The 139,757-nt window shown below is 33.9% G+C and overlaps 2 protein-coding genes, 1 long non-coding RNA gene, 6 other non-coding genes and 2 pseudogenes across 12 annotated transcripts in view; 2 read left to right on the top strand and 9 right to left on the bottom strand.

The window, feature by feature from the left end:
- Positions 1–11,972, top strand: part of LOC143232554 (uncharacterized) — a 205,144-nt pseudogene extending 193,172 nt beyond the window's left edge. The window contains exons 7-10 of the transcript XR_013017591.1: positions 872–1,108; positions 9,424–9,552; positions 10,520–10,778; positions 11,683–11,972. The product of XR_013017591.1 is annotated as an uncharacterized LOC143232554 (transcript). The remainder of the gene's footprint in view (positions 1–871; positions 1,109–9,423; positions 9,553–10,519; positions 10,779–11,682) is intronic.
- A 15,612-nt stretch (positions 11,973–27,584) lies between these two features.
- LOC143231382 (uncharacterized) lies at positions 27,585–41,505 on the bottom strand (annotated as a pseudogene). The gene is made up of 9 exons (XR_013016889.1): positions 41,427–41,505; positions 36,807–36,983; positions 36,229–36,356; positions 35,242–35,350; positions 33,330–33,491; positions 31,011–31,221; positions 30,406–30,611; positions 28,187–28,273; positions 27,585–27,769 (listed from the first exon to the last, which is right to left on the bottom strand). The product of XR_013016889.1 is annotated as an uncharacterized LOC143231382 (transcript).
- On the bottom strand, positions 33,434–42,638 carry LOC143232560 (uncharacterized). Of its 2 annotated transcripts, XR_013017594.1 has the most exons (8): positions 42,444–42,638; positions 41,801–41,977; positions 41,427–41,480; positions 40,243–40,488; positions 36,807–36,983; positions 36,229–36,356; positions 35,206–35,350; positions 33,434–33,569 (listed from the first exon to the last, which is right to left on the bottom strand). It is a non-coding gene; the product is annotated as an uncharacterized LOC143232560 (long non-coding RNA). The 2 variants fall into 2 exon arrangements; XR_013017595.1 differs by lacking the exon at positions 40,243–40,488.
- Positions 42,639–46,770: 4,132 nt separating this feature from the next.
- On the bottom strand, positions 46,771–51,353 carry LOC143232559 (uncharacterized). Its single transcript, XM_076468136.1, has 2 exons — positions 51,309–51,353; positions 46,771–47,444 (listed from the first exon to the last, which is right to left on the bottom strand). Exon 2 carries the CDS (start codon positions 47,186–47,188, stop codon positions 46,778–46,780), a length of 411 nt encoding a protein of 136 aa, XP_076324251.1. The 5' UTR covers positions 47,189–47,444; positions 51,309–51,353; the 3' UTR covers positions 46,771–46,777.
- On the bottom strand, positions 51,221–51,385 carry LOC143232924 (U1 spliceosomal RNA). Its single transcript, XR_013017884.1, has one exon. It is a non-coding gene; the product is annotated as a U1 spliceosomal RNA (small nuclear RNA).
- Positions 51,386–54,723: 3,338 nt separating this feature from the next.
- On the top strand, positions 54,724–63,213 carry LOC143231383 (serine/threonine-protein kinase PAK 1-like). Its single transcript, XM_076465928.1, has 6 exons — positions 54,724–54,749; positions 58,817–59,003; positions 59,388–59,480; positions 60,810–60,909; positions 62,549–62,744; positions 63,198–63,213. Exons 1-6 carry the CDS (start codon positions 54,724–54,726, stop codon positions 63,211–63,213), a joined length of 618 nt encoding a protein of 205 aa, XP_076322043.1.
- Positions 63,214–99,421: 36,208 nt separating this feature from the next.
- On the bottom strand, positions 99,422–99,585 carry LOC143232905 (U1 spliceosomal RNA). Its single transcript, XR_013017865.1, has one exon. It is a non-coding gene; the product is annotated as a U1 spliceosomal RNA (small nuclear RNA).
- Positions 99,586–103,905: 4,320 nt separating this feature from the next.
- LOC143232916 (U1 spliceosomal RNA) lies at positions 103,906–104,067 on the bottom strand. Its single transcript, XR_013017876.1, has one exon. It is a non-coding gene; the product is annotated as a U1 spliceosomal RNA (small nuclear RNA).
- Positions 104,068–108,393: 4,326 nt separating this feature from the next.
- On the bottom strand, positions 108,394–108,557 carry LOC143232906 (U1 spliceosomal RNA). The gene has a single exon (XR_013017866.1). It is a non-coding gene; the product is annotated as a U1 spliceosomal RNA (small nuclear RNA).
- A 4,325-nt stretch (positions 108,558–112,882) lies between these two features.
- On the bottom strand, positions 112,883–113,044 carry LOC143232917 (U1 spliceosomal RNA). Its single transcript, XR_013017877.1, has one exon. It is a non-coding gene; the product is annotated as a U1 spliceosomal RNA (small nuclear RNA).
- Positions 113,045–117,367: 4,323 nt separating this feature from the next.
- LOC143232919 (U1 spliceosomal RNA) lies at positions 117,368–117,529 on the bottom strand. The gene has a single exon (XR_013017879.1). It is a non-coding gene; the product is annotated as a U1 spliceosomal RNA (small nuclear RNA).
- Between the last annotated feature and the right edge of the window lie 22,228 nt (positions 117,530–139,757).

Raw genomic sequence — 139,757 nt, forward strand, 5'->3', positions numbered from 1 at the left:
GTTTACTGTCATAAACTGGAAGAAATTCGTAGAAAGTTACATGAAAAATCCCAACATTAGTCAATCGAAAAGCACCAATCATTTTATATGATAGTGCTTGGCTACACGTTACTCAAATGACGCTCTAGAAGCTCAACGAATTGGTCTATGAAACATTGTCTCATCCTCCTTGCTTCCCAGACCTGTCGTCCATCGATCACTATTTTTTCAAAAAACGTTTTTGGACAACGTTTTACAGGACAAAAGATTCAACAACAGAGCAGCAGGAGAGAATAGCTTTAAAGATTTTTTTAGCTCTAGAGCCTCAGAGCTTTATCGTCATGGTAAATAATATTGTTTCTCGTTGGCAAAAATCTATAGATTCACTAGGTTCCTACTCTGTTTTATAAAGTTACCTTTGATTTTTTTTATTTCTTATTATAGTTAAAATTTTAAATCTGCCAATATTTGTCGAACAACCTAATAGTCTTTTTCTAAATAACATGAAAACTTTTGTATAATATAAAATAAATGCAAAATTAAGTACACATTGCAAAGGCAATATTTACAAATTTTCAAATTTTATACTCTTATGACGAAGGCAAAGCAATATATTTAGATCAATGCCTAGTTTATCGTAGAATCATTAGGAGAGTCAAGATCAAAATATTAGATCGGTATTTTTATAGTTTTACGCTTTTTTTCAATTTTCTACAAAATTCGAGACGTCAAGTCAAATCTGGAAAGTCCGGACATTTCTGGGCCTTACACATCACCGTTACGTCATGCCAAAACTCCCTCTAGCAAAGAATACAACATGTCTAGATTAAAATATTAAAAACACCTATTAATGTAACTTTCACTACCACGTATCATTCTTTTTTTACTGAAGGTTACGGAGGCGACCACTGTGAATTTGAATATGACGAATGTGATTCTAGTCCATGTATAAACGGTGGTGCTTGTGAAGATCTTGTTGCAGGCTACAAGTGTCACTGTGGTCCAGGATACAGTGGACGTAGATGTCAAGTAAAAGTAGACTTGTGTCAGCCTAACCCCTGCCCTAGTCCAGCGCAGTGTGTTGACAGAGGAAACAATTACAGCTGTATTTGCCATCCTGGATATAACGGTACTATTTCTACGTTAATATTAGATAGTCAGTTGGTATTTACTAATATTCAAATGTGTCAGATTTTTCTTAACAGTCACTTAATTTTATACGAATATCTTAACACCGTAGTCATTCTTGCTATAACAGACGTAGCGTGTATGTCAATATCTATGTATGTAACCAAAACTCTTTTGCCATTTATTGAAAGCCACCTCAAACAAAAAATGCATAAAAAATTCCCACTTTGGGTATTTGAGATTCAGACATTTAAAAAAATAACTATGGTGTATAAAACAACCATTTCTTTATAACAATGTTAAATAAAAGAACTCTTCTCGCAACAAAAACACGACTTTCACTAGGACTGTGTGTGAGGGTTTGTTTAGATATTTTATGTACATTTTAATGTAGTACTAAAAACTGGAGTTCTTAAAATATCATTTTTCAAAAAACTGTACTACATTTAATGTATCAAAACGCTACGGTTTACATCGGCAATACTTACGAAACTTTTCGGCTCTGTACATTGAATAATTTTGATGCAATGTATTAGGTATGACTTAAAAGCACAATCAGAACACTTTCCCATGTAGTACTTCCCCCCCAAAAAATAGAGAGATCCCTTTTTAGAAAATGTTTACATTTCTAAGTAGTTTTTCAATTAGTAATTACTAGTGCTCGCAAATGCTCCACGGGTGACATTTCTACTTGTGCTATTTAACTCGTAAAAATGAAAAAGGGAGAGCTATAATTGTTTAAGATAGTGGTACTTTGTTTAATATCAATAATTTAGAAGAAATTGCTTTAATTTTGACCTCGTCAGGGGCGATTTTCAATAGGACAGAAATATTATATTTATTTGCTATTAACGGGTGATTTGACTGTCTTTAATATTGAATGAAAAATGGCGACCCGAAGAAGCTGTAATGTCACGTATAAAACTATACAAACAAACTTAATATTTACTAGGAAAACTTAAAGTTCTTCTGTTCTTCGCAGTTTTTATGTCTTGCTTTCTTTTCAGGGTATATTGCTCTTTTTACAACTTAACAATTGACAGAAGAAATAGGAAAATCAAACGAAACTCACTTATATGGAACATTTAAAGTACTTTAAATTAATATATATTCTCTCAGTTAATATTAATTTGAAGTAACTCATTTAAGTATCAATTTAACATACAATTCCAATCTTATTATTTCCGCTATTCTGGTATAAAATTATTTTTCGTTTTATCCAGATTTCATGGCAATATGCGCAGTTAATTATATTATTACCTTCTTTTAAGCTTCCAGTTTAGTAAACTAAACAAAAAATAGAGGTTTCGAAGAAGAAACAAATATTCATTCGGATATGATATATACACAATGCATATAGGTTTTACTGATGTCTTAGAAATATGATGTTTGTTGCGTAATATTTCATCCAGCTACTTTAATAATGTATTAAATTCTAAATCTTGTAATACGATAAGGTTCAATTTCCAAGCACAAGGCGTGCATTAATCTTTTTATTTTAACTCCTCGACCATTAAATAATACCATTTAAAGGAAGTTTATATACTCAACAAAGATTATTAGACAGGCATGTATACAAGAGTTTAAACACGGTCATATCAAAATTTAACAAAATTTTAAATTAGAACATGTAAAACCATGACTATGATATTAAACGATTTTTTTTTTTTTAATTTCGCGCAAAGCTACTCGAGGGCTATCTGCGGCAGCTGTCTCCCTAATTTTGCAATGTAAGACTAGAGGGAAGGCAGCTCATCACCACCAACTGCCAACTCTTGGGCTACTCTTTTACCAACGAATAGTGGGATTGACCGTCACATTATAACACCCCCACGGCTGAAAGAGCGAGCATGTTTGATGAGACCGGGATTCGAAACCGCGACCCTCGGAGTACGAGTCGAACGCCTTAACACACTTGGCCATGCCGGGCCGTGGTATAAAACGACTACATGTGGCACAATTAATATTGTAATTATGGTCGAAAATGTCGTCAACAACTAGGGTACCCAACTGATGAACGAATGCATTCTATTGATTAAAGGCTTATGTTTTATGGTATCCCATATTGATTGTTAGACTTTTAAAAGTAAATTAGCTGTATTAATTTACTGAATTGTGATTTATATAGACAATTTTCATCAGAAGTGATGATAATTTACTAAGGTTTCGGAAAAATGTATATCTCACTGTTATACTACATGAGTTTACATGTCACACTCTTACTAAGGAATTACACTAGTATGCATCAAATATTAATTAATGTATAAAACTATAAATTAGTACACATCAAACATTTATTAATGTATTGAACTAGCGCATATTAAACAGTCACTAAGGTATTGAATGAGGCAACATTCAACGTTACTATGGTATTAAACTACTACACATCTTAAATATTTTCTGCACAACAAATACATTAAAAGTATAATTTTTATCTGCAACTTGTCTTTCGTGAAACGTATTCAGTTGCTTACTTTATGTGATATGGTGCAGAGAATATGAGATCAGCACAGCAAAATTAGTCGCATAAGTTGCTCTAAAATATCGACAAATGCTAGTTTTGGAAGATACCTAGGGTTCGCTGAGGTGAAAAATAGATGTCCAACAAATTTGTTTTTTGCTGAAGATAGACATCTATGCATATTTTATATAAATGTTTTCCTTTAGTCACTTGTTCGCCTGTAACCACCTTTTGTTCTGCAGATATTTGGTGCTGTTACGTAACCTAGAAACAAATATTTTAGACTTTTAGGTTTAGTAATACAAGTTTGGTTTATTTTGAATTTTGCAAAAAGTTACGCGAAGGCTATCTGCGCTGGCCGTACCTAATTTAACACTGTAAGACTAGAGGGAAGACAACTAGTTATCACCTCCCACCACAAACTCTTGGGCTACTCTTTTACCAACGAATAGTGGGATTGACCATGACATTATAACTATCCTACGGCTGAAAGTACACGCATGTTTGATGTGACGGGAATTCGAACCCCCGACAGTACTGTGAGTAATGTAATTATAATCACCTTGCTGTTATCCTCTATGTCAGGGGTGTGCAACATTTTTCGTCGGTGGGCCATATAACCAACTTCATCAATCAAGCGGGGCCACTTAAAAAACAAGCTTATTCGTGTACATGCACAATAAATTAAAAAAAATTCTCAAAATGCAAGCAATAATATTTTATATTTTTGCATGAGTGATCATTTTAGTGCGACACTTGAAATTTAGAGTCCTTGCAGAGCTTGTCAATATCAGCTTTGACAGAAGTGGTTGCCACTCTTAACTGACTGGTCAAATGTTCATCAGTCAGCTGACTTCTACATTTGGTTTTGATGAGCTTCATTTTGGAGAAAAATTGCTCACAGCAGTAGGTGCTACCAAAAAGGGAGGCAATTCTTTGTGCATGACGGGACGAATTGGGAAACTTTTCACGTACACAGAGTTTGTCTGAAATCTGTAAATCTGTTTGCAAACTCATCACGCAGCTTTTGTACACTGGTTCCATATTTGTTGCAATCCAGATTAGGAAATTCCAGTTTCCTGGTTGCAAGACATGTAAAATGGGTCAATATGGCTCTTCTCAACTGAACCTGGAAAGTTCCAATTTCTTCTCAAAAGCACAAATATGCTCAAACAACTTATTCACAAGTTGACTTTTCCCTTGTAGTTTTAAGTTTAAATCAGACAGATGCTGTGTAATGTCTGTGAGGAATGCTAAGTCATTCAGCCAGTTCTCATTGCTCAAGAAGTCCACATTCTGACGTTTGTTCTCCATGAAGAACTTAATCTCCTCTCGCAGATTCCAGAATCTCTTCAAAGTAGCAGCTCTACTAAGCCAACGTACAGCAGAGAAGTACAAAACATCTGAATACTCACTGTCCAGCTCATCTAAAAAAAGTTTTAAATTGTCGATGATTTAATCCTCGTGTTCGAATATAATTTACGCATTGGACGACATTTTTCATGACTTCTGCAAAATCCAGAACTTTGGTGCACAAGCTCTCTTGGTGAATAATGCAATGGCTTACAACTACGTCTTGTGCTCCAATTGCAGTTAGAAATTTCTTGGTGAATCCATTTGTCCTACCTGTCATGGAAGGAGCACCATCTGTTGTAACACCACATAATTTATAAGGATTCAGTTCAAACTTTTCTACAACCTTAAGCACTTGTTCACAAATATCCTGTCCTGTGGTTGTGGAGGAAAGGCTTGCCATATCTAAAAACTCTTCGAAAACATCAAAGCCTGCAGTAACAGCTCTGATGAAAATGACAAGTTGGGATGTGTCATTGATATCAGTGCTTTCATCCAAAGCCAGACTGAAAGCTTCACACGAATTCAATCTCTCTTTCTTTGATGTCCTCTGAAAGATCTTTTGTCCTGCGTGAGACAGTAAAGCGGGAAAGGCTAGTTTGCTCCACCAAATATTTTTTCTCTGGACATGCATATTCTGTGAATATTGTTAAACAATTTTAATAAATTCTCCATCACTGAAAGGCTTTCCCTTTTCTGCCATACATTCACAAAGCTTAAAACTCAGTTTTGTCACCAGTTCTGAATTTTTCTTGAAAGTGGTAAAACACCTTGTTGCTTTTCAATGGATGTTTTAAATGTTCAATTTTGTCCTTTCGTGCCTGACCAACAATTTCATCAAACTGGGAGGAGTGCTTAGTTGCGTAATGTCGCTTAATATTGTACTCTTTCATGACTGCAATTGTAGTTTGACAGACGAGGCAGACAACACCTTGATTATGTGGGACAACAAGATATTTTGTGCACCATTCACTGTTGAATAACCTTCCCTCATCATCAATTTTTCGTTTCTTAACTGCTGACATTTTACTAGCCCTGAAATCAAAACAAAAATTATTCTCACGAAAATAGCAAAGTAGAAAAAACATAGAATTTATTTACACATGGAACCTCTTATGGACAGAAACACATGTTTCTAAATTGGCATCCCGATCATAGCCTTCCGGTACTTAAATTAATTGAGAATAGCAAAATACAGTGTGACCTCGCCTATTCGCGGTTCGCCATTTGCGGTCCCGCATGTTCGCGGGTTATGCGCGAACTGCGTTTTTGTAGGTCACAGAGACTAAAAGGGCTTTTCGAGGAGATTTCTGTTGTATTTACTCAATCAAGCCGTTTTATCAATTGTCGTCTTCACCAAACAAGATTGGACTGCTATTGGCTGACTGCCTCAGCTTCCCCAACAACGCAAACGGCAAAGCACAGCCCGGTAACGCACGGTACAATTTAGTGAAATACATAACAGTATGCAATATTGCTACATTATTACTGCATCAATGAGTATAAGTATCATTAGTGTTTGGGAAGCATTTCATATAGTATATAATCGCAAACATATACGTTTTAAAACTGCATCCAATATTCGCGGTTTTTCGCTATTCGCGGGAGGGTAAAGAACGTAACCCCGCGAATAACGAGGTCACACTGTGCATAGAATCAGATGCATCTGAAAGCAAAATTTTAATAAATTCAGTAAAGTCACAACAATATGCTAAATAATAATCAATTTACCTTCAATCTCTTGTAGTAACTGTAAAAGGTAATAAAATTTTCACCAATAATGAATGACGGACAGCAGAGGTTAGGGAAAATTGTCGCCAGCGGACGAAGGCGAGGTTCAGGACATGACGTTGAGTCGTAGACAATAGTGCTAGTGCACGTCACCTATTCATGCCCTAAGGAGGCCGACCAATCGAATTCGGCCTGCTCCTCTCTAGCAAAGATAATTTTAGAAGTTTGTCGAGTCGAAGCCTGGGAATCCCGTAGGATCGATGCTTTTAAAAATATTCCATTTGCGTTGGATTACAGATCAGGCCACATGGTTAGATTACAACAACTAGGGCCACACTAAATGGCTTGGCGGGCCGGGTTGTGGCCCGCGGGCCGCCTGTTGCACACCCCTGCTCTATGTGCTTGACACTGCAACGTAACCTAAGAACGAATATTCTGTATTAAATAAGTAACTGGATGAGTTTATAATTATTCTTTTGTTTCGAAGGAAAAACAATTTTATTTTTATTTTTATAAATTTTAGTGTATTCCGATAGTTAATAGATGTAATATATATGGTTCCTGTTAGATGTTGAATGTAATATACTCAAAAACTCGTAGTTCTGTGAATGTTTCTTTGACGCTTTTTTCAATGTAACAGTTTTAGTTTTTAGTTGTCTGTGTGTTTAGTTTTAGTTTTTAACTTTTCAGTTTTTTTTCAATATAACACTTTCAGTTTTTTAGTTTTATGTGTTTACTGTTTCATGTTACACAAAAACTTATGTAGAGACATTTGATAGTGGAAACAGAACACCTCTGTTTCTTTTTATTCTTCTTATTAATGATAACGCGACGTGTTTAGTGTTTCAAGAACTTAAAATTTAGTATTTTCAGTAATTATGTAATGATAATTCAGTAATTATCCATAGGCATTTAGTTTTATTTGAAGTAGAAGTTGAATATTTTGCTTTTAATAATTGTTTATTTAACAACTGAAATAGTTTTAGAAATAGCAAAAAAGAGCCATATCTTTCATACACTTGGTATTTAGTTTCTAATTTGTATAACATGGAATAGCACAAGTTATGTAGGTGTTTAGCGTTACTTGTGACCAATTGCACACCTCTCATTTTGTGCAATTGTTTATTTTTTTAATTTATGAGTTCGGATACTTTGTTTCTCCTTGAGTTTAATGATTTATTTAGTAACACAATAGCTTTTTAGAAACAAAAAAAATTGTTTTGATCATCATAACTTCGTATATTTTTAAGTATTACTATTATTACAAATAATTGCTATACTTACATGTTTGTTATATTCTCAGCTGTAAAAAATCATTTTAAGTATTAAATATTTGTAGTTTACATAATTGCCTAATAACTACATTTAATACTAAAACTGTTTTAATGTTGTAAACATAGCTAGAACAAATGTTTTGATATGTACGTTTTAGTAATATCAACCGCCGATATCTGGCACCTTGTTTATATATAGTTTACTGTTGTAATTATTCAAGCCGTGGACATATTTAGTTCTGTAGCAGCTTCAAGCTGATATCACGACTGTTACGAATTATGACTTATCTCGAACAAGCCTCCAATTTATTATATTATTTATTACACTTTAAGATAGTCTGAAACTGAGTGAAATTGTAATTTAAACTTAGAAGTTAATTAAATGTAGAGATCTATCAAAGTTATGACACTTGCCAACAAGATTGAATTACACAGTTTGTTTTTTAATGCAAATATAGTTTAATATACAAATTATAATAACAGTTATTACAAATAATAATTTATATACAAAAGTTTTATAAACTTACAAACAATATTGACTCTTTAATCCGATCCGGAACTTTCTTGGTATCTTATCAAGGGTTTACTACGAACGAATTAATTCTGAACTGATATCACTTCACTTATCAGGGTGCTAGGTAGCTCTTCGTTGATCGCACGTGAGTTTTTCACCGCTAAAGTTATATAATGTCTTCTTAAAAATACTTACGTCTGATGTTAATCTGCTGAATTTAAACAGCTTGTAATGCACGAAATTTATAAATATTCCTGGTCAAATATCTGAAGTTCCAGATTAATAAACATTAGTTACAAGTATAACTTTCGAGGTTTATAGTATACCAATCGTAGCAAACCACTAACATATACATACTGTATCTCTGCTTGTTTGGTTGGTTACCAAAGCATTACCATAAGCATTAGGCGACAGTCTAGAAAATCTAAAACAACAATACTTACATTTAAATACACTTCTACATTGTTGATTCTTACACTTGAAAATCTTCTACAACTTTAGTGAATAGGCGTGAATTTCCAATACAGATTTAACAGTATCAGTTATATGCATTTCTAAACATGTATTTAACTGAAACGAACATCAATAGTAAAATGAATATATCATAGTAAATCCGTCACACAACTTAATATTATGAATTATGAAATAACCTTAACAAACGTCAGCCTCATTTAGTTCTGTAACAGTTTCGTGCTAATATCGTCATTTAATCTTGTCAACAATGAAAGAATGTTTTTAAAACAACGACAATATTTAGTTTTGTAGCAGTTTCGTGCTGATATCGTTACTTAATCTTGTCTACAATGAAAGAATGTGTTCAAACAAATACCATATTTAATTCTGTAGCAGTTTCGTGCTAATATCGTTACTTAATCTTGTAAACAATGAAAGAATGTTTTCAAACAACGACTATATTAGTTCTGTAGCAGTTTCGTGCTGATATAATTTTCAATCTTGTCGATAATGAAATAATGTAATTGCAGATGCAGGTTGTACACAACGGTTTGATCCTTGCTATCCCAGCCCATGTGAGAATGGTGGAACATGTTGGCCTAGTATTGACTCTTTCTTCTGTTCTTGTTCACCAGGTTATACTGGAGACACATGCGAAGGTTTGTTTCACTTCTTCTAATCTTAGGAGAAGAACTTTTGTCGCATTATAAGTTTAAGGTAAACTAATGACGTTTGTAGTTCTAAGAATATCATAATTAGTGAGAAGTTTGTATATAGCTAGGTGTATTCAAAGTTTTGCGTTTTTATTTGTTTCAAGCAGTGGCTTCCGTACTGCCACCTCACAGCTCCGCTGCTCCTAAAGTTATGGTATTTAATTCTAAAATTACAGGCGATGGAGCCCCTTTCACGTGTTGATGGACCCTGCTTACCAGATATTAAACTATAAAGCAGCAAATTTGAGCAATATTGTTTTTAAATCGTGTACTTATTTACCAATAAATAAATAATTTAATTTGTAATAAAATATTCAGATCATTCAAATAAAATTTTAAAACAATTGAAACATTTCTTTCTGTTTAACGTCAAGGGGTCTCGCCCGCAAAGAAGGAACACACTTGCCCATGCCAAGGCATAGTGTCATATTTGCTACGAAAATATCATCCCTTGAGAATACAATCACCTATATGTTGCTTCTTACAGAAGCGGCCCGGCATGGCCAAGTGGATTAAGGCTTTCGACTCGTAATCTGAGGGTCGCGGGTTCGAATTCCCATCACACCAAACATGCTTGCCTTTCAGCCGTGGGGGCGTTATAATGTTATGATCAATCCCACTATTCGTTGGTAAAGGAGTAACCCAAGAGTTGGCGGTGGATGGTGATGACTAGCTGCCTTCCCTCTAGTCTTACTCTGCTAAATTAGGGATGGCTAGCGCTCTCGAGTATGTTTGCGCGAAATTAAAAAAAGCAAACAATCTTACGCAAGATGTAAAAACAATGAAGGGGGCCTAAATTAAAATTTTGCTTTGGGGACACGTTACGTGTACGCTACTTTTTAAAGTTAGTTATTTCATTTATTAGGAGGATTACGTTATATACAACCGAATTTATACTCTATTTTATGTATAGCTGAGCTATTATACCCAGTTAAGCCACTTGCACACACTCAAGGAAACTCTGAAAAGCCACAAGAAAGCTCTGTGATCGACAATGTTAATGTTTCTTTAGAGCACGTTCATAATATCTATATTGCCGCTTCCACATTAGCCGGAGCCTGCCTGATTGCTGTTATTGTTGTTACACTCTGTCACTGTCGAGTGCACAAGTCTTACCAGCGATTTGCCAGGAAGTTTGGAAGATCTCGTGCCGAAACGAAGCAACAAAAATCGTAAGCTATAATTTACTTTAATTCAGAAATTTTAAATGTAATAGAGAAACTCATCCTGTAAAGGAACTTCAAAATAACGATCCCACTTTCCATGGGACATATTATAATAAACCAATCAAATCTGTGACATTTCTCAAGAGTATCGTACTAAATTTAGGTGAAGATTAACTACGTGACCAGCACAATGAAGTAACGTGATAATAAATAATGCTGATAAATAACTGTCTAGTAAGGATGTATGTCAGTTGAACTCATTAGGAAAAGCTTACCATTAGAGGTCTTTAAAGATAATCATATTAAGAATGGTATAAAGCAGTAGCCAATCTGTTTACTACATATATATATTCATAATAATGTTAAAGTGAACATATTCTATAACTACCAATATTTAACACTGGTTATTAAATAATCTTACCAGAAACGTTTCTTCACAAAATATACAACATTTGTTCGAAAATAATTTCAGCTAAAAATGTTTACTTTATTTAGTTTATTAATTCTTTTAATATTCATCGAAATTCCGTACTCTGTCTTTTTTATTCGTATTGCAGTGAAATATTACTTGTAAATTTACATAGCAACTAGTCTTTCCCACGCAATAAATCTAACTCCATTATAGTAGGTAAATAACTTCCAGCTGCAGCCAGACATTCCTTCCAAAATAACAGACCAATCTTATCTCGATAATTAGTTCACCCCCAGTTAGAAACAGTGGTGACTATCTTAACAAAACCTTTTTTTTTGTAATTCGAATTTCAGTTTAAATGTAAAAATATTAACAATATTCTTAGACATGTTTTGTGTTATAACGATTTGTGTCATAGTTTGTTGAATGCTCACTTAAAAGCTTTTTTCCTATAAAGATTTCTTATATTTCGCCATATTATGTTTTTATTCCTTGTAGCGATGACCCTGACAAGTTTTCCTTAAATCTTCAAGGAAATACTTCTGATTTCAGACCGTTTTCTGACAGTGTTTACGAAGCTACTACGATAGATTTGACCGACAACCTAGACCGGCCACTCATTGACTGATTTTCCATAACTTTCGGATTTTTCTTCCGTCTCACCTTTTCGTCCTGGCTGATGTAATGGCATCACTCGTCTAGTAAAGAATTATTGTTTTTCTACGTGCAAATGCTATGATGTAACATCATAAAAGAAGTCCAAGATAAAAAATTTCGTCATCTCAAAACTCATGCGGTTGTCATTTTTTTTAAGAGTACAGTAAAATGATATTAGCTGTCTAAAGGTGATAAACTATGATCTAAAAAAGTCATAATCTCGTTCTTGAAGGTATGATTTGAATGTTGATGCCCAAAGAAACATACACTTGAACTTTTTATTTCAGTAAAGGTACATATTTATAATATTTTGCATTACTTCTCTCTATGGTTATAATGTTCATAACTGGATATAATTTGGACTATGAACATTTTTAATTAGTTTAATACAATTGTAGCAGAATGGTGGTTAAAGATATCGTATTCTTTGGAAATTGTTTCGTGAACCTTGCATCTATTCTCCCCACACTTTCAATATATATATTCGTAGGTTCTGTAACAGTCCTTCATTTTACTCCTTTTAGAATTCTCTCGATAAAGAATTCCTTTTTTTTCAGTGCTTCAGGATCTGTACCATGATTAACACTAGAGAAGTCTATAATATTTAACATCTTTCCTGTCCCGCTTTCCGAGTTCCCTTTAAAGCAGCTCTTCTGGTAAAGTTCCAACTCTCAGCAAAATCTCCATTAATTCTCATCAGAGCTCCAAAGTTCTTACCAAAACATCTGCTCAACCAAAATCTCTGTATTATTTTTAAACAGATACTTTTAATTTCTCATTAAAACATGTCCTCTGTCAATGCTTTCAGATCCTCTTTAAAACATGACCTATATAAAAGGCTCTGTATCCTTCTTAAATTATTAGCGAAACAAAATATCCAATTTAAAGAAGGCCCGGCATGGCCAAATGGTAACCTGTGGGTCTCGGGTTTGAATCCCCATCATACCATACATACTCATCCTTTCGGCTGGAATCGTTATAATGCTACGATCAATTCCACTATTTGTTGATAAAAGAATAACCAAAGAGTTGGCGGTGGATGGTGATGAGTAGTTGACTTTCCTCTAGTCTTACACTGCTAAATTAGGGACGGCTAGCGCAGACAGCTTTCGTGTAACTTTGCGCGAAATTTCAAAACAAACACTTTAAAAAAAATCCATGTAACTGATTTTCAGAGTTCCAAAACCATCTTTAAATGACCTCATATATCAAATAGTTGGATTGTAATAAGAAACTTAAAATTTTAAAGATCTAGAACTGTTTTATATTCGAATTTGGTATAAACACATAATGCACGCTTATTCTCTAAACAGTTTTTAATATATCAGGATACTGTATTCGTTATCTTCTGTTTACCGTATCGTGAAGTTTTCATACCGCTTGCAAAACTATAAACAGTTTGATTCTGTGTTTGTTTTCCTATAGCAAAGCCACATCGAGTTATCTGCTGTGTCCACCGAAGGGAATCGAACTCCTGATTGTAAATCCGTAGACTTACCGCTGCTCCAGTGGCAGACAAACAATTTGAATCTATTTGAAAATTGTTGAATGCCACTTGAACTATAAACAGTTTTACCCTTTTTGCTTTCTTGTTACATCAAGATAAAAATAAAAAATGAAATGTTTTAAAAAAATCCGTCACAAAATCTAAGTAGGCTGACCTTCGAAACTTATCTGTTTAGTATTTACAATCCAATTGTTCAATTTTATGTTTTCTAAGGCTTGTCTGGCTACTATCGGGTCATGTCCATCAAGCTTTATTGACTTGCAAGAGAAGTTATTCCAACATTATTTGAATGTGTTTGTGTGTTTTCTTATTACAAAGCCTCATCTGGCCATCTCCTGAGACAACCGAGGGGAATCGAACCCCTAATTTTTGCGTTGTAAATCCGTAGACTTACCGCTGTTCCAGCGGGGAACAACATTATGTGAAGCTGATATCAACGTGTCATTTCGTACATGCGTGAATAATTTCGAATTATTTTCTTACCTGTTTTCCTTTGAAATACATTCTGTTTAGCATTATTAACTTTCAATATTGTTTTAAATGTTATTCTGTTAAACATTATTGATTTTCAAGGTTATACTTTCAGCATTAATTATTTCGCTGATTTTCTTTGTTATTCCATTTCTTCGCTAGTCCAGTTCATGCTGTTTTTTTTTTCTTTATTATTTCTATAAAAATGAGGCAGGTATATCGGATTGTAGAGAAAAAGTCCAAAGTTCGAGTCTTGATGTATTACTGAATTTCCAGTATACTCCCATTCTGTAACAGCTTGATCTTTATCGGGATTCGATCCATGTTTTGAAGGGTCAGGTGCAGCATTAACCTCCTCCCCGCTTTAATAGTAAGTATTGCTATTCGTTTTAAAGTAACCGAATAGCCAGTGGCTCCTGTACATTGGTTGCTGTCCCTCTTGTTAGCTGTTAAGGATAGCTATGCTTTAACCTTAAAAGCCTCTGACCTTTCTATTTAGCTATTGTGTCATACAAGATGCCATTAAGACTAAAACTACTTAACATGAAAATACCATTTGCCCTTTTAAAGTTTAATTTCTTGTATATATACACATACACGTGTATTTGAAATTTTTCCCTTTGTTTATAATATATGCTATTTGATACATGATTATTATAATAAATAACTAACACCATAATTATACGAAAAATAAAACAAACACTTACATGGATAGCTGTACTTAAACAAAATTCCAATTCAAAGAATTTCTGAAATTTGTTAATTTAGCAGAGAACGTAGCATTGAAACACCGACGAGGTAAGTAATCCTACGAAGAAAAGAAGCAATGGCTTCTTAACTTTGATTGTACTCTCTGTATGTATTTGTTTACACGCCTACGTGTATGTGTGAAAATTAGTGATCTATAGAAAATTATGTATTTGCTTGGTGTTTTTATTTTGCTCTGATCACGTTGCTTTATCTCGTCTGTTGCACTTATGCGCAGATCTGATGACACAGGATATTTTATAAACTTTCACAAAATTATTTTCTAATATGCGTAATTTCACTGGGTTGTTTATCCAACATTTCCAGGCCTTGTTATTTAGTCGTGACGTCGTCTCATTGGTTATTTGTATATTTGATGTGAAAGTTCGTGAATAAAGAGTATATATAAATCAAGTTGTTAACTAGTTCTTGATTTGAACAAATTGTTATGTATTATAATTTATTTCGTACGAGTTTCTGATTTATTATGTTACGTATGTTAACTTGTTACTATTTCAAATAACCGTATATTTTATTTTGGAGTTAGAAGTTAATTAAATGTTAATGTGTCATTTTCTTTATATATTTGCTAACAAGATTGATATACACAACTTTCTTTTTTGTAACAAAAATATTACAAATCATGGCTTATATACAGAAGTTTTACAAACTTACAAACAATACTGAATTTTTTTATCCGGTCTAGAACCAAATATTTTATCGACGATCCAGGTCCACGACGAGTAAATTAATTCTGAGTTGATACTGTCGTACCTCACTTAAGTTAGATAGCTTGGTTGGTCTTGCATCGGTTACAAGCTGACTTGTTCCGGCGATGAAGATATTTAATTTCCTCGTTAAAATACTAACGTCCGAGGTTCATTCACTGAAGCTGAACGGTTTGCAATGGTTGAAATCTATAACCGTTCCTGAACCAATGCTATAATTTTCCAATTTGTAGGCGTTAATCATAAGGCCTATAGCATACTGACTGTGGTTGACTAATCATATTCTTCTTTTATTGGCGCGTTGCTCTTATACGAATCACGTACGTTTCCCAAGTTTCAACAATGTTCTAGCACGTTTTCCTAAAATAAATATTGTTGTTTCTTACTCTCAAGAATCATCTACAAATTTTGAAAACAGGCGAGATATGCGCAATACATAGTCAAGAATATACTTGACATGCAATAAAGAAAACTATATTGAAACTAGCATAGGCATTAAAATAAACGTATAACGGTAAATCCATCACAAAATTTACTCTTGTAAAGAGATTTCAGTGTACCCTGTTGCCGCCATCGGGTTGTAATTCAATGCTCCATATATTAATCTTCCGTCTGTTACATAGATACACTTTTCAGGTTGTCTACACAAGTACGTATAATATATCATGGTTTCAGTACATGCTCACAATATGCTTGTTACTTGCTACTAACTCTAATAGTTCGTGTACGCGTATATTTCGTTGTTTCTGACTTCTAAACATTGTACATAACCTTTTCTTTAATTTAACCAGAGGCGTCTGAACCGGGGACGTTACATCGTCCCTAGTTTGATGTATTTGATTTGTATAGCATGTAAATTATATTATATTTAAATCTGTGTGGGGGAGAAAATCTATACGAGAAAAGACAAGCTTGCAACATGATATTTATTTCACAATTCTTCATGAGTGGCTGCAGGCGTGTAAAATCCAACAACATACAACTCCCCAGTTTTCATGAACTGACCTGCGCTCGCGTTAAAGGGTTTAACATCAGATGTGCGATTTCACTTTACAACAAACTTGGAACTTCACGTGGAAAAAAATAATAAATACTTTTGGGTGCTCTAGCCACATCTCAGAATAACATGTTCTCTTATTATCCATTTCTGCAATACCTTATCTACTATAAATGTAGGCATGAGTAATGTTAATATTTATATATATACTGCTATGTTATTTTTTAGTTTGTTCATAAATGCAAAAGTTATGTTTAACTTTCAAATAATGGTATTGGATTTCTACTGATGTCAGAAATGGGCAAAAACTTAGCTGTAGAATAGAAAAAAGTGTATCAGAATGGAGATTAAGTATTATTGAATACAAAAGAAACAGGTTGGGGGTTTTTGGCCTTATTCTTCTATTAATCATAAGCAAGCCAAAATTGCCTCAGATTGAGTGAGTTTGAGGCGGTCTGGTGTTTCAAGCTACCACATCCCATCCTTCCAACTGGGTCTCATCTGATTAGATATATTTCTTTCAGCTACAGTTACATAAATATGGCTTCTCCAGCCGTCAAAAATGTAACACTTTAACGTCAGTGGGAGTTGCAATGTAAGGATAATTTTAAAGTATTAAAACACTAAAATTTGATTTCTCCATTGGAGAGAAGTAAAGAGTTTAACGTTCAGAACTTACCAATGGATTCTATCGTCCTTCTCTTTTTAAATCCATCCCTGTACATATCGTGTATTTTAGAATTTCGGTTGGTGTTCGAAGGAGATTTTTATTATGACACTTTATATTTGTTGCACATGTGAGTATTTTGTCTTTAGCCAGCCAAAATGTATTATTTACTCTGGTTTTTCAAATATTGGACCACTTGTCTGTCTGTATATTCACTAACAAAGTTTTATGTCTGTGCTTACCAAGGCTGAACATAATCTCTGTATGTGATGCATTTTTAAAACATTTGATCGGTATAAGTATATTTCTAATTAAAATATCTTAAACTTTATTGTAGTCTATAGATGTGTACACATCAGGTTATACAGCTGTGCCCAAGTGTGTGCATAAATATTCCTTAGTCTGTTGTTGTTAAGTGAAACGCTATACAACAGGCTATCCGTGCTTTCAGTCATCTAAACACCTTATAATCTGATTAAGTAACCTTTCTCACTACCTATCAATATAGTTAACTTATCTTTTGTATGGCACCTTAACAACAACTTTTTAAAAATCTGAATACGTCTTCTATCTTCCAAATAACACGTAGAATCCTTAAGAAGAGATAGCAGATTAGTGTCATAGTACTTCCCTTTAGAGATTCCATGTTGGGTTTCTTTCATACTTCCCTAAATTGTTTTTAAAGCTTCCTTTCTCATATCCTCTAGAAATGTTCTACTACAGAACTAAAACTATAATTTCCAGGACAACTCTTCTCGCCTTATTTAGGAATACGAGTACCATTAGCAACTTTATATTGATTAATTAAAAATGGTTATTCTCAAGCACACAAACTGTAACAGTAAAGAAGGTTTTGTATTTACGTCAACAAGAAAATAGTGAGTAAACAATATATTTAAATTACTGATTCGTAGCTATTACTTACGCGTGTGTGTATCAATTACTTCGGCCCGGCATGGCCAGGAGGGTTAAGGCGTTCGATTCGTAATCTGAGGGAGCCGGGTTCGAATACCCGTCGCATCAAACATGCTCGCCCTTTCAGCTGTGGGGGTGTTATAATGTGACGGTCAATCCCACTATTCGTTGGTAAAAGAGTAGCCCAAGAGTTGGCGGTGGGTGGTGATAACTATCTGCCTTCCCTCTAGTCTTACACTGCTAAATTAGGAACGGCTAGGGCAAATAGCCTTCGAGTAGCTTTGCGCGAAATTCAAAAAAAAAAAAGAAAAAAGAAAAGTCAATTACTTACAGTCCCCCAGTGGCACAGCGGAATGTCTGCGGACTCACACTGCTAAAAACAGGGTTTCGACACACTTAGTGGGCAGAGGACAGATAGACCATTATGTAGCTTTATACTTAATTCGAAACAATTAATCAGTTAATTACTTTGAAACAACCAGATAAAATTAAATGTGAGGAAAATGACGTTAGAAGAATTTAGTTAAGCCTAAGAATGTATGGGTAGTAATAATAAAAAAAAATCACACTTAGATATCTATTGATTGTGAGGTTGTTCGGTTTTTGTTAATAAAGCTAGTCTAAATATACTTCTATTAATGTAATATTTGCGTTTTAATATGGTAAAGCTCTGTTCCGAAAAGCCAGAGTTGTCTTTATTATGTTTATGGACATTGCAAATGACTTTTTATTGTTATTTTATCCTGATGCTCAAAAAATGTCATCTTTTACTTATGTGAAAAGCTTGGCAATTGGTAGACTGTATTTTGTAAATGTTTTCTAGAGGTGTGAGATAATTATATAGTTTCATTGATATGTGTTTAATTTTTATTTCAGGGTTAAAAAATTAATACAGTTCTGAGTTAAAGTTATAGCTACGTGCTAACCATTTTAGTGGTATGTTAATGTTTTCCAACTTGGATACTTTAGAGATAACTTGAGAAGTCTATAGAAATGTTTGTAACTCTGATCTTTATTTCCTACCAATGGAAATGTTTAAATGACATGCGTGATTCGCCTTGATGGAAATTCTCATTCATTTGACATTTCTATAAAATCACAAGCAAGGCTGGTAATCTTACTCTCGGTTACAGGCAATACCTCTTTTTCGAGATTTGCGGCCGAGATAGTAAGACGTGCCTTCAGTTACATCCTTTCCCAGACCTTCTGAATATCTCTCTGCGACTTTACCAATATTTCCAGTCATCATAGACGGAATACTCTACGACTTCTCTCCGCGCCTTCATCGACCATTACAAATCTAGAGCATCCATCGATCCCACGAAGACGAAAATCCTACGACGGAAGGAATTTTTATCCAGCCCTCAAGCCATGCTGACTTAACATATCTTTGTATTCCCTGGATTTCCTTCCAACATGTGGTCTGCTCGACCTATAAAAGTAAAACATACTTTCCACAGTTTTCTTCAGAAGCGTCGACCTTACCATTACACCTGAATAACTCAGACCTTCCCTCGAACAATCAGCCAACACATAAGTAAACAAGGTTTACTAAATCCGCTCCCAACTAATTGACAAAATAACCCACTCCATGGAGATGTTCACACCATCCTAACTAACAAACCTACCCACTTTATGAAGATCTTCACATTATTCTAACTAACAAAACTACCTAGTTATTGAAGATCTTTACGCTATCCTAACTAAGAAAACTACCCACTCCATGAAGATCTTTACACTATCTATCCTAACTAACAAAACTACCCACTTCATGAAGATCTTCACACTATATAAAACAACAGCAGATTCTATCCACAATCATGAGTGCTATTTCTGATACTTTCAGTTCAAAGCAGAAAAGTTTTACCACTTACAACCGCATAAAATAATCGACAATTTTTCAACTCTACGACGAAAGTACCACTACACATTTCTTCGTCCAGTGACGGTCCATTTACCCAAACAAGCTAAGAAACCTCCATCACTAACCAAGCCACCCAGAACGACTTCCCGGAAATAAAAGATGCAACCATATGAACAAATATTATCACTTTTGAGAAACAGTCTACGGAATCCAAGCTGTACGCAAAAAGAAAATCCACGCAGACACTTCCAACCTTTATCGAACAATCTTCTTCAACGACTCTGGCCCTATACGTTTACACCGGTCGACTCAAAGTCTTCTATCAGTTGGACTCAATCTACTATGATTACAGGGGAGACGATGATTATGATCGGACATTTCCAATGTTACATTGTCACAAGCCCCAATCATTTTCTAAGAAATTAACCCTCGTCTTCTCAATCACCGACTTTCTTTTCCGTTTAGAGCTTTTCTTGGGCATGGTCTGGGCATACTTTTTCGACCGACCCTTTGACTGTGAAAGTGGATTTTCTCGTAGCGCTCCCGTTTTTCTCCTCAGCAACATTATCCGGCTTTGGATTTATAAATTCCTGCCTCCCCTTTGTCACACTGGAGTAGTTTGGTTTGTCTGGACCTCCTCTGCTGATGGCTCCTGGACTCCTCCTGACTGCTTGAGGTATTTTCATATCTACCTTTTCAACACCATCATCTTTAAGTAAGCTTGAACCACAAACCTCTAGCACAGCCCACACCACCATTAGGAGAGGGGAGAATAGAAGCTAAAGTGTTTGAACACCCCGAGTAACCCCCCGAAGATCTCCACCCGAAACTCGTTCTAGTTCTCCTATTTCTTATTTTCAACACAGTTTACTTTTAAATTATCGATAAAGTGTTTTCCTCCATTCAAAATAAAACATTTGTGTCCGATCTCTGTTTCTTTGGTTGTGTTTTAATTTACTTACCACTGCAGCATACTTCCTACAAATGTTCTGGATATTGGACGAAGTAAAGATTAATCTGTTTGTTCCAACTTTACTTGATAATACTATAGGGAAAAATACTCTAAAACTCGCATTTAAAGTCACGAAATCTACTTTACCCCTTCACCGCCCCTTTCGTAAAGCGCCAAAAAATTCGTTTGGAATATTATCTAAGTCACTAGAATGAGTAGCAGGGTCACTAGAGCCCTGTACTTTTAACAGACCAAGCTATTTCAATGACCGATGAGTTGGGTATGGCGATCCATTGGTCACGCAACAGCGTTATACATAATCGCTTTATGACACTTCAACAATAGTATTAATAAGCGTACAAAGGGCCCATTTACTGTTTGACGATATAATGACGTATCATTTAAACCAAGTATATCACCTTTCACAAGTGCAATTGAACCAGATGCTGGAAAATGTCTGGTATCGTGTTTTAAAATCATGATTAGCTGTCATGAACAAAAACACCTGAGTAAATAGGTTGGCCTGAAAAAAATCCTAATATCGACTAATAAGAAATATTACCAAAACTCCACAGACAAGGCTGAGTCGTACTGGATATTGCCGGTTGTGTGTGTCTGAAATTGTCCTCCATTGGATCAGTGATATGTCTACGGACTCACACTGCTAGAAACCATGTTTCGATACCCCTGGTGGGGAGATCACAAATAGCTCATGGTGTAATTTTATGCTTAATTCCAAACAAACAAATTCTCTCAGACAAGTTTATTTAATTATACTTTAACTCTTACCATTCCGAATTTGTGAACATCACGAGCGAGGATTTAATAAAACCGTTTGATTCACTCTTGTTAGTGATGAATATTTTTCCTAAAATTCGTCCTAATATATGTTTATGTTCGTTATTCATTTTGAGGCAATCCCACTATAAAATTTGGCTTTTTAAATACGTTTATAAATACGAATATTAATATGCATTTTCAGCTTAGTATACGGATGTAGAACTAACCTAAGTATCCTAAGTTAGCTGAATCTCGTGAGGTATTACAGGATATGTGGCTCAAAATATAATTGATATTAATGATGTCGAAAAAACAAGCAGTTTCAAAAAGTCTTAATGTAAAACGAGCCCCTTTGAAATATCCAAAATAATAATAAACATTCTAGGGTATGGAGACAAACTACAACGCCAGGCACCATATATTGAAACATACAATTATACTTAGTGCTATTCAGCGGTTAATGGTTGAACTCCTGTAAGTTGACAATTGCGACTGAAGACTATAACAGCTGTGGTCTGTCTGAGTAAATATCTGTACTGTAGTGAGTTATTTACGTGACTGAACCTTGAACGATTTTCATGCGGTCTTAGGTTGCCCACGATAAGCCAAATCTTAATACTGATCGATTTTGTAAGTTTTATTCATCGTCAAGTGTTAAAATCTTCTAACTTGAAACGTGGTTATGAAACATTCATCGGGAGCAGAATTTTGCAATAGAAAGAAACAGAGAACGAGAAGAAGCGAAAATATCCAAGTGCTGGTCAAGGTGTTTCAACAAGTGTCGTATATTCCACCAACAATAAACTTTTCCTTCTGCTTATAAATCGTTGTTTCCCTACGTATGATTGGTAACAATGACAATATAATTAAATCTCGTATCGAAAATTGAGAAAGGAAGTGTAAGTTACTTTTCACCTAAGATACCAAGCAAAATTTTTGACTTAGCGTTTACTGTACGCAAAGAAATTGTGACTCGAACAAATAGCCTATGTATTACTCTCTAATATTTGGTTATACTCCAGGTAATCCGATATGTGACTGTGAAAAGAAAAAATGAGATGTCGAAAAAAGTTTTCCTGTTCCAATATTTATTGAATTACATGGAAAAAAACAGGTAAAGAATTGCGAATGAAATCAAAGTTAAGTTCGAACTGAATGGACTAAATGTATTTGGCAAATATATGTACAGTCAGAGCTACATGTGTTACAAATATAGAAGTATAAATCCCAATATATAGAAATTGAATCGTTCAGAAACATTTTGTCCCTATCTCGTCCATTCTCTCAAATCAGTTGGAATTTCACGCTGCACCTCTAACACCTTATGTATTAAGCTTCTTTGTAACTGTTGGATAACTATTTGCATATTTTTCGAACTAAACAACTCATTGGAGTCATTTGATAAAACTGCTACAAATTAAGGTAAAACGTTATTCGATATTAGGTGGCGTTCCAACACAGGACCTGTAATAACATAGGTCTCCAGCTACCCGAGATAATAGATGTGCTGTAAGAAAGTTGCTACTTGTTCAGATGGCCAAAACGTTATAACAGCTGAAAATGGTGTAGCTCAAATCGTCTGTAAATTTATCAATATGTTAACAGTTTGGAACAACAGACTAAGTCAAATCGATACAGTCATTTAGAACAAACGTTTATCGGTTTATGAGGCAGCGATGCTTATTTAAGGTCTTCACAATTCAATAGAGATACTTACAGAATCTCTATTACAGATCAGGACAGAAGCTACAGAGCTGGCTCTACAGATGTCTATTACTCTAGTATTTAAAGAAAAGAAAAGAAGAGTAAAAATATTTCATGGAGAAGAGGCAGCTGAGGAACATTACAATATTACACTAAAACAAAATTTTTAACTAGAACGCTACACTGTCGTTAATACCGTCATATCAGACTTTGAAGAGCGCTTTAAGGGCCTTAATGAGAGAAATGTTGATTTTTCACTCTCTAAGCGGACCTAAACCTAGTTTGAAAAAAAAATGTGCCAAGAATTTAGGTATTAAGTGTGAAAAAATCTAAATCCCTAAGAATTTTTATCTGTTTGTTTGTTTTTGAATTTCGCGCAAAGCTAGCCGTCCCTAATTTAGCAGTGTAAGACTAGAGGGAAAGCAGCTAGTCATCATTACCCACCACTAACTCTTGGAGTACTCTTTTACCCACGAATAGTGGAATTGATCGTCACATTATAACGTCCTCACGGCTGTAAGGACGAGTATGTTTGGTGTGACGGGGAATCGAAGAACAAAGCTGTTAATTATTCGGCATGCAATTTGTATCTTAAAATGCGAGATTAATAAACACAGATAAAATTACAAAACAGTTTTCACATGGATAGTTTGTTTGTTTGTTTTGGAATTTTGCACAAAGCTACTCAAGGGCTATCTGTGCTAGTCGTCCCTAATTTAGCAGTGTAAGACTAGAGGGAAGGCAGCTAGTCATCACCACCCACTGCCAACTCTTGGGCTACTATTTTACCAACGAATAGTTGGATTGATCGCCTTTATGGCTGAAAGTGCGAGAATGTTTGGCGCGACCGGGATGCGAACCCGCGACCCTCAGATTACGAGTCGCACCACATGGATAGACTGGTTCTATAAATTGCGAATAATTTGTGGAACTTGCCCAAAAGCAAACATACCTTGTTACACTTCTGATTATGGGTTTTAGTTTTATTATTTATGGATTTGTGACAGCATGTACTGCTACTCAGCCTTGGTTATTATACAGAATTAACTTTGTTAATTTTATTCTTTAGTTTTAATTATTTTTCTTCAGGATACTATAATTAGAATATTAATTTTACAACTTGGATTTTAAGTTTAAAATTAATATCTGTAAGAATTAAAGTATTTTCGTTAACCTCTGTGTCACAAATTTAAAATTTGAAAACATAACATTTTATCTATAAGCCCAATGTCAATAAAAAAATAAAGTTTTCAAAAAATATCCGTTGCCATCATTATTTTAACGTCCTTGTGGTAAGTTTCAAGTGCAATATACATAATGTGGATTCAAATTAGTTTGTTTTCAACTAAAGCCTAATTTCTTTGTATGAAGCGTTCGTTCATCATTAATGTCCATTGTTGTAATTTTTGAAACACATTCCCCCTCATGGAGAACATTGGTTCAAGATTAGCTACAGAAAAATGTCATCACACCGTTAATATACCGCAGAAAAACATCAAGCTGGTGAATTAATGGAAAATGATAAGTTTGATGTTTTCCAACGTGTTCACATTATAAATCGTATTACAGTTATGTCAATCTTAATTTCAACTTTATCGTTTTGGGGTTTTTAGCATACACAGTAAATATCTATAACAACTATTACAAATCTTCAACTATAGTGGTCAGTAGTACTAACACTGATCTGTAAAATACTCTTTCCTATTTTCTAAGGATAAAATCTTTAGAAATGCCAGTAATCTTATGAGTATGATGTAACAAAATACTAATAATTAACTTTAATAAAAAAAAAGTAGGCTGAAACTTTCTTAAGTTAAATGTTGTAATCTGATACTTGTCAGGCTAATAAATGTTAACTCAGTATTTTTACTTCAGTAGCAAATTTTGGATGTAGATGCTTAACTTACATGTTGAAGTTAAAAAAAAAAAATGTTTTTCTTTATTTACTGAAAATAAACACAATGAACCATCTGCGCTGTGTCTACCAGGTGGAAGGAAGACTAAATCTTAATACCTTCTTTGATTGGTTGATTGATATTAAGTACAAAACTACACAATTGGCTATCTGTGCTCAGCTTAATGAATGTAACGAAACTTGTATTTAAGTGTCAGCTGAGCCATCGCGAGGAAGAGGGGTCACTTAGCAACAATGCAATATTAGTTAAATTAAAGATGTACTGATCTAAATTGAGGGATTGGGGCGTATACCTCGTTTAATAATTGCGTTATCCATGGTACTATATAATAGGAAAAGTGACCACTTAGTGAAGAACTGAAAAAACTGATAAGACATACTTTATATAGGTTACATTTAATTTCTTTGTTATTATAAAAACATTAAAAATGTTTCAAATGCATATCGCCAGAGATTAAATAACAAACTTTAGCATAAAATAAACATAAGTTGGCCAGATTTCTGAAAATTACTTGACATTTTTTTTCAAAAATAAACCATTCTTTATATAATAACTTAAATTCATCTAAAACCAATTCAAGATTCAGATTTTTTATATCAAAATAATTAGACTGTCTATATATGGATAAAGAAAAACGTTTGAAAGGTTCCCATACAAGACTGTAGCTTACTTTCATTTTTGCGTTAATATAAAAATGACAAATTTTTACGTGAAATTAATTTATTAAAGCTACATTTTAAAGATAATGCTGCAAATTTACTCGACAAAGTATCAAACGTGTAGTCACTCTTCTCGACCTGTGACGTTAAAAAAATCGGATTTCGATACCCGTGATGGACTTGATACAAATGGTCCATTGTGTAGTTTTGTGCTTACCAACACATAAACGTGCGGCCGTCTGTTATTTAAATAGGTAACCAAGATAGATGTTATAACAAACTTCAAAAGCGAAGCTACTTAATTAACAGCTTCGAGTGATATCTAATTTGTCATCAAGCTATCATCTTCTTCCAATACACCAAATTATTCTTTCTTCTATAGGGAATATCCAAAAAGGACATCAATAATTGTTTAGCATTTTTAAGAATTTCAAGAGGTTTAGAACAATTAGCTATATCGTCTCTGGTGAATCTTAAAATTTATTAACATAAAAAACAAGATATTTAACAATGCTTCTACTTTTATTTTAAATTAATTTTGGTATGAAAAGTAAGTTATCATATGAATACAAATGTTCTAAAGCTAAATTATTGTTTAAAATACTTCTAAAATGCTACTTAATTATGCTTTTTTACTAAAATATAAAACAATTGACTAAAATATCTCAAATCGGTTGTTTTAAACCTTTGTGCAACACCTAATTAAACCAAACCTTTCTATTTACACAGAGGAATTAATGCCATTTGAAAATCATTTATTGCACTTTAGAAAATTACGTACATGAAATTACAATTAAACTTTGCATATGAGAATTCTCATACACACTTTGAGAGTTCTGGTGTTAAAATATTTTAATGTTTTATCTAATTAAATTATAAACAAATAAACTGATCTAAGAAACAATCTGTTATTTACAAAATTGAATAATTTGTAATGTTAAAACTATGACCTGTTCACTTTGAATCAAGTTTCTTAAAGAAATAATATTACTTATATATCACTTTTGCTGTCAAATGAGTTAAAACTAATTTTGTATTAAAAATAATATCTTTTAACTTTTAGATACGTTTTTTGTAGAAATAAAATGATTCTGCATCATCCCTGAAATCTGCAGAGTTAAAAATACTTCAATGTTAAAACTATGATCTGTATTTTATAGTCTAGTTGTAGAAATGTCTTACGTATTAACCCTATCATTAGTAGAGTTAAAACTGCATTTTTATGTTAAAACTAGGATTTCTTCCCAAACTTCTTGTATAAATAAAATGACTAATGTATTATCCTTCTCATCAACAGAGTTAAAACTACTTTATTGTTAGGCCTGTGTCTAAATTTTCATTAAAAAATTACTGAAATAAGCAAAATCTGTGACGTGATAAAAATTATGTTGCAATTATACGCAAAACTAAGTTAAAAAATTAATATTTCTCCTGGGCCTAAAATCTGAGGTTTTATTCCCTGAGGTAGACACAGTGCATGTAGCCCATACCTTTGCATTTGAAAACAAGACAAAAAGAGAGAAAAAAACACCCATGAATCTTCATTTATCAAATACATTGCACATTATAACTTGAAGAGTCTAATAGAATACATATGATATATCCTCTGTGATAAATTTTGTTTAGTTGATATCATTGTATGAGGGCAAAAGAGAGGTTATAGAATATGAATGTTCTAAATTTTATATTAATTTGCAAATTCAACAAGTAACAACCTTACTAAAAAGGGTATAAACAGTTTTTAAATCCTGAATTTTGATAATTATTCAAGCTAGCACTTACATCAATTTTGAATTTTAAGCTTTAAATAATAAAAGCAATAAAACACATTTCTGTTGCAAAACAATTATTACAAAACATCATTTAAAAATGGTTGCAAGCCAAAAACTGTAGGCTGTTGTGTAGTAATTGCAGTGTCCATGACCTTGACACTCAATGAAAGGATTAGGTCGAAAATCTTCCAGACAAGAACCAGGAGACCACAGTGGCTGACCACTTCCTTCTGCATCAGCATCTGTGTTCTAAGTAAGTAGAAAAAAACTTTTAAATCAATTCTCTTCTGAGAGAAAAAAATTACTTTAACTAGTCAATGTTCTGAAAAATAAAGATGTGTTCCTTATTAGCAGGTTGAGGATGTACAATAAACATCAAATGGCAGTTTTTACAAAATTGTTCAGTTTCTCTATGTTAATATTGATTTTTTATACAATTTTGGAGGAAAAAGGTTGCTTCATACAATAGTTTCTGTAAGGAAAAGGACAAATTTGTATTATTAGGTTTTTGAAAAGGTCACTGACATCATGAGAGGAAAAAGAATAATTTGAAGTCTTTTTTTCAAAAAGGATATAAAGGAAAATACAGTTTTTTGGTAGAGAAATAACTTAAAACATGAAACCATACTCTTGCAATTTTAATCTAGACACAGTAGCCTAATTTACCATGAAGAAACTGTACCCAATCCAGAGTCCATCCCATCCAATAGGACAATCAGGTATGTCCATAGTTTGACTGTGAACAGCAATAACCTGAATAAAATAAAACCATTATATATTATGATATTTAAAGACTTTGACACTGAAACAGATAATTAGCTATGCAATTTCTAAGTTCTTCTATTTCACCTAAACATTTAGAACCAACAGGTTATAGTTTTAAAAGCTTAATAATTAATCCCCTGAAATATTTCATCTCCAATCTACTTGAGACAGAAAAAAAAATTTTTTTCTAAAAACTTGTTCTACTATTTCCAAAACATAAACAAATCTAGGCCACTAACATATATCCTGAAAGAATCAGTGATTTCTTCAAAGAATTACTAAGTCTTAGAACAAACACAATTATATAAAACAACACTTACATTTCAAATTCCATTGCTATTCATACTACAGAGGATGAGTATGTTATATCAAAATTATTCTGGAGTCTCATCAAGTGATTACAATCCATGCTACCACATTCACTTATGTTCTATTTGCTAATCATACATCTTACAAATAGGCCTACAGCATAGTTTCTATTGCAAAAGATCTGCTGTAAGGCTGTTAGCTCCATTTCACACTACTTCTCCATGAATTCTCACCTATAATAAGGCATTGTACTTTGCTTACCATGGTTCGGATATGACTTGTTGCAGGTCTCTTTATTAATGGTCTTCATCCCAATTTGATCCATATTCCTTTGTTTTCCAATATCTTTACGACTTGAAAATTCTAAATCCCCGATATGAATAGATCTTTAAAATTTGAGTTAAGTATACTTTGTTTTAGAAAGAATCATTAGATACCATTACAAAAAGCAATGAGTGTGTGATGGCATCACATTACCTGTGTCAAAATATAGTTCTTATACACGTTATTCCCACAAACCTTTATATTAGTTGATGTTTTGTCTGTCACAAACTACTTTTTAGTGGTATATATAGTAATGTAAATATGTGGGTGTGTTGGACTACAGATCCTTCTACAATAGGTGTCTCTGACTTGTTGGTGATAAATTTGACAATAAATGGACAGCACACACTCCATTTGCTTTTAAAATAACATATATATATTAGAAAAAAGTTAAACATAGCTACAAACATTCTTTACACTATGGAGATCATAGTTGTGTCTTAAATACTATACAGTTCTCGTCTTGTTGTCAATAGTCCAGCTGGGTCAATTTAATTGCTTTAAAATTCAGTTGATAAGCCAAACTATTTTCTCTATTCTTATCACAGTAGTATCCATGTATAATCCACTTACAGTGTCACATTAGTTACCACAGTTGTATCCTGAACTTCTAACATTCGTCTACTTTCGTACTTCCAAAAATTGCCTACCTTTTCTAAAATTCCACACAGGTGTGTTCAATCACTATAAAATACCTTTGACAAGACAGATTATTTTTCTTATCTCTTTCAAACTGTTAACCTCCTTGTAATATATCAATCATTAGATTATTCACTCCCACAATGATTAACTTTATGTTTCTTAACTTTTCTCTGACCAAACTTCTCTTTCACATGACTTTACTTTTACTCACTTTCCACTTGTCCAATCACAGCCTTTTATGAATTTATCACTTAGGCATTCTAGAAGTCTCCTAAGTTTTACATCAATGGATTACAAACACAACATTCAACAGTCTCAAAATCTTTTATACCCAATATTGTCACATGATGTGTTGAATTGCATGTTTGAACTTGTATTGATATAACATATTCAACCCTCTGTATTTCTTAAATTTATGTCTTCACTTCAAAATCTATTGTTCCTTGTAACAAGCAAGTTACTAACAGTCTACTTGTTAAAAGGCAAAACCATTTGAACACCCAACTATGCCACACTTAGTTTTTGTTTCCAATATAAATGATAAGATAAAAGAAAACCTTTTTCTTTTCATAATTAGGTTATTTAAAAGTGTTGTATGTTCATTTAGCAATCTTATTTGCATTCAAGTTCTTTATATGTAGTCATGTCATGTTTCTGTGTATTAAGTATTCTCTTATTTTTCTTGAGATCTTTTGATATAAACATTAGCCATTTAATTATTTTTAACTTACAGCAATTTTAACTTTTAAGTGCTTACAATGTGATGCATTCATAAATAATAAAAGTAACAGGTGTATTTTTAATATCTCTTTCTAAAACTGTGATTCTTAAGTTCCTGTACCCACCTGGGTTGAAGATTCACAAACAACACATCGACTGATATATCGCTGAATATCTCTTCCAACAATAGGAGTCATCATCATGGGCACTGGTTCAGGTGTGCTTAACCAATAACTATAGTCATTACGAGATGCCAAATTGCAAACATTATTAAGGTTACAGAACATAAATGGCATTGTTGAAAACCTTCTCAAACAACTACCAGGACCACCTAAGAAAAATAAATGTTAAAAGATTTCAGTTGTGTAACCAAGTCATGAGTTTGTAATTGCAGAATATTTTAATGTATACTATTTGAGCTTTGTGAAATCCATTATAAGTATTTGCACCAACATTTGAAAGTAAATAAAGGATCTTACCATACAAGAATTATGGATCTAAACAATCTTAATTACAAAAGTAACCTGCTATACTTTTGAAGCTTAAAATTTTTTCTTGCTAGTCCATCTACATGACCTATTATGTATTCCTTATTGAAGTTTTGGATTATAAAAATAACAAAAAAAACTTTCACAGACATAACAATATTTTCATGTAATTCCAATATAATTTATGGACAGTGAATAAATAAAATTATAGATTTCTTCTAAGACTTAGAAGGTGTACTCACCTAAATCCTGCCCGTAAGCTCTTTCATTTCCCATAATATAGAGGAGGGAATAACCATTCCACATTGGTGTACGTAGTACCTCTTGGACATTGAGGTATCTTCACTGACTGGCTGTGATAAGTATAATAATACCCACGAGATGGTGCTGGGGATCCTGGAGGTCCACGTTGTCCTGGATCTCCAGACTGTTCATGATAACCTGGGAAACCTTCTTCTCCAAGTAAAAAAAGAATAGGAGATTTAGTTGATAACTTAAGTAAATTTCTTTTACATACTAGTAGTAGAAATTTATCAATTAAAGCTACAAAATATAATTTTCTTCTTTATATTAAGAGTCTTTTAAAAAGTGGACTAAAACAGAATTTCCTTAAAGAATACAGAAACAAATTTATTTCTACATAAATGAGGATTTGGTCTAAGCTAAAACAGATTTTTCTACAGAAAGAAAAGAGTTGGAAATTACTTTAGAATCAATTTAGCTTTTGCCTACAGAAAGACAGAACTATAAAAAGCAAACTATGTTAATTTCTTTTCTAGAAGCAACTCTAAAACTTAATATAGGACAATTCCACACATAAAATTATTTTCATTAAAAGAAAAACTCACTTGAATTAATTAGTAATAAACAGCTTAAAATTAAAAAAATAATACTGATGACTAAGGATAGAGCTTGCTCTGCTCTCACAAGCTAAGGACTTTTTTAATTTTGAAAGTTTTCTAATATCAATTTCTGATACTTTCCATGGCTTTTGCCAGTCAGTCACTTCCATTTGCACACTAGCATAAAAAATCCAAATGACTATTACTATCTGCTATTCTTAAGGAACACAATAATAAATGTCATAGAAAACAAATAAATGATATTTCTACCATTTGCATCTACTAGTTAATCTTTTCAATGTCATTATTTTTTTTATTTTTGTGTTATCATTATACTTTTATTATAAAGAACTTTTTTTGGGCACTATCAGTCTAAAATAGATATTTAGGGCTAACCTAAATCTCCTAAGCTGGACAAACTCATAAAATGTTATTGGAATTTTAGCCAAAAATATTGTTAACAGTGAGGGTACCCAAATGATGAAACAATGCATTCTAATCTTTAATTAGCTAGCTGATATCAGGTTGATTTTGAGTTTTATTGTAAGCTGATGACTTACTCTTATAAGAATTATTATGATTTATTTTTATTTCTATTTACTTTTTTTACACTTGTTTTTGTGTGTGTGTATTGGAAATGGGAGACTTCAGACCCACGCACACTCTGAGGATCTGCTACTTTTGCTATTACTCTTTTATGAGATGTAGTCATCAGATTTAATATATAAATACAAAAAACAATGCTAAAATAACTTAAAATTAAGATTAAATTATTTAAAAGCAAAACATCTGGCAACTTCAACAGACTTGTAACTAATACAGATACAAGTTTTTTGTTAAGAATATTAGGTCTATATCGGATGTCCATGTGCTTTATTTATATTATTTATTTGAAACTATAATGTTATATAAAAGAAAGGGGATATAAAATTAACAGCACTTTCACTTTTGCAATCCTCAAAACTGATCCAAATTATTTGCTAATCTCATTAGACAATTAGTGCATATAAATAAAACTATAATATAGAGTTTGAGTATTAATCCTTATTTTCTTAAGTACCTCTGCTGTGCTCTAATTATACATACCTCATTCTCTTATATGTCACATATATCATATGTATATTCTTATTTGGATCATGCAAACTCACATTAATTTCTCCTGCTGAGTTCAACCTTGACCCTGAGACATCACACCTTCTGCAGCAGAAACTAGAGTAGTTGTATTGTATTTTAAGTGAACTTGTACAGAGAACAGTTTTATGATTATGACACAGAACATAGATACTTCTGAATTTCTTCACCTCATTGTTCTGACTGGCCACATACTGATTATGCACTGCTAATACAATTTTTGGTATTCTTCAAAGAGATTTTCTCAGAACTTGAGAGAGACAGAACTTGTTTCTAAAGCCTGGTTTTTTATTTATGCTATTTGATGATTGAGTGTAATATTAATATATTTTTCTATTGTAACTTTGACATTGTGTCTTGTATCTTTACAAATCACAATATATGGAATGAAAAGTATTAAGTCCTGAAATATCTAGTTGTGGTAGAGATCAGGAAACTGTGTGCTGGGTTTAACAGTGAATGACCACAATAACCTCTCTCAGAAATCATTCAACCGCTTGAACAACACTTTGAGGCAGTTTCTAATTTTACGTTCATTTAAAATAATATTTTCTATTAAATAAAATAATAAGTTTTAAAGAAACTTACCATTCCTCCCATGAAGTCCATTTTCCCCTTTTGGGCCTTGAGGACCAGGTCTACCAGGAGGGCCTGAAGGTCCAGGTTCACCTGGAATTCCAATGATACCTTCCAGACCAGGAAGACCTGTGCTTCCAGGATAGCCTCTAATTCCTTTTGGTTCCTTAAGGCCTTAATCTCCTGGAAATCCTTTGGGTCGCTGATGTATCAATGGAGGTGGATGAGAGTCACCATTCTCACCCTTGTCACCTGCATAACAAATACAAACACGCATGGTTAGCTGTGTCTACGAGTAAATATATATTAAATCTTGCTTTGTACTTTAAAGTAGAAAAATCAGAAGTAATATTTATTTGCAAAAAGTATAATGTTAGGTTGATAAAAGTACAAGTTTACAAAAACAAACTATGATTTCAAAGAAATAAAATATTATACTGAACAACAAAAAGAATAAATGAAAATAATTCCTAAAAGATTAGGCACTAATTTCAAACAAATATGTGCATTTATTTTCCAAATTCCAAATGAAAGAATTTCATAAGTTTAAAAGTGGATTTACTTCAAATAAAACATTCCTGCATCAAATAATTACATGAATAAAAATGTGCAATGATTAACATTTTTGCGAATATTCAATAAATATTGATCAAATACTGTTAGCACAGAAGCACAACATCTTGGAGCAAAAATTAAATGAAAGTTCTATTTTTTTTACTAACACAGCAACTTTCTATATGTTACACTATTATTTTTCTAGGATGATTATATACATGACTCCATACTAAAATTATTATTAAATATTAACAACTACTTGTTTTTGCTTTAAAAAAAAAGAGAGACACTCTAGTTTTCCAATCTGTCTTTTTTCTGATATCTTTATCTCATGATGTGCACAACAAAAATGGTGTTCTCAATCAACCTTATTTTTTAAAGTTCATTGTTTAACCACTGCATTAGATGTAGTGTTTAGCTATCTTCAATTTTTCACAAACTTAAAAATAATTTTTGAGAATATTATTAGCTTGTGCACCTTCTGAAAGAAAAAAAAATACTGAGCTCCTGTAGGCCTACATACTACAGTGGTCTGGTTTTGAGAGTCAGTGTAAATTTCTAGTTACACATTTGTTGAATATTTTTATTCTGCAAACTCCCTGCAAAATACATTCATTTTTTAAAAGCAAAACACCACAGGGCTATCTGCTGTGTCTACCATAGGGTATCAAACCCTGAACTTTAGGATTGTAAGTCTGTAGACTTACACTGCCCCACAAAAAATTGAATACTAATTCCATTGTTTACCTAAAGCAGAAGTGCCCAATTAGGAAAATACAATAATACAATTGATATTATAAGCATTGTTATTTACATTCTACAGTCCCTCAATTCACTAAATGCTCAATTAGGAAGATAAAATAATACAAGTGAAGAGATTAACAGCATTTTGAAAAGAAAGTGCTAAAGCATATTTAGGCTTGTTTCATTACACTTATAGCTTTGGCACAACCTAAAAAGTCTTTACTGACATGACCTAGGTCTGAACTACTACAACAGTGAGATTAAAAATTTTTGTGTTTACAAGGTTTGCTTCATATATCAGAGTTGGACAAAGTGGGAAGAAAAAGGGAAAGTACCCCTGTCTCTTCTTTAAACTTCCAATTAAGAGAAAGTATAAATCGAATATGTAACGAAAGGACAGTCTTCATGTTCATTATGTTTTATATACTATTGCTTTCTATTCTATTATTTTCTGCTATGATGTGTATTAAATATAACTTGATGGTTAAGACATTGTGCAAAACATTCAGTCAGTTATGAAAGGCTATGTGCTACAATATTGTGCTTTAATTAGTATAATTATGAATAGGAACAAGAAACAGGAGCATACCATCTAGTCCAATATATCCTGGTAAGCCAGGTTAACCAGGAAAACTAACATCTCCTCTTAACCCTTGCTGCCCAGGAAAACCTGTGATTCCATCAACTCCTCGATCACCTTTCCTACCTTTGTGACCTGACAGGCCATCAAGTCCCTGTAGATAAAATTGTATTGTAATATGCAGAAATTCACATTACAGAATACTTGCAAATATGTAATTAGTAAAGGGATATTTATTCAACAAAACGAATTTAAATAGTTCAGAGTCAGGTGATTTAATAAAAGTATCATTAAAATCAAACAACTCATGTGCTTTTAAAAATCAAAATGCTGCTTATGACAGATAGGACTCAACCATTTTTCACATAATAAATCTGAGTAATGGAATACTACATACTCTACCCACCTATATTATTATATCTTTAAAACATTTTAATTTTTCTGTTTTCTATTTTGAAAGACAAAAAATAGTTGGTTGCTCTAAAGTATCGCTTTTTGTAACTGCAAAATTTAAGGAATTTACCTTCTATTTTATGAGATAGTTGCACTTATGTTGTATCCCATTTCATCTTGAGCATAGATGAACAGATGAATTTTGGATGAAACAGATGTAATTATGGATTCCTATGATTCAGTTTATGATTGGTTATAAATAGATGGAAGGTACTTTGTGCATGCAGTTTGGTACTTTCGAGCTATATTATTTTATATCTAGAGAGAACAGATTTATTACTGGCATAAAGAAGTCAGGACTCATTATAGTACTCTTCCACTATTTATTGATGATAAGAAGGTGATTGTTTAAAGTTAACATATTCAGTTTCAGTATTGTGTCTTACCACTTCCCCTGTGCCAAATAACATTTACACGCTACACATACTATGTCTTTGAATTACCAGTTACTGCAAAAAGCAAATAACTGTGTGCTAGGTGTAATCTTAAAATAACCACACATCTTTCACAAAATAAATAAGATAAAAGAAAACATTTTCAAGATGCTCAAAAGCATCCCTTTTGAAATATAGAACTTACTGAAACCCCAGAGTTACCTCGTGGACCAGGAGTACTAATACCTGGTAAGCCACCATCTCCAGGTGGACCGATCAAACCAGGAACTCCAGGATTACTAGATTCACCCTTTGAACCAATCACAAAACGGCCTACAGAAATAAAAAGTCAATAACACTAGAATTTTCCACAATAATAACATGATTTATGCAAATCAATTGACTTATTGCCACATATCACAGGGATATTTTGACTGAAATGTTTGGTAAAACACTTATTTCACATGATACATGACCCTGACAAGTATAGTCATTAAAACTAATTAATTTTACCTATTTTGGTCTTCATTCATCTCTAAGATGAATATTAAGCAAAGAAAATCTATAATGACCTATTAAATGCTATCTACAAATAATTTATAGCTAGCTCAATGTAATGCAAAGTTTAATGGAAGCATGTTAGAGCTATTATTAACACGTAGTTTAATTTGTTTAAAGAATTTGAAATATTTTATTAAATTTTATAAATATATAATATGAATTTACAATTTCAGGTTGAGTGACTCCTCCAATACAGAAGAATCTATAATAAATTATACACACCTGGTTCCCCTGCATATCCATCTTCACCACGTTCACCTTTCTTGCCATCTATACTAAACCCTGGATATCCTTTTGGTCCTATCAGACCTATTTCTCCTATTTCACTTCGTTCTCCTTTCACCCCTGGTGTACCTGGAAGACCTGGAAACCCAGGGATACCTGGTTCTCCTTTAGGACCTGAAGAAATAAGAATTTATTAACTAAGATAATAATTTTTATTCTATTCAAAACTAAATTTTTTCCTGTAATTAATTTTAACTTTTCCTTTTCTCTTTAGGTATCAGGTTTTATAGTTACGTTTAAAGCCAGAAATATAAAAATCCATAGAAATATGTGAGAACAAAAAAAAAAATTTATACAACTGAAGCTAATTATTTTTCAATATGAAACATAGTTTATATGTTTTCAGCTTTTGGACAGTTTATGCTAAAATGATTTAAGATTCATTGCACCTTGCAACAAAATTATGAAAAATATAAATTCCACATTTATTTGCAGAACTTGTTAATATGTGTATATATATATTATATGTTGTATTTAGTACGTCCTACTTACTGAAAAACTGTTGTTTCAATTCAATGATTTGTCAGACTTGACAAATAGCAAAGTGTAATATGAACACAAACTGATTACAACAGTACCAGAAATATGATTATGGTATATTAAGCTAAATGTTAAATTTTATTATTTGATTGAATACATATAAAATAAAACATAGTTAACTCGCTAAAATTATATTAATTTAGATGCTTTTTGTACTAAATCTCATTTTTCACAAAAATACACACATTGCCAAGATGCAACCCTGTTATCATTTACTAATAAAATTACTTAAAACATTAATAATTATAAACAATGAAACTGTATGAACATTTTTTCTCAGCAATGTAATATTATATAGAGAAAAAATATGTTCATTACACTTGCATTCTTTGCAGCTAGACCACTAGACATTGCCCTTTGTCTGATTGTATTGGACTACATCAAATAGTTCGAGGTATTGTGCCCAAGTGATCTTATTGACTTCATAAAATACAATGACTGGCTCTAACCTTTTATGAAGAATCTTTCATTCAGATGATAAGCTACATAACCTATTATATATTGCTTGGACTCAAGCAATAACTTCACAAGATGCCTGATTGTAGTTCATTCTTTAGAAAGTATGGTCTGCTATAGACTTACATGATTGTAGCCTTTAACAAGTTTAAGACACCCAATTTATTTGTTTGTAAATTCAAACCTGCATACTACTGCTTTGATTTTACTCTAAACATCCTACCCCTACTTAATGATATGAATTCACAAGATAGAATATTCCTTTGGTTTCAGTTTCAGTCCTGCCTGTCACAAATGTTGAAATACCATACGTAAATTTTGAACTGTGGTATTAAATATGCAAATCAGCACCAAACTTTGATGAACATGTATTAGACACTCTTTCTAGGCATACAATGCAAGTTTCATCAATCATCATAAGCAGTTAATGCATACAGTGATCAAATGACATGATGCTAAATTCATAAGTCTTCATGAGTACTGAAAGCAGACTTGATTCTGCTTTCATTCTCTAGCTCAGTTTGTCAATAAATAGAAGTCAAACATAATGAGCTAAACAGGGAAGATCTATGCACAGCAGTGAAAATAAACTGGTATGTGTTACCATATTGAATTACCTAAAGTCCACAAAAAAAAAACTACCTCAACATTGGCATAACCCCTGGTATTCCAAGAAAGATTGTGTGGTAGTTACTTTATATGCTCCTAATATTAACCACCTATCTTTTTGGATAAATACATTAGCAGATTCTATCAGTAACTTTCCAAACTAATCTGAACCTAATATTATCTGCATATCTTTCATCAGTCATTGTATTGACAACCACATATTTATTTGTCAGTACAGTGTAAAAAACCATGTAATACTAGTTTCAGTTAATTTCTTCTCACATACCTTGTCACTTATTATTCCACACAGTACCTCTATAGTTTCTGTGCAGTTATTACAAACACTAACTGGAAATATCTTGATTCTAGGTATGTAATTGCTTTAAGAAGTGCAGCTTATTTATGAGCAAGAATACATTGAGCTTTTGGCATTGTTTCAATCAATAGGTAGTGCAATTTCAGATTTTATTTGCAGTTCTTCATGAAACAACTCTTGGGTATTAGGTGGATTTGTAATGACATCCTCTTAATTCACTCATGCAGTCCACTGCTCTTGTCCATATTTTTGTCAACATTTTATGGTTTCATCACACAGATTCTGTTCACATGGTACTCAAGATATGTTAGCAGGTAATATCTATAGGAAGTTTTAATAAAAAATGTTTTTACTTGAACAGAGATCCATTGCAAAAACTCTAGCATGTTTAGAAATAGTATCATCAGTGGTGTGGAGTTGAGTATTTATATTTACTCTAAGCCAATGCATATTTGCTGGAAAAAGTCTATGTTTATTAATCATAATGGTGCACTTGTTTGATTTCAAGTCACATACAAAACTATACTTAACCCTACATGTGTTGTACTAAAAAGAATAACACCTATGAGATGGACAGTCAGATGTATTCTTCTAGATTATGTCAGTCCTGTTCAATGTTTAACTAGTTTAAATTAGCATCCTCATATGTTTCACATTCTTGCCACGTTTCAACTGGCAATGCCTGGTGTCCAGAATACCTAATACACATCATATGAGAATGTCCACACTCACAGAGCTTTTAATGTTGTTGCCAAAATGCCAATATCCACTCACCTATGAACATATTCAAGGTAAAATAGCCAAACAATGCTGTAGTGTGATGTCTGATTACATTACAAGATACTAGTTATGAGTGCCTTGACATTTGAAACTGTTTATACTATAACCAACACATTTACTTTTCACACTCATTTGATGAGGTTTTTTTTACTATCATCCTGCATTTATTCACAATATTTTTTGGATTTTTTTTTCTATATTGGAAGCCTGAGTTTTTTTTCAGAACTGACTTCATTAACTTATAAGTTACTTCACAGTTCTGATCTATTTAGTTCATAACAATCTTAACTTATTTTCTTATATACTAATCATAAAATGATTATATCTCTGCATCTTGGAGCTCAGCTAATCACATGACACATAATAAGTTGTATAGCATTGTATAGCAAGTAAATGACTTGTCCAACAAACAGTTGTGAAGAGATCTGATAAAGTGACTAGTCTGTGTACAACAAGCTATGATGTAAAAGAAAAGTGAATTATTATCTATTTTTCATTTCAATAAATGTTGAAGAAACCTATGATTTCATTTTACAATTTCTCTGCTAGTGGAAAATCCATTGCATGGTAACTTTCTAGCTGAGAAAATATATAATAACATTCTACATTTCAATATAATAAGTAATATTTTTTAAAAAATACTTTTATAATTAATGAATAATGTTACTTTACCTCAATCTTGGTCATCCGTATCATACTCTACATTAACTAGTCTTAATGGCTGGTCTACTCATTGCCAGTGCTCTCACAGTTATGTTCCAAAACAATGATAACCGTATAACTTCCCCTCAGAAGGCATTTATCAAAGTAGACTACATCACTGAAATGCATATGTGCTCGGGAAGTCACCAATTTAACTCTGTTTTTTCTGATAAATAATCAAGCTTGGTAAGTCATTTCCAATTAGATAATGCCAGCCTGTAAAAATGTAAAAAATTGCAAATCTGTAAAATAAAATTACCAATAGAAAAACAAAATGAAAATACAGAGAGCCATTTAAGGAGTTTAAGAAATTAGAATCATAATTATGGCTCATAAGATTTTTAACGTTACTAAATCAGAAGAATATTGTATTATCTCTGACAGCTCTATATACATTTTGTAACTCTAAGAGGTAAACACATGCCGTAATCATAAATAAAATGAGCAAAGTTTTAAAATCAGTAATGTGTGTGTGTGAGAGAGAGAGAAAGAAGAAAAGTTGAACTAATGAAGTTATTTTTGTTGGTTTTTTGAAGGGGAAAAAGTTAAATAAATAGTTGTCATATTTTTGCAAGAATAAATAATGATTAAAATGTTTTTGTAACATAATCTGAAATTCATATTTTAATAATGTTTTTATTTTGTTGATACTACAAAACTTATTAAAACACATAAAAAACTGTTGGAAGAAATATTTTTTTGAGTTGGATATTGCTGAAAATTATAAAATCATTTATTAAACTCTATCTATAGCTGATTATTTCTCCCTTTTTTTAAATGAGCTAAAGTTTACTTCCAATATATCTTGATTATTATTTTTTTAAGAATAAGTTGTTCCAGCTTCACCCAACTTTTGTATCTTTTCAATGTCTGTTTAAGAATTTCAATAAAGACATTCCTTCTTAGCAACTTCCAGTAGCGTTATGTGTTTTATTTTAAAATTATAGACCTATTAATTAATGTAAAACAGAAATGAAATAATATATTATAAATTTTTAATTAAGAAATAAGCTCCCATCTATCAAAAATATTATATTTTTTAAATTACTACTGAATTATTGTGTCACTTATATTTTTAAACCTCAAAATCAGTTACTAATAGATTCAGGTCCACAGTTAAAACTATAATGCTATAACTAAGAAAATTAACTCACCTGGATAGTCTGGCAACCCTTTTTCACCAACCCCACCTGGTTCTCCAGGATAACCTATGTGAATAAACAAAGTGACCATAGTGTACAAACAACTCACTTGTTATCAATAATAAACATTTTGCTAACAGGCTCTATCTATAGCTTATTATTTCTGCTGAAGGCCAGTTTTCTTTCCAACAACTAAAACTCAATACAACAGCACCTTTTTTTTAAGTTAGCTAAAGTTTTCTTCCACTAAATCTTAAATATTATTTTTTATTAACTTCCAAATTTTCATCAATACCATTTTTACTGAATGTCTTTATTTAGGCTGCACTCCAAGATTCTAAAATACGTTATTAACAGTAAAGCAAGACTCTTGTAAAACGAATTACCTTTGGATCCATCTTTTCCAGGGATTCCAGTAGAACCTTCAAATCCAGGGTCTCCTCGTTGTCCCTTCAACCAGGTAATCCTGATAGCCTAGATTCTCCTCTCTCCTGGATATCCAGGAAGTCCTGGAACTCCAGGTTCACCACGATCACCTCTACAGACTTCAGTTGACAGGAGACCTGGTGAAATTAAAATAACAGCTTACACTCTATTGATTTATACAAGTAACTTTGATTATATGAAATGCCTTCATTGTCTCCAAGTTCTTAAATATTTGTTATCATAAAAATAATAATCTGATAAAGAAACTTTTTCAACTTGCAGGAACATCTTATTTGCATTGAAATATAATTCAAACAAAAATAATGTAGATGAATTTACAATATCATGTTTTATTTGGAACTAGAACAACCCTAAATATACATTTTAAAGAAAAATAAACATAATACAACATAAATACACAGAAACATGAAACTAATCCAAAATACAATCATCATAGAATGGGGGAGAAGAAAATACAAAAAAATGGTTTCTTTAATAGTTTTCAGCTTCCTTCACATAAAAGACTAAGTTTTTTTTTATTTCTGTGGTTGTGACATTTCATATTGAAAATAGTAAAAGTAAATAACAACATATGTACAATACCTCGTCGTCCAGGGACTCCAATGTCTCCAACTTGACCTTTACGTCCTTCTGGCCCAGGTCTTCCAGAAATTCCTTCATCACCAACAGATCCTTTTGGTCCAGGTAAGCCCACTATACCTCTTTCTCCATTTGGATGTAATATAATAATTTTGAATTGAAACTGATGTCTTTTGTAATATGTATCTTTCACTAAGAGTTGGTGTTCACAGCCTCTGACTGTTGAATTAAGTGAATTAAACTTCAATATTATATAATATATTATAAAACAGTGAATAAACGCTTAAAGAAGTTAAACAGAGGGGCCCATTTCAAACATTTCCTGAGATAAAGCGACCACTGAGCATATTACAAGACAATTTTTAAAATTTAAATAACTTTTATTTCTATCTATTCCTAACTTATGCTAGTTTTACTATTATCAAAATCTCGTTATATAGTGTAAAACTTTCAAAAATTGAGTTAAATATCACCTTTGTTTTATAAACTACTCAAGATCAGTCTTTATTGATATCAAAAAGTATCCATGTGAGATATTCAATGGAAATATATATAAATTTGTCCACTAAAATTAAGAAGCTTTCTATGTAGATGTATCTTCACGGACTTGGCAAGCTTTCAATAAACATTATTAGTCTTATGTACATAAAAGTTCACAATTTCTGATAAAGTATTTGTACTAAAAATTAATGTTTTAAAATAATGAGTCAAAGTAGTCACTACTCCAAGTGTAAAGTGATTTCAACCTAATATTTAAAATACTTTTCTCCACTTGAAAATTAACAAATTTATTTTTTACGTAATCTGTAAAACATCCGAAATAAATTCCAACTTTTTTCGAGAAAGCTTCAGATATTATCTGCTACATTAACTTTCCTAATTTTATGTGAAATCGTAACCACCATACAGAATAAATCAAAATTATCAGTTTCCTTTCTTTCTATAATAAATTTAAAATGTAGCAAGAAAACCATAGTTGCTTACACGAAATAATATAAAGTTCTTAACGTTATACACCTGTTTTTAATTACATTTAATTGTCACGTGTAAGATACCAACTTGTACAACTTCATTTCCTTTATCACGTGTCAGATAGTGACTTGTACAGCTTTCTTTTATTTATCACATGTCAGATACTGACTTGTACAGATACTAGATTGTACAGCTTTCTTTTCCTCTTCACATGTCAGATACTGACTTGTACAGATACTAGATTGTACAGCTTTCTTTTCCTCTTCACATGTCAGATACTGACTTGTACAGATACTAGATTGTACAGCTCTCTTTTCCTCTTCACATGTCAGATACTCAACTATACAGCTTTTTTCATTTGTCACATGTCAGCTACTGGCATCTACAGTTTCCTTTAATTTATCACATGCAAAAGTTTGGAAAGCCAGCACAGTCCTAGGGATAAACATTCTTCTCTTGCTCCTTTTATCTCTCTTTTTTTTTAAATTTTAAGAGCTTATTAAAGAGGAGATGCTAAATTAGAACAGCAACGAGTTAATAAACAAGTCAAAATCATAGACGCAGCCGTTTTTAATTCATAGTATAAGCGTGAAACATTAATGACGTAACAACAAATATTTATTAAATATAGAAAGTAAAAAGTATTTGTTAATTATTACTCAAGTTATTATATCAGTTATTTTTAATCAAGAGTGTATATGAAAAGAAAAGCCAAAATCTATGCTTTTTTAAGATTAAATGAAGATATAGCTAAAAGATGCTTTGTGGGTTTTACTGTATAACCAAATTTCTTTCGTCTAGGTCCACGGGCAGCTGCCTCCATTGCTTCAATGTCGGTTGGCCTGCTGACATAGTATTATAGTCGCGGAATAAAACTTTGCATCAGAAAGTCCTCGATAATTTAAATAACTAATCTATTAACTAAAGTCATTGTAAAACAATGTGTTTCGAGTTCTACTGTTTTATAGTTTTGATAGAAGAAATTATTAACCCCTCAGTGGCTCAGGGGTATGTCTGCGGACTTACAACGCTAAACTACGGGTTTCGATACCGTGATGGGCAGAGTGCATATAGCCCATTGTGTAGCTTTGTGTTTAATTCAAAAACAAGGAAATATTAAGTTTTTCTTTTTGAGGCTTTCGCTAGACATATAGATTCCTCGAATAATTATTTTAATAAACAGGTTAAAATGAAGTATAATAAAATATGTTTATGAAGTAATGATGCTTATAGAACAATGACAACTCCAAGAACATACCAAGAAAATTGTCACTCCATAATCAAATGATATCTTGTATAAAAAGAACTGACACTATCATAAACAACAGACGAATGCTTTGAGACATAGATTCAGAGAAACCCGCTACTAATCTTCTGCTATGTGTTTAGACCAGAAGAAGTAGATGCTATTAAAGTTAAAAGGTGGTATGAAACTTGGATGATAAACCTTGGAGAGTGGACCGACGGTACAGTACGGGCTGTTGTTTCCAGTGAATGATTAACTAACAAACTTAAAAGTTTGTAAATAGGAAAGAAACTTTGACCATTTGAAGACGCATTCTAACGAGCTCAGAAATTCATAAACAGGAAGCGAGCTGGCACTTTCCATTATGAATAGGGCGACAAATCACTTCGCTACTAGTATAAAAGGTTCTAGAACAGACGCCAGAATGGAGAAAAATCTTGCAAGCACTCCGATCGTTCAAGAAGAAGGAGAAAAGATGTCTCTTACCGTTAGAAAGAGGGCAAATAACCCTCGTATAGTTTTGTGCCAAATTCAAAAGCAAAACCATCAGTAGAAACGCCAATTCTGACGTGAGCTCTTTGTAAGTATTAAAATGCTATTATTTCTTAAACATCAGTCCATCATGTTTAAAAGATAAATTATGTAAATATCAAATGATTGATGCCTTAAATAAACGTGTTATTGGAACTCTTAGTCTCGAGTCTCTTTGTTTCAACTGTAAAGCCACGAGTTAGTTACTGTGTGCTCCATTAGCCCACTGCATCCTTACTTTAAATAAATATTTCATGTAACAGCAGGCAGTATTAGTCAAAACTCCAACGGCTAGGCATGAAACATCCCACACGACCTGCCTGGAAGTTAGCCCACGACCGCATTAAATTTCTTTTGGAAGCTGAACTGAATCTGTGGTATCTTTACGTGGATGTATATTTAATCAATTTTGCTTTTTTTTACAGTCACAAAATCCTGGCTTCAGTAAAAACACCACTCAACACTAAACGTCTGGACTTTGAATCAACAGTACAAATGTATAAAAAAATTAAGTGACTGATATCAATCATAAATGAATAACTTAAAAAAGATTGTTGCCTGCAAAATATATATATATGTCGGTTCATGTATATTTTCTTTATCTCTGTGATTCACTAGAATAAGACGTTGAAAATTATATAATTACTAAACAACCACTGTAAACTATTATTACTGTGTGAAAAAATAAACATTAGTGTACAAATGCGTCATTCATTCTTAAACGTCTTTTATGTTTCGGCCATAGGCCTATCAGATCCGACAGAGCCGTTAATTTTTCACAAGGTAATAATGCCGTATAGTCGGGCATGTATAATAGGTCTGCCTGCACCCCCCCATGATCCTCTGAAACCAACTTTTTTTGAAATTTTTAGGATACTTTTGGAGATTAAATATGTTTCCAGTTGCGCTTTCATGGTATAAGGGGGTTTTCGGGCCCTTTTCAAAATGGCCGCCACCGAAAATCGTAAAATTACACAATATATATGAAATTATCATTATTTGCATCCACTTGGCCTATAATATTTAAATTGTTGTTATTCACTTATGTATAAAACACAAATTGGACCAAAATATGGAATTTTGAAATTTTGTGACATGGCAAAATTCAAGATGGCGGCCAAATTCTGGTGCATTTTCGCAAAATCGCTCATAACTTTTAAACCAGTTAACGTATAAAGTTGATTTTGGTGTCTAACCATATGTTTTGCCACATAAGGAATTTAATAGAACCATAATTAGAATGATTCATCTAACCCTAGCCATATTAGCAGCATATTAACTGTGCACAATGAGTGCAAAGTGATTCATGCCATTTTCCGAAAAACGCCCTATTATTCCATTCTATACTCAATGCTTCGTACATTTAATTTCCAACATTTTTCTGAACTAGGTATATAACAAATGACCTTAATCTGCTATTTTATAAAGTAATATCGCTATTTTATATGGTATTAATATCACTGCATACAAAGAAAAACTAGTAAGTATTCATAAAGCTTTAATCAATGTAATCAAACTTTACATTGTTACAAGAATAACCATTTGAATATGGACAAAAAAAATAATATCATGAAACCACACTGTTTCTTTATACTTCATTGTCCAAGTCGTCGTCCGAGGAGAAGGACTCAATATCTGGCCCATCCTCATCAGATTCGTCTTCACTCTCATCATAGGCCATGTTGACGTCCAAAATATCTACCAGACTGCCAGGCAGAACAGGCCCCTCAGACCACACCGGATCTAGGATACCATCATTGAGGACCCATCCGTGATCTGTTGGGGGTGGTAGCTTTAGCATTCTCACGTCAAAACGCTTCCACTGCGCAACACGATAGTTGACCCGTTTGATGTGTGGTAAAAGAGATCGGTGACACGGTGGTAGTTTGGACAGGTCTACCTTTGATTGAGATGTCAGAGTTTCGCCTTCACCAACCATCTTGTTCAGCATGAGTTCCCTCACAGAATCAACACTTCTGAGTCGTGGATATTTATACATCAAGCATGTGAACTTCTCTAGCTCATTGGATAACTCGCTGCTGATTGTCCAGTTCTCGCCAAGTTGACAGAAGGTGGCCTGGTAACGAGGGGACTTCTCCAGCTTCTTCAGTGGGGTTATTTTGTCTTTCCCTTGAAGGCGCAGTTTGCATCTTCTCCTGTGAATACATATAACTCCGATCACCGACACCGCTAGGAATAGGGAAGCTCTAAGTCTGTGAGTCTTGTTAACCACCGTCGATTGGTAATTATGCCACCTATAACAAAGAAAGATATTTTAAAATGACATGTTAAAATGCATTATTCGTCATGTTTATAGTGTTTGTACTATACATGTATATATTGCAACTTATATATCTTATTTGATTACTATGTTATTTTTATATGTTTTACTGATGTAGTATATGTATGTGCCATATGTGACCAGAAAGAAATATTTTTTAATAAGTGTTTATTCAGTATCATCATCATCGTCTGCCACTCGATTCCTTCAAGGAACATAGGGCCGCAATCACTTGCGGATTCTTCAACAGATATTTAAGTGAGTAGGTTGTTAACCCACTGCACCGAGCCGTCCCTAATTTAGTAGTGTAAGACTAGAGGGAATGCAGCTAGTCATCACCACCCACCGCCAACTCTTGGGCTACTCTTTACCAACGAATAGTGGGATTGACCGTCACATTATAACGCTCCCACGGCTGAGAGGGCGAGCATGTTTGGCGCGACGCGGGCGCGAACCCGCGACCTTCGGACGTCTTAACACGCTTGGCCATGCCGGGCCGTTTATTCAGTATAGACTTGTACAAAATATTTCTAAAAATTGCTGAATAAAGTCATTTGTTATGTACCTAGTTCAGAAAAATGTTGGAAATCAAATGTACGAAGCATTGAGTATAGAATGGAATAATAGGGCGTTTTTCGGAAAATGACATGAATCACTTTGCACTCATTGTGCACAGTTAATATGTTGCTAATATGTCTAGGGTTGAATGAATCATTCTATTTATGGTTCTATTGAATTCTTTATGTGGCAAAACATATGGTTAGACACCAAAATCAAGTTTATACGTTAACTGGTTCAAAAGTTATGAGCGATTTTGCGAAAATGCACCAGAATTTGGCCGCCGTCTTGGATTTCTGCCATGTCACAAAATTTCAAAATTCCATATTTTGGTCCAATTTGTGTTTTATACATAAGTGAATAACAACAATTTAAATATTATAGGCCAAGTGGATGCAAATAATGATCATTTCATATATATTGTGTAATTTTACGATTTTCGGTGGCGGCCATTTTGAAAGGGCCCCAAAACCCCTTATACCATGAAAGCGCAACCGGAAACATATTTAATCTTCAAAAGTATCCTAAAAACTTTCAAAAAAGTTGGTTTCAGAGGATCATGGAGGGGTGCAGGAAGACCTATTATACATGCCCGACTAGTAAGCGTCCACTTAAAATTATATGCAATGACAAAATTTATTAATACTATTACACATTAGTTTGTGTTCGAATTACGAGAATGTATCAAACATTATATCTGAAGCTGGGATTTTCAAAAATACGATACAAACTTATTAAGACTGATGGTTATTGCTGTAAATATGTATAACTGAACGTCGGCTATATTTCATTACAAACATGACGTTTTTGACGACCAAAATAGTGTAGGTTGTGCTCACAACTACAAATTATTGAAGTGCATTTCTATTACACTGAACAAAAATATAAACGCCCCATGTGAAATATGGGTGTCACATGAAGAGTATCACCCAATGTTAGTGTATACTCCTTCTACTTGTACAAAATGGATATTTCTCTTGATTAGTGTCCCAAATTTGAGTCTACCATTGCCTGTGAGCATTTGTTCAGTGATGAGTTAATGTCACTGAGTGCATGGGTGTGGCATATCCAGACACTGCTCAAACAGAATGAGCAGTACTCGGACACTCCTTATACTGGGGACAATAAAAGGCCACCCCAAAATGTCAAATTTTGACAAAAGCAGCAATGCCTCAGATGACTCCATCATGCGGGAACGTGCCATTGGCATGTTGGAAACAGGAATGTCCACCAGAGCGGTCGCTGTGCAACTGAATTTTCACTATCGGACGATAGGACGTTTGAGAGTTCGTTTTCAACAGATGGGCAGTACTGCAAATCGACTTCATCCACGTCGGCTACGTGTGACCACCCCAGCAAAGAAGAGCCACATCCGGCTTGTTCACATGGAGGTGGTCGTGTTATGGTGTGGGCAGGCATCGTGTATGGGCAAACAACACAATTGCACTTCATTGAGGGGAACTTGAATGGGCAACGATATCGGGACGAGATCCTCAACCCAATTATGGTGCCGTTTGTCCGGAAGCATAATGTCACCTTCCAACATGAGAACGCCCGACCACATGTTGCCAAGATCTGCACCGAGTTCCTTGAAACTGAGAACATTCCAGTTCTGGACTGGCCTGCGTATTCGCCAGATATGTAGCCCATAGAGCATCTTTGGGATGTTCTGGATCGACGTGTTCGTGACCATGTTCCACTTCCGGACAATGTGCGTCAGCTCCGTGTGGCACTCCAGCAAGAATGGAATAACATCCCACAGGCCACCATAGACAACCTGGTGAATTCCATGCGAAGGAGATGTGTTGCTCTGACAGAAGCAAATACAGACACAAGATACTGAACAGTGAATTTCTTCAGCCTGACCCCTACAATGTTTGAAGGGGTGACAGTCCTGTTCATATGCCAATATCAAGATGTAAAGGACAGTGATTCGAAGATTATTCAATAACAAATTGAATTGTCGTTGATTTCATATATTGCATGTCCCCAATGTTAATAAAAACTCAAAAGTCTGACATGAAACGTTTATATTTTTGTTCAGTGTATTTAACCTGTATGTTATCAAAGACCACGGAGTTGGTCAGGAATCAGGTGAGTGGATGTATAGATTGTTACTACTACCGTGAGTTTTCCATGTTTGTATTTTATCCTATTTTACGTCTTAAATACCGTACATCTGTTTTGAAACAAAAACCAGAATGTAATAAAAAGAGGCAACTTCAAATTATATGGAATAGGTTTGTTTATATACAGCAATATGTATATAGTATAGAGTTAATTGTTAACTATAATTGAGACCTAAAAAGCTCCTATTATTACCCATATGGATGGAGTTATCCAACTTATTTTCCTCTTAAGGGACACAAACGCACAATTCGGCCTTACAGTTAAAATGAGTGAGGTTTGATAAAGTTACATTTGTATTTAATTACTTAAGTAACGGCCATACATAGGGGTATAACGAATGAAGATAATTTGTCTTGATTAATTATCAAATTGCTGTCTCGTTCTCGCGACGACCTTAAGTAAGGTCACAGTGCCCTATGTATTCACATTTGATACTTGCAGCTACAGGACTGCAGATATTCGGGGAATTTTAACGAGAATGTGACACAGGGATTAAACCTTCCACTGTTTTCCATACATTGACAGCCTTTAAAATTCCGTATGACACGAATTTTAGGTGGAAACTGACATATCCAGAAATCTGCACTGAGCCTTCCATCCACAGGGGAAAGAGCAACAAACTTGTAGTGTTAAAAGCCCTCAGTTTACTGCTTAAGCCGACTGGTGTAGCTTTGCGCGAAATTGAGAAACCAACCATAAGCATACCAGGTTGGGAAAGAAATACGAAATCAAAGAAGTCCTACTGATACAACAAATACAGCCAATGTAAAGGAACACCTTTATACCTGTACCAATTAATAACCTAACTGCAATGCCACCGTTACGCTCTCTACTGTATTTTAATAACGGTTTTAACTGCCATACCAGTGCAGTAAGCTTCACTGTTTCAAATAACATTCTAAGCTAAAGCAGAAATGTTTCATTTGTTGTGTATTATATATTCATCCCATAAAGGAAGTATTGAGTACGATTGAACATTTTGAAGTTAAATACTTATAAATATTTACTAACGACTTCATTTCTTTAATAACAAATTGATTTCTTCTTTTCTATTTCTACTACAGTAAAACAGCGCTAACGGAGTCCCCTACTACCAAAAATTACACGCTCCATCTGTCCCAGTTTAGGATAGGAGTAGAAGTCAACACACCGAAAGTGTAACGGAGGTAGCCTTGCACTGGAAGAGCCACCTTGTTGATCATGGCATTCTCAGCGCCAGGTAAGTATGCTCCATACTCTTCATATAAGGCTTATGTAACAACACTTTGTAGTTATAAGTACGGTGTAAAAATAAAATATATAACTAGTATGAAAAAATTTTAAAATACTCGAAACAAGTTTCAAACTCTATAATGGAACATTTTATTCTAGTCATTTGTTTATATACAATAAAACCTTTCCTTTAATTTCACCACATTTATGAAACGTAAAAGATATATTTGAGATTTTAAACCTCTCGATAGGAAGCCTGTTTGTCTTGACGGCTGCGCCACCTAGTGCTGTATTTTGTTTATTTTTAAACAACATTGTAGGTACAAATAAGTTGCATGGTTGTTTCTTTTATTTAAAATAAAACTCAATATTTTGAGTTACGAATAAAGTTAACATTGACATTGGTTAACGGTCAATGGGATAGTTGGTCCACGCACGCGCGAAACAGGCCGAAGAAATGGGTTGTTGAAATTACCTGCTAGCTCTCATTTGCTCTGAGACTCTGTTCGAGGTGTCCCGAGGCCAATGCGTGTAGTTGGCGGGAACAGGTGGTTGAAATGCCGAAGATATCCTCTAGGGACGTCGATTCGAAGGACCCGCCGCCAACCGTTCGGACACTTTTCGCTACAACTGCGTGTAGACTTCCGACACGCCGCAGCATACTGCTGTTGGTCCACGCACGCGCGAAACAGACCGAAGAAATGGGTTACCCCGTCAGTAAGCGGCGGGCGCTAGTGTTTAAATTTCCCGCTCGCTCTCATTTGCTCTGTGCCTTTATACAACGGGAAACTAAGTTTGAATTTTCAAACAAGGTCTGATTAACTGTCATATACTTGCTATTGAAATGCCAAGAAAGATGTTTTGAGAATTTCTGCAGAACACTTCCAACTTTGTTAATATTTCACAAGTTTCCTTCGGTGCTGTCCTCTATATGTAAAATCGTGTTTACGTGTATCAAAAGCCCCCCTACCACCGTTCTCTTGGTTTGTTTTGTATTTCGTGCAAAGGTACACGAGGGTTACCTGCGCTAGTCGTTTCTAACTTAGCAGTGTGAGACCAGAGGAAAGGCAGTTAGTCATTACCAACTCTTGGACTACTATTTTACCAACAGACAATGGGGATGACCGTCACGTTATAACACCACCTTGGCTGAAAGGGCGAGCATGTTTGATGTGTCGGGAATTCGAACCAGCGACCCTCGGATTACAAAAAACACTCATGTTAATGTAACACTTGTCAAAAAGAAAAAGTGCCTTAAACACTTCGCCGTGCCAGGCCTCTGTTCCACGGGAAATAATTCATTGCAACGTGTCTCCCATACAAATTATGATACGAAAATCATCTAATAAAAATGCTACACATTTTTGTTACGCACATGATTCATATTCAGTTATACAACACTATCGTTTCATTTTTGGAAGGGCTCTTGTTTGAGCGTTTGAAGTGTTTCTTTAGTGCGCCCCCTATTTGTAACTTAAATAGTTTAACTTCCGAAGTGGGGTGTTTATTAATCATTTTTAATTATGTATCTGACATTTTATTTTAAACTCACTATCCAATCTTTATTGTTTTGTAGTTGGTTTTTTTTTTCCCTCGCACGTTTCTTTTCATCTATCAATCAATTTGTTCGATTTATTGCTTACCATGAATTTCGAGGTTAATGTTACCACTCTGAGTGTCACACGTTTTACAAAACATTTTTTCATTGGTAGCAGGTAGGGTAATGCAACGGATGTATTCGTGATTATTATCCAAGATATAGGTTACTGTATGGGTCAATCACCTTTTCCTGAACTTCTCCGACTTCTCCAAGAACATATTATTCTGCTCAGGGTTAAAAAGGCCCGGTGTGGGCAGGTGCGTTAAGGCGTTCGACTCCCTGTTGCACCAAACATGCTCGTCCCTTTTAGCCGTGAGGGCGTTATAATGTTGCAGTCAATACCACTATTCATTGGTAAAAGAGTAGCCCAAGAGTTGGCGGTGGGTGATGATGGCTAGAGGAGATAACCCTCGTGTAGCTTTCCGCGAAATTTAGAAACAAAATGTTGTTGGTAAACGTTGTTATACGCGTTAATTTGTTACATTGTCACGAGACGTTAGATTTAGAATGTTTTCGTTAATGATTTACTATTCAGTTTGAGGTACGTGAAGACGCGTTGTGGCGACAATAGCATATATACGGTTAGTCAACTTCTTCGTGGTTTTAGCTTCAACAATTTCTCATATTTCCTTTAACGACTTCCACGTGTAACTTCCTTCTCCGTTTTCAACCTACTTTAATATTTCAACAGTAAGGAAACAATTACAATATTTTATATATTCTCCGATACGCGTTACTGCAGACTCTAGAAATAGTACATTTCGAGCAATTTTATAATTCAACGAAATTTCTAATAACAAATAAATGTGTACATTCATTCTAATGAATTCGCAAAAGCGAAACATTGATTTAAAAAAAAGTGCTACTTTTTATTTATCTGAAATGTAAAAGTCGGCTTTCACAAACTTTTTCCAAACATAATGTGTTTGTGCCCAGCATGGCGAAGCGTGTTAAGGCGTTCGACTTGTAATTCGAGGGTCGCAGGTTCGAATCCCGGTCGCACAAAACATGCCCGCCCTTTCAGCCGTGGGGCGTTATGATGTGACGGTCAATCCGACTCTTCCTTGATTAAAGAGTAGCCCAAGAGTTGGCGGTGGGTGGTGATGACTAGCTGCCTTCCCTCTAGTCTTACACTACTAAATTACGGACGGCTAGCGCAGATAGATCTCAAGTAGCTTTGCGCAAAATTCGAAACAAACTAAAGCAAACGTAGTGCGTTTTTCCCACCACAACAATTAACTATCCGATATTGTTGAAACGTCACGTTGCTAAGCGTAAAGCCGTAGAAACAAGAACAGGTATCTAATCTAAATACTAAAATGAATGAAAACGCTGGAAAATAACGTTCGGAGAAATGTTTTCTCTCTTTAAAAGATTTCCTTGTAATTTTCTTGAGAAGAACAGTATTTTATTGTTAATTGTAACATTGGTTGTTGCTGCGGTATGTAATTACCTTCTGGATATTAGCCGTTTTATTTTTATCTATTCACGGTGGACAGATAACTTTCTTCCACTTGACAAGATGTATCTACTCTTTCTTTGCTGCATGGCGACAGTGCTTGTCTTAATGTATCTCAAATTAAGTGGATCAGGGTATTCCAAACACAATGTCTTCAGATTTCTCCAGTCGGCAGTGTTGTCATTCATAACGGCAACACTCACTTCCAACATTGTATTTATATCTTACATGCTTAAAATATCTTATGAAACAAATAATGCCAGCTGGAGATTTAAAGCAGCGGTCATCGCTGTTATGAATAAAGAATACCCTGATTTTGGGTAAGTTATGAGATTTAATAAAAACTTTTTTTATACTTTTTAAAATAAAAAATGACGTAATTATCTGATGTCAGAAGTATTTTATTGTTAAAAATATGTGGATTAAAGCAACAAAGATGATACTGCGTGTCTTTAATAGATTGAATCTTTCATTAGTTAACTGCATCTTTAAACATAATGTGTAATTTGTAATTAACGAAGTTGATCTTTTGTGTTAATTTTCACAGTTGTTGTGTACTTACATATGCGTAATCGCAGTTGTTGGTTCTACGGATTTCTACAATAACGTGTATCTGTATTGTCAATACGTTTTTTGAAACTAATGATTTATTCACCATGTTACGAAAATTACAGATCTGGTTACTTAACAACTTTCAATCTGCTTTCTGTTGTCAGATATCCTGATTATAAAAGATGTAGTGACGGTTGCCCGGAAGGAAAGACATATTTACTTGGTCTAAGCAACCTTTTATTTTACTATGAAATATTTACAGTTGCGATAGCTCTTTGTTCATGTCATATACTACTTCGTGAATTATTGGTGAGATTTAAACTTAAATCGTCTAATGTAGTATTTTTTTTTTTTTTTAGAATCCCTTAGTCAGTTAAACAACACTATATAAAAAAAAAAAAAAACACTTTTTTCACCTAATTACATTAATTATGTGTGAAATTATATATCGATTATTGTAGACAATCTTTTTTTAGAGTGATAGAGTAAACTTACGTTTTACCAACGGCCCTACATGGCCAAGTGTGTTAAGGCGTGGGACGGGTATTCTGAGGATCGCGGGTTTGCATCCCCGTAGCGCCAAACATGCTCGACCTTTCAGCCGTGGGTGCGTTATAATGTGACGGTCAATCCCACTATTCCTTGGTATAAGAGTAGCCCAAGAGTTGACGGTGGGTGGTGATGACAATCAGCCTTACCTCTAGTCTTACAGTGCTAAATTAGGGTCGGCCATCACTGATAACCCTCGAGTCGCTCTGTGCGAAATTGAAAAAAAAAAAAAAAACAAACAAACCTTTCACCAACACCAAAAACAATCCAAGAGATGTTATTTATAATAAAAATAATGTGGGATTGATTCTTGGTCTAAGTAAGAGATTTAACTTCCTTCATAACTTAAATAGTGTAAAGTCGAATGTTCTACACAACAATCATTACATTATGAATAATATTTGTTGGCAAACGCGTATTTGTGTGGTGTAGTAATTCTTGTTTTATATTTTCTCAAAGAACAATAGAGTGACAGAAGAAGAAGTTATGCAGGAACTAAAAAGTATGACTTCTGTGGGCAATCCCATCGAAAGATATACTTTTATAAAAAAAATTGGACAAGGGTAAGTTTAAATGTAATATGTACACAAGGAGCTTTTTCTGCATTTAAAATTATAGAAAAGTGTGGTGGCTTGAATATGGTAGGTACTTTTATTAGTACTTGAGTTTTTGGTTTCAAATTCTTTATGTCAGTTGTTCGGAAAATTGAGTCCAAAGAATAAATACTTAACATTTTGTGAAAAGTTGCAAAAGAACGATTTCGGGATTTAAAGTTAAATTTTTAGTTAATAGTAAAATAATAGAGATAAAATGTTATGTTTTGATAATAGCACTAATTATTTAACAATACCACTCAACGCATGTTGGTATTTTGTTTAATTTTTGTTGTACATTCACTTTTCTAAAACTTTCCAACTGATTGAGGATGTGATATTAAGCTGATAATTTTGTAAATTTCACATGAATTTTTTTTACTCTCTCTTTCCTCCATACAATGGGAAACTAAGTTTGAATTTTCAAACATGGTCGAAGTAACTGTTATATACTTGGTACTGAAATGTGAAGCTAGATGTTTTGAGATTCGCTGCTACAAGTTCCTTTAATCAGGCTCGTATGTGAGCACTTCACAGTTAGTAGATCTCTCAGTCATCTTATCTTCCGGTGGATTTGTCTTCAGTGGGTTACTTTTCACGTCTGTTGCTTTACTACATCCTTCGACCACAAATTACTTCTGTTTCGGTCTTTGGTTATTCATCCTCTTGCTCTGACAATCACCACTTTAAGTCAGGGCTTGGTCAATAAATATCTGTATGTTGATTGTCCCATTCAATTTTTTCATTGGACGATTTCATTCGGTCCATACCATTCAATGTCAAGTTCTTCTGATTGCTCCTTACTGGCCTATTCATCTGTGTTTATATTAATTATGTAACTACCTCTGTTTCCTTTCCTTTGTTGGAATGTTTTCTGCCATTCATCTCTGGATCAGTAAAGGGTCATCTTAGCGGTTCAATGCTCCTTGCGTTGTTCAGGCTCTTACTAGACTATTGATTAAACATTTTCTGTTTCTTCGGTTAACAATTATCAGATGCCTTGTTCAACACGTTCCATTTTATCAATATTTCTGCATTGATAACTTTCTTCCAGATTCATTGTCTTCTGTGACATGTTGATCTTCTGGACTGAAAATGTTAATGGGGTCCTTCATTGCCTTACTGCTTTACACTTTTCATGTGAACTTTGTTAGACCATTTCCTTTAGATTTATTTCCTTTTCATCTCAGCCTGTGGACATTGGTGGGCTGATATTTTAGCCAGGACTATTTAACATACTTTTTTATCATCTTACATATCTTCTCATTTATCTGAATCATTATTTCCGCCCAGAAACTACGGTGGCTAGGGAGTGTAACTCTGATTAACCTTCTTTCCATTTCTCACCTTCTATGTCCTGTATATGCTAATTCTCAATGTTTAATTGCTTACATGACGTTCGTATGTAGTGTTCATTCCCCCTCTCGTTTGCCTTTGGAAACAGTTCTCTGTTTGTAATATTTCTCCCTCACTAACTGAAATAGAGCTTTTGATTCAATTGGTGTATTTCTCTTTGCATAGTTCAGAAAGTGTTAAACATTCGAAACTAAATAACTGTGTATTTTGATTTAAAAGGAGTATTTGGCAAATTATGAAGAACAAAATAACAGTATAGAAATACATCATTGCCCTGCGAATTTTTAAAGTAAGTTTGTTCAGTCACCAATAGGCTTAGCATAATAGGTAGTTAAGGCGCTCGACTCGTCATTTGAAGGTCGCGGGTTCGAAGTTCCGTCGCACCAAACATGCTCGCCCTTTCAACTGTAGGGATGTAATGATGTGTCAATCAATTGAAGTATTCAATCGTAAAGAGTAACCCAAGACTTGGCGATGACCTATAATGACTAGCTGCCTTCCCTCTAGTTTTATACAATTAAATTATGGACGGCAGGCGCAGATAACCCTCGTGTAGCTTTGCGCGAAATTCAAAAGGAAACATACAAACAGAAATTTAGAAGATTTATAAAGCAAAATAATCAGTAGTGTCGTTAATATTATATTTTTTAAAATAATAAGTTGTTTTCAATGGATTAATTCATTCATTTTTTGTTTCTGAATTTCGCACAAAGCTACTCGAGGGCTATCTGTGCTAGCCATCCCTAATTTAGCAGTGTAAGACAAGAGGGTGGGCAGCTAGTCATCACCACCCACCGCCAACTCTTTTACCAACGAATAGTGGGATTGACCGTCACATTATAACGCCCCCACGGTTGGAAGGGCGAGCATATTTGGCGCGACCGGGATGCGAACCTGCGACCCTCAGATTACGAGTCGCACGCTTTACGCGCTTGGCCATGCCGGACCATTCGTGCATGTAGGCGTAGTTGAAATGTTTCAAAACTCGTCACACTACGAGTACATCTCTATTGTAACAGCAGAACACATTTTCAAAAGTTATCAATGTTACTTGATAGAGTGGTGCTTACTTGGGTCAGTATAAATTACTATTTATGTTTTATCCATACTTTATAGTATTCTTCATGTAGTAAGAAACATTTAACTATGCATGATATTCTAATTTCTGTATAATGAAATAAGCATTCATTTTTACAATTTTACAAAGATTAGAAACATATGTTAATCCATTGTGTTTGTTTTTTCTCAAAGCCCAATAATTTTATCACTAGAATTTAGTTATGTTTTTACATACCAGTATATTACATATTCTATTGATACTTCTTTTATTATTTCAGTGCTTCAGCAGCTGTATATAAAGCGAACGATAGAGAAACAGGGTGGACAGTTGCTGTAAAGAAGATATATTTATCGCAGCAATCATACAAAGAAGATGTAATTACAGAACTGTTAGTCCTCCGTGAAATAAAACATCCTAACGTAATCAGCTACCTAGACAGCTACCTCATAGGAGATGAACTCTGGGCAAGTATTCTTAGTGTTACATATTAGTGAATTCTCTTGTATTTTCAAGTTTACATTCCATAGAGTGCACGTTTAGGTACTAATCTTTATTAAACATAGTAAGTCAATTTCGAGCAACAGTATTGGTTTGTGAGGATTGCTTTTTAGAAATCTTGTTTTTAAATAATACATGATTGGAAGACAATATTCTAGATGAAAAATCTAACTCTTCAAGAGTTACTTTAATTTTTACCTCGTGAAAAATTATTTTGGTATTGGTATTTGTTTTACATATATGATTACTGACAGAATCTTAAGTTAGGAACAAATATTATGTCTCATTGTTTATGAGAGATTTTACTAAAGAATAAAATGTAAGTGAAATTTTAAATTGTGTTTATTTAGGTAATCATGGAATATTTGGGAATCGGCTCTTTGGATAATGTCCTGACCAGAACCCGTTTATCTGAACATGATATATCAGCAATTTGTAAAGAAGTATGTTATATTGACTGTTATGAATAGAGATTTTTGTAATTTTGTTTGCTAACAGATGTCTAATGATTACAATTTATTTAAAGGTCTGTTCAATAATTATTGCAGTTAGTTTCCCATGTCTGTTATGCAAGCATTACTATATTAATAACATTGCTTATATATAATAATAATAAAAGCATGTGTCTATGCGTGTATGTTAAAGTCATAGCTTGAAGAAGAAAGAACCCAAAAACCAAATATTTTGCACATGTACCAAGATGCTCCTGAGTGTACGCACCTGAGTGTTACTTTTCCACGTACCTGTGCATCTATTTTAGGAGGCAAAGTAACAAAAACCACAAATAACACGAGCGGTTTGTTGCATCACAAAAGAAATCACAGAGAGACAAACACATGTGAGCAGGTGTATATATGGATCTTTTTAAAGAAGGAAACTATCAAGATATCTGCATCGAAAAGAAGTTATTCCCTATATAACAAATTTTAATATATAGAGAAGTCAAGGCAAGAATTATACTTTTATGCTAAAATGGTTTCTAAATTTTCACCATAATAGTACAGTACAGTAGAGATGGATGGATTGAGCCATTCTTGAGGACCATGCCATTTTATTATGAGTTTGTTTCCATTCCATGCAACCAGAAATGACAGTCATGTATGACCAATGCGTTTCTAACGAGGAGTGACCATGCGCCATGATACATGGTTAGTTAACGTCTGTCACTTGGAATATAACAATGTGATAACCTGAGTACAGCTGAATACTTTCATTTATAAAACGACACTGAATGTATAGTAAAGCCGATGGGATTTACTAACAGTCCTTTTTAACAATGGCTTCCATGTCATGTCACTAAGTTACAGAAGTATGTTTTAATATCGCTGTCATTCTGTGTACTGAAAATACATGAAATGAAACATCTACATAACAAAACTGGAAACTATTTGTTGATATTTTTCAATTTAGAATCTTCACTGATTAAAGAAGGTTTTTATTGTCGGTGATATAACAGAAAACACCTTAACTCGGAAATGATGCGAGTTTAAAATTGCCCAGGGGCAATTACTGAAGGTGGTTGGTCTCAACCTAAAAAGGCCACGCTTTTCTCGTAGCCAGTTTAATGTTAGGTGTTCCAGTGGCAGTAATAACTTTTTCATCTTGGCAGCAGATGGTAAAACAACTGATATATCAACCCAATCTAAGCTTGGTACTTCTGCTATTTATAAATTATATATATTTGAACTATTGAAAACAACAAACACACTGAATTAAAATTATAGTGATATTTAAAAGTATTTATCTTTGAAATAAATTTACATCTCATGTAGGTTCTTCAGGGAATAGAATATCTTCACGTTAACAGTGTAATACACAGGGACATCAAAAGTCAAAATATATTAGTTGGTATGGACTGGAGCATAAAACTAGGTAAACTTTAAGACATATAATATCAGGTTTGGTTATTAGAAAAAAAAAAGTTGACTGTAGGTGTTTTTTTTTTACAGATTCCTAATAATTTGTCCAATGTTACTGAAAATCAGGGGTGTCTAAAACCCTTCAGGATTATCTTTATACACATCTAATTTGTAGCCAAAATGTAGAAATTAGTTGAATATGTAAAAGGAAATACACCTGCAGCTATCTTGTTTTACAATAATTTTGAGCTTGTGCAATATTTTAGTAATTTACAGCATTTAAATTGCAATATTTAATAAGTTTTATACCATTTCTATAGATATTTTCATAGAAACTTTTGTCTCTCACCATCCATCCAAACTGATAAGCTATCTTATTGAACAAAATCTTTTTTGGCTCTGACATGTAGGAGACAAAAGATAGATTTGAAATGATGTTTTCGACACGCCACTGTTATTGAATCACAATGGACAAACTGAGAATAATGTAAAATAAAAACACACCATCTGCACTTAGCTTGTTTTTATTAGAATTTTGAAATCAGTTGGTTTTCAATATTGTGCCAGCATTCAGTGCTTGTGCAATGATTTTTGTTATTAAAGTCATTACTTTCATTCTTACGTGAACAGAAACACATATATTATGAAGATGTTGATACGTTACATGGAAATCATGTTTACTCAGAAATAAAAAATATTCACGTATAAGAATTAGTGTTTCCAGTTCTCATGTTCAGTACAATATTAATGTACAATACATTCAGTACAATATTAATGTACAATACATTCAGTACAATATCAACTACATAGCATAGCTATGTATTACTCTTTTAATAAATGTGTATATAATTTGACATGTAAGCCTGGTTTTACGTATGTTTACTTGCAATGACACAGTCATGTGCCAAGTAATTTTCTAGCCTCCTTTACTGAAATAAATTGCCATATATTACTTGGAGGTGTTTAAATAAATAGAATTCAAAGAAGAAAATAATTTTACTTTTATATTGTTTTTATGACTATTGACCTAAGATATTTGGAAATTATAAAATAATTTATTGGACGTTACATTTTTTTTTTAATACAAGCGTCTTCGAAACACATTTGAGTAAGAATTTTTGTTCTGAAAATAAGTGCGAAACACGAGTAAAAAGAACAGATTTTTAGCAATATTTTGTTCGTTGACAAGATTTATTTGGATGATTAATTGTTTCTATTTTTCTATCAAAATTTGCAATAGAAACAACACAAATCAAAATTACAGTTAACTGTTTGAATATTTCTGTTGTCAATTTATCTTTAACAAATGATAGTAGAATTTTATTTCATTATAAATTATGTGTCTGATTATTGAAAAGATAGTTTTGTTACATCGGTAATTTGACAGGAGGAGAATAGGCACGAAGAATGTTATCTTTATGTTGTCGTGCTCTCAAAAAAGGATATCATACAACTGGCTGAAAAAAGTAGTTTTAACAATTTAAAAATTTTACTATCTAAGTTGATCCTAACATGCTGACTACAAAACTGTAAGAATTATTAATATACTTTAAATTCATTTTGTCAGGCTAACTTGAAATTCTTTCTAAATCATTTTTGTTTTCATTTTCACTCAAATGAAAATTTTATTCTTGGTTCTTTTCATCATGTAGCTGACTTTGGATTATGTGCCGTTATAACATCACAAGAAAGTAAAAGAACATCAACGGCCGGCACTCCGTACTGGATGGCACCTGAAATCGTTAAAAAGACAAAATACGGATGCGAAGTCGATATATGGTCTTTTGGGATCACAGTTATTGAGATGATACAGGGAGAGCCTCCTTATTGTAATGAAGATCCCTCATGGTAAGTGTTGCCAACCAGACCGTACAGCCATGGAGAAAAATTAGATTGAATTTCAACTTTCTCCTTATTTGAATGTACTTTCCTTTTTGTATGTAAATACTTTGATGAGTTGAGAGTAGAAAATTATGATTGAATAAATCTATAAGAGTTTCCTTCTGGATAAATTTAAAGTATTTCGTATAAATTTCAAGATCTTTTAAGAATTTGGGTAAATTAATGCTTGCGTTAGTTAAAGAGAAATGTTTCTGTAATAATATTACTCATAAAAATTATCATTGTTTCGCAATACCCAACTTCTTAATAGTGAGATTTCGTTTACTTGAATACACAAATGATTGTATAATTTAGTTGAAATGTCTTCCAGCAACTCTAATAAGAAAAGACAGAACAAGGCTTGCCCATTAATCACACATATAGATATACATAAAGTCATGATGTCCCATTTCTTTTCAGCTATTTGATCTCATAGCGAAAAATGGGAAACCTGATATTAAAGAAAAGATAACATTTCTCTCGTATTCCAAGATTTCTTGGAGAAGTGTTTACAAGTCGACGTACGGAAACGATATACAGCTTCGGAACTCTTGAAGGTATGTCTTGAATTACTGTTACTTCACTATTTTATTTTGTTTTGCTTTGAACCTATTACCCTAATGACATACATCAAAAAGCAATATTAATAAGTCGAAGAATTCGTTGTTGTGCTTGCATGTTCATTTTACAGTTTGAGTACATCGACTTCAAACACCACTGCATAATTTATCATTTTTATTTTGTAATATCCATCAATCCCATACAATATCACATTTTACTGCTGAAAAATTTACCTGACTTGACGTCAAGATATATGGTGTACTTAATAGCGATTGGGGAACAATTCAATTCTAGAGCAATTTGTCAGAAAGTCCAGCTGGCATCACATAAAGCTTTTATGCAAGTTCTATAATTTCCTAACAATCCTTCATGCCTTGGGAGCTGTGACATGACAACAAAACTTAATGTATGGTGTTAAACACTGTTTTATGAAGGTTTATTTGTGGGTTGCTATTAAATTTATTCTTCTCAGTATATAAATGTTTTATATGCTAAGTTCTCTGTTAAGACACTGCATGTGGTTCTATGACAGTTATTTCAATCCCTATATTTCATTCAAGCATGAATTCTAAAGAATACTGATTATTCTTACGCTGGTTCATTCAGTTGTCAAGAGGGATCAGTGAAGCGTTACCATTGTGTTGAAATCTACAATCAGTTACCGCATGGGAGAATTATATCCGTAAAATGGAAATAATGACAAAATATTATCTTGTCGTAGCACTTTTGCACAGTACTGTCTGTATACAGAGACTGATTTAACAACATGTTTATCATGTAGAATTGGTACTTTTTTAAACAAATATTTTTTTTATTTTTCACTCAGCATCCTTTTATATCACGAGAAAAGAAATGTGAACACCATAACCGAGCGATGTGAGGCCAATATTCATCCTCGTTTATATTTATTTTTTTGTGTATTCTATGTGTTGTTGTTTTGTATGTATTGTAAGCATTGGCACGTTAAATATTTATGATGTATAAATTGGGTTATTTGTTTTATATTTAATTATGTTATTTGGCTGTTAAATTTTACTGTATGTATATGTTTTATAATGTACAATATCATTATAAAATTGAAAGAATTAAAGGAGAATTTGTTTGAAATTACATTATTCTGTTCATATTTGGTGATTAAATCAACTCTAGAAAAGAATAAGTAATTAAATATCATATTGCCATTTTTGGTCCAAGTTATTTTATTTTCATAACGGATAATGTTTGTGCTAAAAGTACTCAAATATCTACAAATAAAAAGAAATATAGAAGTTTTTAATAGTTTAATTGGTATTTTCCAAGATATATCAATCCTACACAAAATATTTCAAATGATATAAACAATATCTCCATATTTCGAAGTTATATCACTGAAATTACAAAAAAGTAAAGAATAAAAATAAATGATTCTAATAAATCAGCATGACTATTGATTATTCAACACCATCGCTATCTATAAAATTTCCTTATTCCATCTTACATTGTCGCTTTTACTTTTGCTTTCAGTTTGGGATTTTAAACATTCTACAAACTCTGTGTAGATGTCGGAAACAAATTTTGTGATTATGTATCTTAGTGTTTTGGAGATTTAATGATTTTAATTCAAGAATGCTGTATAGGTGAAATACAGTTGTACAAGGACAGTTATTACAGACACATGAAACTGATTGGTTTAACTTCTGTTCTCATAAAGGTGTGTAGGCCGTGATGGTAGGTAACTGGTGGCAGTGTATTATCCATCCTTGATCATTGAGATGAGAAATTGATATATTGTTAAAATCTGCACTTTTATGGATTAGTGTAACAAGAGCATCTCTTTCGAAGTGTTACATAAAGCATTCTCTGTTGGGGGAGAACCTTTAGAAGTGATTTATTGTTTGTGAAAAACAGTTTTGCGAGTGAAGTGTACAGAGGAGTGTTATGAAGTAAGACACCCTCGAAATTGTTGTATATGATGTTTATGGTGGAAAATAAGAAAAATATCATCAATATACCTTCTTTAGAGAACAGGTTTGAAGCTTCAATGGCAATTGTCAACCCATTTGTGTTCTTGGTGATTGAGGAAAATGTTGGCAATCCTAAAACTCATGTAGGAGCCCTTACCAACAACATCTATCTGCTCGTATAATGTTATTAAGGAGGTGTAGAGAGTCTTTAGTCGAGAGTTCAAGCACAGATTTGAAATAAGATTCAGAAAGACCATTATCAGCAGAGACGTAACCCGAGGGCGCAGTCCATCTGAAAAATCAACTCGTTTTATAGCATTGAATGAAAAGTAAAACGTATGTAAACACTTAAAAGAGAGATTCACGAGCTAAGCCACAGACTATACACACTATCCAGTTTCACTGATACAAGGGAATGATAGATTTTGACATTTGTGGAATGAGCTTGGTCTTAAAGAAGTGTTTAGACATGATGTCTATCTCAGTATCTGTTGAAAGCGAAAGCAAGAAACCAGAAAGCTTTATGAATTTTAATTCATAGTACTTCAACTGCGTGGTGAGTGATGCAATTTTAAATAGTTTCTATATTAGTAAAATGGTTGATTAAACAGTAAATTATTTATTTATTATATCCACTTGTAGCAAAATGACCTTCATATAGAAACCGAAAAAGTGCTATGGGTTATTAATTAGAGCCAATAAGTTGTCAACAAAGGTTTTAAACATTTTATTGGGAATTTATCAGTCAGTTTATAAAACTAAATATCTTAAATAAGCATCCTAAGAGAAGTGAAAAACACCAGTAAATGAAAAAAAGTATGATTAGATATAGAAGGAAACACTATAATCAGTACCTTAGATCATCAAAATACAATCAGTTTTCTATACCAGTATTTATGAAAAAAACAGTTATGACAGAAACGTTTCAGTAGTATGTTAGTAACATTATTCTCTCATAGAAGCATATGTAGCTGAAAAATACAAACGTAAATTTAAATCTGTAGTAACTCCACAGAAGTATAGAAACACTACTGTAAGACACACAGAATACGCCTAATAAGACCTTTGTAAAACACATTTAAGTTAAACCTATACTGTTTCGTCAGGTACACTTTTATTATACTAAACCTATGATAGATGTACATTGAAGAGAAGACTCTCAGCTTTTGTAAATGAAGAATGTCATACTTAAATATAAACATTTGAAATCAAATTACCCTTAGTAACACAGTGTATACATAGAATCTTAATAAGAGTATCCACCATTTTATGACACGCACAATATACCAAGTAAGACTATCTAAAGAAAGAAATCCGTAAATATAAAACGTGCACAATAAATTGAAATCTATACTCAATCCTATGGGCTTTTTTGTAATATACATAATTCACCTAGTGATGCCTACAGAAACCATAGTAACAACATGCGCGTACATTAAAATTAACCACATACAGAACTTAAATGCCAGAATCCTCCTGTAAACTGTCCATCTGTAGTAACAGTCTCTCTAGAGTAAAGTAGTAATGGGTGTTATAAAGACTAATCGATAGGTTACATTATTGTATTAATATGATATCTACCCATATATCAAGGGTATTGACTTCTGAATAAAGGGTATTAGGTTACATTGTTCTTGTACTCATCATCTCCTTACTTTAGTTACCAAGCAAAAGGAGGGCGAGATACTTCCATACAAACACATTTGATTAATAGCACATATCGTCATGTGAGTTGTGATAAATATGTATATAACGAAGAAACATGTCACGGCTTCTATTAACGTGAAACAAATTAAATTAGGTTGTGATACACATAGCTAACATTTTTTACTTCATACGTAAGCTTATTCACAGCACCATTTTTACCATGTATGACTGATGATGATAAAAACAATAAAATTTATCTAAAACTATATAGATGTAAATAAGTAATATGTTTTGTAGAAAATTGTAGAAAAACTAATTTTTGACAGATTTATATGTGTAAAAACAATTTAAAACAAATGGATAATATACTGAACTATTCAATACTTGAAATCATCTTGTTTGTAGCTTTTACTTTTTCAAAGTACGGTTCATGCTGTTAGAGGAACACTTGTGAAGCCATGGTAAAGAGAGAGAGAGGAAGAGTGGCATCAGATTTGTGGTGCCAAAAGTACTCTACAAGTAGTTGCCAAAATTTATATATATATGAAATATGTTTTAACAAAATTGGAAGTTGTTTTGCTTAATACAGAACCTAAGTCTAGGCATATGATTGAGTGCCATTCAAAAAATTCACTTTTTTATATAGGTTTTGTAACCTTCAAATCAAATATAAACTATTTTTAACTTTTCTTTCTTGAAGCTTCCATCTTCTTTATTCGAGAGATTGACAAAATTTTGTTGGATAACATCTAGAAAGTGACTATAATTTTCAAACCGAGAACGTTTAGCCATAACCGACACTGTTTTGTTTCATAACATTGAGAAAGTGACTGGCGTTTTCAAACTGAGTGCTACTGATATGTTTAACATTGTTTACTTACATAATGTCAACAAAGTGACAAGTGTTTTAAAACTTAGAATTATTACCCACAATTCTTGTCATGCTGGATATACTACTGCTACTAGAATTCGAGTTGTGCACATTCAGTTCGCCATCTTTAATTTTTTCTCATGTTTTTATTTACGTCTTTTGATCGTTTTCGAGGGAATGGAAACGTCCAATTTTCGATTTATTTATTCATTTAATGATTGTGGATAGAGGTCTGTGTTGGTGAAAGGAAATGTTTAGAATCGTTATGAGACTCGGCATCAATGTTAATCTCTGCTGATGAGGTGTAGGAAGAGATACAGGTGCCACTTCCTTGGTTCGGAGTATTCTCAGTTTCAGTTCCATCTACTTTCTTCCTACCCATGGCCTTAAAAATATTTTCGCTTTTAAATCTATAAAATCAGAAAGTAATTACTGCTTTTGTGAAGACCATTTATGCTTCAAATCAACATCATGACATTTATCGTCTTTCGAGAATGTGTTTATCGTTATACTTTGTAACCGTGCAAGTAATAGAATTGAAAAAAAAAAAAAACTTTCTCAAATGAGAAACTGAAAGTTTCAGATATGAGGTACTACATCGCCATTTTATAACACTAATTCTTGTAATTAAATCATTAAAATAAAGTAAAAAAGTTGGTTAATTTGTTAATGTCTTTTGACAAATACTAAAAAATAGTAGATTATTCGGCACTGAAATGGTGTTTTCCGATGCAACAATCTATTTTTCTACATTGCCTGAGGATATATTGCCATGGATACGAATATTATATGAACAGTACAACATTGAGTGTTTGTATGTTATATTAATATTAAATTTTTCAATTAAAAATTCCAGTGCCTACCTATTTCAGAACATGACTGACAAAGAGATGCACTCTCACATACATGAAAATCAAACACTGTGCAGCTAAAGGTTATATTTACGTATATCATTGTTTTCGAGAGAATAAAATTATATGTCGACAGTCAACACTTTAAAAATGTAAAACTTTTTGGTGTGTTTTAATTATGTTTTACTTCATTTCCTTATTTCAATAAATTAGAGTAAGAAATAACTTACCCATGGTTGTCCTCATTGCTGCAGTCGTAAAGAAAGGATTATAATTAATTACTCTTTAAATAACGATTAGAATTTTAGAAGTATATCCACGTTATTATAGTAAAATATGAGTAAAATCAATGTGTGTTGATTCAACACATTCAGTTATGCATCAAATAACGTATCAGATTATTAAATAACATCAGCCATCGAAGACAGATGGAGTTTATGTACGCCCTCTCTGTGTATATTTGTTAGCAAAATTTCTCGAAAATGGCTAAATGTATTTGGAAAAATATTGGTAAACATTTGGGTAAGGACCCAACTTTGAAGTTTATTATTTTTTGGAGGATCAAGGTGACAGCAAGGACATGGATATTCAAACAGTCCCTATCTATTTACATGGTGGGCATATGTAGAACATTATTCTTCATTGTCCTGCCAAAAATAGATCGTGTCCTTTGACAACGACGAACATACATACATATTTTCGTATTCTTTGGGAGCCGAATATGATCGACGCTAAGTATCAGAGGTATGCACTTTACTGAGTGACCCAATAATTAAGTTAGATGTTTGACTTTCTCAAGGCTTTCATAGTACACGCGTACTAAACTGTTTAGTGCAGCAAAGTTCATTGTTATATATTCTACTTATGTAAATCAAATGTAACCGATAAAAACAACAAAATAAGATTTCTTACACTAAATCGAGAATGTTCGTTTTTCGTTGTTTTTTTTTAATTGGATGAAATGATGTGAAAAATTCGAATTCAAGATTTGACTAATGTGAACAAGCAACATTTAGTGCAGTAATAAATTTCCCACTCGTCCTCATTTGCTCTGAGACTCTGTTCGAGGTGTCCCGAGGCCAATGCGTGTAGTTGGCGGGAACAGGTGGTCGAAATGCCGAAGATATCCTCTAGGGACGTCGAATCCAAGGACCCGCAGCCAACCGTTCGGGCACTTTTCGCTACAACTGCGTTTAGACGTCCGACAGGCCGCAGCAAGCTGCGGTTGGTCCACGCACGCGCGAAACAGGCCGAGAAATGGGTTCCCCGTCGGTAGGCGGCGGATGCGGGTGTTTAAATTTCCCGCTCGCTCTCATTTGCTCTGTGCCTTTATACAACGGGAAACTAAGTTTGAATTTTCAAACAAGGTCTGAGTAACTGTCATATACTTGCTATTGAAATGCCAAGAAAGATGTTTTGAGAATTTCTGCAGAACACTTCCAACTTTGTTAATATTTCACAAGTTTCCTTCGGTGCTATCCTCTATATGTAAAATCGTGTTTACGTGTATCACAAGCCCCCTACCACCGTTCTCTTGGTTTGTTTTGTATTTCGTGCAAAGGTACACGAGGGTTACCTGCGCTAGTCGTTTCTAACTTAGCAGTGTGAGACCAGAGGAAAGGCAGTTAGTCATCACCAACTCTTGGACTACTATTTTACCAACAGATAATGGGGAAGACCGTCACGTTATAACACCACCTTGGCTGAAAGGGCGAGCATGTTTGATGTGTCGGGAATTCGAACCAGCGACCCTCGGATTACAAAAAACACTCATGTTAATGTAACACTTGTCAAAAGGAAAAAGTGCCTTAAACACTTCGACGTGCCAGGCCTCTGTTCCACGGGAAATAATTCATTGCAACGTGTCTCTCATACAAATTATGATACGAAAATCATCCAATAAAAATGCTACACATTTTTGTTACGCACATGATTCATATTCAGTTATACAACACTATCGTTTCATTTTTGGAAGGGCTCTTGTTTAAGCGTTTGAAGTTTTTCTTTAGTGCGCCCCCTATTTGTAACTTAAATAGTTTAACTTCCGAAGTGGGGTTTTTATTAATCATTTTTAATGATGTATCTGACATTTTATTTTAAACTCACTATCCAATCTTTATTGTTTTGTAGTTGGGGTTTTTTTTTTTCCCTCGCACGTTTCTTTTCATCTATCAATCAATTTGTTCGATTTATTGCTTACCATGAATTTCGAGGTTAATGTTACCACTCTGAGTGTCACACGTTTTACAAAACATTTTTTCATTGGTAGCAGGTAGGGTAATGCAACGGATGTATTCGTGATTATTATCCAAGATATATTGGTTACTGTATGGGTCAATCACCTTTTCCTGAACTTCTCCGACTTCCCCAAGAACATATTATTCTGCTCATGGTTAAAAAGGCCTTGTGTGGGCAGGTGCGTTAAGGCGTTCAACTCCCTGTTGCACCAAACATGCTCGCCCCTTTTATCCGTGAGGGCGTTATAATGTGACAGACAATACCACTATTCATTGGTAAAAGAGTAGCCCAAGAGTTGGCGGTGGGTGATGATGGCTAGAGGAGATAACCCTCGTGTAGCTTTCCGCGAAATTTAGAAACAAAATGTTGTTGGTAAACATTATTATACGCGTTAATTTGTTACATTGTCACGAGACGTTAGATTTAGAATGTTTTCGTTAATGATTTACTATTCAGTTTGAGGTACGTGAAGACGCGTTGTGGCGACAATAGCATATATACGGTTAGTGAACTTCTTCGTGGTTTTACCTTCAACAATTTCTCATATCTCCTTTAACGACTTCCACGTGTAACTTCCTTCTCCGTTTTCAACCTACTTTAATATTTTAACAGTAAGGAAACAATTACAATATTTTATATATTCTCCGATACGCGTTACTGCAGACTCTAGAAATAGTACATTTCGAGCAATTTTATAATTCAACGAAATTTCTAATAACAAATAAATATGTACATTAGTTCTAATGAATTCGCAAAAGCGAAACATTGATTTAAAAAAAGTGCTACTTTTTATTTATCTGAAATGTAAAAGTCGGCTTTCACAAACTTTTTCCAAACATAATGTGTTTGTGCCCAGCATAGCGAAGCGTCTTAAGGCGTTCGACTTGTAATTCGAGGGTCGCAGGTTCGAATCCCGGTCGCACAAAATATGCCCGCCCTTTAAGCCGTGGGGGCGTTATGATGTGACGGTCAATCCGACTCTTCCTTGATTAAAGAGTAGCCCAAGAGTTGGCGGTGGGTGGTGATGACTATCTGCCTTCCCTCTAGTCTTACACTACTAAATTAGGGACGGCTAGCGCAGATAGATCTCAAGTAGCTTTGCGCAAAATTCGAAACAAACTAAAGCAAACGTAGTGCGTTTTTCCCACCACAACAATTAACTATCCGATATTGTTGAAACGTCACGTTGCTAAGCGTAAAGCCGTAGAAACAAGAACAGATATCTAATCTAAATACTAAAATGAATGAAAAACGCCGGAAAATAACATTCGGAGAAATGTTTTCTCTCTTTAAAAGATTTTCTTGTAATTTTCTTGAGAAGAACAGTATTTTATTGTTAATTGTAACATTGGTTGTTGCTGCGGTATGTAATTACCTTCTGGATATTAGCCGTTTTATTTTTATCTATTCACGGTGGACAGATAACTTTCTTCCACTTGACAAGATGTATCTACTCTTTCTTTGCTGCATGGCGACAGTGCTTGTCTTAATGTATCTCAAATTAAGTGGATCAGGGTATTCCAAACACAATGTCTTCAGATTTCTCCAGTCGGCAGTGTTGTCATTCATAACGGCAACACTCACTTCCAACATTGTATTTATATCTTACATGCTTAAAATATCTTATGAAACAAATAATGCCAGCTGGAGATTTAAAGCAGCGGTCATCGCTGTTATGAATAAAGAATACCCTGATTTTGGGTAAGTTATGAGATTTAATAAAAACTTTTTTATACTTTTTAAAATAAAAAATGACGTAATTATCTGATGTCAAAAGTATTTTATTGTTAAAAAATATGTGGATTAAAGCAGCAAAGATGATACTGCGTGTCTTTAATAGATTGAATCTTTCATTAGTTAACTGCATCTTTAAACATAATGTGTAATTTGTAATTAACGAAGTTGATCTTTTGTGTTAATTTTCACAGTTGTTGTGTACTTACATATGCGTAATCGCAGTTGTTGGTTCTACGGATTTCTACAATAACGTGTATCTGTATTGTCAATACGTTTTTGAAACTAATGATTTATTCACCATGTTACGAAAATTACAGATCTGGTTACTTAACAACTTTCAATCTGCTTTCTGTTGTCAGATATCCTGATTATAAAAGATGTAGTGACGGTTGCCCGGAAGGAAAGACATATTTACTTGGTCTAAGCAACCTTTTATTTTACTATGAAATATTTACAGTTGCGATAGCTCTTTGTTCATGTCATATACTACTTCGTGAATTATTGGTGAGATTTAAACTTAAATCGTCTAATGTAGTATTTTTTTTTTTTTAGAATCCCTTAGTCAGTTAAACAACACTATATAAAAACAAAAAAAACACTTTTAATGCACGATTAGGTACTAATCTTTATTAAACATAGTAAGTCAATTTCGAGCAACAGTATTGGTTTGTGAATAGTTACATTATTCTTACAGGTTTGCTTTTTAGAAATCTTGTTTTTAAATAATACATGATTGGAAGACAATATTCTAGATGAAAAATCTAACTCTTCAAGAGTTACTTTAATTTTTACCTCGTGAAAAATTATTTTGGTATTGGTATTTGTTTTACATATATGATTACTGACAGAATCTTTAGTTAGGAACAAATATTATGTGTCATTGTTTATGAGAGATTTTCTAAAGAATAAAATGTAAGTGAATTTTAAATTGTGTTTATTTAGGTAATCATGGAATATTTGGGAATCGGCTCTTTGGATAATGTCCTGACCAAAACCCGTTTATCTGAACATGATATATCAGCAATTTGTAAAGAAGTATGTTATATTGACTGTTATGAATAGAGATTTTTGTAATTTTGTTTGCTAACAGATGTCTAATGATTACAATTTATTTAAAGGTCTGTTCAATAATTATTGCAGTTAGTTTCCCATGTCTGTTATGCAAGCATTACTATATTAATAACATTGCTTATATATAATAATAATAAAAGCATGTGTCTATGCGTGTATGTTAAAGTCATAGCTTGAAGAAGAAAGAACCCAAAAACCAAATATTTTGCACATGTACCAAGATGCTCCTGAGTGTACGCACCTGAGTGTTACTTTTCCACGTACCTGTGCATCTATTTTAGGAGGCAAAGTAACAAAAACCACAAATAACACGAGCGGTTTGTTGCATCACGAAAGAAATCACAGAGAGACAAACACATGTGAGCAGGTGTATATATGGATCTTTTTAAAGAAGGAAACTATCAAGATATCTGCATCGAAAAGAAGTTATTCCCTATATAACAAATTTTAATATATAGAGAAGTCAAGGCAAGAATTATACTTTTATGCTAAAATGGTTTCTAAATTTTCACCATAATAGTACAGTACAGTAGAGATGGATGGATTGAGCCATTCTTGAGGACCATGCCATTTTATTATGAGTTTGTTTCCATTCCATGCAACCAGAAATGACAGTTATGTATGACCAATGCGTTTCTAACGAGGAGTGACCATGTGCCATGATACATGGTTAGTTAACGTCTGTCACTTGGAATATAACAATGTGATAACCTGAGTACAGCTGAATACTTTCATTTATAAAACGACACTGAATGTATAGTAAAGCCGATGGGATTTACTAACAGTCCTTTTTAACAATGGCTTCCATGTCATGTCACTAAGTTACAGAAGTATGTTTTAATATCGCTGTCATTCTGTGTACTGAAAATACATGAAATGAAACATCTACATAACAAAACTGGAAACTATTTGTTGATATTTTTTCAATTTAGAATCTTCACTGATTAAAGAAGGTTTTTATTGTCGGTGATATAACAGAAAACACCTTAACTCGGAAATGATGCGAGTTTAAAATTGCCCAGGGCAATTACTGAAGGTGGTTGGTCTCAACCTAAAAAAGGCCACGCTTTTCTCGTAGCCAGTTTAATGTTAGGTGTTCCAGTGGCAGTAATAACTTTTCATCTTGGCAGCAGATGGTAAAACAACTGATATATCAACCCGATCTAAGCTTGGTACTTCTGCTATTTATAAATTATATATATTTGAACTATTGAAAACAACAAACACACTGAATTAAAATTATAGTGATATTTAAAAGTATTTATCTTTGAAATAAATTTACATCTCATGTAGGTTCTTCAGGGAATAGAATATCTTCACGTTAACAGTGTAATACACAGAGACATCAAAAGTCAAAATATATTAGTTGGTATGGACTGGAGCATAAAACTAGGTAAACTTTAAGACATATAATATCAGGTTTGGTTATTAGAAAAAAAGTTGACTGCAGGTGTTTTCTTTTACAGATTCCTAATAATTTGTCCAATGTTACTGAAAATCAGGGTGTCTAAAACCCTTCAGGATTATCTTTTATACACATCTAATTTGTAGCCAAAATGTAGAAATTAGTTGAATATGTAAAAGGAAATACACCTGCAGCTATCTTGTTTTACAATAATTTTGAGCTTGTACAATATTTTAGTAATTTACAGCATTTAAATTGCAATATTTAATAAGTTTTATACCATTTGTATAGATATTTTCATAGAAACTTTTGTCTCTCACCATCCATCCAAACTGATAAGCTATCTTATTGAACAAAATCTTTTTTGGCTCTGACATGTAGGAGACAAAAGATAGATTTGAAATGATGTTTTCGACACGCCACTGGTATTGAATCACAATGGACAAACTGAGAATAATGTAAAATAAAAACACACATTATATAATAATGTGTAAAATAAATTTTACTGTATGTATATGTTTTATAATGTACAATATCATTATAAAATTGAAATAATTAAAGGAGAATTTGTTTGAAATTTCATTATTCTTTTCATATTTGGTGATTAAATCAACTCTAGAAAAGAATAAGTAATTAAATATCATATTGCCATTTTTGGTCCAAGTTATTTTATTTTCATAACGGATAATGTTTGTGCTAAAAGTACTCAAATATCTACAAATAAAAAGAAATATAGAAGTTTTTAATAGTTTAATTGGTATTTTCCAAGATATATCAATCCTACACAAAATATTTCAAATGATATAAACAATATTTCCATATTTCGAAGTTATATCACTGAAATTACGAAAAAGTAAAGAATAAAAATAAATGATTCTAATAAATCAGCATGACTATTGATTATTCAACACCATCGCTATCTATAAAATTTCCTTATTCCATCTTCCATTGTCGCTTTTACTCTTGCTTTCAGTTTGGGATTTTAAACATTCTACAAACTCTGTGTAGATGTCGGAAACAAATTTTGTGATTATGTATCTTAGTGTTTTTGGAGATTTAATGATTTTAATTCAAGAATGCTGTATAGGTGAAATACAGTTGTACAAGGACAGTTATTACAGACACATGAAACTGATTGGTTTAACTTCTGTTCTCATAAAGGTGTGTAGGCCGTGATGGTAGGTAACTGGTGGCAGTGTATTATCCATCCTTGATCATTGAGATGAGAAATTGATATATTGTTAAAATCTGCACTTTTATGGATTAGTGTAACAAGAGCATCTCTTTCGAAGTGTTACGTAAAGCATTCTCTGTTGGGGGAGAACCTTTAGAAGTGATTTATTGTTTGTGAAAAACAGTTTTGCGAGTGAAGTGTACAGAGGAGTGTTATGAAGTAAGACACCCTCGAAATTGTTGTATATGATGTTTATGGTGGAAAATAAGAAAAATATCATCAATATACCTTCTTTAGAGAACAGGTTTGAAGCTTCAATGGCAATTGTCAACCCATTTGTGTTCTTGGTGATTGAGGAAAATGTTGGCAATCCTAAAACTCATGTAGGAGCCCTTACCAACAACATCTATCTGCTCGTATAATGTTATTAAGGAGGTGTAGAGAGTCTTTAGTCGAGAGTTCAAGCACAGATTTGAAATAAGATTCAGAAAGACCATTATCAGCAGAGACGTAACCTGAGGGCGCAGTCCATCTGAAAAATCAACTCGTTTTATAGCATTGAATGAAAAGTAAAACGTATGTAAACACTTAAAAGAGAGATTCACGAGCTAAGCCACAGACTATACACACTATCCAGTTTCACTGATACAAGGGAATGATAGATTTTGACATTTGTGGAATGAGCTTGGTCTTAAAGAAGTGTTTAGACATGATGTCTATCTCAGTATCTGTTGAAAGCGAAAGCAAGAAACCAGAAAGCTTTATGAATTTTAATTCATAGTACTTCAACTGCGTGGTGAGTGATGCAATTTTAAATAGTTTCTATATTAGTAAAATGGTTGATTAAACAGTAAATTATTTATTTATTATATCCACTTGTAGCAAAATGACCTTCATATAGAAACCGAAAAAGTGTTATGGGTTATTAATTAGAGCCAATAAGTTGTCAACAAAGGTTTTAAACATTTTATTGGAATTTATCAGTCAGTTTATAAAACTAAATATCTTAAATAAGCATCCTAAGGGAAGTGAAAAACACTAGTAAATGAAAAAAAGTATGATTAGATATAGAAGGAAACACTATAATCAGTACCTTAGATCATAAAAATACAATCAGTTTTCTATACCAGTATTTATGAAAAAACAGTTATAACAGAAACGTTTCAGTAGTATGTTAGTAACATTATTCTCTCATAGAAGCACATGTAGCTGAAAAATACAAACGTAAATTTAAATCTGTAGTAACTCCACAGAAGTATAGAAACACCACTGTAAGAAACACAGAATACGCCTCATAAGACCTTTGTAAAACACATTTAAGTTAAACCTATACTGTTTCGTCAGGTACACTTTTATTATACTAAACCTATAATAGATGTACATTGAATAGAAGACTCTCAGCTTTTGTAAATGAAGAATGTCATACTTAAATATAAACATTTGAAATCAAATGACACGCACAATATACCAAGTAAGACTATCTAAAGAAAGAAATCCGTAAATATAAAACGTGCACAATAAATTGAAATCTATACTCAATCCTATGGGCTTTTTGTAATATACATAATTCACCTAGTGATGCCTACAGAAACCATAGTAACAACATGCGCGTACGTTAAAATTAACCACATACAGAACTTAAATGCCAGAATCCTCCTGTAAACTGTCCATCTGTAGTAACAGTCCCTCTAGCGTAAAGTAGTAATGGGTGTTATAAAGACTAATCGATAGGTTACATTATTGTATTAATATGATATCTACCCATATATCAAGGGTATTGACTTCTGAATAAAGGGTATTAGGTTACATTGTTCTTGTACTCATCATCTCCTTACTTCAGTTACCAAGCAAAAGGAGGGCGAGATACTTCCATACAAACACATTTGATTAATAGCACATATCGTCATGTGAGTTGTGATAAATATGTATATAAAGAAGAAACATGTCACGGCTTCTATTAACGTGAAACAAATTAAATTAGGTTGTGATACACATAGCTAACATTTTTTACTTCATACGTAAGCTTATTCACAGCACCATTTTTACCATGTATGACTGATGATGATAAAAACAATAAAATTTATCTAAAACTATATAGATGTAAATAAGTAATATGTTTTGTAGAAAATTGTAGAAAAACTAATTTTTGACAGATTTATATGTGTAAAAACAATTTAAAACAAATGGATAATATACTGAACTATTCAATACTTGAAATCATCTTGTTTGTAGCTTTTACTTTTTCAAAGTACGGTTCATGCTGTTAGAGGAACACTTGTGAAGCCATGGTAAAGAGAGAGAGAGGAAGAGTGGCATCAGATTTGTGGTGCCAAAAGTACTCTACAAGTAGTTGCCAAAATTTATAGTCCATGACATTGAAATTATTACAGTGTTTTGACTACAATAAATCTTTTATTGTGCACTATTATTATCAAAGGTAATATACTTTAATTGTCGTAACTTTTTATTTATTGATTCAGAGTATTAAGCCATATGATTACCGAACATATTCGGTACCGCACATCTCACAATTAGTAACTGGCATTATTGGAATATGTACGTCATAGGTCACTCTCCTTTAGTCAAGACTTGGTGGTATTACTTCCATATTCCAACCTATGAACAGAAAGGTGAACGATAATTGCGGAGACATTGAGCAGAACAACAAATTTCCATCGTTCACGATGCTTGATCTTAAACCCGTGAGGATGTTGTAATGTGACAGTCAAACCCACTATTCGTTGGTAGAAGAGTAGCCCAAAAGTTGGCGGTTGTTAGTGATGACCAGCTGCCTTTTCTCTAGAGCTGCACTGCATAATTAGGGTCGGCTAGCGCAGATAGCTTTCATGTAGGTTTGTGCGAAATTCAAAAACAAAAAAACTTTTAGATTCAAATTTCTGGTTATTTGAAATATATTGTATACATTTCGTAACATTTTTTCCGTGTTTATGTTGTTAAAGTACGCTGTCTTTCTTTTCACTGAATGTTATTAAATGTGTTTTTCTATGGATGGATTGTGTTAGTATTTTGTTCATGACGAGTACTGTTAGTATTTGTTCTGTGTTGGTAGTGTTTTGCTCTCTATAGATTATATTAGTGTTTACATGTGCGAGTCATGTCAGGTGTTTGCTCTGTACGTGGGTTGCAAAAGCGTCTGCTCAGTGTAAATTGCATTGATGTTTGCTCTATGTAGTTTAATTTAGTGTTTCTATTATATATATTTTTTTCCTTTTTCGATTATTTCAGATAGTATATGTTCTGTGTGGAGTATGCTAAGTAATGAATACTTTCTGAACATTACTCAAATGGACTTTGTTGTGTTTCCTGGTGCAAAGCTACACAATGGGCTATTTGCACCCGAGGAAATCGTACCTCGGATTTTTGCTTTGTAAGACAGTAAGCATACCTTTGCTTCACCAATTACTTAGAATCATAATTCATATAAACGAAAGTGCTTACACGTAAAATACCCGTGTATTCAATGGACATATATGTCTCCTAAAATGTTTGATTTACAGATAAAAAATATTGTGTGAATAATGTTAAAAGGGTAGACAAACGGATGATATATATGAAATATGTTTTCACAAAATTGGAAGTTGTTTTGCTTAATACAGAACCTAAGTCTAGGCATATGATTGAGTGCCATTCAAAAAATTCACTTTTTTATATAGGTTTTGTAACCTTCAAATCAAATATAAACTATTTTTAACTTTTCTTTCTTGAAGCTTCCATCTTCTTTATTCGAGAGATTGACAAAATTTTGTTGGATAACATCTAGAAAGTGACTATAATTTTCAAACCGAGAACGTTTAGCCATAACCGACACTGTTTTGTTTCATAACATTGAGAAAGTGACTGGCGTTTTCAAACTGAGTGCTACTGATATGTTTAACATTGTTTACTTACATAATGTCAACAAAGTGACAAGTGTTTTAAAACTTAGAATTATTACCCACAATTCTTGTCATGCTGGATATACTACTGCTACTAGAATTCGAGTTGTGCACATTCAGTTCGCCATCTTTAATTTTTCTCATGTTTTTATTTACGTCTTTTGATCGTTTTCGAGGGAATGGAAACGTCCAATTTTCGATTTATTTATTCATTTAATGATTGTGGATAGAGGTCTGTGTTGGTGAAAGGAAATGTTTAGAATCGTTATGAGACTCGGCATCAATGTTAATCTCTGCTGATGAGGTGTAGGAAGAGATACAGGTGCCACTTCCTTGGTTCGGAGTATTCTCAGTTTCAGTTCCATCTACTTTCTTCCTACCCATGGCCTTAAAAATATTTTCGCTTTTAAATCTATAAAATCAGAAAGTAATTACTGCTTTTGTGAAGACCATTTATGCTTCAAATCAACATCATGACATTTATCGTCTTTCGAGAATGTGTTTATCGTTATACTTTGTAACCGTGCAAGTAATAGAATTGAAAAAAAAAAACTTTCTCAAATGAGAAACTGAAAGTTTCAGATATGAGGTACTACATCGCCATTTTATAACACTAATTCTTGTAATTAAATCATTAAAATAAAGTAAAAAAAGTTGGTTAATTTGTTAATGTCTTTTGACAAATACTAAAAAATAGTAGATTATTCGGCACTGAAATGGTGTTTTCCGATGCAACAATCTATTTTTCTACATTGCCTGAGGATATATTGCCATGGATACGAATATTATATGAACAGTACAACATTGAGTGTTTGTATGTTATATTAATATTAAATTTTTCAATTAAAAATTCCAGTGCCTACCTATTTCAGAACATGACTGACAAAGAGATGCACTCTCACATACATGAAAATCAAACACTGTGCAGCTAAAGGTTATATTTACGTATATCATTGTTTTCGAGAGAATAAAATTATATGTCGACAGTCAACACTTTAAAAATGTAAAACTTTTTGGTGTGTTTTAATTATGTTTTACTTCATTTCCTTATTTCAATAAATTAGAGTAAGAAATAACTTACCCATGGTTGTCCTCATTGCTGCAGTCGTAAAGAAAGGATTATAATTATTTACTCTTTAAATAACGATTAGAATTTTAGAAGTATATCCACGTTATTATAGTAAAATATGAGTAAAATCAATGTGTGTTGATTCAACACATTCAGTTATGCATCAAATAACGTATCAGATTATTAAATAACATCAGCCATCGAAGACAGATGGAGTTTATGTACGCCCTCTCTGTGTATATTTGTTAGCAAAATTTCTCGAAAATGGCTGAATGTATTTGGAAAAATATTGGTAAACATTTGGGTTAGGACCCAACTTTGAAGTTTATTATTTTTTGGAGGATCAAGGTGACAGCAAAGACATGGATATTCAAACAATCCCTATCTATTTACATGGTGGGCATATGTAGAACATTATTCTTCATTGTCCTGCCAAAAATAGATCGTGTCCTTTGACAACGACGAACATACAAACATATTTTCGTATTCTTTGGGAACCGAATATGATCGACGCTAAGTATCAGAGGTATGCACTTTACTGAGTGACCCAATAATTAAGTTAGATGTTTGACTTTCTCAAGGCTTTCATAGTACACGCGTACTAAACTGTTTTGTGCAGCAAAGTTCATTGTTATATATTATACTTATGTAAATCAAATGTAACCGATAAAAACAACAAAATAAGATTTCTTTCACTAAATCGAGAATGTTCGTTTTTCGTTGTTTTTTTTTTAATTGGATGAAATGATGTGAAAAATTCGAACTCAAGATTTGACTAATGTGAACAAGCAACATTTAGTGCAGTAATAAATTTCCCACTCGCTCTCATTTGCTCTGAGACTCTGTTCGAGGTGTCCCGAGGACAATGCGTGTAGTTGGCGGGAACAGGTGGTCGAAATGCCGAAGATATCCTCTAGGGACGTCGAATCGAAAGACCCGCCGCCAATCGTTCTGGCACTTTTCGCTACAAGTGCGTGTAGACGTCCGACACGCCGCAGCAAGCTGCTTTTGGTCCACGCACGCGCGAAACTGGCCGAAGAAATGGGTTCCCCCGTCGGTAGGCGGCGGGCGCAGGTGTTTAAATTTCCCGCTCGCTCTCATTTGCTCTGAGACTCTCTTCGAGGTGTCCCGAGGCCAATGCGTGTAGTTGGCGGGAACAGGTGGTCGAAATGCTGAAGATATTCTCTAGGGACGTCGAATCGAAGGACCCGCAGCCAACCGTTCGGGCACTTTTCGCTACAACTGCGTTTAGACGTCCGACACGCCGTAGCAAGCTGCTGTTGGTCCACGCACGCGCGAAACAGGCCCAAGAAATGGGTTCCCCGTCGGTAGGCGGCGGATGCGGGTGATTAAATTTCCCGCTCGCTCTCATTTGCTCTGTGCCTTTATACAACGGGAAACTAAGTTTGAATTTTCAAACAAGGTCTGATTAACTGTCATATACTTGCTATTGAAATGCCAAGAAAGATGTTTTGAGAATTTCTGCAGAACACTTCCACCTTTGTTAATATTTCACAAGTTTCCTTCGGTGCTGTCCTCTATATGTAAAATCGTGTTTATGTGTATCACAAGCCCCCTACCACCGTTCTCTTGGTTTGTTTTGTATTTCGTGCAAAGGTACACGAGGGTTACCTGCGCTAGTCGTTTCTAACTTAGCAATGTGAGACCAGAGGAAAGGCAGTTAGTCATCACCAACTCTTGGACTACTATTTTACCAACAGATAATGGGGATGACCGTCACGTTATAACACCACCTTGGCTGAAAGGGCGAGCATGTTTGATGTGTCGGGAATTCGAACCAGCGACCCTCGGATTACAAAAAACACTCATGTTAATGTAACACTTGTCAAAAAGAAAAAGTGCCTTAAACACTTCGCCGTGCCAGGCCTCTGTTCCACGGGAAATAATTCATTGCAACGTGTCTCCTCATACAAATTATGATACGAAAATCATCCAATAAAAATGCTACACATATTTGTTACGCACATGATTCATATTCAGTTATACAACACTATCGTATCATTTTTGGAAGGGCTCTTGTTTAAGCGTTTGAAGTTTTTCTTTAGTGCGCCCCCTATTTGTAACTTAAATAGTTTAACTTCCGAAGTGGGGTTTTTATTAATCATTTTTAATTATGTATCTGACATTTTATTTTAAACTCACTATCCAATCTTTATTGTTTTGTAGTTGGTTTTTTTTTTCCCTCGCACGTTTCTTTTCATCTATCAATCAATTTGTTCGATTTATTGCTTACCATGAATTTCGAGGTTAATGTTACCACTCTGAGTGTCACACGTTTTACAAAACATTTTTTCATTGGTAGCAGGTAGGGTAATGCAACGGATGTATTCGTGATTATTATCCAAGATATAGGTTACTGTATGGGTCAATCACCTTTTCCTGAACTTCTCCGACTTCTCCAAGAACATATTATTCTGCTCAGGGTTAAAAAGGCCCGGTGTGGGCAGGTGCGTTAAGGCGTTCGACTCCCTGTTGCACCAAACATGCTCGCCCCTTTTAGCCGTGAGGGCGTTATAATGTGACAGTCAATACCACTATTCATTGGTAAAAGAGTAGCCCAAGAGTTGGCGGTGGGTGATGATGGCTAGAGGAGATAACCCTCGTGTAGCTTTCCGCGAAATTTAGAAACAAAATGTTGTTGGTAAACATTATTATACGCGTTAATTTGTTACATTGTCACGAGACGTTAGATTTAGACGTTAGACTGAGAATAATGTAAAGTAAAAACACACCATCTGCACTTAGCTTGTTTTTATTAGAATTTTGAAATCAGTTGGTTTTCAATATTGTGCAAGTATTCAGTGCTTGTGCAATGATTTTTGTTATTAAAGTCATTACTTTCATTCCTACGTGAACAGAAACACATATATTATGAAGATGTTGATACGTTACATGGAAATCATGTTTACTCAGAAATAAAAAATATTCACGTATAAGAATTAGTGTTTCCAGTTCTCATGTTCAGTACAATATTAATGTACAATACATTCAGTACAATATCAACTACATAGCATAGCTATGTATTACTCTTTTAATAAATGTGTATATAATTTGACATGTAAGCCTGGTTTTACGTATGTTTACTTGCAATGACACAGTCATGTGTCAAGTAATTTTCTAGCCTCCTTTACTGAAATAAATTGCCATATATTACTTGGAGGTGTTTAAATAAATAGAATTCAAAGAAGAAAATAATTTTACTTTTATATTGTTTTTATGACTATTGACCTAAGATATTTGGAAATTATAAAATAATTTATTGACGTTACATTTTTTTTTAATACAAGCGTCTTCGAAACACATTTGAGTAAGAATTTTGTTCTGAAAATAAGTGCGAAACACGAGTAAAAAAGAACAGATTTTAGCAATATTTTGTTCGTTGACAAGATTTATTTGATGATTAATTGTTTCTATTTTTCTATCAAAATTTGCAATAGAAACAACACAACTCAAAATTACAGTTAACTGTTTGAATATTTCTGTTGTCAATTTATCTTTAACAAATGATAGTAGAATTTTATTTCATTATAAATTATGTGTCTAATTATTGAAAAGATAGTTTTGTTACATCGGTAATTTGACAGGAGGAGAATAGGCACGAAGAATGTTATCTTTATGTTGTCGTGCTCTCAAAAAAGGATATCATACAACTGGCTGAAAAAAGTAGTTTTAACAATTTAAAAATTTTACTATCTAAGTTGATCCTAACATGCTGACTACAAAACTGTAAGAATTATTAATATACTTTAAATTCATTTTGTCAGGCTAACTTGAAATTCTTTCTAAATCATTTTTGTTTTCATTTTCACTCAAATGAAAATTTTATTCTTGGTTCTTTTCATCATGTAGCTGACTTTGGATTATGTGCCGTTATAACATCACAAGAAAGTAAAAGAACATCAACGGCCGGCACTCCGTACTGGATGGCACCTGAAATCGTTAAAAAGACAAAATACGGATGCGAAGTCGATATATGGTCTTTTGGGATCACAGTTATTGAGATGATACAGGGAGAGCCTCCTTATTGTAATGAAGATCCCCTCATGGTAAGTGTTGCCAACCAGACCGTACAGCCATGGAGAAAAATTAGATTGAATTTCAACTTTCTCCTTATTTGAATGTACTTTCCTTTTTGTATGTAAATACTTTGATGAGTTGAGAGTAGAAAATTATGATTGAATAAATCTATAAGAGTTTCCTTCTGATAAATTTAAAGTATTTCGTATAAATTTCAAGATCTTTTAAGAATTTGGGTAAATTAATGCTTGCGTTAGTTAAAGAGAAATGTTTCTGTAATAATATTACTCATAAAAATTATCATTGTTTCGCAATACCCAACTTCTTAATAGTGAGATTTCGTTTACTTGAATACACAAATGATTGTATAATTTAGTTGAAATGTCTTCCAGCAACTTTAATAAGAAAAGACAGAACAAGGCTTGCCCATTAATCACACATATAGATATACATAAAGTCATGATGTCCCATTTCTTTTTCAGCTATTTGATCTCATAGCGAAAAATGGGAAACCTGATATTAAAGAAAAAGATAACATTTCTCTCGTATTCCAAGATTTCTTGGAGAAGTGTTTACAAGTCGACGTACGGAAACGATATACAGCTTCGGAAGTCTTGAAGGTATGTCTTGAATTACTGTTACTTCACTATTTTATTTTGTTTTGCTTTGAACCTATTACCCTAATGACATACATCAAAAAGCAATATTAATAAGTAGAAGAATTCGTTGTTGTGCTTGCATGTTCATTTTACAGTTTGAGTACATCGACTTCAAACACCACTGCATAATTTATCATTTTTATTTTGTAATATCCATCAATCCCATACAATATCACATTTTACTGCTGAAAAATTTACCTGACTAGACGTCAAGATATATGGTGTACTTAATAGCGATTGGGGAACAATTCAATTCTAGAGCAATTTGTCAGAAAGTCCAGCTGGCATCACATAAAGATTTTATGCAAGTTCTATAATTTCCTAACAATCCTTCATGCCTTGGGAGCTGTGACATGACAAAAAAACTTAATGTATGGTGTTAAACACTGTTTTTATGAAGGTATACTTGTGGGTTGCTATTAAATTTTTTCTTTTCAGTATATAAATGTTTTATATGCTAAGTTCTCTGTTAAGACACTGCATGTGGTTCTATGACAGTTATTTCAATCCCTATATTTCATTCAAGCATGAATTCTAAAGAATACTGATTATTCTTACGCTGGTTCATTTAGTTGTCAAGAGGGATCAGTGAAGCGTTACCATTGTGTTGAAATCTACAATCAGTTACCGCATGGGAGAATTATATCCGTAAAATGGAAATAATGACAAAATATTATCTTGTCGTAGCACTTTTGCACAGTACTGTCTGTATACAGAGACTGATTTAACAACATGTTTATGATGTAGAAATGGTACTTTTTTAAACAAATATTTTTTTTATTTTTCACTCAGCATCCTTTTATATCACGAGAAAAGAAATGTGAACACCATAACCGAGCGATGTGAGGCCAATATTCATCCTCGTTTATATTTATTTTTTTGTGTATTCTATGTGTTGTTGTTTTGTATGTATTGTAAGCATTGCCACGTTAAATATTTATGATGTATAAATTGGGTTATTTGTTTTATATTTAATTATGTTATTTGGCTGTTAAATTTTACTGTATGTATATGTTTTATAAAGTACAATATCATTATAAAATTGAAATAATTAAAGGAGAATTTGTTTGAAATTTCATTATTCTTTTCATATTTGGTGATTAAATCAACTCTAGAAAAGAATAAGTAATTAAATATCATATTGCCATTTTTGGTCCAAGTTATTTTATTTTCATAACGGATAATGTTTGTGCTAAAAGTACTGAAATATCTACAAATAAAAAGAAATATAGAAGTTTTTAATAGTTTAATTGGTATTTTCCAAGATATATCAATCCTACACAAAATATTTCAAATGATATAAACAATATTTCCATATTTCGAAGTTATATCACTGAAATTACGAAAAAGTAAAGAATAAAAATAAATGATTCTAATAAATCAGCATGACTATTGATTATTCAACACCATCGCTATCTATAAAATTTCCTTATTCTATCTTACATTGTCGCTTTTACTTTTGCTTTCAGTTTGTGATTTTACACATTCTACAAATTCTGTGTAGATGTCGGAAACAAATTTTGTGATTATGTATCTTAGTGTTTTTGGAGATTTAATGATTTTAATTCAAGAATGCTGTATAGGTGAAATACAGTTGTACAAGGACAGTTATTACAGACACATGAAACTGATTGGTTTAACTTCTGTTCTCATAAAGGTGTGTAGGCCGTGATGGTAGGTAACTGGTGGCAGTGTATTATCCATCCTTGATCACTGAGATGAGAAATTGATATATTGTTAAAATCTGCACTTTTATGGATTAGTGTAACAAGAGCATCTCTTTCGAAGTGTTACGTAAAGCATTCTCTGTTGGGGGAGAACCTTTAGAAGTGATTTATTGTTTGTGAAAAACAGTTTTGCGAGTGAAGTGTACAGAGGAGTGTTATGAAGTAAGACACCCTCGAAATTGTTGTATATGATGTTTATGGTGGAAAATAAGAAAAATATCATCAATATACCTTCTTTAGAGAACAGGTTTGAAGCTTCAATGGCAATTGTCAACCCATTTGTGTTCTTGGTGATTGAGGAAAATGTTGGCAATCCTAAAACTCATGTAGGAGCCCTTACCAACAACATCTATCTGCTCGTATAATGTTATTAAGGAGGTGTAGAGAGTCTTTAGTCGAGAGTTCAAGCACAGATTTGAAATAAGATTCAGAAAGACCATTATCAGCAGAGACGTAACCCGAGGGCGCAGTCCATCTGAAAAATCAACTCGTTTTATAGCATTGAATGAAAAGTAAAACGTATGTAAACACTTAAAAGAGAGATTCACGAGCTAAGCCACAGACTATACACACTATCCAGTTTCACTGATACAAGGGAATGATAGATTTTGACATTTGTGGAATGAGCTTGGTCTTAAAGAAGTGTTTAGACATGATGTCTATCTCAGTATCTGTTGAAAGCGAAAGCAAGAAACCAGAAAGCTTTATGAATTTTAATTCATAGTACTTCAACTGCGTGGTGAGTGATGCTATTTTAAATAGTTTTTATATTAGTAAAATGGTTGATTAAACAGTAAATTATTTATTTATTATATCCACTTGTAGCAAAATGACCTTCATATAGAAACCGAAAAAGTGCTATGGGTTATTAATTAGAGCCAATAAGTTGTCTACAAAGGTTTTAAACATTTTATTGGAATTTATCAGTCAGTTTATAAAACTAAATATCTTAAATAAGCATCCTAAGAGAAGTGAAAAACACCTATAAATGAAAAAAAGTATATTTAGATATAGAAGGAAACACTATAATCAGTACCTTTGATCATAAAAATACAATCAGTTTTCTATACCAGTATTTATGAAAAAACAGTTATGACAGAAACGTTTCAGTAGTATGTTAGTAACATTATTCTCTCATAGAAGCACATGTAGCTGAAAAATACAAACGTAAATTTAAATCTGTAGTAACTCCAAAGAATTATAGAAACACCACTGTAAGACACACAGAATACGCCTAATAAGACCTTTGTAAAACACATTTAAGTTAAACCTATACTGTTTCGTCAGGTACACTTTTATTATACTAAACCTATAATAGATGTACATTGAATAGAAGACTCTCAGCTTTTGTAAATGAAGAATGTCATACTTAAATATAAACATTTGAAATCAAATTACCCTTAGTAACACAGTGTATACATAGAATCTTAATAAGAGTATCCACCATTTTATGACACGCACAATATACCAAGTAAGACTATCTAAAGAAAGAAATCCGTAAATATAAAACGTGCAGAATAAATTGAAATCTATACTCAATCCTATGGGCTTTTGTAATATACATAATTCACCTAGTGATGCCTACAGAAACCATAGTAACAACATGCGCGTACATTAAAATTAACCACATACAGAACTTAAATGCCAGAATCCTCCTGTAAACTGTCCATCTGTAGTAACAGTCTCTCTAGAGTAAAGTAGTAATGGGTGTTATAAAGACTAATCGATAGGTTACATTATTGTATTAATATGATATCTACCCATATATCAAGGGTATTGACTTCTGAATAAAGGGTATTAGGTTACATTGTTCTTGTACTCATCATCTCCTTACTTTAGTTACCAAGCAAAAGGAGGGCGAGATACTTCCATACAAACACATTTGATTAATAGCACATATCGTCATGTGAGTTGTGATAAATATGTATATAACGAAGAAACATGTCACGGCTTCTATTAACGTGAAACAAATTAAATTAGGTTGTGATACACATAGCTAACATTTTTACTTCATACGTAAGCTTATTCACAGCACCATTTTACCATGTATGACTGATGATGATAAAACAATCAAATTTATCTAAAACTATATAGATGTAAATAAGTAATATGTTTTGTAGAAAATTGTAGAAAACTAATTTTGACAGGTTAATATGTGTAAAACAATTTAAAACAAATGGATATTACACTGAACTATTCAATACTTGAAATCATCTTGTTTGTAGCTTTTACTTTATCAAAGTACGGTTCATGTTGTTAGAGAAACACTTGTGAACCATGGTAAAGAGAGAGAGAGAAAGAGTGGCATCAGATTTGTGGTGCCAAAAGGACTCTACAAGTAGTTGCCAAAATTTATAATCCATGACATTGAAATTATTACAGTGTTTTGACTACAATAAATCTTTTATTGTGCACTATTATTATCAAAGGTAATATACTTTACTTGTCGTAACTTTTTATTTATTGATTCAGAGTATTAAGCCATATGATTACCGAACATATTCGGTACCGCACATCTCACAATTAGTAACTGGCATTATTGGAATATGTACGTCATAGGTCACTCTCCTTTAGTCAAGACTTGGTGGTATTACTTCCATATTCCAACCTATGAACAGAAAGGTGAACGATAATTGCGAAGACATTGAGCAGAACAACAAATTTCCATCGTTCACGAAGCCTCCTCCTAGGAATATGTCTCGCTCTTACAGCATCATTTATCATCTGATTTTCAAGATGAAATCGAAAACTCCATGACTTTTATGTTTAAAATGGGTTATAGTTATTTTTGTTGAGAATGTAACATAATGACTAGACTGTGAGAGCAATATTGTATGCTAAAATTTCGTTATTGGTGGTTTTATGTTGAACTATGCTTTACAATGTTTGTTCGGTCAGGTGATTTAGGTGCTCGACTCCCAATCTAAGGTTCGTAGGTTCGAATCCCAGTCACACCAAAAATGCTTGATCTTAAACCCGTGAGGATGTTGTAATGTGACAGTCAAACCCACTATTCGTTGGTAGAAGAGTAGCCCAAAAGTTGGCGGTTGGTAGTGATGACCAGCTGCCTTTTCTCTAGAGCTGCACTGCATAATTAGGGTCGGCTAGCGCAGATAGCTTTCATGTAGCTTTGTGCGAAATTCAAAAACAAAAAACTTTTAGATTCAAATTTCTGGTTATTTGAAATATATTGTATACATTTCGTAACATTTTTTCCGTGTTTATGTTGTTAAAGTACGCTGTCTTTCTTTTCACTGAATGTTATTAAATGTGTTTTTCTATGGATGGATTGTGTTAGTATTTTGTTCATGATGAGTACTGTTAGTATTTGTTCTGTGTTGGTAGTGTTTTGCTCTCTATAGATTATATTAGTGTTTACATGTGCGGGTCATGTCAGGTGTTTGCTCTGTACGTGGGTTGCAAAAGCGTCTGCTCAGTGTAAATTGCATTGATGTTTGCTCTATGTAGTTTAATTTAGTGTTTGTATTATATATTTTTTTTCTTTTTCGATTATTTCAGATAGTATATGTTCTGTGTGGAGTATGCTAAGTAATGAATACTTTCTGAACATTACTCAAATGGACTTTGTTGTGTTTCCTGGTGCAAAGCTACACAATGGGCTATTTGCACCCGAGGAAATCGTACCTCGGATTTTGCTTTGTAAGACAGTAAGCATACCTTTGCTTCACCAATTACTTAGAATCATAATTCATATAAACGAAAGTGCTTACACGTAAAATACCCGTGTATTCAATGGACATATATGTCTCCTAAAATGTTTGATTTACAGATAAAAAATATTGTGTGAATAATGTTAAAAGGGTAGACAAACGGTTGATATATATGAAATATGTTTTAACAAAATTGGAAGTTGTTTTGCTTAATACAGAACCAAAGTCTAGGCATATGATTGAGTGCCATTCAAAAAATTCACTTTTTTATATAGGTTTTGTAACCTTCAAATCAAATATAAACTATTTTTAACTTTTCTTTCTTGAAGCCTCCATCTTCTTTATTAGAGAGATTGACAAAATTTTGTTGGATAACATCTAGAAAGTGACTATAATTTTCAAACCGAGAACGTTTAGCCATAACCGACACTGTTTTGTTTCATAACATTGAGAAAGTGACTGGCGTTTTCAAACTGAGTGCTACTGATATGATTATCATTGTTTAGTTACATAATGTCAACAAAGTGACAAGTGTTTTAAAACTTAGAATTATTACCCACAATGATTGTCATGCTGGATATACTACTGCTACTAGAATTCGAGTTGTGCACATTCAGATCGCCATCTTTAATTTTTCTCATGTTTTTATTTACGTCTTTTGATCGTTTTCGAGGGAATAGAAACGTCCAATTTTCGATTTATTTATTCATTTGATTGTGGATAGAGGTCTGTGTTGGTGAAAGGAAATGTTTAGAATCGTTATGAGGCCCGGCATCAATGTTAATCTCTGCTGATGAGGTGTAGGAAGAGATACAGGTGCCACTTCCTTGGTTCAGAGTATTCTCAGTTTCAGTTCCATCTACCTTCTTCCTACCCATGGCCTTAAAAATATTTTCGCTTTTAAATCTATAAAATCAGAAAGTAATTACTCCTTTTGTGAAGACCATTTATGCTTCAAATCAACATCATGACATTTATCGTCTTTCGAGAATGTGTTTATCGTTATACTTTGTAACCGTGCAAGTAATAGAATAGAAAAAATAAAAAAACTTTCTCAAATGACAAACTGTTAGCAATTTGTTAATATCTTTTGACAAATACTAAAAAACAGTAGATTATTCGGCACTGTAATGGTGTTTTCCGATGCAACAATCTATTTTTCTACATTGCCTGAGGATATATTGCCATGGATACGAATATTATATGAACAGTACAACATTGAGTGTTTGTATGTTATATTAATATTAATTTTTTCAATTAAAAATTCCAGTGCCTAGCTATTTCAGAACATGACTGACAAAGAGATGCACTCTCACATACATGAAAATCAAACACTGTGCAGCGAAAGGTTATATTTACGTATATCATTGTTTTCGAGAGAATAAAATTATGTGTCGACAGTGAACACTTTGAAAATGTAAAACTTTTTGGTGTGTTTTAATTATGTTTTACTTCATTTCCTTATTTCAATAAATTAGAGTAAGAAATAACTTACCCATGGTTGTTGGGTTCCGCCGTCGGTAGGCGGCGGGAGCGCGTGTTTAAATTTCCCGCTCGCTCTCATTTGCTCGGTGCCTCTGTTTGAGGTGTCCCGAGGCCAATGTGTAAAGTTGGCGGGACAGGTGGTCGAAATGCCGAAGATATCCTCTAGGGACGTCGAATCGAAGGACCCGCCGCCACAGTTCGGGCACTTTTCGCTACAACTTTGTGTAGACGTCTGACATGCTGCAGCAAGCTCCTGTTGGTCCACGCACGCGCGAAACAGGCCTAAGGAATGCGTTCCCCCCTCGATAGGCAGCGGGCGCGAGTGTTTAAATTTCCTGCTCGCTCTCATTTGCTCTGTGCCTCTGTTCGAGGTGTCCCGAGGCCAATGTGTAAAGTTGGCGGGACAGGTGGTCGAAATGCCGAAGATATCCTCTAGGGACGTCGAATCGAAGGACCCGCCGCCACAGTTCGGGCACTTTTCGCTACAACTTTGTGTAGACGTCTGACATGCTGCAGCAAGCTCCTGTTGGTCCACGTACGCGCGAAACAGGCCTAAGGAATGCGTTCCCCCCTCGATAGGCAGCGGGCGCGAGTGTTTAAATTTCCTGCTCGCTCTCATTTGCTCTGTGCCTCTGTTCTAGGTGTCCCGAGGCCAATGCGTTTAGTTGGCGGGAACAGGTGGTCGAAATGCCGGAGATATCCTCTAGGGACGTCGAAGAGAAGGACCCTTCGCTAACCGTTCAGCACTTTTCGCTACAACTGCGTGAAGACGTCCGACACGCCGCAGCAAGCTGTTGTTGGTCCACGCACGCGCGAAAAAGGCCGAAGAAATGTGTTCCCCCGTTGGTATGCGGCGGGCGCGGGTGTTTAAATTTCCAGCTCGATGTCATTTGCTCTCTGCCTCTGTTCGAGGTGTCCCGAGGCCAATGCGTGTAGTTGGCGGGAACAGGTGGATGAAATGCCGAAAATATTCTCTAGGGACGTCGAATCGAAGAACCCGCCGCCGTGTAGACGTCTGAAACGCCGCAGCAAGCTGCTATTGGTCCACGCACGCGCGAAACAGGCCGAAGAAATGGGTTCCCCGATCGGTAGGCGGCGGGCGCGGGTGTTTAAATTTCCCGATCGCTCTCATTTGCTCTATGACTCTGTTCGAGGTGTCCCGAGGCCAATGCGTGTAGTTGGAGGGAAAAGGTGGTCGAAATGACGATGACATCCTCTAGAGACGTCGATTCGAAGGACCCGCCGCCAACCGTTCGGGCACTTTTCGCTACAACAGCGTGTAGACGACCGCTACGCCACAGCATACTGCTGTTGGTCTACGCACGCGCGAAATAGGCCGAATAAATAAGTTTCCCCGTCGGTAGGAGGCGGGCGCGGGTGTTTAAATTTCCCGCTCGCTCTCATTTGCTCTATGCCTCTGTTCGAGGTGTCCCGAGGCCAATGCGTACAGTTGGTGGGATCAGGTGGTCGAAATGCCGAAGATATCCTCTATGGACGTCGAATCGAAGGACCTGCCGCCAACCGTTCGGGCACTTTTCGCTACAACTGCGTGTAGACGTCCGACACGCCGCAGCAAGCTGCTGTTGGTCCACGAACGCGCGAAACAGGCCGAAGAAATGGGTTCCCCCGTCGGTAGGAGGCGGGCGCGGGTTTTTAAATTTCCCGCTCGCTCTCATTTGCTCTAAGACTCTGTTCGAGGTGTCCCGAGGCCAATGCGTGTAGTTGGAGGGAAAAGGTGGTCGAAATGACGATGACATCCTCTAGAGACGTCGATTCGAAGGACCCGCCGCCAACCGTTCGGGCACTTTTCGCTACAACAGCGTGTAGACGACCGCTACGCCACAGCATACTGCTGTTGGTCTACGCACGCGCGAAATAGGCCGAAGAAATGGGTTTCCCCGTCGGTAGGCGGCGGGCGCGGGTGTTTAAATTTCCCGCTCGCTCTCATTTGCTCTGTGCCTCTGTTCTAGGTGTCCCGAGGCCAATGCGTGAAGTTGGCGGGAAAGGGTGGTCGAAATGCCGAAGATATCCTCTAGGGACGTCAAAGAGAAGGACCTTCCGCCAACCGTTCGGGCACTCTTCGCTACAACTGCGTGTAGACGTCCGACACGCCGCAGCAAGCTGCTGTTGGTCCACGCACGCGCGAAACATGCCGACGAAATGGGTTCCCCCGTCTCTAGGCGGCGGCCCGGGTGTTTAAATTTCCCGCTCGCTCTCATTTGCTCTGTGCCTCTGTTCGAAGTGTCCCGAGGCCAATGCGTGTAGTTGGTGGGATCAGGTGGTGGAAATACCGAAGATATCCTCTAGGGACGTTGAATCGAAGGACCTGCCGCCAACCGTTCGGGCACTTTTCGCTACAACTGCGTGTAGACGTCCGACACGCCGCAGCAAGCTGCTGTTGGGCCACGCACGCGCGAAACAGGCCGAATAAATATGTTTCCCCGTCGGTAGGAGGCGGGCGCGGGTGTTTAAATTTCCCGCTCGCTCTCATTTGCTCTATGCCTCTGTTCGAGGTGTCCCGAGGCCAATGCGTACAGTTGGTGGGATCAGGTGGTCGAAATGCCGAAGATATCCTCTATGGACGTCAAAGAGAAGGACCTTCCGCCAACCGTTCGGGCACTTTTCGCTACAACTGCGTGTAGACGTACGAAACGCCGCAGCATACTGCTGTTGGTCCACGCACGCGCGATATAGGCCGAAGAAATGGGTTCCCCAGTCGGTAGGCGGCGGGCGCGGGTGTTTAAATTTTCCGCTCGCTCTCATTTGCTCTGTGCCTCTCTTCTAGGTGTCACGAGGCCAATGCGTGTTGTTGGCGGGAACAGGTGGTCGAAATGCCGAAGATATTTTCTAGGGACGTCGAAGAGAAGTACCGTTCGCCAACCGTTCGGGCACTTTTCGCTACAACTGCGTTTAGACGTCCGACTCGCCGCAGCAAGCTGCTGTTGGTCCACGAACGCGCGAAACAGGCCGAAGAAATGGGTTCCCCCATCGGTAGGCGGCGGGCGCGGGTGTTTAAATTTTCGGCTAGCTCTCATTTGCTCTGTGCCTCTGTTCGAGGTGTCCCGAGGCCAATGCGTGTAGTTGGAGTGAACAGGAGTTCGAAATTCCGAAAATTATTGCCAGTTACACTATTTTATCAACTTGTAATTTTGGGCCAGGCTTTCTTCAGTATTCGATTTGATGTCGCCAGTGTGCTGGGGCAAATGTCTCTGAATACGTACCTTAAACATAAAATAATTTCTAAATGATCGACGACAAGCAAAGCTTTTCAAGTATACATACATAATCTTTTGAGTTTGTGTTACTTTTTCCAGTAAACCAAGGGAATATAAAAGGGGCGCTAAAAGTAGAATGTTGCCAGCAGAATTTTAATTTCAAAGGAAAAAAATTTAAGAAACAATCAAACCTTGATTGAAATTAATTAGAAAGCATTTATGTTTTGGAAAATGTTTATTAGTTGACTGTTCCATTATTTTTTCACATAAAAAAGTATTCATAATAACACGTCGTCATAATCACGTGTTCTTCTTTATGGTTCTTTATTATCGTTTTTTGTTTTGTTTTTCTTGAGTAAATTAAAAGATTGTCGCCTAAAAGTATATAATTTTACTCATTTGATCATACTCCAAACGCAGACTACCAAGAGATCTTGTGGGTATGTCCATTTGGAGCTCAGCGGTTCGGCATGGCCAGGTGGTTTAGCCACTCGACTCGTAATCCGAGGGTCACGGGTTCGAATCCCCATCATCTTCAAAATATGCTCGCTCTTTCAGTCGTATGGCCGTTATAATGTGACGGTCAATCCCACAATTCGTTGGTAAAAGTGTAGCCCAAGAATTGACGGTGATGACTAGCTGCCTTCACTCTTGTCTTACACTGCTAAATTAGGGACTACTAGCGCAGATAGACGTCGTGAAGCTTTGCGCGACATTCAAAACAGAACAAAATCATTTGAAGCTTGTAATAGAATTCACTTTTAAGCACATGATCTCCTTCACGGATATATCGAGTGTATAGACTCAAATTATTAATTTGTTATGTCGTTATACACTACAGCCAATCAGTGCTTATCATCAATAACTCAAAGGGTAAAAGTAAAATGCATTCTTCGATAAGAATCGCTAAAAATGAACTTGCGTGAACTCCTTCACTTCATAGCGATATTATATATAAAGAGTGCGTAATGCTTTTCCCAAAATATTTAGTTTCTGTCACGTGCAAATGAATAAGGTTAGGTACCTTGTAAACGTATTAGTCGCAAATCAAAGTCCTTGAAAGGGATTACGTAACTGGCATGTACCTCTTTAACTGTATGACTAACATTTAAAGGTGCGAGTATTGGTAGCTTTAAATTTAAATGTCTGATAAGTTACAGAGCTAAATTTGTGAACGATAGTTATGGTTCGGTATATAAAAACAAATAACTGAGGACATAGTGATATGCATGTAAAGGAATTCACAGAATGGATAGAGGAGATAGACGTCTTCATCAAGGTGGAAACATACGACAGATGTAGGCCGAGTGCTAGATATTTGGGAACAAGATTTTCGGTAATTATATTTTCAAGAACTGTATAAAACATACTTATAATAGAAGATTTTTGTCAACATTTTCCAGTTAAAAATGGACGCTCGAGAAAGTCTGGCTTTCATAGGCCTATTAGTCTTACGTCACTTGTGGGAAAACGTTTGGAAAGTCTGAGACAAAATGCTTTATAAAGTTTAGAATTTTATTAGATAGCCAATATCAGGTTTTTGTATATGGCACGGATTCTTTACAGTAGATGTCTGTGGCTTGGTGCCGACGAATTTCAACGCTAAATAAACAGCACACAATCTGCTTGTTTCAAAATAAAACACACACACAAGCATACAAGCCAAGAAATGAACAAAAAAATCGATACACTATTGGTTACCACAGCTGAGTCTAGAGCTTTAAATAACACTATCTTTTGTGAAAACTACACACAACTGGTTTAGTTGATATAGAAGCCAACTACAAAATCGTATTATTTCTTCTCTACCTCTGTTATTACGAGCTCTGAAGCTCACTTCAAAATTCGCTCGTTCTGGCTAAACTTATCAGATTATATCCATACAAATTATGAATTATAATCATGTGTGTATTATAATTACAAAAGAAAACCTACCATTTATTAGCTTTGCTCAATAAAGAAGTAGCATCCTCTTTACATTTAGCAACAACCAAGACATTAATATCATCTGCAAATTTAAATATTTATTGACTATTCCTTCATCTATATCATTGATGTCGATCAAAAGAGCAAAGGTCCTAAGAGTGAGTCCTGAAGTGGCCCACTTGTGACATTAATCTAGTTTGACTGAACTCCTTTCGTAACAACGCTCTGCTTTTGTTATCCCACCCTCTTCTACCCAACTTGCTAACTTATTTCCCACATCTTTCGAGACTTTTTTTTTCTTACAAGCCTTCTATGTATCACATTGTCAAATGCTTTCGAAAACTCAAACATACCAAAACTACATTATTATTACCCTCACCTACATAAGCAGTAACATTTTTCTATGTTTGTATTTTATCCTATTTTACGTCTTAAATACCGTACATGTGTTTTGAAACAAAACCAGAATGTAATAAAAGAGGCAACTTCAAATTATATGGAATAGGTTTGTTTATATACAGCAATATGTATATAGTATAGAGTTAATTGTTAACTATAATTGAGACCTAAAAAGCTCCTATTATTACCCATATGGATGGAGTTATCCAACTTATTTTCCTCTTAAGGGACACAAACGCACAATTCGGCCTTACAGTTAAAATGAGTGAGGTTTGATAAAGTCACATTTGTATTTAATTACTTAAGTAACGGCCATACATAGGGGTATAACGAATGAAGATAATTTGTCTTGATTAATTATCAAATTGCTGTCTCGTTCTCGCGACGACCTTAAGTAAGGTCACTGTGCCCTATGTATTCACATTTGATACTTGCAGCTACAGGACTGCAGATACTCGGGCAATTTTAACGAGAATGTGACACAGGGATTAAACCTTCCACTGTTTTCCAATCATTGACAGCCTTTAAAATTCCGTATGACACGAATTTTAGGTGGAAACTCACATATCCAGAAATCTGCACTGAGCCTTCCATCCACAGGGCAAAGAGCAACAAACTTGTAGTGTTAAAAGCCCTCAGTTTACTGCTTAAGCCTACTGGTGTAGCTTTGCGCGAAATTGAGAAACCAACACAACATAAGCATACCAGGTTGGGAAAGAAATAAGAAATCAAAGAAGTCCTACTGATACAACAAATACAGCCAATGTAAAGGAACACCTTTATACCTGTACCAATTAATAACCTAACTGCAATGCCACCGTTACGCTCTCTACTGTATTTTAAGAACGGATTTAACTCCCATACCAGTGTAGTAAGCTTCACTGTTTCAAATAACATTCTAAGCTAAAGCAGAAATGTTTCATTTGTTGTGCATTATGTATTCATCCCATAAAGGAAGTATTGAGTACGATTGAACATTTTGAGGTTAAATACTTATGATTATTTAGTAACGACTTCATTTCTTTAATAACAAATTGGATTCTTCTTTTCGATTTCTACTACAGGGGATAGCGCGAACGCAGTCCCCCACTACCAAAAATTACACGCTCCATCTGTCCCAGTTTGGGATAGTGGCAGAGGTCAACCCACCCAGAGTGCAATGGGCGAGCCTCGCTCTGGAGAAGCCACCTTGTTGATCATGGCATTCTCAGCGCCAGGTAAGTATGCTCCATACTCTTCATATAAGGCTTATGTAACAACACTTTGTAGTTATAAATACGGTGTAAAAATAAAATATATAATTAGTCTGAAAAAATTTTAAATACTCGAAACAACTTTCAAACTCTATAATGGAACATTTTTTCTAGTCATTTATTTATATACAATAAAACTTTTCCTTTAATTTCGCCACATTTATGAAACGTAAAAGACTATATTTGAGATTTTAAACCTCTCGATTGGAAGCCTCTTTGTCTTGACGGCTGCGCCACCTAGTGCTGTATTTTGTTTATTTTAAACAACATTGTAGGTACAAATAAGTTGTATGGTTGTTTCTTTTATTTAAAATAGACAAACACAAAATACTATTTGCAGAAAAAATTCACGTTGGTGATGATAAGCGACCTGAGATACATTTCGACTAAACAGAATTCATAGATTATGTTTGTTTGTAGTTAAGAACAAAATACTTTATGGATTGTAATGCGTTTTGCCCACCACAATTACAGAAATTGGGTTTCTGTCGTTATAAGTCCGGTGAATTACCGCTGTGCTACTGGTGAGAAGTGTTCATAGAAGTCCAACATTTCAATGAAAGAAAAGAAAATTCACTATAAAATTGAAGGATAAGTGTTGACTTATTCATTTTCAAGAAACTGGTTTATTTTGACGAGTAAACGAACTAGCACGTCACTTTTGACAAAGAATGGCGAAGGTTCTTAAAATGTTAAATACTCCTTTGTATGCCTTCAAGTCGCTTTATGTCAGGTTATTAGACAAATTCTATAAATTTAAGTTAACTTTATGAAATCATTATCAACAGAGCATCGAAGCCAATAATTGCCAGTTACACTATATTATCAACTTGTAATTTTGGGCCAGGCTTTCTTCAGTATTCGATTTGATGTCGCCAGTGTGCTGGGGCAAATGTCTCTGAATACGTACCTTAAACATAAAATAATTTCTAAATGATCGACGACAAGCAAAGCTTTTCAAGTATACATACATAATCTTTTGAGTTTGTGTTACTTTTCTAGTAAACCAAGGAAATATAACAAAGTTGGGGCGCTAAAAGTAGAATGTCGCCAGCAGAAAATTTTAATTTCAAAGGAAAAAATTTAAGAATCAATCAAACCTTTATTGAAATTAATTAGAAAGCATTTATGTTTTGGAAAATGTTTATTAGTTGACTGATCCATTATTTTTTCACATAATAAAATATTCATAATAACACGTCGCCATAATCACGTGTTCTCCTTTATGGTTCTATATTATCGTTTTTTGTTGTTTGTTTTTTAGTAAATTAAAAGATTGTCGCGTAAAAGTATATAATTTTACTCATTTGATCATACTCCAAACGTAGACTATCAAGAGATCTTGTGGGTATGTCCATTTGGAGCTGAGCGGTTCGGCATGGCCAGGTGGTTTAGGCACTCGACTCGTAATCCGAGGGTCACGGGTTCGAATCCCCATCATCCCCAAAATATGCTCGCTCTTTCAGCCGTGGGGTCGTTATAATGTGACGGTCAATCCCACTATTCGTTGGTAAAAGTGTAGCCCAAGAATTGACGGTGATGACTAGCTGCCTTCACTCTTGTCTTACACTGCTAAATTAGGGACTACTAGCGCAGATAGACGTCGTGAAGCTTTGCGCGACATTCAAAACAGAACAAAATCATTTGAAGCTTGTAATAGAATTCACTTTTAAGCACATGATCTCCTTCACGGATATATCGAGTGTATAGACTCAAATTATCAATTTGTTATATCGTTATACACTACAGCCAATCAGTGCTTATCATCAATAACTCAAAGGGTAAAAGTAAAATGCATTCTTCGATAAGAATCGCTAAAAATGAACTTGCGTGAACTCCTTCACTTCATAGCGATATTATATATAAAGAGTGCGTAATGCTTTTCCCAAAATATTTAGTTTCTGTCACGTGCAAATGAATAAGGTTAGGTACCTTGTAAACGTATTAGTCGCAAATCAAAGTCCTTGAAAGGGATTACGTAACTGGCATGTACCTCTTTAACTGTATGACTAACATTTAAAGGTGCGAGTATTGGTAGCTTTAAATTTAAATGTCTGATAAGTTACAGAGCTAAATTTGTGAACGATAGTTATGGTTCGGTATATAAAAACAAATAACTGAGGACATAGTGATATGCATGTAAAGGAATTCACAGAATGGATAGAGGAGATAGACGTCTTCATCAAGGTGGAAACATACGACAGATGTAGGCCGAGTGCTAGATATTTGGGAACAAGATTTTCGGTAATTATATTTTCAAGAACTGTATAAAACATACTTATAATAGAAGATTTTTGTCAACATTTTCTATTTAAAAATGGACGCTCGAGAAAGTCTGGCTTTCATAGGCCTATTAGTCTTACGTCACTTGTGGGAAAACGTTTGGAAAGTCTGAGACAAAATGCTTTATAAAGTTTAGAATTTTATTAGATAGCCAATATCAGGTTTTGTATATGGCACGGATTCTTTACAGTAGATGTCTGTGGCTTGGTGCCGACGAATTTCAACGCTAAATAAACAGCACACAATCTGCTTGTTTCAAAATAAAACACACACACAAGCATACAAGCCAAGAAATGAACAAAAAAATCGATACACTATTGGTTACCACAGCTGAGTCTAGAGCTTTAAATAACACTATCTTTTGTGAAAACTACACACAACTGGTTTAGTTGATATAGAAGCCAACTACAAAATCGTATTATTTCTTCTCTACCTCTGTTATTACGAGCTCTGAAGCTCACTTCAAAATTCGCTCGTTCTGGCTAAACTTATCAGATTATATCCATACAAATTATGAATTATAATCATGTGTGTATTATAATTACAAAAGAAAACCTACCATTTATTAGCTTTGCTCAATAAAGAAGTAGCATCCTCTTTACATTTAGCAACAACCAAGACATTAATATCATCTGCAAATTTAAATATTTATTGACTATTCCTTCATCTATATCATTGATGTCGATCAAAAGAGCAAAGGTCCTAAGAGTGAGTCCTGAAGTGGCCCACTTGTGACATTAATCTAGTTTGACTGAACTCCTTTCGTAACAACGCTCTGCTTTTGTTATCCCACCCTCTTCTACCCAACTTGCTAACTTATTTCCCACATCTTTCGAGACTTTTTTTTTCTTACAAGCCTTCTATGTATCACATTGTCAAATGCTTTCGAAAACTCAAACATACCAAAACTACATTATTATTACCCTCACCTACATAAGCAGTAACATTTTTCTATGTTTGTATTTTATCCTATTTTACGTCTTAAATACCGTACATGTGTTTTGAAACAAAACCAGAATGTAATAAAAGAGGCAACTTCAAATTATATGGAATAGGTTTGTTTATATACAGCAATATGTATATAGTATAGAGTTAATTGTTAACTATAATTGAGACCTAAAAAGCTCCTATTATTACCCATATGGATGGAGTTATCCAACTTATTTTCCTCTTAAGGGACACAAACGCACAATTCGGCCTTACAGTTAAAATGAGTGAGGTTTGATAAAGTCACATTTGTATTTAATTACTTAAGTAACGGCCATACATAGGGTATAACGAATGAAGATAATTTGTCTTGATTAATTATCAAATTGCTGTCTCGTTCTCGCGACGACCTTAAGTAAGGTCACTGTGCCCTATGTATTCACATTTGATACTTGCAGCTACAGGACTGCAGATACTCGGGCAATTTTAACGAGAATGTGACACAGGGATTAAACCTTCCACTGTTTTCCAATCATTGACAGCCTTTAAAATTCCGTATGACACGAATTTTAGGTGGAAACTCACATATCCAGAAATCTGCACTGAGCCTTCCATCCACAGGGCAAAGAGCAACAAACTTGTAGTGTTAAAAGCCCTCAGTTTACTGCTTAAGCCTACTGGTGTAGCTTTGCGCGAAATTGAGAAACCAACACAACATAAGCATACCAGGTTGGGAAAGAAATAAGAAATCAAAGAAGTCCTACTGATACAACAAATACAGCCAATGTAAAGGAACACCTTTATACCTGTACCAATTAATAACCTAACTGCAATGCCACCGTTACGCTCTCTACTGTATTTTAAGAACGGATTTAACTCCCATACCAGTGTAGTAAGCTTCACTGTTTCAAATAACATTCTAAGCTAAAGCAGAAATGTTTCATTTGTTGTGCATTATGTATTCATCCCATAAAGGAAGTATTGAGTACGATTGAACATTTTGAGGTTAAATACTTATGATTATTTAGTAACGACTTCATTTCTTTAATAACAAATTGGATTCTTCTTTTCGATTTCTACTACAGGGGATAGCGCGAACGCAGTCCCCACTACCAAAATTACACGCTCCATCTGTCCCAGTTTGGGATAGTGGCAGAGGTCAACCCACCCAGAGTGCAATGGGCGAGCCTCGCTCTGGAGAAGCCACCTTGTTGATCATGGCATTCTCAGCGCCAGGTAAGTATGCTCCATACTCTTCATATAAGGCTTATGTAACAACACTTTGTAGTTATAAATACGGTGTAAAAATAAAATATATAATTAGTCTGAAAAAATTTTTAAATACTCGAAACAACTTTCAAACTCTATAATGGAACATTTTTTTCTAGTCATTTATTTATATACAATAAAACTTTTCCTTTAATTTCGCCACATTTATGAAACGTAAAAGACTATATTTGAGATTTTAAACCTCTCGATTGGAAGCCTCTTTGTCTTGACGGCTGCGCCACCTAGTGCTGTATTTTGTTTATTTTTAAACAACATTGTAGGTACAAATAAGTTGTATGGTTGTTTCTTTTATTTAAAATAGACAAACACAAAATACTATTTGCAGAAAAAATTCACGTTGGTGATGATAAGCGACCTGAGATACATTTCGACTAAACAGAATTCATAGATTATGTTTGTTTGTAGTTAAGAACAAAATACTTTATGGATTGTAATGCGTTTTGCCCACCACAATTACAGAAATTGGGTTTCTGTCGTTATAAGTCCGGTGAATTACCGCTGTGCTACTGGTGAGAAGTGTTCATAGAAGTCCAACATTTCAATGAAAGAAAAGAAAATTCACTATAAAATTGAAGGATAAGTGTTGACTTATTCATTTTCAAGAAACTGGTTTATTTTGACGAGTAAACGAACTAGCACGTCACTTTTGACAAAGAATGGCGAAGGTTCTTAAAATGTTAAATACTCCTTTGTATGCCTTCAAGTCGCTTTATGTCAGGTTATTAGACAAATTCTATAAATTTAAGTTAACTTTATGAAATCATTATCAACAGAGCATCGAAGCCAATAATTGCCAGTTACACTATATTATCAACTTGTAATTTTGGGCCAGGCTTTCTTCAGTATTCGATTTGATGTCGCCAGTGTGCTGGGGCAAATGTCTCTGAATACGTACCTTAAACATAAAATAATTTCTAAATGATCGACGACAAGCAAAGCTTTTCAAGTATACATACATAATCTTTTGAGTTTGTGTTACTTTTCTAGTAAACCAAGGAAATATAACAAAGTTGGGGCGCTAAAAGTAGAATGTCGCCAGCAGAAAATTTTAATTTCAAAGGAAAAAATTTAAGAATCAATCAAACCTTTATTGAAATTAATTAGAAAGCATTTATGTTTTGGAAAATGTTTATTAGTTGACTGATCCATTATTTTTTCACATAATAAAATATTCATAATAACACGTCGCCATAATCACGTGTTCTCCTTTATGGTTCTTTATTATCGTTTTTTGTTGTTTGTTTTTTTTGAGTAAATTAAAAGATTGTCGCGTAAAAGTATATAATTTTACTCATTTGATCATACTCCAAACGTAGACTATCAAGAGATCTTGTGGGTATGTCCATTTGGAGCTGAGCGGTTCGGCATGGCCAGGTGGTTTAGGCACTCGACTCGTAATCCGAGGGTCACGGGTTCGAATCCCCATCATCCCCAAAATATGCTCGCTCTTTCAGCCGTGGGGTCGTTATAATGTGACGGTCAATCCCACTATTCGTTGGTAAAAGTGTAGCCCAAGAATTGACGGTGATGACTAGCTGCCTTCACTCTTGTCTTACACTGCTAAATTAGGGACTACTAGCGCAGATAGACGTCGTGAAGCTTTGCGCGACATTCAAAACAGAACAAAATCATTTGAAGCTTGTAATAGAATTCACTTTTAAGCACATGATCTCCTTCACGGATATATCGAGTGTATAGACTCAAATTATCAATTTGTTATATCGTTATACACTACAGCCAATCAGTGCTTATCATCAATAACTCAAAGGGTAAAAGTAAAATGCATTCTTCGATAAGAATCGCTAAAAATGAACTTGCGTGAACTCCTTCACTTCATAGCGATATTATATATAAAGAGTGCGTAATGCTTTTCCCAAAATATTTAGTTTCTGTCACGTGCAAATGAATAAGGTTAGGTACCTTGTAAACGTATTAGTCGCAAATCAAAGTCCTTGAAAGGGATTACGTAACTGGCATGTACCTCTTTAACTGTATGACTAACATTTAAAGGTGCGAGTATTGGTAGCTTTAAATTTAAATGTCTGATAAGTTACAGAGCTAAATTTGTGAACGATAGTTATGGTTCGGTATATAAAAACAAATAACTGAGGACATAGTGATATGCATGTAAAGGAATTCACAGAATGGATAGAGGAGATAGACGTCTTCATCAAGGTGGAAACATACGACAGATGTAGGCCGAGTGCTAGATATTTGGGAACAAGATTTTCGGTAATTATATTTTCAAGAACTGTATAAAACATACTTATAATAGAAGATTTTGTCAACATTTTCCAGTTAAAAATGGACGCTCGAGAAAGTCTGGCTTTCATAGGCCTATTAGTCTTACGTCACTTGTGGGAAAACGTTTGGAAAGTCTGAGACAAAATGCTTTATAAAGTTTAGAATTTTATTAGATAGCCAATATCAGGTTTTTGTATATGGCACGGATTCTTTACAGTAGATGTCTGTGGCTTGGTGCCGACGAATTTCAACGCTAAATAAACAGCACACAATCTGCTTGTTTCAAAATAAAACACACACACAAGCATACAAGCCAAGAAATGAACAAAAAAATCGATACACTATTGGTTACCACAGCTGAGTCTAGAGCTTTAAATAACACTATCTTTTGTGAAAACTACACACAACTGGTTTAGTTGATATAGAAGCCAACTACAAAATCGTATTATTTCTTCTCTACCTCTGTTATTACGAGCTCTGAAGCTCACTTCAAAATTCGCTCGTTCTGGCTAAACTTATCAGATTATATCCATACAAATTATGAATTATAATCATGTGTGTATTATAATTACAAAAGAAAACCTACCATTTATTAGCTTTGCTCAATAAAGAAGTAGCATCCTCTTTACATTTAGCAACAACCAAGACATTAATATCATCTGCAAATTTAAATATTTATTGACTATTCCTTCATCTATATCATTGATGTCGATCAAAAGAGCAAAGGTCCTAAGAGTGAGTCCTGAAGTGGCCCACTTGTGACATTAATCTAGTTTGACTGAACTCCTTTCGTAACAACGCTCTGCTTTTGTTATCCCACCCTCTTCTACCCAACTTGCTAACTTATTTCCCACATCTTTCGAGACTTTTTTTTTCTTACAAGCCTTCTATGTATCACATTGTCAAATGCTTTCGAAAACTCAAACATACCAAAACTACATTATTATTACCCTCACCTACATAAGCAGTAACATTTTTCTATGTTTGTATTTTATCCTATTTTACGTCTTAAATACCGTACATGTGTTTTGAAACAAAACCAGAATGTAATAAAAGAGGCAACTTCAAATTATATGGAATAGGTTTGTTTATATACAGCAATATGTATATAGTATAGAGTTAATTGTTAACTATAATTGAGACCTAAAAAGCTCCTATTATTACCCATATGGATGGAGTTATCCAACTTATTTTCCTCTTAAGGGACACAAACGCACAATTCGGCCTTACAGTTAAAATGAGTGAGGTTTGATAAAGTCACATTTGTATTTAATTACTTAAGTAACGGCCATACATAGGGGTATAACGAATGAAGATAATTTGTCTTGATTAATTATCAAATTGCTGTCTCGTTCTCGCGACGACCTTAAGTAAGGTCACTGTGCCCTATGTATTCACATTTGATACTTGCAGCTACAGGACTGCAGATACTCGGGCAATTTTAACGAGAATGTGACACAGGGATTAAACCTTCCACTGTTTTCCAATCATTGACAGCCTTTAAAATTCCGTATGACACGAATTTTAGGTGGAAACTCACATATCCAGAAATCTGCACTGAGCCTTCCATCCACAGGGCAAAGAGCAACAAACTTGTAGTGTTAAAGCCCTCAGTTTACTGCTTAAGCCTACTGGTGTAGCTTTGCGCGAAATTGAGAAACCAACACAACATAAGCATACCAGGTTGGGAAAGAAATAAGAAATCAAAGAAGTCCTACTGATACAACAAATACAGCCAATGTAAAGGAACACCTTTATACCTGTACCAATTAATAACCTAACTGCAATGCCACCGTTACGCTCTCTACTGTATTTTAAGAACGGATTTAACTCCCATACCAGTGTAGTAAGCTTCACTGTTTCAAATAACATTCTAAGCTAAAGCAGAAATGTTTCATTTGTTGTGCATTATGTATTCATCCCATAAAGGAAGTATTGAGTACGATTGAACATTTTGAGGTTAAATACTTATGATTATTTAGTAACGACTTCATTTCTTTAATAACAAATTGGATTCTTCTTTTCGATTTCTACTACAGGGGATAGCGCGAACGCAGTCCCCCACTACCAAAAATTACACGCTCCATCTGTCCCAGTTTGGGATAGTGGCAGAGGTCAACCCACCCAGAGTGCAATGGGCGAGCCTCGCTCTGGAGAAGCCACCTTGTTGATCATGGCATTCTCAGCGCCAGGTAAGTATGCTCCATACTCTTCATATAAGGCTTATGTAACAACACTTTGTAGTTATAAATACGGTGTAAAAATAAAATATATAATTAGTCTGAAAAAATTTTTAAATACTCGAAACAACTTTCAAACTCTATAATGGAACATTTTTTTCTAGTCATTTATTTATATACAATAAAACTTTTCCTTTAATTTCGCCACATTTATGAAACGTAAAAGACTATATTTGAGATTTTAAACCTCTCGATTGGAAGCCTCTTTGTCTTGACGGCTGCGCCACCTAGTGCTGTATTTTGTTTATTTTTAAACAACATTGTAGGTACAAATAAGTTGTATGGTTGTTTCTTTTATTTAAAATAGACAAACACAAAATACTATTTGCAGAAAAAATTCACGTTGGTGATGATAAGCGACCTGAGATACATTTCGACTAAACAGAATTCATAGATTATGTTTGTTTGTAGTTAAGAACAAAATACTTTATGGATTGTAATGCGTTTTGCCCACCACAATTACAGAAATTGGGTTTCTGTCGTTATAAGTCCGGTGAATTACCGCTGTGCTACTGGTGAGAAGTGTTCATAGAAGTCCAACATTTCAATGAAAGAAAAGAAAATTCACTATAAAATTGAAGGATAAGTGTTGACTTATTCATTTTCAAGAAACTGGTTTATTTTGACGAGTAAACGAACTAGCACGTCACTTTTGACAAAGAATGGCGAAGGTTCTTAAAATGTTAAATACTCCTTTGTATGCCTTCAAGTCGCTTTATGTCAGGTTATTAGACAAATTCTATAAATTTAAGTTAACTTTATGAAATCATTATCAACAGAGCATCGAAGCCAATAATTGCCAGTTACACTATATTATCAACTTGTAATTTTGGGCCAGGCTTTCTTCAGTATTCGATTTGATGTCGCCAGTGTGCTGGGGCAAATGTCTCTGAATACGTACCTTAAACATAAAATAATTTCTAAATGATCGACGACAAGCAAAGCTTTTCAAGTATACATACATAATCTTTTGAGTTTGTGTTACTTTTCTAGTAAACCAAGGAAATATAACAAAGTTGGGGCGCTAAAAGTAGAATGTCGCCAGCAGAAAATTTTAATTTCAAAGGAAAAAATTTAAGAATCAATCAAACCTTTATTGAAATTAATTAGAAAGCATTTATGTTTTGGAAAATGTTTATTAGTTGACTGATCCATTATTTTTTCACATAATAAAATATTCATAATAACACGTCGCCATAATCACGTGTTCTCCTTTATGGTTCTATATTATCGTTTTTTGTTGTTTGTTTTTTAGTAAATTAAAAGATTGTCGCGTAAAAGTATATAATTTTACTCATTTGATCATACTCCAAACGTAGACTATCAAGAGATCTTGTGGGTATGTCCATTTGGAGCTGAGCGGTTCGGCATGGCCAGGTGGTTTAGGCACTCGACTCGTAATCCGAGGGTCACGGGTTCGAATCCCCATCATCCCCAAAATATGCTCGCTCTTTCAGCCGTGGGGTCGTTATAATGTGACGGTCAATCCCACTATTCGTTGGTAAAAGTGTAGCCCAAGAATTGACGGTGATGACTAGCTGCCTTCACTCTTGTCTTACACTGCTAAATTAGGGACTACTAGCGCAGATAGACGTCGTGAAGCTTTGCGCGACATTCAAAACAGAACAAAATCATTTGAAGCTTGTAATAGAATTCACTTTTAAGCACATGATCTCCTTCACGGATATATCGAGTGTATAGACTCAAATTATCAATTTGTTATATCGTTATACACTACAGCCAATCAGTGCTTATCATCAATAACTCAAAGGGTAAAAGTAAAATGCATTCTTCGATAAGAATCGCTAAAAATGAACTTGCGTGAACTCCTTCACTTCATAGCGATATTATATATAAAGAGTGCGTAATGCTTTTCCCAAAATATTTAGTTTCTGTCACGTGCAAATGAATAAGGTTAGGTACCTTGTAAACGTATTAGTCGCAAATCAAAGTCCTTGAAAGGGATTACGTAACTGGCATGTACCTCTTTAACTGTATGACTAACATTTAAAGGTGCGAGTATTGGTAGCTTTAAATTTAAATGTCTGATAAGTTACAGAGCTAAATTTGTGAACGATAGTTATGGTTCGGTATATAAAACAAATAACTGAGGACATAGTGATATGCATGTAAAGGAATTCACAGAATGGATAGAGGAGATAGACGTCTTCATCAAGGTGGAAACATACGACAGATGTAGGCCGAGTGCTAGATATTTGGGAACAAGATTTTCGGTAATTATATTTTCAAGAACTGTATAAAACATACTTATAATAGAAGATTTTTGTCAACATTTTCTATTTAAAAATGGACGCTCGAGAAAGTCTGGCTTTCATAGGCCTATTAGTCTTACGTCACTTGTGGGAAAACGTTTGGAAAGTCTGAGACAAAATGCTTTATAAAGTTTAGAATTTTATTAGATAGCCAATATCAGGTTTTGTATATGGCACGGATTCTTTACAGTAGATGTCTGTGGCTTGGTGCCGACGAATTTCAACGCTAAATAAACAGCACACAATCTGCTTGTTTCAAAATAAAACACACACACAAGCATACAAGCCAAGAAATGAACAAAAAAAATCGATACACTATTGGTTACCACAGCTGAGTCTAGAGCTTTAAATAACACTATCTTTTGTGAAAACTACACACAACTGGTTTAGTTGATATAGAAGCCAACTACAAAATCGTATTATTTCTTCTCTACCTCTGTTATTACGAGCTCTGAAGCTCACTTCAAAATTCGCTCGTTCTGGCTAAACTTATCAGATTATATCCATACAAATTATGAATTATAATCATGTGTGTATTATAATTACAAAAGAAAACCTACCATTTATTAGCTTTGCTCAATAAAGAAGTAGCATCCTCTTTACATTTAGCAACAACCAAGACATTAATATCATCTGCAAATTTAAATATTTATTGACTATTCCTTCATCTATATCATTGATGTCGATCAAAAAGAGCAAAGGTCCTAAGAGTGAGTCCTGAAGTGGCCCACTTGTGACATTAATCTAGTTTGACTGAACTCCTTTCGTAACAACGCTCTGCTTTTGTTATCCCACCCTCTTCTACCCAACTTGCTAACTTATTTCCCACATCTTTCGAGACTTTTTTTTTCTTACAAGCCTTCTATGTATCACATTGTCAAATGCTTTCGAAAACTCAAACATACCAAAACTACATTATTATTACCCTCACCTACATAAGCAGTAACATTTTTCTATGTTTGTATTTTATCCTATTTTGCGTCTTAAATACCGTACATGTGTTTTGAAACAAAACCAGAATGTAATAAAAGAGGCAACTTCAAATTATATGGAATAGGTTTGTTTATATACAGCAATATGTATATAGTATAGAGTTAATTGTTAACTATAATTGAGACCTAAAAAGCTCCTATTATTACCCATATGGATGGAGTTATCCAACTTATTTTCCTCTTAAGGGACACAAACGCACAATTCGGCCTTACAGTTAAAATGAGTGAGGTTTGATAAAGTCACATTTGTATTTAATTACTTAAGTAACGGCCATACATAGGGGTATAACGAATGAAGATAATTTGTCTTGATTAATTATCAAATTGCTGTCTCGTTCTCGCGACGACCTTAAGTAAGGTCACTGTGCCCTATGTATTCACATTTGATACTTGCAGCTACAGGACTGCAGATACTCGGGCAATTTTAACGAGAATGTGACACAGGGATTAAACCTTCCACTGTTTTCCAATCATTGACAGCCTTTAAAATTCCGTATGACACGAATTTTAGGTGGAAACTCACATATCCAGAAATCTGCACTGAGCCTTCCATCCACAGGGCAAAGAGCAACAAACTTGTAGTGTTAAAAGCCCTCAGTTTACTGCTTAAGCCTACTGGTGTAGCTTTGCGCGAAATTGAGAAACCAACACAACATAAGCATACCAGGTTGGGAAAGAAATAAGAAATCAAAGAAGTCCTACTGATACAACAAATACAGCCAATGTAAAGGAACACCTTTATACCTGTACCAATTAATAACCTAACTGCAATGCCACCGTTACGCTCTCTACTGTATTTTAAGAACGGATTTAACTCCCATACCAGTGTAGTAAGCTTCACTGTTTCAAATAACATTCTAAGCTAAAGCAGAAATGTTTCATTTGTTGTGCATTATGTATTCATCCCATAAAGGAAGTATTGAGTACGATTGAACATTTTGAGGTTAAATACTTATGATTATTTAGTAACGACTTCATTTCTTTAATAACAAATTGGATTCTTCTTTTCGATTTCTACTACAGGGGATAGCGCGAACGCAGTCCCCACTACCAAAATTACACGCTCCATCTGTCCCAGTTTGGGATAGTGGCAGAGGTCAACCCACCCAGAGTGCAATGGGCGAGCCTCGCTCTGGAGAAGCCACCTTGTTGATCATGGCATTCTCAGCGCCAGGTAAGTATGCTCCATACTCTTCATATAAGGCTTATGTAACAACACTTTGTAGTTATAAATACGGTGTAAAAATAAAATATATAATTAGTCTGAAAAAATTTTAAATACTCGAAACAACTTTCAAACTCTATAATGGAACATTTTTTCTAGTCATTTATTTATATACAATAAAACTTTTCCTTTAATTTCGCCACATTTATGAAACGTAAAAGACTATATTTGAGATTTTAAACCTCTCGATTGGAAGCCTCTTTGTCTTGACGGCTGCGCCACCTAGTGCTGTATTTTGTTTATTTTAAACAACATTGTAGGTACAAATAAGTTGTATGGTTGTTTCTTTTATTTAAAATAGACAAACACAAAATACTATTTGCAGAAAAATTCACGTTGGTGATGATAAGCGACCTGAGATACATTTCGACTAAACAGAATTCATAGATTATGTTTGTTTGTAGTTAAGAACAAAATACTTTATGGATTGTAATGCGTTTTGCCCACCACAATTACAGAAATTGGGTTTCTGTCGTTATAAGTCCGGTGAATTACCGCTGTGCTACTGGTGAGAAGTGTTCATAGAAGTCCAACATTTCAATGAAAGAAAAGAAAATTCACTATAAAATTGAAGGATAAGTGTTGACTTATTCATTTTCAAGAAACTGGTTTATTTTGACGAGTAAACGAACTAGCACGTCACTTTTGACAAAGAATGGCGAAGGTTCTTAAAATGTTAAATACTCCTTTGTATGCCTTCAAGTCGCTTTATGTCAGGTTATTAGACAAATTCTATAAATTTAAGTTAACTTTATGAAATCATTATCAACAGAGCATCGAAGCCAATAATTGCCAGTTACACTATATTATCAACTTGTAATTTTGGGCCAGGCTTTCTTCAGTATTCGATTTGATGTCGCCAGTGTGCTGGGGCAAATGTCTCTGAATACGTACCTTAAACATAAAATAATTTCTAAATGATCGACGACAAGCAAAGCTTTTCAAGTATACATACATAATCTTTTGAGTTTGTGTTACTTTTCTAGTAAACCAAGGAAATATAACAAAGTTGGGGCGCTAAAAGTAGAATGTCGCCAGCAGAAAATTTTAATTTCAAAGGAAAAAATTTAAGAATCAATCAAACCTTTATTGAAATTAATTAGAAAGCATTTATGTTTTGGAAAATGTTTATTAGTTGACTGATCCATTATTTTTCACATAATAAAATATTCATAATAACACGTCGCCATAATCACGTGTTCTCCTTTATGGTTCTTTATTATCGTTTTTTGTTGTTTGTTTTTTTTAGTAAATTAAAAGATTGTCGCGTAAAAGTATATAATTTTACTCATTTGATCATACTCCAAACGTAGACTATCAAGAGATCTTGTGGGTATGTCCATTTGGAGCTGAGCGGTTCGGCATGGCCAGGTGGTTTAGGCACTCGACTCGTAATCCGAGGGTCACGGGTTCGAATCCCCATCATCCCCAAAATATGCTCGCTCTTTCAGCCGTGGGTCGTTATAATGTGACGGTCAATCCCACTATTCGTTGGTAAAAGTGTAGCCCAAGAATTGACGGTGATGACTAGCTGCCTTCACTCTTGTCTTACACTGCTAAATTAGGGACTACTAGCGCAGATAGACGTCGTGAAGCTTTGCGCGACATTCAAAACAGAACAAAATCATTTGAAGCTTGTAATAGAATTCACTTTTAAGCACATGATCTCCTTCACGGATATATCGAGTGTATAGACTCAAATTATCAATTTGTTATATCGTTATACACTACAGCCAATCAGTGCTTATCATCAATAACTCAAAGGGTAAAAGTAAAATGCATTCTTCGATAAGAATCGCTAAAAATGAACTTGCGTGAACTCCTTCACTTCATAGCGATATTATATATAAAGAGTGCGTAATGCTTTTCCCAAAATATTTAGTTTCTGTCACGTGCAAATGAATAAGGTTAGGTACCTTGTAAACGTATTAGTCGCAAATCAAAGTCCTTGAAAGGGATTACGTAACTGGCATGTACCTCTTTAACTGTATGACTAACATTTAAAGGTGCGAGTATTGGTAGCTTTAAATTTAAATGTCTGATAAGTTACAGAGCTAAATTTGTGAACGATAGTTATGGTTCGGTATATAAAACAAATAACTGAGGACATAGTGATATGCATGTAAAGGAATTCACAGAATGGATAGAGGAGATAGACGTCTTCATCAAGGTGGAAACATACGACAGATGTAGGCCGAGTGCTAGATATTTGGGAACAAGATTTTCGGTAATTATATTTTCAAGAACTGTATAAAACATACTTATAATAGAAGATTTTTGTCAACATTTTCCATTTAAAAATGGACGCTCGAGAAAGTCTGGCTTTCATAGGCCTATTAGTCTTACGTCACTTGTGGGAAAACGTTTGGAAAGTCTGAGACAAAATGCTTTATAAAGTTTAGAATTTTATTAGATAGCCAATATCAGGTTTTTGTATATGGCACGGATTCTTTACAGTAGATGTCTGTGGCTTGGTGCCGACGAATTTCAACGCTAAATAAACAGCACACAATCTGCTTGTTTCAAAATAAAACACACACACAAGCATACAAGCCAAGAAATGAACAAAAAAAATCGATACACTATTGGTTACCACAGCTGAGTCTAGAGCTTTAAATAACACTATCTTTTGTGAAAACTACACACAACTGGTTTAGTTGATATAGAAGCCAACTACAAAATCGTATTATTTCTTCTCTACCTCTGTTATTACGAGCTCTGAAGCTCACTTCAAAATTCGCTCGTTCTGGCTAAACTTATCAGATTATATCCATACAAATTATGAATTATAATCATGTGTGTATTATAATTACAAAAGAAAACCTACCATTTATTAGCTTTGCTCAATAAAGAAGTAGCATCCTCTTTACATTTAGCAACAACCAAGACATTAATATCATCTGCAAATTTAAATATTTATTGACTATTCCTTCATCTATATCATTGATGTCGATCAAAAAGAGCAAAGGTCCTAAGAGTGAGTCCTGAAGTGGCCCACTTGTGACATTAATCTAGTTTGACTGAACTCCTTTCGTAACAACGCTCTGCTTTTGTTATCCCACCCCTCTTCTACCCAACTTGCTAACTTATTTCCCACATCTTTCGAGACTTTTTTTTTTCTTACAAGCCTTCTATGTATCACATTGTCAAATGCTTTCGAAAACTCAAACATACCAAAACTACATTATTATTACCCTCACCTACATAAGCAGTAACATTTTTCTATGTTTGTATTTTATCCTATTTTGCGTCTTAAATACCGTACATGTGTTTTGAAACAAAACCAGAATGTAATAAAAGAGGCAACTTCAAATTATATGGAATAGGTTTGTTTATATACAGCAATATGTATATAGTATAGAGTTAATTGTTAACTATAATTGAGACCTAAAAAGCTCCTATTATTACCCATATGGATGGAGTTATCCAACTTATTTTCCTCTTAAGGGACACAAACGCACAATTCGGCCTTACAGTTAAAATGAGTGAGGTTTGATAAAGTCACATTTGTATTTAATTACTTAAGTAACGGCCATACATAGGGTATAACGAATGAAGATAATTTGTCTTGATTAATTATCAAATTGCTGTCTCGTTCTCGCGACGACCTTAAGTAAGGTCACTGTGCCCTATGTATTCACATTTGATACTTGCAGCTACAGGACTGCAGATACTCGGGCAATTTTAACGAGAATGTGACACAGGGATTAAACCTTCCACTGTTTTCCAATCATTGACAGCCTTTAAAATTCCGTATGACACGAATTTTAGGTGGAAACTCACATATCCAGAAATCTGCACTGAGCCTTCCATCCACAGGGCAAAGAGCAACAAACTTGTAGTGTTAAAAGCCCTCAGTTTACTGCTTAAGCCTACTGGTGTAGCTTTGCGCGAAATTGAGAAACCAACACAACATAAGCATACCAGGTTGGGAAAGAAATAAGAAATCAAAGAAGTCCTACTGATACAACAAATACAGCCAATGTAAAGGAACACCTTTATACCTGTACCAATTAATAACCTAACTGCAATGCCACCGTTACGCTCTCTACTGTATTTTAAGAACGGATTTAACTCCCATACCAGTGTAGTAAGCTTCACTGTTTCAAATAACATTCTAAGCTAAAGCAGAAATGTTTCATTTGTTGTGCATTATGTATTCATCCCATAAAGGAAGTATTGAGTACGATTGAACATTTTGAGGTTAAATACTTATGATTATTTAGTAACGACTTCATTTCTTTAATAACAAATTGGATTCTTCTTTTCGATTTCTACTACAGGGGATAGCGCGAACGCAGTCCCCACTACCAAAATTACACGCTCCATCTGTCCCAGTTTGGGATAGTGGCAGAGGTCAACCCACCCAGAGTGCAATGGGCGAGCCTCGCTCTGGAGAAGCCACCTTGTTGATCATGGCATTCTCAGCGCCAGGTAAGTATGCTCCATACTCTTCATATAAGGCTTATGTAACAACACTTTGTAGTTATAAATACGGTGTAAAAATAAAATATATAATTAGTCTGAAAAATTTTTAAATACTCGAAACAACTTTCAAACTCTATAATGGAACATTTTTTCTAGTCATTTATTTATATACAATAAAACTTTTCCTTTAATTTCGCCACATTTATGAAACGTAAAAGACTATATTTGAGATTTTAAACCTCTCGATTGGAAGCCTCTTTGTCTTGACGGCTGCGCCACCTAGTGCTGTATTTTGTTTATTTTAAACAACATTGTAGGTACAAATAAGTTGTATGGTTGTTTCTTTTATTTAAAATAGACAAACACAAAATACTATTTGCAGAAAAAATTCACGTTGGTGATGATAAGCGACCTGAGATACATTTCGACTAAACAGAATTCATAGATTATGTTTGTTTGTAGTTAAGAACAAAATACTTTATGGATTGTAATGCGTTTTGCCCACCACAATTACAGAAATTGGGTTTCTGTCGTTATAAGTCCGGTGAATTACCGCTGTGCTACTGGTGAGAAGTGTTCATAGAAGTCCAACATTTCAATGAAAGAAAAGAAAATTCACTATAAAATTGAAGGATAAGTGTTGACTTATTCATTTTCAAGAAACTGGTTTATTTTGACGAGTAAACGAACTAGCACGTCACTTTTGACAAAGAATGGCGAAGGTTCTTAAAATGTTAAATACCCTTTGTATGCCTTCAAGTCGCTTTATGTCAGGTTATTAGACAAATTCTATAAATTTAAGTTAACTTTATGAAATCATTATCAACAGAGCATCGAAGCCAATAATTGCCAGTTACACTATATTATCAACTTGTAATTTTGGGCCAGGCTTTCTTCAGTATTCGATTTGATGTCGCCAGTGTGCTGGGGCAAATGTCTCTGAATACGTACCTTAAACATAAAATAATTTCTAAATGATCGACGACAAGCAAAGCTTTTCAAGTATACATACATAATCTTTTGAGTTTGTGTTACTTTTCTAGTAAACCAAGGAAATATAACAAAGTTGGGGCGCTAAAAGTAGAATGTCGCCAGCAGAAAATTTTAATTTCAAAGGAAAAAATTTAAGAATCAATCAAACCTTTATTGAAATTAATTAGAAAGCATTTATGTTTTGGAAAATGTTTATTAGTTGACTGATCCATTATTTTTCACATAATAAAATATTCATAATAACACGTCGCCATAATCACGTGTTCTCCTTTATGGTTCTTTATTATCGTTTTTTGTTGTTTGTTTTTTTTGAGTAAATTAAAAGATTGTCGCGTAAAAGTATATAATTTTACTCATTTGATCATACTCCAAACGTAGACTATCAAGAGATCTTGTGGGTATGTCCATTTGGAGCTGAGCGGTTCGGCATGGCCAGGTGGTTTAGGCATTCGACTCGTAATCCGAGGGTCACGGGTTCGAATCCCCATCATCCCCAAAATATGCTCGCTCTTTCAGCCGTGGGGTCGTTATAATGTGACGGTCAATCCCACTATTCGTTGGTAAAAGTGTAGCCCAAGAATTGACGGTGATGACTAGCTGCCTTCACAGAAGTGAAGTAATTACAGAACTGTTAGTCCTACGTGAAATAAAACATCCTAACGTAATCAGCAACCTGGACAGCTACCTCATAGGAGATGAACTCTGGGCAAGTATTCTTAGTGTTACATATTAGTGAATTCTCTTGTATTTTCAAGTTTACATTCCATAGAGTGCACGTTTAGGTACTAATCTTTATTAAACATAGTAAGTCAATTTCGAGCAACAGTATTGGTCTGTGAATAGTTACCCACATTATTCTTACAGGTTTGCTTTTTAGAAATCTTGTTTTTAAATAATACATGATTGGAAGACAATATTCTAGATGAAAAATCTAACTCTTCAAGAGTTACTTTAATTTTACCTCGTGAAAAATTATTTTGGTATTGGTATTTGTTTTACATATATGATTACTGACAGAATCTTAAGTTAGGAACAAATATTATGTCTCATTGTTTATGAGAGATTTTACTAAAGAATAAAATTTAAGTGAAATTTTAAATTGTGTTTATTTAGGTAATCATGGAATATTTGGGAATCGGCTCTTTGGATACTGTCCTGACCAAAACCCGTTTATCTGAACATGATATATCAGCAATTTGTAAAGAAGTATGTTATATTGACTGTTATGAATAGAGATTTTGTAATTTTGTTTGCTAACAGATGTCTAATGATTACAATTTATTTAAAGGTCTGTTCAATAATTATTGCAGTTAGTTTCCCATGTCTGTTATGCAAGCATTACTATATTAATAACATTGCTTATATATAATAATAATAAAAGCATGTGTCTATGCGTGTATGTTAAAGTCATAGCTTGAAGAAGAAAGAACCCAAAAACCAAATATTTTGCACATGTACCAAGATGCTCCTGAGTGTACGCACCTGAGTGTTACTTTTCCACGTACCTGTGCATCTATTTTAGGAGGCAAAGTAACAAAAACCACAAATAACACGAGCGGTTTGTTGCATCACAAAAGAAATCACAGAGAGACAAACACATGTGAGCAGGTGTATATATGGATCTTTTTAAAGAAGGAAACTATCAAGATATCCGCATCGAAAAGAAGTTATTCCCTATATAACAAATTTTAATATATAGAGAAGTCAAGGCAAGAATTATACTTTTATGCTAAAATGGTTTCTAAATTTTCACCACAACAGTACAGTACAGTAGAGATGGATGGTTTGAGCCCTTTTTTGAGGACCATGCCATTTTATTATGAGTTTGTTTCCATTCCATGCCACCAGCAATGACAGTCATGTATGACCAATGCGTTTCTAACGAGGAGTGACCATGTGCCATGATACATGGTTAGTTAACGTCTGTCACTTGGAATATAACAATGTGATAACCTGAGTACAGCTGAATACTTTCATTTATAAAACGACACTGAATGTATAGTAAAGGCGATGGGATTTACTAACAGTCCTTTTTAACAATGGCTTCCATGTCATGTCACTGAGTTACAGAAGTATGTTTTAATATCGCTGTCATTCTGTGTACTGAAAATATATGAAATGAAACATCTACATAACAAAACTGGAAACTATTTGTTGATATTTTTCAATTTAGAATCTTCACTGATTAAAGAAGGTTTTTATTGTCGGTGATATAACAGAAAACACCTTAACTCGGAAATGATGCGAGTTTAAAATTGCCCAGGGGCAATTACTGAAGGTGGTTGGTCTCAACCTAAAAAGGCCACGCTTTTCTCGTAGCCAGTTTAATGTTAGGTGTTCCAGTGGCAGTAATAACTTTTTTCATCTTGGCAGCAGATGATAAAACAACTGATATATCAACCCAATCTAAGCTTGGTACTTCTGCTATTTATAAATTATATATATTTGAACTATTGAAAACAACAAACACACTGAATTAAAATTATAGTGATATTTAAAACTATTTATCTTTGAAATAAATTTACATCTCATATAGGTTCTTCAGGGAATAGAATATCTTCACGTTAACAGTGTAATGCACAGGGACATCAAAAGTTAAAATATATTAGTTGGTATGGACTAGAGCATAAAACTAGGTAAACTTTAAGACATATAATATCAGGTTTGGTTATTAGAAAAAAAAAGTTGACTGCAGGTGTTTTCTTTTTACAGATTCCTAATAATTTGTCCAATGTTACTGAAAATCAGGGGTGTCTAAAACCCTTCAGGATTATCTTTTATACACATCTAATTTGTAGCCAAAATGTAGAAATTAGTTGAATATGTAAAAGGAAATACACCTGCAGCTATCTTGTTTTACAATAATTTTGAGCTTGTACAATATTTTAGTAATTTCCAGCATTTAAATTGTAATATTTAATAAGTTTTATACCATTTGTATAGATATTTTCATAGAAACTTTTGTCTCTCACCATCCATCCAAACTGATAAGCTATCTTATTGAACAAAATCTACAAAACTGTAAGAATTATTAATATACTTTAAATTCATTTTGTCAGGCTAATTTGAAATTCTTTCTAAATCATTTTTGTTTTCATTTTCACTCAAATGAAAATTTTATTCTTGGTTCTTTTCATCATGTAGCTGACTTTGGATTATGTGCCGTTATAACATCACAAGAAAGTAAAAGAACATCAACGGCCGGCACTCCGTACTGGATGGCACCCGAAATCGTTAAAAAGAAAAAATACGGATGTGAAGTCGATATATGGTTTTTGGCATCACAGTTATTGAGATGATACAGGGAGAGCCTCCTTATTGTAATGAAGATCCCCTCATGGTAAATGTTGCCAACCAGACAGTACAGCCATGGAGAAAAATTAGATTGAATTTCAACTTTCTCCTTATTTGAATGTACTTTCCTTTTTGTATGTAAATACTTTGATGAGTTGAGAGTAGAAAATTATGATTGAATAAATCTATAAGAGTTTCCTTCTGGATAAATTTAAAGTATTTCGTATAAATTTCAAGATCTTTTAAGAATTTGGGTAAATTAATGCTTGCGTTAGTTAAAGAGAAATGTTTCTGTAATAATTTTACTCATAAAAATTATCATTGTTTCGCAATACCCAACTTCTTAATAGTGAGATTTTGTTTACTTGAATACACAAATGATTGTATAATTTAGTTGAAATGTCTTCCAGCAACTCTAATAAGAAAAGACAGAACAAGGCTTGCCCATTAATCACACATATAGATATACATAAAGTCATGATGTCCCATTTCTTTTTCAGCAATTTGATCTCATAGCGAGAAATGGGAAACCTGATATTAAAGAAAAAGATAACATTTCTCTCGTATTCCAAGATTTCTTGGAGAAGTGTTTACAAGTCGACGTACGGAAACGATATACAGCTTCGGAACTCTTGAAGGTATGTCTTGAATTACTGTTACTTCACTATTTTATTTTGTTTTGCTTTGAACCTATTACCCTAATGACATACATCAAAAAGCAATATTAATAAGTCGAAGAATTCGTTGTTGTGCTTGCATGTTCATTTTACAGTTTGAGTACATCGACTTTAAACACCACTGCATAATTTATCATTTTTATTTTGTAATATCCATCAATCCCATACAATATCACATTTTATTGCTGAAAAATTTACCTGACTTGACGTCAAGATATATGGTGTACTTAATAGCGATTGGGGAACAATTCAATTCTAGAGCAATTTGTCAGAAATTCCAGCTGGCATCACATAAAGATTTTATGCAAGTTCTATAATTTCCTAACAATCCTTCATGCCTTGGGAGCTGTGACATGACAACAAAACTTAATGTGCTGTGTTAAACACTGTTTTTATGAAGGTTTATTTGTGGGTTGCTATTAAATTTATTCTTTTCAGTATATAAATGTTTTATATGCTAAGTTCTCTGTTAAGACACTGCATGTAGTTCTATGACAGTTATTTCAATCCCTATATTTCATTCAAGCATGAATTCTAAAGAATACTGATTATTCTTACGCTGGTTCATTTAGTTGTCAAGAGGGATCAGTGAAGCGTTACCATTGTGTTGAAATCTACAATCAGTTACCGCATGGGAGAATTATATCCGTAAAATGGAAATAATGACAAAATATTATCTTGTCGTAGCACTTTTGCACAGTACTGTCTGTATACAGAGACTGATTTAACAACATGTTTATGATGTAGAAATGGTACTTTTTTAAACAAATATTTTTTTTATTTTTCACTCAGCATCCTTTTATATCACGAGAAAAGAAATGTGAACACCATAACCGAGCGATGTGAGGCCAATATTCATCCTCGTTTATATTTATTTTTTTGTGTATTCTATGTGTTGTTGTTTTGTAAGCATTGGCACGTTAAATATTTATGATGTATAAATTGGGTTATTTGTTTTATATTTAATTATGTTATTTGGCTGTTAAATTTTACTGTATGTATATGTTTTATAATGTACAATATCATTATAAAATTGAAAGAATTAAAGGAGAATTTGTTTGAAATTTCATTATTCTTTTCATATTTGGTGATTAAATAAACTCTAGAAAAGAATAAGTAATTAAATATCATATTGCCATTTTTGGTCCAAGTTATTTTATTTTCATAACGGATAATGTTTGTGCTAAAAGTACTCAAATATCTACAAATAAAAAGAAATATAGAAGTTTTCAATAGTTTAATTGGTATTTTCCAAGATATATCAATCCTACACAAAATATTTCAAATGATATAAACAATATCTCCATATTTCGCAGTTATATCACTGAAATTACAAAAAAGTAAAAAATAAAAATAAATGATTCTAATAAATCAGCATGACTATTGATTATTCAACACCATCGCTATCTATAAAATTTCCTTATTCCATCTTACATTGTCGCTTTTACTTTTGCTTTCAGTTTGGGATTTTAAACATTCTACAAACTCTGTGTAGATGTCGGAAACAAATTTTGTGATTATGTATCTTAGTGTTTTTGGAGATTTAATGATTTTAATTCAAGAATGCTGTATAGGTGAAATACAGTTGTACAACGACAGTTATTACAGACACATGAAACTGATTGGTTTTACTTCTGTTCTCATAAAGGTGTGTAGGCCGTGATGGTAGGTAACTGGTGGCAGTGTATTATCCATCCTTGATCATTGAGATGAGAAATTGATATATTGTTAAAATCTGCACTTTATGGATTAGTGTAACAAGAGCATCTCTTTCGAAGTGTTACATAAAGCATTCTCTGTTTGGGAAGAACCTTTAGAAGTGATTTATTGTTTGTGAAAAACAGTTTTGCGAGTGAAGTGTACAGAGGAGTGTTATGAAGTAAGACACCCTCGAAATTGTTGTATATGATGTTTATGGTGGAAAATAAGAAAAATATCATCAATATACCTTCTTTAGAGAACAGGTTTGAATCTTCAATGGCAATTGTCAACCCATTTGTGTTCTTGGTGATTGAGGAAAATGTTGGCAAGCCTAAAACACATGTAGGAGCCCTTACCAACAACATCTATCTGCTCGTATAATGTTATTAAGGAGGTGTAGAGAGTCTTTAGTCGAGAGTTCAAGCACAGATTTGAAATAAGATTCAGAAAGACCATTATCAGCAGAGACGTAACCCGAGGGCGCAGTCCATCTGAAAAATCAACTCGTTTTATAGCATTGAATGAAAAGTAAAACGTATGTAAACACTTAAAAGAGAGATTCACGAGCTAAGCCACAGACTATACACACTATCCAGTTTCACTGATACAAGGGAATGATAGATTTTGACATTTGTGGAATGAGCTTGGTCTTAAAGAAGTGTTTAGACATGATGTCTATCTCAGTATCTGTTGAAAGCGAAAGCAAGAAACCAGAAACTTTTATGAATTTTAATTCATAGTACTTCAACTGCGTGGTGAGTGATGCTATTTTAAATAGTTTCTATATTAGTAAAATGGTTGATTAAACAGTAAATTATTTATTTATTATATCCACTTGTAGCAAAATGACCTTCATATAGAAACCGAAAAAGTGCTATGGGTTATTAATTAGAGCCAATAAGTTGTCTACAAAGGTTTTAAACATTTTATTGGAATTTATCAGTCAGTTTATAAAACTAAATATCTTAAATAAGCATCCTAAGAGAAGTGAAAAACACCTATAAATGAAAAAAAGTATATTTAGATATAGAAGGAAACACTATAATCAGTACCTTTGATCATAAAAATACAATCAGTTTTCTATACCAGTATTTATGAAAAAACAGTTATGACAGAAACGTTTCAGTAGTATGTTAGTAACATTATTCTCTCATAGAAGCACATGTAGCTGAAAAATACAAACGTAAATTTAAATCTGTAGTAACTCCAAAGAATTATAGAAACACCACTGTAAGACACACAGAATACGCCTAATAAGACCTTTGTAAAACACATTTAAGTTAAACCTATACTGTTTCGTCAGGTACACTTTTATTATACTAAACCTATAATAGATGTACATTGAATAGAAGACTCTCAGCTTTTGTAAATGAAGAATGTCATACTTAAATATAAACATTTGAAATCAAATTACCCTTAGTAACACAGTGTATACATAGAATCTTAATAAGAGTATCCACCATTTTATGACACGCACAATATACCAAGTAAGACTATCTAAAGAAAGAAATCCGTAAATATAAAACGTGCAGAATAAATTGAAATCTATACTCAATCCTATGGGCTTTTTGTAATATACATAATTCACCTAGTGATGCCTACAGAAACCATAGTAACAACATGCGCGTACATTAAAATTAACCACATACAGAACTTAAATGCCAGAATCCTCCTGTAAACTGTCCATCTGTAGTAACAGTCTCTCTAGAGTAAAGTAGTAATGGGTGTTATAAAGACTAATCGATAGGTTACATTATTGTATTAATATGATATCTACCCATATATCAAGGGTATTGACTTCTGAATAAAGGGTATTAGGTTACATTGTTCTTGTACTCATCATCTCCTTACTTCAGTTACCAAGCAAAAGGAGGGCGAGATACTTCCATACAAACACATTTGATTAATAGCACATATCGTCATGTGAGTTGTGATAAATATGTATATAACGAAGAAACATGTCACGGCTTCTATTAACGTGAAACAAATTAAATTAGGTTGTGATACACATAGCTAACATTTTTTACTTCATACGTAAGCTTATTCACAGCACCATTTTTACCATGTATGACTGATGATGATAAAAACAATCAAATTTATCTAAAACTATATAGATGTAAATAAGTAATATGTTTTGTAGAAAATTGTAGAAAAACTAATTTTTGACAGGTTAATATGTGTAAAAACAATTTAAAACAAATGGATATTACACTGAACTATTCAATACTTGAAATCATCTTGTTTGTAGCTTTTACTTTATCAAAGTACGGTTCATGTTGTTAGAGAAACACTTGTGAACCATGGTAAAGAGAGAGAGAGAAAGAGTGGCATCAGATTTGTGGTGCCAAAAGGACTCTACAAGTAGTTGCCAAAATTTATAATCCATGACATTGAAATTATTACAGTGTTTTGACTACAATAAATCTTTTATTGTGCACTATTATTATCAAAGGTAATATACTTTACTTGTCGTAACTTTTTATTTATTGATTCAGAGTATTAAGCCATATGATTACCGAACATATTCGGTACCGCACATCTCACAATTAGTAACTGGCATTATTGGAATATGTACGTCATAGGTCACTCTCCTTTAGTCAAGACTTGGTGGTATTACTTCCATATTCCAACCTATGAACAGAAAGGTGAACGATAATTGCGAAGACATTGAGCAGAACAACAAATTTCCATCGTTCACGAAGCCTCCTCCTAGGAATATGTCTCGCTCTTACAGCATCATTTATCATCTGATTTTCAAGATGAAATCGTAAACTCCATGACTTTTATGTTTAAAATGGGTTATAGTTATTTTTGTTGAGAATGTAACATAATGACTAGACTGTGAGAGCAATATTGTATGCTAAAATTTCGTTATTGGTGGTTTTATGTTGAACTATGCTTTACAATGTTTGTTCGGTCAGGAGATTTAGGTGCTCGACTCCCAATCTAAGGTTCGTAGGTTCGAATCCCAGTCACACCAAAAATGCTTGATCTTAAACCCGTGAGGATGTTGTAATGTGACAGTCAAACCCACTATTCGTTGGTAGAAGAGTAGCCCAAAAGTTGGCGGTTGGTAGTGATGACCAGCTGCCTTTTCTCTAGAGCTCCACTGCATAATTAGGGTCGGCTAGCGCAGATAGCTTTCATGTAGCTTTGTGCGAAATTCAAAACAAAAAACTTTTAGATTCAAATTTCTGGTTATTTGAAATATATTGTATACATTTCGTAACATTTTTCCGTGTTTATGTTGTTAAAGTACGCTGTCTTTCTTTTCACTGAATGTTATTAAATGTGTTTTTCTATGGATGGATTGTGTTAGTATTTTGTTCATGATGAGTACTGTTAGTATTTGTTCTGTGTTGGTAGTGTTTTGCTCTCTATAGATTATATTAGTGTTTACATGTGCGGGTCATGTCAGGTGTTTGCTCTGTACGTGGGTTGCAAAAGCGTCTGCTCAGTGTAAATTGCATTGATGTTTGCTCTATGTAGTTTAATTTAGTGTTTGTATTATATATTTTTTTCCTTTTCGATTATTTCAGATAGTATATGTTCTGTGTGGAGTATGCTAAGTAATGAATACTTTCTGAACATTACTCAAATGGACTTTGTTGTGTTTCCTGGTGCAAAGCTACACAATGGGCTATTTGCACCCGAGGAAATCGTACCTCGGATTTTGCTTTGTAAGACAGTAAGCATACCTTTGCTTCACCAATTACTTAGAATCATAATTCATATAAACGAAAGTGCTTACACGTAAAATACCCGTGTATTCAATGGACATATATGTCTCCTAAAATGTTTGATTTACAGATAAAAAATATTGTGTGAATAATGTTAAAAGGGTAGACAAACGGTTGATATATATGAAATATGTTTTAACAAAATTGGAAGTTGTTTTGCTTAATACAGAACCAAAGTCTAGGCATATGATTGAGTGCCATTCAAAAATTCACTTTTTTTATATAGGTTTTGTAACCTTCAAATCAAATATAAACTATTTTTAACTTTTCTTTCTTGAAGCCTCCATCTTCTTTATTAGAGAGATTGACAAAATTTTGTTGGATAACATCTAGAAAGTGACTATAATTTTCAAACCGAGAACGTTTAGCCATAACCGACACTGTTTTGTTTCATAACATTGAGAAAGTGACTGGCGTTTTCAAACTGAGTGCTACTGATATGATTATCATTGTTTAGTTACATAATGTCAACAAAGTGACAAGTGTTTTAAAACTTAGAATTATTACCCACAATGATTGTCATGCTGGATATACTACTGCTACTAGAATTCGAGTTGTGCACATTCAGATCGCCATCTTTAATTTTTCTCATGTTTTTATTTACGTCTTTTGATCGTTTTCGAGGGAATAGAAACGTCCAATTTTCGATTTATTTATTCATTTGATTGTGGATAGAGGTCTGTGTTGGTGAAAGGAAATGTTTAGAATCGTTATGAGGCCCGGCATCAATGTTAATCTCTGCTGATGAGGTGTAGGAAGAGATACAGGTGCCACTTCCTTGGTTCAGAGTATTCTCAGTTTCAGTTCCATCTACCTTCTTCCTACCCATGGCCTTAAAAATATTTTCGCTTTTAAATCTATAAAATCAGAAAGTAATTACTCCTTTTGTGAAGACCATTTATGCTTCAAATCAACATCATGACATTTATCGTCTTTCGAGAATGTGTTTATCGTTATACTTTGTAACCGTGCAAGTAATAGAATAGAAAAAATAAAAAAACTTTCTCAAATGACAAACTGTTAGCAATTTGTTAATATCTTTTGACAAATACTAAAAAACAGTAGATTATTCGGCACTGTAATGGTGTTTTCCGATGCAACAATCTATTTTTCTACATTGCCTGAGGATATATTGCCATGGATACGAATATTATATGAACAGTACAACATTGAGTGTTTGTATGTTATATTAATATTAATTTTTTCAATTAAAAATTCCAGTGCCTAGCTATTTCAGAACATGACTGACAAAGAGATGCACTCTCACATACATGAAAATCAAACACTGTGCAGCGAAAGGTTATATTTACGTATATCATTGTTTTCGAGAGAATAAAATTATGTGTCGACAGTGAACACTTTGAAAATGTAAAACTTTTTGGTGTGTTTTAATTATGTTTTACTTCATTTCCTTATTTCAATAAATTAGAGTAAGAAATAACTTACCCATGGTTGTTGGGTTCCGCCGTCGGTAGGCGGCGGGAGCGCGTGTTTAAATTTTCCGCTCGCTCTCATTTGCTCTGTGCCTCTCTTCTAGGTGTCACGAGGCCAATGCGTGTTGTTGGCGGGAACAGGTGGTCGAAATGCCGAAGATATTTTCTAGGGACGTCGAAGAGAAGTACCGTTCGCCAACCGTTCGGGCACTTTTCGCTACAACTGCGTTTAGACGTCCGACTCGCCGCAGCAAGCTGCTGTTGGTCCACGAACGCGCGAAACAGGCCGAAGAAATGGGTTCCCCCCATCGGTAGGCGGCGGGCGCGGGTGTTTAAATTTTCGGCTAGCTCTCATTTGCTCTGTGCCTCTGTTCGAGGTGTCCCGAGGCCAATGCGTGTAGTTGGAGTGAACAGGAGTTCGAAATTCCGAAAATTATTGCCAGTTACACTATTTTATCAACTTGTAATTTTGGGCCAGGCTTTCTTCAGTATTCGATTTGATGTCGCCAGTGTGCTGGGGCAAATGTCTCTGAATACGTACCTTAAACATAAAATAATTTCTAAATGATCGACGACAAGCAAAGCTTTTCAAGTATACATACATAATCTTTTGAGTTTGTGTTACTTTTTCTAGTAAACCAAGGAAATATAACAAAGTTGGGGCGCTAAAAGTAGAATGTCGCCAGCAGAAAATTTTAATTTCAAAGGAAAAAAATTTAAGAATCAATCAAACCTTTATTGAAATTAATTAGAAAGCATTTATGTTTTGGAAAATGTTTATTAGTTGACTGATCCATTATTTTTTCACATAATAAAATATTCATAATAACACGTCGCCATAATCACGTGTTCTCCTTTATGGTTCTTTATTATCGTTTTTTTGTTGTTTGTTTTTTTTGAGTAAATTAAAAGATTGTCGCGTAAAAGTATATAATTTTACTCATTTGATCATACTCCAAACGTAGACTATCAAGAGATCTTGTGGTATGTCCATTTGAGCTGAGCGGTTCGGCATGGCCAGGTGGTTTAGGCATTCGACTCGTAATCCGAGGGTCACGGGTTCGAATCCCCATCATCCCCAAAATATGCTCGCTCTTTCAGCCGTGGGGTCGTTATAATGTGACGGTCAATCCCACTATTCGTTGGTAAAAGTGTAGCCCAAGAATTGACGGTGATGACTAGCTGCCTTCACAGAAGTGAAGTAATTACAGAACTGTTAGTCCTACGTGAAATAAAACATCCTAACGTAATCAGCAACCTGGACAGCTACCTCATAGGAGATGAACTCTGGGCAAGTATTCTTAGTGTTACATATTAGTGAATTCTCTTGTATTTTCAAGTTTACATTCCATAGAGTGCACGTTTAGGTACTAATCTTTATTAAACATAGTAAGTCAATTTCGAGCAACAGTATTGGTCTGTGAATAGTTACCCACATTATTCTTACAGGTTTGCTTTTTAGAAATCTTGTTTTTAAATAATACATGATTGGAAGACAATATTCTAGATGAAAAATCTAACTCTTCAAGAGTTACTTTAATTTTTACCTCGTGAAAAATTATTTTGGTATTGGTATTTGTTTTACATATATGATTACTGACAGAATCTTAAGTTAGGAACAAATATTATGTCTCATTGTTTATGAGAGATTTTACTAAAGAATAAAATTTAAGTGAAATTTTAAATTGTGTTTATTTAGGTAATCATGGAATATTTGGGAATCGGCTCTTTGGATACTGTCCTGACCAAAACCCGTTTATCTGAACATGATATATCAGCAATTTGTAAAGAAGTATGTTATATTGACTGTTATGAATAGAGATTTTTGTAATTTTGTTTGCTAACAGATGTCTAATGATTACAATTTATTTAAAGGTCTGTTCAATAATTATTGCAGTTAGTTTCCCATGTCTGTTATGCAAGCATTACTATATTAATAACATTGCTTATATATAATAATAATAAAAGCATGTGTCTATGCGTGTATGTTAAAGTCATAGCTTGAAGAAGAAAGAACCCAAAAACCAAATATTTTGCACATGTACCAAGATGCTCCTGAGTGTACGCACCTGAGTGTTACTTTTCCACGTACCTGTGCATCTATTTTAGGAGGCAAAGTAACAAAAACCACAAATAACACGAGCGGTTTGTTGCATCACAAAAGAAATCACAGAGAGACAAACACATGTGAGCAGGTGTATATATGGATCTTTTTAAAGAAGGAAACTATCAAGATATCCGCATCGAAAGAAGTTATTCCCTATATAACAAATTTTAATATATAGAGAAGTCAAGGCAAGAATTATACTTTTATGCTAAAATGGTTTCTAAATTTTCACCACAACAGTACAGTACAGTAGAGATGGATGGTTTGAGCCCTTTTTGAGGACCATGCCATTTTATTATGAGTTTGTTTCCATTCCATGCCACCAGCAATGACAGTCATGTATGACCAATGCGTTTCTAACGAGGAGTGACCATGTGCCATGATACATGGTTAGTTAACGTCTGTCACTTGGAATATAACAATGTGATAACCTGAGTACAGCTGAATACTTTCATTTATAAAACGACACTGAATGTATAGTAAAGGCGATGGGATTTACTAACAGTCCTTTTTAACAATGGCTTCCATGTCATGTCACTGAGTTACAGAAGTATGTTTTAATATCGCTGTCATTCTGTGTACTGAAAATATATGAAATGAAACATCTACATAACAAAACTGGAAACTATTTGTTGATATTTTCAATTTAGAATCTTCACTGATTAAAGAAGGTTTTATTGTCGGTGATATAACAGAAAACACCTTAACTCGGAAATGATGCGAGTTTAAAATTGCCCAGGGCAATTACTGAAGGTGGTTGGTCTCAACCTAAAAAGGCCACGCTTTTCTCGTAGCCAGTTTAATGTTAGGTGTTCCAGTGGCAGTAATAACTTTTTTCATCTTGGCAGCAGATGATAAAACAACTGATATATCAACCCAATCTAAGCTTGGTACTTCTGCTATTTATAAATTATATATATTTGAACTATTGAAAACAACAAACACACTGAATTAAAATTATAGTGATATTTAAAACTATTTATCTTTGAAATAAATTTACATCTCATATAGGTTCTTCAGGGAATAGAATATCTTCACGTTAACAGTGTAATGCACAGGGACATCAAAAGTTAAAATATATTAGTTGGTATGGACTGGAGCATAAAACTAGGTAAACTTTAAGACATATAATATCAGGTTTGGTTATTAGAAAAAAAAGTTGACTGCAGGTGTTTTCTTTTTACAGATTCCTAATAATTTGTCCAATGTTACTGAAAATCAGGGGTGTCTAAAACCCTTCAGGATTATCTTTTATACACATCTAATTTGTAGCCAAAATGTAGAAATTAGTTGAATATGTAAAAGGAAATACACCTGCAGCTATCTTGTTTTACAATAATTTTGAGCTTGTACAATATTTTAGTAATTTCCAGCATTTAAATTGTAATATTTAATAAGTTTTATACCATTTGTATAGATATTTTCATAGAAACTTTTGTCTCTCACCATCCATCCAAACTGATAAGCTATCTTATTGAACAAAATCTACAAAACTGTAAGAATTATTAATATACTTTAAATTCATTTTGTCAGGCTAATTTGAAATTCTTTCTAAATCATTTTTGTTTTCATTTTCACTCAAATGAAAATTTTATTCTTGGTTCTTTTCATCATGTAGCTGACTTTGGATTATGTGCCGTTATAACATCACAAGAAAGTAAAAGAACATCAACGGCCGGCACTCCGTACTGGATGGCACCGAAATCGTTAAAAAAAAAAAAATACGGATGTGAAGTCGATATATGGTTTTGGCATCACAGTTATTGAGATGATACAGGGAGAGCCTCCTTATTGTAATGAAGATCCCCTCATGGTAAATGTTGCCAACCAGACAGTACAGCCATGGAGAAAAATTAGATTGAATTTCAACTTTCTCCTTATTTGAATGTACTTTCCTTTTTGTATGTAAATACTTTGATGAGTTGAGAGTAGAAAATTATGATTGAATAAATCTATAAGAGTTTCCTTCTGGATAAATTTAAAGTATTTCGTATAAATTTCAAGATCTTTTAAGAATTTGGGTAAATTAATGCTTGCGTTAGTTAAAGAGAAATGTTTCTGTAATAATTTTACTCATAAAAATTATCATTGTTTCGCAATACCCAACTTCTTAATAGTGAGATTTTGTTTACTTGAATACACAAATGATTGTATAATTTAGTTGAAATGTCTTCCAGCAACTCTAATAAGAAAAGACAGAACAAGGCTTGCCCATTAATCACACATATAGATATACATAAAGTCATGATGTCCCATTTCTTTTTCAGCAATTTGATCTCATAGCGAGAAATGGGAAACCTGATATTAAAGAAAAGATAACATTTCTCTCGTATTCCAAGATTTCTTGGAGAAGTGTTTACAAGTCGACGTACGGAAACGATATACAGCTTCGGAACTCTTGAAGGTATGTCTTGAATTACTGTTACTTCACTATTTTATTTTGTTTTGCTTTGAACCTATTACCCTAATGACATACATCAAAAAGCAATATTAATAAGTCGAAGAATTCGTTGTTGTGCTTGCATGTTCATTTTACAGTTTGAGTACATCGACTTTAAACACCACTGCATAATTTATCATTTTTATTTTGTAATATCCATCAATCCCATACAATATCACATTTTATTGCTGAAAAATTTACCTGACTTGACGTCAAGATATATGGTGTACTTAATAGCGATTGGGGAACAATTCAATTCTAGAGCAATTTGTCAGAAATTCCAGCTGGCATCACATAAAGATTTTATGCAAGTTCTATAATTTCCTAACAATCCTTCATGCCTTGGGAGCTGTGACATGACAACAAAACTTAATGTGCTGTGTTAAACACTGTTTTATGAAGGTTTATTTGTGGGTTGCTATTAAATTTATTCTTTTCAGTATATAAATGTTTTATATGCTAAGTTCTCTGTTAAGACACTGCATGTAGTTCTATGACAGTTATTTCAATCCCTATATTTCATTCAAGCATGAATTCTAAAGAATACTGATTATTCTTACGCTGGTTCATTTAGTTGTCAAGAGGGATCAGTGAAGCGTTACCATTGTGTTGAAATCTACAATCAGTTACCGCATGGGAGAATTATATCCGTAAATGGAAATAATGACAAAATATTATCTTGTCGTAGCACTTTTGCACAGTACTGTCTGTATACAGAGACTGATTTAACAACATGTTTATGATGTAGAAATGGTACTTTTTTAAACAAATATTTTTTTTATTTTTCACTCAGCATCCTTTTATATCACGAGAAAAGAAATGTGAACACCATAACCGAGCGATGTGAGGCCAATATTCATCCTCGTTTATATTTATTTTTTGTGTATTCTATGTGTTGTTGTTTTGTAAGCATTGGCACGTTAAATATTTATGATGTATAAATTGGGTTATTTGTTTTATATTTAATTATGTTATTTGGCTGTTAAATTTTACTGTATGTATATGTTTTATAATGTACAATATCATTATAAAATTGAAAGAATTAAAGGAGAATTTGTTTGAAATTTCATTATTCTTTTCATATTTGGTGATTAAATAAACTCTAGAAAAGAATAAGTAATTAAATATCATATTGCCATTTTGGTCCAAGTTATTTTATTTTCATAACGGATAATGTTTGTGCTAAAAGTACTCAAATATCTACAAATAAAAGAAATATAGAAGTTTTCAATAGTTTAATTGGTATTTTCCAAGATATATCAATCCTACACAAAATATTTCAAATGATATAAACAATATCTCCATATTTCGCAGTTATATCACTGAAATTACAAAAAAGTAAAAAATAAAAATAAATGATTCTAATAAATCAGCATGACTATTGATTATTCAACACCATCGCTATCTATAAAATTTCCTTATTCCATCTTACATTGTCGCTTTTACTTTTGCTTTCAGTTTGGGATTTTAAACATTCTACAAACTCTGTGTAGATGTCGGAAACAAATTTTGTGATTATGTATCTTAGTGTTTTTGGAGATTTAATGATTTTAATTCAAGAATGCTGTATAGGTGAAATACAGTTGTACAACGACAGTTATTACAGACACATGAAACTGATTGGTTTTACTTCTGTTCTCATAAAGGTGTGTAGGCCGTGATGGTAGGTAACTGGTGGCAGTGTATTATCCATCCTTGATCATTGAGATGAGAAATTGATATATTGTTAAAATCTGCACTTTTATGGATTAGTGTAACAAGAGCATCTCTTTCGAAGTGTTACATAAAGCATTCTCTGTTTGGGAAGAACCTTTAGAAGTGATTTATTGTTTGTGAAAAACAGTTTTGCGAGTGAAGTGTACAGAGGAGTGTTATGAAGTAAGACACCCTCGAAATTGTTGTATATGATGTTTATGGTGGAAAATAAGAAAAATATCATCAATATACCTTCTTTAGAGAACAGGTTTGAATCTTCAATGGCAATTGTCAACCCATTTGTGTTCTTGGTGATTGAGGAAAATGTTGGCAAGCCTAAAACACATGTAGGAGCCCTTACCAACAACATCTATCTGCTCGTATAATGTTATTAAGGAGGTGTAGAGAGTCTTTAGTCGAGAGTTCAAGCACAGATTTGAAATAAGATTCAGAAAGACCATTATCAGCAGAGACGTAACCGAGGGCGCAGTCCATCTGAAAAAATCAACTCGTTTTATAGCATTGAATGAAAAGTAAAACGTATGTAAACACTTAAAAGAGAGATTCACGAGCTAAGCCACAGACTATACACACTATCCAGTTTCACTGATACAAGGGAATGATAGATTTTGACATTTGTGGAATGAGCTTGGTCTTAAAGAAGTGTTTAGACATGATGTCTATCTCAGTATCTGTTGAAAGCGAAAGCAAGAAACCAGAAACTTTTATGAATTTTAATTCATAGTACTTCAACTGCGTGGTGAGTGATGCTATTTTAAATAGTTTCTATATTAGTAAAATGGTTGATTAAACAGTAAATTATTTATTTATTATATCCACTTGTAGCAAAATGACCTTCATATAGAAACCGAAAAAGTGCTATGGGTTATTAATTAGAGCCAATAAGTTGTCTACAAAGGTTTTAAACATTTTATTGGAATTTATCAGTCAGTTTATAAAACTAAATATCTTAAATAAGCATCCTAAGAGAAGTGAAAAACACCTATAAATGAAAAAAAGTATATTTAGATATAGAAGGAAACACTATAATCAGTACCTTTGATCATAAAAATACAATCAGTTTTCTATACCAGTATTTATGAAAAAACAGTTATGACAGAAACGTTTCAGTAGTATGTTAGTAACATTATTCTCTCATAGAAGCACATGTAGCTGAAAATACAAACGTAAATTTAAATCTGTAGTAACTCCAAAGAATTATAGAAACACCACTGTAAGACACACAGAATACGCCTAATAAGACCTTTGTAAAACACATTTAAGTTAAACCTATACTGTTTCGTCAGGTACACTTTTATTATACTAAACCTATAATAGATGTACATTGAATAGAAGACTCTCAGCTTTTGTAAATGAAGAATGTCATACTTAAATATAAACATTTGAAATCAAATTACCCTTAGTAACACAGTGTATACATAGAATCTTAATAAGAGTATCCACCATTTTATGACACGCACAATATACCAAGTAAGACTATCTAAAGAAAGAAATCCGTAAATATAAAACGTGCAGAATAAATTGAAATCTATACTCAATCCTATGGGCTTTTTGTAATATACATAATTCACCTAGTGATGCCTACAGAAACCATAGTAACAACATGCGCGTACATTAAAATTAACCACATACAGAACTTAAATGCCAGAATCCTCCTGTAAACTGTCCATCTGTAGTAACAGTCTCTCTAGAGTAAAGTAGTAATGGGTGTTATAAAGACTAATCGATAGGTTACATTATTGTATTAATATGATATCTACCCATATATCAAGGGTATTGACTTCTGAATAAAGGGTATTAGGTTACATTGTTCTTGTACTCATCATCTCCTTACTTTAGTTACCAAGCAAAAGGAGGGCGAGATACTTCCATACAAACACATTTGATTAATAGCACATATCGTCATGTGAGTTGTGATAAATATGTATATAACGAAGAAACATGTCACGGCTTCTATTAACGTGAAACAAATTAAATTAGGTTGTGATACACATAGCTAACATTTTTACTTCATACGTAAGCTTATTCACAGCACCATTTTTACCATGTATGACTGATGATGATAAAAAAACAATCAAATTTATCTAAAACTATATAGATGTAAATAAGTAATATGTTTTGTAGAAAATTGTAGAAAAACTAATTTTGACAGGTTAATATGTGTAAAACAATTTAAAACAAATGGATATTACACTGAACTATTCAATACTTGAAATCATCTTGTTTGTAGCTTTTACTTTATCAAAGTACGGTTCATGTTGTTAGAGAAACACTTGTGAACCATGGTAAAGAGAGAGAGAGAAAGAGTGGCATCAGATTTGTGGTGCCAAAAGGACTCTACAAGTAGTTGCCAAAATTTATAATCCATGACATTGAAATTATTACAGTGTTTTGACTACAATAAATCTTTTATTGTGCACTATTATTATCAAAGGTAATATACTTTACTTGTCGTAACTTTTTATTTATTGATTCAGAGTATTAAGCCATATGATTACCGAACATATTCGGTACCGCACATCTCACAATTAGTAACTGGCATTATTGGAATATGTACGTCATAGGTCACTCTCCTTTAGTCAAGACTTGGTGGTATTACTTCCATATTCCAACCTATGAACAGAAAGGTGAACGATAATTGCGAAGACATTGAGCAGAACAACAAATTTCCATCGTTCACGAAGCCTCCTCCTAGGAATATGTCTCGCTCTTACAGCATCATTTATCATCTGATTTTCAAGATGAAATCGTAAACTCCATGACTTTTATGTTTAAAATGGGTTATAGTTATTTTTTGTTGAGAATGTAACATAATGACTAGACTGTGAGAGCAATATTGTATGCTAAAATTTCGTTATTGGTGGTTTTATGTTGAACTATGCTTTACAATGTTTGTTCGGTCAGGAGATTTAGGTGCTCGACTCCCAATCTAAGGTTCGTAGGTTCGAATCCCAGTCACACCAAAAATGCTTGATCTTAAACCCGTGAGGATGTTGTAATGTGACAGTCAAACCCACTATTCGTTGGTAGAAGAGTAGCCCAAAAGTTGGCGGTTGGTAGTGATGACCAGCTGCCTTTTCTCTAGAGCTCCACTGCATAATTAGGGTCGGCTAGCGCAGATAGCTTTCATGTAGCTTTGTGCGAAATTCAAAAACAAAAAACTTTTAGATTCAAATTTCTGGTTATTTGAAATATATTGTATACATTTCGTAACATTTTTTCCGTGTTTATGTTGTTAAAGTACGCTGTCTTTCTTTTCACTGAATGTTATTAAATGTGTTTTTCTATGGATGGATTGTGTTAGTATTTTGTTCATGATGAGTACTGTTAGTATTTGTTCTGTGTTGGTAGTGTTTTGCTCTCTATAGATTATATTAGTGTTTACATGTGCGGGTCATGTCAGGTGTTTGCTCTGTACGTGGGTTGCAAAAGCGTCTGCTCAGTGTAAATTGCATTGATGTTTGCTCTATGTAGTTTAATTTAGTGTTTGTATTATATATTTTTTTTCCTTTTTCGATTATTTCAGATAGTATATGTTCTGTATGGAGTATGCTAAGTAATGAATACTTTCTGAACATTACTCAAATGGACTTTGTTGTGTTTCCTGGTGCAAAGCTACACAATGGGCTATTTGCACCCGAGGAAATCGTACCTCGGATTTTTGCTTTGTAAGACAGTAAGCATACCTTTGCTTCACCAATTACTTAGAATCATAATTCATATAAACGAAAGTGCTTACACGTAAAATACCCGTGTATTCAATGGACATATATGTCTCCTAAAATGTTTGATTTACAGATAAAAAATATTGTGTGAATAATGTTAAAAGGGTAGACAAACGGTTGATATATATGAAATATGTTTTAACAAAATTGGAAGTTGTTTTGCTTAATACAGAACCAAAGTCTAGGCATATGATTGAGTGCCATTCAAAAAATTCACTTTTTTATATAGGTTTTGTAACCTTCAAATCAAATATAAACTATTTTTAACTTTTCTTTCTTGAAGCCTCCATCTTCTTTATTAGAGAGATTGACAAAATTTTGTTGGATAACATCTAGAAAGTGACTATAATTTTCAAACCGAGAACGTTTAGCCATAACCGACACTGTTTTGTTTCATAACATTGAGAAAGTGACTG

Source organism: Tachypleus tridentatus, chromosome 11 (assembly GCF_004210375.1).
Source record: "Tachypleus tridentatus isolate NWPU-2018 chromosome 11, ASM421037v1, whole genome shotgun sequence".
NCBI lineage: Eukaryota > Metazoa > Arthropoda > Merostomata > Xiphosura > Limulidae > Tachypleus > Tachypleus tridentatus.

Coding starts and splice junctions, on each gene's coding strand:
- LOC143232559 (XM_076468136.1), bottom strand. CDS start 47,188: ATGTATAAATATCCACGACTCAGAAGTGTTGATTCTGTGAGGGAACTC.
- LOC143231383 (XM_076465928.1), top strand. CDS start 54,724: ATGAATAAAGAATACCCTGATTTTGG. Junction 59,004..59,387: donor TCATAGGAGATGAACTCTGG/GCAAGTATTCTT, acceptor GTGTTTATTTAG/GTAATCATGGAATATTTGGG. Junction 60,910..62,548: donor GGACTGGAGCATAAAACTAG/GTAAACTTTAAG, acceptor TTCATCATGTAG/CTGACTTTGGATTATGTGCC.